Below are 144,179 nucleotides of genomic sequence, written 5' to 3' on the forward strand. Positions count from 1 at the left end.
TGGTCTTCGCGTTCCCAGGTGTACTCTGGGCCACGTCGGGAGTTCCAACGAACTCGAACAAGAGGAATTCTCTTGCTTTTGAGGACCTTAAAATCCCGGTCTGTGATTTCAACTGGCTCCTCGACGAACTGCAACCGCTCGTCGATAGTGAGTTCCTTAAAAGGAACTATGAGGGTCTCATCTGACAGGCACTTCTTCAGATTCGACACGTGGAATACGTTGTGAACTGCACCGAGTTCAGCTGGTAGGTTTAACTTGTAGGCCACTTTGCCTATTTTCTCAATGATCTCGAACGGTCCGACATACCGCGGATTGAGCTTGCCTCGTTTACCAAATCGAACCACACCCTTCCAGGGTGAGACTTTTAATAAAACCCGGTCCCCGACCTGAAATTCCAAAGGCTTCCTACGCTTGTCCGCGTAGGCTTTCTGACGGTCGCGTGCTGCCGCCATGCGTTGTCGTATTTGCGCAATATTTTCTGTGGCGTCCACTACAATCTCCGGACCCGTGATCTGACTATCCCCCACCTCTGCCCAACAGAGAGGTGACCGGCATTTACGTCCGTACAATGCCTCGAATGGAGCGGCTTGTATGCTGGTGTGATAACTGTTATTATACGAAAACTCCACCAAAGGGAGATGCTTTTCCCAGCCGTTACCGAAATCAATAACACATGCCCGAAGCATGTCTTCAAGAGTCTGGATTGTTCGCTCAGACTGCCCATCCGTCTGAGGATGATATGCTGTGCTCATGTCTAATCGTGAGCCAAAAGATTTGTGCATTGCTTGCCATAGCTCTGACGTGAATCGTGCATCCCAATCCGAAATGATGGAGGTGGGCACCCCGTGCCTCGAAACAACTTCTTTAAGATAAATGTCTGCGAGAATGGAGAACTTATCCGTTTCCTTTATAGCCAGGAAGTGTGCAGACTTGGTGAGTCGATCCACGATCACCCATATGGTATCATTCCCACGCTGAGATCTAGGTAGGCCTGTAACAAAATCCATGGAAATCTCTTCCCATTTCCACTGTGGTATCCTGGGTTGTTGAAGTAGGCCCGCTGGTTTCTGATACTCCACTTTGACCTTTGCACATGTCAAACACTTGCCGACGTAAGTAGCAATGTGGGCTTTCATGCTAGGCCACCAATATGTTGTTTTGAGATCGTGGTACATCTTATCCGACCCTGGATGTACCGAGTAGCGGGACTTGTGAGCTTCGTCCATTACCAGCTCGCGTAAACCGCCAAAAAGTGGGACCCAAATACGCCCCGTTACATAGTAGGCGCCGTCTTCCTTTTGTTCCATTCGTTGCCTTGAGCCGCGTAAGGCTTCAGCTTTGACGTTTTCGGGCTTCAATGCTTCTATCTGAGCAGTTCGTATCTGTGCGGGAAGATCAGACTGAATAGTGAGCTGCAAAGCTCGTACACGCCTAGGTAGAGTGTCTTTCCGACTGAGAGCGTCAGCCACAACATTGGCCTTGCCTGGATGGTACTTGATGGCGCATTCATAATCATTAAGTAACTCGACCCATCGTCGTTGACGCATATTCAATTCCTTCTGCTTGAAGATATGCTCGAGACTCCTGTGATCGGTGTAAATTGTGCACTTGGTACCGTACAGGTAGTGTCGCCATATCTTAAGTGCAAAAATAACAGCTCCCAGCTCTAAATCGTGAGTCGTGTAGTTCCGTTCATGAACCTTGAGTTGACGAGAGGCGTAGGCAATAACTTTATCCCGCTGCATCAATACACAACCAAGCCCCTGTATCGATGCGTCACAATAGACGACGAAATCATCCGTGCCCTCTGGCAATGAGAGAATAGGTGCGCTCCATAGTCTATCCTTCAGATACTGAAAAGCCGTTTCTTGTGTATTACCCCAACGATAGGTAACACCTTTCTGTGTCAACATTGTGAGCGGCTGTGCGATCTTCGAAAAGTCTTTGATGAATCGTCTGTAATACCCCGCCAAACCCAAGAATTGGCGTATTTCTGTTGGTGTACGCGGTGCAGGCCACTTCCTGATCGAATCTACCTTGGATGGATCGACATGAATTCCATCCCTGTTCACCACATGGCCTAGAAAGTGGACTTCACGAAGCCAGAAGTCGCATTTAGAAAACTTGGCGTACAATTGCTCCTTTCGAAGAAGTTCCAAGATAAGACGTAAGTGCTGCTCGTGTTCCTCCTGACTCTTGGAGTAGATCAGAATGTCGTCGATGAAAACGATGACGAACTTGTCAAGATAAGGTTTGCACACCCTGTTCATAAGATCCATGAAGACTGCAGGCGCGTTCGTAAGCCCGAATGGCATGACAAGAAACTCGTAATGACCGTAGCGAGTTCTGAATGCTGTCTTTGAGACGTCCTCATCCCGGACTCTCAGCTGATGATACCCTGACCTTAGATCAATCTTGGAATAGTAACTCGACCCTTGCAACTGGTCGAATAAGTCGTCAATACGAGGAAGGGGATAATGGTTCTTCACTGTGACTTTGTTCAGTTCGCGGTAATCGATGCACATCCTGAATGTGCCATCCTTCTTCTTCACGAATAGCACTGGAGCTCCCCAAGGCGAAGAGCTTGGACGAATAAAGCCCTTATCCAAGAGCTCTTGTAGTTGCTTTGATAGCTCTTCCAGTTCCGATGGAGCTAAACGATACGGTGCGCGAGCTATAGGTGCTGCTCCTGGAGCTAGCTCGATTTGAAACTTGACCTGGCGATGAGGCGGTAGACCAGGTAAATCTTCAGGAAACACCTGAGGAAATTCGCGTACAACTAGAATATCCTCTATTCTTTTCTCCTTTGAAGCTGCATCAGTAACTAGTGCCAAGATAGCCGAATGACCCTTTCGTAAACATTTCTGAGCCTTCAGGAAAGAGATGATGCCAACCACTGCACCACTCTTGTCGCCTTGAACTTCGAGAGGTTCCTTACCCGAACGAGGAATACGAATGATTTTCTCCTTACATAGAATCTCTGCATGCTGCTTAGATAACCAATCCATGCCGATGACAATAGCGAAACTACCCAGAACTATAGGAATAAGATCGATGGAGAAAGTCTGACCAGCTAAGACAATGCTACAACCCTTAACTATCTGTGTGGCCTCTACACTTTTACCGTTTGCTAACTCTACAACATGCTTGGTGTTTAGGGGTGTGGGTGCACGTTTTAACAATTTACTCATTTTCAAAGACATATAACTCGTATCCGCACCCGAATCAAATAAAACTGTAACATAAATATCGTCGAGCAGAAACTTACCCATAACGACGTTGGGATCATTTCTGGCATCACCCTGCCCCAACACAAACGCACGTCCCCTTGCTTCATTGCCATTGTTGTTCCCACCGTTGTTGTTGTTGCCATTGCCCTGATTGTTGTTATGGTTGTTGTTGTTCTGGTTCCTGTTCAGCTGAGGGCAGTGCCTTTTGAAGTGACCCTCTGCACCGCAATGAAAACACCCTTTGTTGCCCTGCTGTTGATTCCGCTGTGCTGGTGGCTGCTGCTGATTCTGATTCGCAGGTCGAGGGCTTCTACAATCTTTGGCCTCATGACCCATCTTGAGGCATCTTTGACAGCGACCCTTGTTACACTGGCCACTGTGGTGTCTGTTGCAGGTGTTACACTTTGGAAGGTTCCCTCGATATCCACCCTGCCTGTGGCTACCTGAAGAGTGCTGACCGGGACTCTGATAACTGTCTGTCTTTCGCTGCTGAACTTGTGACTACACTGAAGCTGATCCCTTGCTAGAATCCCCATCCCATTTTCTCTTGTTGTCACTGGGAGTAGCAAGTGTAGTAGAAGCAGTAGCGGTAGCAGTAGCGCTGATACGTTTTGGCAGTCTGTTCTGATCCACTGCCTGATCTGTGATGCGGTGAGCAAGGCGCTGAATAGCCTGAATGTTGTCGAGATTAGCCGATGTCACATGGCTCTGAATTTCTGGCGCCAAACCCTTGAGGTACAACTCGATGCGCTTGTATGGAGGGTCCACCATAGTTGGACATAGCACCGCCAACTCGTTCGACCTCTTGGTATAAGCCTCGATTTCTGACCCAACCATTTTCAAATGATACAGCTCGTCTTCCAACTTATGAATATCCTCCCGAGTGCAGTATTCCCTTTTGATCAGTTCCTTGAAATCATTCCAAGGGGTGGCGTTAGCAGCTGCCAACCCTAAGATCTGCACTTGCGCGTTCCACCAAGTTAACGCGATTCCTTCCAATGTACCGGTGGCATATTTCACCCTGCGAGCCTCAGGGCATTCACACATCTCGAACACCGACTCGAGCTTTTCAAACCAGTGGAGGAGTCCAACCGCTCCTTCAGTGCCACTAAATGTGCTAGGACGACAATCCATAAAGTTCTTGAAAGTGCACACAGGTTGCTGAACGTGTTGACCTAATGTGTAAGAACAGAATGAGGTCAAACATAAGAGTTGATTAGGAACGTAGGATCTAAAGATCCTAGAATGAGTTACGACTGCAGGGTATACCTCCTGCGTTTGCAGCTGCAAGTGCCGCAACAACTTGTTCTTGAATGAGAGCCGCCAACTGGGCTTGAGTCATGTTCACACGTCCGGACATGATCTTCATAGTAAAGGTAAAATAAGTGAAATTGGTTCGCGAGTAGTGCGATGACAGAAGAGTGTAAGCACAAAAGTGTGTTCAAGCAATAACAAGTAGTGAGCAATGTAATCTAAGCATACTACGAGCAAAGTTCTATGCAATTCTAGCATGTAGGTAATAAACATAAACCTTATTACCTAGGATGTCGAGTCTTGCACGTGGAGCGAAGCGTCGTTGTGGATCGTTGAGAGCACTGTTCTGGTTATAGTTTGGTTTTAATAAAAACGCTTTCCCATGTTAAAACCAAGTTCTCTATAACCAATGGCTCTGATACCAATCTGTCACACCCCCAAAATCCACCTGCGGAGTATCACCGCTTGGGAGCGTGACATGACCAGGATCAAGCCACCAATCATATAGAACCATGTATAAAGTAAAAGTAATTGTATTAAACCAAACCCATCCATATGAAAGGTGTTCCAAAACATAAGTATCATATCAAAGTTTAGCGGAAGCAAATACATAACAGCCCAATCATAAATAAAGTGTGTATTTGTCAAAATGTTCAAATCAAAGTAAACACGATCCTTGTCCACAACGACCGCGCCTCCCTGTGCAAGCTCCAAGTACCTAACGTCCTGCAAGGCATGTAACAGAGGATCAACAACTAGTTGAGCGAGTTCACAGAAAGTAAATGCGTAATAGTAAGTTCATGAGTATCAGGTGGCTCTACTGGGCCGATATTGGTTTCTATTGGTGGGGGTTTCCCATGTTATTTATCCACTAGACTATGCGTAACTATAAGTGTTCTTCACAACCGAGAACAGTAGCGCGTATGGGGTTTACGTAGGTTTTACGTAAGTATCCTTCACAACCGAGGATAGGAGTACGCGGGGGTTTACGTAGGTTTTACGTAAGTGCCTGACACAACCGAGGCAGTAGTGAGTATAATAAGTTCACGTAGGTTTTACGTGAGTATCCTTCACAACCGAGGATAGCGAGTGGCATAAGTATACGTAGGTTTTACGTATGTGTCCTGCACAACCGAGGACGATGGTATGGTAGTCTAGTAGTAGTGTATGTACGAATCTCGTCAGTCACATTCCTTTAATCCCATTCCCAAGCCCTTGGGAATCCCATGCCTTAGTAAGGGTGTGAACTCACCTTGGTTTGCTCGGTATGCTAGGTTATGCACTCACAAGTAATCAATCAAGTCCTATTATATGCACATATAATAATCAGTTTCGAATTTGCAATATTTCACATGTAATCTATGTTTCACACAAATGTTCATCACAGTTTGTACTATCATGATCATTGATTCACCTTCTTGGGAGAGTCGCAGTCTTAACGATGTTAGCAACTTATCAGAGTTTACAAACATAACAGGAATGATACAGTCACGCCGTTAACTAACTAGCAGGATATACTAATTGAGTTAACAACAGTTAACCACCTACATAGTCATGCACGTAACTTAACAATGTTAACAACTTAACAGGTTCAATCTTATATTCACAGTTGTCACATATATCATATAACAACTTAACACATATTCGTGGTTCCATTTTTTTAACAACACACAAATTGGACAGAGGCTTGCCCTATAAAAGAACTCGGACGGACAAGCAACAAAGAGCTCGGACCCTCTTTCATTCACGTTTAACTTCGGACAAGGGGGTAGGGTTCAAAACTCGGACCTCTTGTGCTCTAGGGATAAAGGTCGGACAAGTAGTCATGGGGGTCAAAAGTCGGACCCCTTATCACTGCCAAAACTCGGACCAAAAGGTTGGGGGGGGGTTTCCTTCATAAAATTTGGACAAGAGCCAGGCCCAAAAACTCAGACATCCCTTAAGATCACAATCGGACTCCCTTTATTGTGGATAAAAGTCGGACTAGGGCTTCAAGCCCAATACTCGGACCAATAACACAACAGAACTCGGACATATCATGAAGAAACTCGGACCTTGTGTGGATGGATTAGAAAAACTCGGACATATCATGAAGAAACTCGGACCTTGTGTGGATGGATTAGAAAAACTCGGACATGGGGAGGGGGTTAAAAACTCGGACCCCTCACCCATTCCTTAACAAAGTCGGACTAAGAGTTTTGCTCTTAAAACTCGGACAAGCATTAAATGAAATTCGGACAAGATACAAGTGAATCACTCGGACTCTATGTTTATATCATGAACTCGGATCTAATTGTTTTCATTACAAACTCAGACAACTATATGTTTACAAAGTTCGGACTAGGTACATCATAACAAACTCGGATTACATGATAACAAAACTCAGACTTTTGAGGTATTTATATAAAACTCGGATGGCATGATAACTTGTTTAAAATTCGGACTAACATGCTATTATAAAACTCAGACAAGAGTGTTCAATAAAACTCTGACTAAAAACAACATACATACGAATGTTCAAGTTCAACGTGATTATATCAGTTACGTTCCTATATTCATACGATCTTAAAAACCCTAATTACATTGTGGCAGTCTAGCATCAATCCGATTATCATTCAACAGTTATAGCATGTAAAGCATCTTGACATTAAGCAGACGATTACACCACTGATCAATATTATTTCACAACAATCTGATTTCAATCGGTAGCCACAGAACTATCATATATGAAGAACTAGGGTTTTTAACATGAATCACATAATCAAGAATCAAGAACAACAACAATTCATTAACAATTACCTTGGATTGTTTCTAGATGGATTAGTAATCAACTTGATGCAAAAGAACTTGTGAATCCAAGATTGATGAGAAGATGGTTGTAGAGAGGATTAGGGGAGGTGAAAGTACGTGTTTTGATTCTTTGTGAATGATTAGTGAATGACTAGGGAAGGGAATTAGGGTTATGAGTTGTTAAGGTTTCACTATTAACCCTAAACACCCTTAAGTATTATTTATTATAGTTTCAACACCACATTCCATTATTTGACAAATCTTTTACAAGTAGCACATAACCATGCACAACCACAAAACACTTTATTCTATCAAAACGTATACAGTTTCATAGCAAACCAATTGTGCAAGTAAACAACTAAACAATAACAGAACGTGCAATAAATGCGAAATAGAAATCTTGGAAATTCGAGTTGTCACATCGAGGGCCCTCCGGTTGTGGATGCAGTGAAGGACTACCAAATCTTTTAACCCAACAACACCACTACTGTCGTGTCGCTGACTAAGAGAGTAAGTGAGGAGCCTATGGATGTAGCGATAAAGCGGATCCCTCAGCTTAGTTCTCTTTGTGCTGCTCGGGTTGTAGTGCCCTTCACCGATTTGGGCCCATGCGGCTTGACGATCATTTTCATCCAGATCTCGCAATCCCCCGGTGTTTTCCTCATTTTCCGAATCTTCTTCCGTATACAGTCTCACTATTGCCCCAAACTGCGCCATAGAGATCGAGTACCTTGTCCCACCACATCGAAATGCAACCCCCTCATTGTCAAACGGGTCACACCTTGAAGTGAAGGTGAAAGTACTGTAAAATTCCATAGTGCATTGATGTACCGAACGAAGTCGAGTGGTCAAGGCAACCCTTAGTGGTCCGGTAACAAGGTTGTTGAATCGGTCGAGCTGGTTCACCAAGGTTAATAGGTCCGTGCACGCTTGCCTCAGGTATTCCTCGGGCCTTGTTTGAAGTATTTCATATCTAGCCCTAGCATCGAGCTCTGTGGCATTGAATCTTGTGAACTTCGCCATCTGCAGGAATACACAAAAAGTTAGCGTGAAACGATAAGATTTTCGGTGAAAACTGCAAACAGTTAGCTGGAGACGGCCCCGTGTTCAGCGGGCACGACCCCGTGTCCAGGCGTCTGTTACTCAAAAACTTCATTTTTCGACCCGGTCCCGAAAATCTGGAAATTTTTTGGCCAAGTAGGTGCGGTTTTCCCCGAAAATGAAACCCCGATTGCCGTTTTCCCCAAAACAACCCGTTTACCCCTTCAATTTTATCTTTTTCGGTTTAAAAACAAGGGTTTGAGGTTTTTATGAGAAATCGGGCAAATCTATCAACAATATAAGTGTATTTACTTCCCATTACACTAATCTAAACTAATACTAACAGATTATTTCAAAAATTTGAGGTTCGATCCAGATGAACTTCAAGAACCCTAGATTTTCCCCAAATTTTTGATGTTTCACTACATGCAAGTAACTAATCTAACTACTAATGATGATAGAATCATACCTTGATGTTGTTAGATCTAGAGGTAACGTCGAAAATCTGCAGAAAATCGTCTCGGACCAGAGCTTTTTCGGGGAAACGGGGCGTGTGGAATGATGTAACTGTTATGAAAAGAGGGTTTTATCCTGACAGTTGCGTCGACACGGCCCCGTGCCGAGCAAAATTTTAATTTTTTTTATGTGTGCTCGTGTGAATGCCTGTTTTTTCCCGAAAACATAATTAGAAGATTTACCGGTTTCGATGTAGTACTGTAGAATTCCATGGTACAAACATAAAGGACAAAACTTGTAATTTACTCTATTTTTTATTATGGATAGATGTAGTTTGGGATTTATTTTTTTAGATGAAATTGTATTTTAGGGATTTATAGGGTTAATTAGTCAACCCGGTTGAATCCTCCGGTACAAGCGATTGAACTATTTCTGATCTTAATCTGGTACATTTTAAAAGTTGGTTTTTAAAATACTGATTTTAAGCATCCAAACTATGACTCACTTTGCGATAATAAATCGTAATCACAATATAATCAATAACACTCCGAATTTTTACTTTTATTGTTAAGGACAATCTCACTCGCATAACCAGTGTAGTGTGTGTTCATGGTGAGCGAAATATAGTTAAGATCAAGTGTAAGGGTTAGGATCAAATACAAAGGATAAAATAAATAGGAAGGGGTAAGAAGAATTCTAGTCCATTGATCTTAGATTTGGAGGATTGAGATTAGTTGTAGGGAAAAGAAGATAATAGAAAGGCATGCAAGGCACATGCTAATTCTCTCATCGATTTAAAACGTCCATAACTTTTTCATACGACATTTTTTTTAAATTCACCATAATAACGAGCATTTTTTATCTTTAATATGAGTACCATATTATCATATAAAAATAAAATAAAAAATTTCATTTTTACTGGGTCTTTTTTGCATTGTGTTAAGGTTTTCAGGTCATTGTGTTTTTTAACTGTCAGTAGAGTTTCTATACGTTGTGTTATTATCAAAACCTATAATACAATGTTAATTTGGGTTCTATCCAATGCGTTTTTATAAGAACTTATAACACAATATATGACACAATGAAGATGGTGTTATATCTGGGTTTTCTATAAATTGTGTTATAAGTTCAGGTCATTGTGTTTAATATGTTATTCATTGTGTTTTAATATGTTGTCCATTGTGTTTTAATAATTTGTTCAATTTTTGATTACCTTTGTTCATTGTGTTTTAGTTTGTTGTGTATTGTGTTTTTAGTTTGTTTTCCATTATGTCTTCATCTGCTCTCCATTGTGTCTTTTATCTGTTGTCATTAATTGTGACTTTTATCTGTTGTCATCAATTGTGTTTTTATTTAGTCTGATACTTATTGTGTTATATGTTATCGCCATTGTGTTATACATTATGGTCATTGTGTTTTAGTATGTTGTCCATTGTGTCTTTATCTGTTGTCATTGATTGTGTTTTTGATCTACTTACGTTGTGTTTTACATCATGTCCATTGTGTTATTATCAAAACCTTTAACACAATGTTAATTTGGGTTCTATCCATTGCGTTTTTATAAGAACCTGTAACACAATATATGACACAATGAAGATGATGTTATATTTGGGTTTTCTATAAATTGTGTTATTAGTTCAGGTCATTGTGTTTAATATGTTATTCATTATGTTTTAATATGTTGTCCATTGTGTTTTAATAATTTGTTCATTTTTTTATTATCTTTGTTCATTGTGTTTTAGTTTGTTGTGTATTGTGTTTTTAGTTTGTTTTCCATTGTGTCTTCATCTGCTCTCCATTGTGTCTTTTATCTGCTGTCATTAATTGTGTCTTTTATTTGTTGTCATCAATTGTGTTTTTATTTAGTCTGATACTGTAACACCCCAAAAACGGGTTTGGTAATCAAACCACGTTAATATTAATGACTTGGTAAAAATACCGTAAGTAGTGAAAATTTACTCGGTAAATAATAGGGTTTAAATAGATAAATAAACTGAGTCATAAATTCCCCGAACCCACTAAGTTAACTAGGAATGTTTAACCTAGTTAGTAAGTGAGAATATTGTTATTAGAAATAAGTAGGCTGTGACCTACTTAATAACGAACCAAACATGAGGGGTTAAAGCAGGATAACTAGAAAAGTTATTTAATTAAATCAAACACAAACACACACACACACAATGTGTGTTCTGGATCGAACTCAGGGGGCTCCCATGGAGCCAAAAACCCTAATCTACATATAATCATCAAATTGAAAGATCAAATGAAGCCCAAATTCACAACCGAACGTGAATTAATGATCACCCGAACAAGTGGATCATAAGGTATGTAAAATCTTGATGTTTGGTGAAGTTGTAAGAATTTGATAATCATCCTAATCGCGAATTAGGCATGGATTAGAGAAGCTATGGCTAGATTAGTAATGTATACTTGCTTAGGAACGAAACCCTAAGTGAAAATCATACATAACATGCTATGTATTGATGGATTTGGTGAATTAACACACTTAGATAAGTGGGTTTTGATGTTATGATGAAATAGATGATATAGATATGCTTAGAATCAACATGCATGATAACGAATAGAAGGTGTTTGAGTAAACCATGAAATTGGGTACAAGATCATACTTCTCATTAAATGGGTTTTTGTATGATATAAAAGAATTGATGTTAAGATTGTGATATAGATGCTTGAAATCAGGTTACCTAGTAGTTAGTGTGTAAAATTTGATTTCGTTAAGAGTTCGGATGAAATGCCTAAGTGAAATTCAATAGACCACATGTGCCTTGAATAAGTCGATAAGTCGATTGACTTTAAAAAGTCAAACCGACCAAGTGTATGATCGAATGATAGATTCGACATAAAAGCGTAGGATGGTTTAGTTGTAAATGATTATGACTAACCTAACCATATTACAATTACAATGGTAGTTTGACGCTTGGCAAGCTAGGTGAAAGCTTGGGGAAGGAAGCGGGTCAAACGAATCAAGAATGAAGGAAAAAGCGTATTCGGATGCAAGGTAAGTATATCTTACACTAGTCATATAATTTAGAATATTCTTTCGTCGTATTAGTTACGAAAAAGACAAATACTTAATTGAGATATGGTGTTCCGACGTGTAGTCGTACGGAACAAGATAATCAAATATGATAAGGAAACATAATGATGGCTAAAAATGAGTTAAATCTGAAATTCGATCATGTTATGACGAATGAAACATGTACTTTAATGGTTATCATATAAGTTAAATCATAATAACCATTAAGGGCAAAATGGTAATTTGACAATATTTGACAATTTGACGATAGTAATTGGCCATTTAGACCAAACAGGTCAAAAGGTGAAATTATCACCCTTTGACAATATCGACTAATGGGTTGTCAAGTTGTATTATTTTAGGAAATAAATATCACATGGATGCTTACATCGCTATCACTTAGCAGCCACTAAAGAAAGGTATTGAAACGGGTCAATATATTGATCCGAGCCAGCTACGTATATTGATACAACTCATCATGTAGAAATTGGAGTTCTATAAGAGCTAGACAAGGTTAAAGTATAAATATTTGGTTATCTTTTAGGTAAGCCGAATAAATTTAGTCATGATTATGACATTTTAGAAACATAATGGTTCCTAAACAAAACTATAGTTAGAAGTGGAGCTTTTGGGTCAAACAAGTACTAAAAGTCCTTCGTCATAAAAGAAGGACTAAAACTTACTAAAACGCCCTTGTAAGCGAATTTGAACAAACGAACCATAAAGGTTGTTTTGAAATAGGTGATAGGATGAAATAAATACCTTGAATAAGTATGAAAAGCGAAAGAGGTAAAATATTGGTCAAATGACTCTATAAAGAGTCTTCGCCGTAAAATAATGATTTGAAGGGTAAAATTTAGAATATATAAAACACCACATTGAATCCACCACAAATATAGTTGTGGTGGGAGATCTTTTGATAAGAAATGTGGACATATGTATTTAGAAACGAATGAAAGCGATTTGTGCTTAAAATATGCTTAAATACCCTTAACGGGTCAAAATAAGCATATGAGTAAAAATGGGTTTAAGAAGGTATATGAACCTGTAATTGGAACCTTTTATGTTAAACATCATTGAATTTAATAGGTTTATGAGAGATAAGGGTCAAACAAGCTTGTTTGTTTGATAAAAATCGAACGGGTCAAAATTTGATAAAAAGGGTAATAAGCCAAAGACTTAAAAGTCTAAAGCTTTGTTGAACCGAATGTTGGATTTTAACTCCATAAGGTGGAGAATCAAATTACAATCACGTAGGAAGAAACGGTAGGTCAAACGGACAAGCGGATTGAAAGATACGAAAGTTTTCGTGTCAAAAATGACAAAATGGAAGAATCTGATACAGGGGCCACCGTAACTTACGGTGGGCACCGTAAGTTACGGTGGAGACTGAAGATGTTACGGCAGTTATCTCCTGCCTTACGGTGGAGTATTTTGAAACAGGAGCTACCGTAAATTACGGTATCCACCGTAATTTACGGTGGATCCTGTACAAAAATGTATTTTAATTAGTTTTGTTTCCCGGACTCGATTAGTTACGCTTTAAACCCTGTATGACTAAAGCATTTCATGTTTATGAAATGTAGGTACTTTTGGGATGCCGGAAGACGATCAAGCTCAACGAGGAACCGAACACGATATAGATACACGCTTCCGCACATTGCCTCGCCGTAAATTTTAAACGACGAACTCGATCACGTTATGTATGATAACTTATGATTTGTAAAAGTTTTAATAAACCCGTATTTTATAGTATGTGTAGTCTTAGCTACACATCTAATTGTTGGTATTTATATATAAAACCGTTAATTAGTAACTAGGGTGTTACAAGTTGGTATCAGAGCCCTGGTTTAAGAGATTCAAGTATGGTGGGAAAACTATGCTTGGACTTAAACCTTATGCTCTTAATAAAGATTGGTGTTCGGTTCGATGCTTGATCACAAATCCGGTAAGTGTATGTATGTTAATCGTTTAGCGTATTAAAGTGTTGTAAACAACACATAGGGTTATCGTGTAATACACGTTATCCCAATTAAATGATAAATATAATTAACAACATTTCATGCGTTGACACATATAGTACAAAAGTCTTGTATTATGATACGGGCATTTAGTAAAGTTGACATTACTAACTTCTATGAATGTCTTGATTGAAGGACACTTGCATTTAAAGATGACAAAGGATAAACAAATTAAGGATGTGATAGAGGAACAGTCCGAGGCATGACAAGAGGAACATGCTCACTAAGGACTAAATCGCGTAAAGACCGCGAACAAGGTTAATGGCAAGAAACGCCCGTCGGGGCAAGCATTATCAGGTGTGTGCTTTTAAATATAATCGCGCAATTAGCAATATGTAGCAAACATGTAAAATAATGTAGACATGTATTGGGAGGGGGTGTACATACACTCGAACCCGGAAAACGCAAACATGTAAAATAATGTAGACATGTATTGGGAGGGGGTGTACTTACACTCGAACCCGAAGAATATAAACATGTAAACTGGTCGAGATATGCATTGGGAGGGAGTGTACTTACACTCGAACCCGGGAAATGCGAATATGTCTCTAAACGGGTCGTTTTAGTAAAACGCCAAACTCGAGGACAGTCGGAATATAAGAATGGAGCGAAGTCTTAATGCATACCGGAAGGGTTGCAATAATAACGACTTCGGTAAAACACCCTGTTGATGGGTAAGAATTAAACACATGCGTAGACCGAGAAACGGGAACGCAGACGGAAAGTCAAAAAGACTCGGGTTTCGAGTCATGACTAAAAGATGATAAGGTACTATAAATAGAAATTTTGATAAATTTCGTTCAACTATTTTAAAGTGGAACGAGTCAAAAAAAAAAAAAAAGAGAAGGAGGCTTGACATTCATAAGTGATGAAGTTTCACACGAACAAGTGAAACGAGTTAAATAAAGGATGACGCTTACTAGTGTAAGTAAGCACGAACCAAATGAAAAAGAGCGTGAAACATTAATAAACCTATGTAAAGAGTTATAAGCGCTAAAATCACTAAGATAAAAGAACCCGGGTAATGGGATGTAAAGAAATATAAGTATGAACCGAGAAACGATGGGTGTAGAACAAACTGACATGTAAATGATGTAAGGAGTCATAAAGTCGGAAAATTTGGCAGAAGGTAAATAAATGAAGGCTTGGACTACGGTCAAGGTCAACTGAAATTCAAAAGTGAAAACACATAATTTCAGAAATATCAAGGGGTGCCTTGACACCAAAATATGTACGTACAGATGCATCGGATAAAAACACGAATGAAAGGTGATCTACGGGATCATCATAACCTACGGAGTAAAAGTAGTGTTGAGGTCTACGGGACCAAAAAGACCCTTGGGTCAGAAATAAAAAGAAACGAACTGAAGGGGGGTTTCACCTTGGAAGGTGAAAATCTAAAGAAATAGCCTATGAGGCTAAGTGAAAGAACCTACGAGTCAATAGTGTAAAGCGAGGGAACTAGCTACGATTCCCCGTGTAAATCGAGAACGGAAAAGAATAAAATATTAGTTGTCAATTTCCTTTATATGGGTAATTGACGTAAGATAAAGAGGAAAACGTTAAACTAAAATACAGTATTTGTGAGAAACAACGCTTTAACAAACCAGAATAGTATAAAACGAATTTGGAAAATGGTTGATATCAAGGAATATGGGTTTTGACACCGGTAGGTGCAAAACGAAACATTCGAAAGAAAGAATTTCGATAATGAAAAGTTGAATTAAACTTAAACGTGACGTGACACGCTCACGGACAAGAAAAGAAATATAGAAAATGATCACGTTGTAACGTGGGTTACGGGGTATGAAGTGACGGCGACTAATTAGTCTAGCCGGTAAAACTATTCAAAATTAAGAAAGCGTCATGACAAATATAAGCGCTTGTTAATATAACACAAGCGCGGGATAAACCTGTTAAAAGATAAGCGAGACTAAGTGGTCAAGTGACAACTCAGTCAATAAAGATAAAAGGATACAAGATAAAAGTAACGGCCCGCGAGGCCTTACACATGGAAGACGTACGGATCAATATAAACGAAAACTTCAGATCCAAAAAGAAGGTATGAATGCCTAGAAAATGAAGCTAAGTTTGTTTAGTCTAAAACTAAAAGAACTACGTAAATAAGGTTTCGGGGACGAAACCTCTTTAAGGGAGGTAGACTTGTAACACCCCAAAAACGGGTTTGGTAATCAAACCACGTTAATATTAATGACTTGGTAAAAATACCGTAAGTAGTGAAAATTTACTCGGTAAATAATAGGGTTTAAATAGATAAATAAACTGAGTCATCAATTCCCCGAACCCACTAAGTTAACTAGGAATGTTTAACCTAGTTAGTAAGTGAGAATATTGTTATTAGAAATAAGTATGCTGTGACCTACTTAATAACGAACCAAACATGAGGGATTAAAGCAGGATAACTAGAAAAGTTATTTAATTAAATCAAACACAAACACACACACACACACACACACACAGTGTGTGTTCTGGATCGAACTCAGGGGGCTCCCATGGAGCCAAAAACCCTAATCTACATATAATCATCAAATTGAAAGATCAAATGAAGCCCAAATTCACAACCGAACGTGAATTAATGATCACCCGAACAAGTGGATCATAAGGTATGTAAAATCTTGATGTTTGGTGAAGTTGTAAGAATTTGATAATCATCCTAATCGCGAATTAGGCATGGATTAGAGAAGCTATGGCTAGATTAGTAATGTATACTTGCTTAGGAACGAAACCCTAAGTGAAAATCATACATAACATGCTATGTATTTATGGATTTGGTGAATTAACACACTTAGATAAGTGGGTTTTGATGTTATGATGAAATAAATGATATAGATATGCTTAGAATCAACATGCATGATAACGAATAGAAGGTGTTTGAGTAAACCATGAAATTGGGTACAAGATCATACTTCTCATTAAATGGGTTTTTGTATGATATAAAAGAATTGATGTTAAGATTGTGATATAGATGCTTGAAATCAGGTTACCTAGTAGTTAGTGTGTAAAATTTGATTTCGTTAAGAGTTCGGATGAAATACATAAGTGAAATTCAATAGACCACATGTGCATTGAATAAGTCGATAAGTCGATTGACTTTAAAAAGTCAAACCGACCAAGTGTATGATCGAATGATAGATTCGACATAAAAGCGTAGGATGGTTTAGTTGTAAATGATTATGACTAACCTAACCATATTACAATTACAATGGTAGTTTGACGCTTGGCAAGCTAGGTGAAAGCTTGGGGAAGGAAGCGGGTCAAACGAATCAAGAATGAAGGAAAAAGCGTATTCGGATACAAGGTAAGTATATTTTACACTAGTCATATAACTTAGAATATTCTTTCGTCGTATTAGTTACGAAAAAGACAAATACTTAATTGAGATATGGTGTTTCGACGTGTAGTCGTACGGAACAAGATAATCAAATATGATAAGGAAACATAATGATGGCTAAAAATGAGTTAAATCTGAAATTCGATCATGTTATGACAAATGAAACATGTACTTTAATGGTTATCATATAAGTTAAATCATAATAACCATTAAGGGCAAAATGGTAATTTGACAATATTTGACAATTTGACGATAGTAATTGGCCATTTAGACCAAACAGGTCAAAAGGTGAAATTATCACCCTTTGACAATATCGACTAATGGGTTGTCAAGTTGTATGATTTTAGGAAATAAATATCACATGGATGCTTACATCTCTGTAACGCCTCGTATTTCCGCATCACCATACTTTTAGAAAACACATGTTCGTTTTTTTGAACCATAGTCGAAATCAGATCGAGCATCAGACAAAACGACAACCGACACATTTCACACACTTTTAACTAAACCGATGAACGAGCACCACACGCATCGTTTTTTTTACGACAATATTAACGTACTTTAAATCCTAAAATAATAATTTTACGACATTTTGTAAACGAGTTCGTAGAGCGTTGCGGGCCACTTAAACACAGAGTTTGGGCTTGTAGGCCTTGGGCCCAAGCCCAAAGCCCACTAACTAATCCATATATATAAAACACTAGTGAAACCCTAAGTATATGTAATTAACCTCACCTTATATCTATTTTGAAATCTCAGACACAAGCATACGCATATACACCACTGACCTCTTCATCTTCCACAATTGAAACCCTGAACAACCTAAATCGGCCAAGCTCACCTCCCTCTCCGTTCGTTTTCCGGCGAACACCCACTACACCACTCACCCTCCCCCTTCCTCGTCGTTAGGCTGGCCGACCACTACAGTGGTGGCGGCGACAAGATCAAAGAGAGAGAGAGAGAAACCGATAAAGGAGAGAGAGAAGAGACGGGAGAGAGAGAAGGCGACGGCGATTCAGTTCAGTTCGGGTCGAGTCGAGGACGGTAAACGTAGTGGTGGAGGTTCGCGATACAGTTCAGTTCGGGTCGGTTTCTGGTTTGGGATTCAGTCCCCGCTCAAGATTCAGGCTCTATCGGATTCGAGTTCGACTGGACTCGGGTCAGCGGTGGTTGTTCCCGGTTCAGGTCAGTTTTCAGTTCCAAGTCTTGTCTTGTTGTTACTCGATTTAAATTCCGGTCGGTCGATTCAGTTACTTGTTCGATTCATACAGAACCGACAACAGTGGGGAGTGTTTCTCGAGTCAGTTCAGGTTAGAATCTAATTTGGGTGATGTTTATTTAAGTTACAAAATTCGAGTGTCATTTTAATCGAGTTCACAATCGGTTCAGTTTCAGTTTTGGTGCGGATACGAGTCTCGGTCAAGCCGCGGTCGGGTCAGATTCATGCTCGGTTTCAAAGTGCGGGTCAACATCTATTGATTCTGGTCAACTGTCGGGTCGACACAAGTTTTGGTATAAAATAACGACTCGAATATAAATTTTAGTGTTTTTCATAGTTATTTATTATTTCTAATCGCGACACCGAACTTGTTATAATTTGTATTTTTACATAGAAATTATACATTTACATATCGTATTATTGATTTGTTTATTGAATTTTGACAAATAGATCGACAACTTAGGTTGTCGGGATCGTCCAAAAACAGAGGAGACTCTGCCCGTTTTTCGTAGAATTCCGTAAAACAAAACGTGTAAATTTTATAAAACGAAACCTATCAACTTCGACTAATTTTTATAAAATAGATATAACTGTATAATTATTTTTATTTTTGGACGACATTACAACGACACTTTTGAAAGGATTAATTTAGAAACGTTACTTAAACTATATAAAATACCTATGTATATATAAATATCTTATACCTTTCGCCAAAATATAAATACATATATACCAAATATGCTTTTCGTCAAAAATATATATATTCATTATTTTGACAACGCGCCTACAACCCTTTTTATGAAATCAATTTAGAGTTTTCTTTCATAAGCGGTGTTAATTATATACGTTACATTCTAAATTCCAATTCATATCCTTCGTCGTAATTCCGTTTATTCATGCACCATCGTTTGCCCATATAGGGTGACCTCATAGTTCCAACCTCCTAATCTTTTACACTCGTCAACGCTTGGATAATCGGAAGACTTAGCAATTATGTGAGTATACTCGTACTTTTCCCCTTTTACTTTTACCACTTTTGGGGTGTAACATGTTTACCTATTGAAACTTACACATGAACTTTTGTCTAAACACACGAACATTCCTATAACAATACTTGTATATGTGATGGCTTGATACTTTAAATTTGGGTGATTCTTATGTGTTGAACTTATCATTAACTTCGTACGAGCCAAACCTTGACATATGTAGCGCTATAGGATTAACGACCCGCCTCTACTGAAACTTTGGTTATGTCATGAGCAAGTTGCGTTTTCTTGGTTTGATATGTTAGACACATGCCATATTTAATGTTTATCTTGAATCGCATGCTTGCTATGAGGGATTGTTCACACTTTTATCTTATGCTATGTATGTACCAAACTTGTATACTCTCTCTTTGCTTTTGCATTGAAACTCTATTTTAATACATGTTGCACGTTGTTAGACAAGACGATGAAGAAATCAAGTTAGGATGGACTTAGATACTCATTCAATAATAAACATTGTTGTCGCAATTTGTCTTATTTGAAACCATGTAATTCAAATTTTAGTCATTTATGAAATTGGATTTAAATTATATTGTCACATAGTGTTATGATGTCTCTTGCAATCTTCACACTTCATCTCATCCCGATGTTTCCGCCATTGGTTGGGGTGTGACAGATTGGTATCAGAGCCATAACTATAGAGAATTAGGAAAAGTAGGAATGCTTTAACCTAGTCTATAGTTCTAGAGCCTTATTTGTACGTTTTACTTAAAACTACTTGCATGCTATCTTATTTGCTTTTATTTATTCTCTTGATCTTGTAAGCATATGTGTCACTTATGCGATAACACTTAACATGCTATACTTATTTTTATTATGTGTTAATGCCTGTTTCATCGTCTTATCCTTTATGTGTGTTCTTGACATACTTTTTATGCATTAATATTCGTTTCATCATTTCACTTTTATTGTGATATTCTTGACATGTTATACTTGTTCGTTTAATCTTTAATATACACTTTTCCTCACGCGTTTTACTCGACTATTCTAAATCCGACAACACACATATTACACAAACGAGACGAGTTCACCAAAATAGGCGTGAAACCCACAATTTGGTGAATGACTCTCAATCCTTCTACTTTTCTTTTCTTACACGAAATTCACCACCAAGTTAGGAGTGAAATCCTCACCTTGATGGAGAAATTCAAATTTTGAATTCTAGTGGACCCTCGTCAAAGTGTTGAAATCAAATTTTGACCCGACGAGTACCAACCACACTTAGGATACTAAATCGCCAAGTTAGGGGTGAAACCCGCACCTTGTCGACTAGTTCCACTCCTTGATTTTCATTAATCCCGCCAAGTCTCGAAATTTTGATGGATTGGGAACATGTAGTAACTGGAAGGGTGAATACCGTTAGCCGAGATATCGGCGAGAGTATTCCACCTATTAGGCCAAAACATGTTTCTCAATTTCAAAAGATCTTTCGACCACTTTGGTTAGTCAATGTTCCGTTTGGAACCGTCCAAGTTTTATTCGAGCTTACGCTTTATTATTTTCGATCTTTTGTCACTTTTGAACAATTTTTTTTTTGAGATTTCATTTTTGCGCAACATCATACTCTTACTTTTCATACGATTATACATTATTAGCATGCATGATTTCACGTAATTTTATTTACGCTTTTATAACAACGAGCAGAGACATATCATCGAGATAGGAGTGATTTCCTTAACTTGATGATTAACTCCGCTTCTTTTCTCATCTTACAACGACATCATCAACGGATTGGGGTGATTCCCTACTTAGGGGTCGTTACCAACGCTTTCTTTTAATAGACTATATTATGTAAACGCGATCATGTTTACACCTAAATCGTTTATCATGTATTTCGAATGCTTCATTTATTTAAACGTACCTCTTATTCTATAATCTAATTTCACCTCACTCGCATACACAAAATTTTAATGTTACCAATAAACGCGTGTTCCTCGATTTTCAAAATTTCACGAAATACTACTTGTCAGCCCGGTCGGTTTAATAAATCCATTGCCCACGAATTCACCAACCAACGTAACCATTGAAACACGCTCCTCTCACACCATTAAACTAGAGATCGTTATTCTCAATTGAGAATCAAATCAACTTTTTCGCACACACCTATAAAATGCTACCAATATTATTCAATCATTTACAAAAAAAAAAAAAAAAATTCCTTTTTCAAAACCAATGAAACATTTTTTTTCAGCAATCACTAAGTTCATGTACCAAATTCCTTTTTCTAAGGATCAACTTTTTCACAAGAAGCTGTAAGTTTCAAAATTTTCTAACACAAAGTTGCTTAAAATGATGCAAACTTATTAATCTCTATAACTTTTTCAAAACCTCATCCAATATGTCAATTAAATTCAAAACACGTGGACAAGGGAACTTCATAAGAACCGACAAATTTTCAACCTATGTAAACTCTTTTAAAACCGCTGTAGCATTCCCTTTCCTTTACAAAGTAACTTTTCACATAACCAACAGACGTATTATACTCTCTTTACATTCACAAACTAAAGCCTATATTTCGTGACAACTCAATTTATTTTAACTTCACGCTTTGCGCAAACAACTATATATGCATATCATTGTACACGTTTTAGTCAATATCTCACAACAATCTCACGCGTGTCACTCGTTCTCTTTTTCCTTTCATACTCGAAACTTTAAACCTTTTACGCGCATAAACTCATGTATTTTAATTTTATATTATAAACAAAATCATTATTTCCTACATCCGCACTTATACACTTTATGCCTTCATTTATGTTCACACATACACATTTACGTTATACTCATGATTCAAAATTCATACGTTTTACGTTATACATACACCCACAATTATACATTTGCGATATACTTACATTCATGTTTATATTACATTCATATTCATGTTCATACATTTTATGTTCTCATTCACACATGTACAACTTTGTTTATACTTATATTCATACACATATTTTATTCATGCTTAAACCTTCATATTTTACACCTATATTCACGTTCATATCTATGCACATACATCTTATGTTCACACTTATACTTTCATTCATACTCATGATTCATAAATTCGTACCGTACACGAGCGTAATCCGAGTGATTCGCTTACGTGGGTCCCATACATACTTAAGCATGGACTTGCTTATATACTATATTCTTATACGTACACATTCTTAAATTTTTTTATTTATGTATACCCTGATTCATACACGAGCAGTACAAGCTATGCGGATCATGCGACGATCAATATAATCGCGGGTGCACACGGGATTATAGTGACAGGCGTATGAGAACCATAGAGTGTACTATTGTGTATGGTAAAACACGGAACATAACATGACACGAATAACGAAACAGACGTAACATGGCCAAAACATGGTGGATACGCCGCTGGTACTTCCTATATATAAGTGTTTCCACCATGTTACCAAACTTTTGTAAAACGTGCCATGAGAAATTCAGTGTTTTGCAGACCTACTTAGACCTAATACAAACTTTAACAACTCACAAACGCATTATATCCGATTATCCATGACGAGAATTCATTCTTAACACGCTACTTTTGTCTATCCGATACTTATGCTATTCGTATACTCATAATCGTTTATTAGAACAATCGTTCACCCGTGTACCTCAATTATTCTCCGTTGTCTCAAACTCCAAGCCTCAGTTTTAAGCAGTCTTCTTCGGTTTGCAGATCCCTTATGAGTCTTCCTTCTAAACAAATTTCGGGACGAAATTTCCTAAAGGAGGGGAGACTGTAACGCCTCGTATTTCTGCATCACCATACTTTTAGAAAACACATGTTCGTTTTTTTGAACCATAGTCGAAATCAGATCGAGCATCAGACAAAACGACAACCGACACATTTCACACACTTTTAACTAAACCGATGAACGAGCACCACACGCATCGTTTTTTTTTACGACAATATTAACGTACTTTAAATCCTAAAATAATAATTTTACGACATTTTGTAAACGAGTTCGTAGAGCGTTGCGGGCCCCTTAAACACAGAGTTTGGGCTTGTAGGCCTTGGGCCCAAGCCCAAAGCCCACTAACTAATCCATATGTATAAAACACTAGTGAAACCCTAAGTATATGTAATTAACCTCACCTTATATCTATTTTGAAATCTCAGACACAAGCATACGCATATACACCACTGACCTCTTCATCTTCCACAATTGAAACCCTGAACAACCTAAATCGGCCAAGCTCACCTCCCTCTCCGTTCGTTTTCCGGCGAACACCCACTACACCACTCACCCTCCCCCTTCCTCGTCGTTAGGCCGGCCGACCACTACAGTGGTGGCGGCGACAAGATCAAAGAGAGAGAGAGAAACCGATAAAGGAGAGAGAGAAGAGACGAGAGAGAGAGAAGGCGACGGCGATTCAGTTCAGTTCGGGTCGAGTCGAGGACGGTAACCGTAGTGGTGGAGGTTCGCGATACAGTTCAGTTCGGGTCAGTTTCTGGTTTGGGATTCAGTCCCCGCTCAAGATTCAGGCTCTATCGGATTCGAGTTCGACTGGACTCGGGTCAGCGGTGGTTGTTCCCGGTTCAGGTCAGTTTTCAGTTCCAAGTCTTGTCTTGTTGTTACTCGATTTAAATTCCGGTCGGTCGATTCAGTTACTTGTTCGATTCATACAGAACCGACAACAGTGGGGAGTGTTTCTCGAGTCAGTTCAGGTTAGAATCTAATTTGGGTGATGTTTATTTAAGTTACAAAATTCGAGTGTCATTTTAATCGAGTTCACAATCGGTTCAGTTTCAGTTTTGGTGCGGATACGAGTCTCGGTCAAGCCGCGGTCGGGTCAGATTCATGCTCGGTTTCAAAGTGCGGGTCAACATCTATTGATTCTGGTCAACTGTCGGGTCGACACAAGTTTTGGTATAAAATAACGACTCGAATATAAATTTTAGTGTTTTTCATAGTTATTTATTATTTCTAATCGCGACACCGAACTTGTTATAATTTGTATTTTTACATAGAAATTATACATTTACATATCGTATTATTGATTTGTTTATTGAATTTTGACAAATAGATCGACAACTTAGGTTGTCGGGATCGTCCAAAAACAGAGGAGACTCTGCCCGTTTTTCGTAGAATTCCGTAAAACAAAACGTGTAAATTTTATAAAACGAAACCTATCAACTTCGCCTAATTTTTATAAAATAGATATAACTGTATAATTATTTTTATTTTTGGCCGACATTACAACGACACTTTTGAAAGGATTAATTTAGAAACGTTACTTAAACTATATAAAATACCTATGTATATATAAATATCTTATACCTTTCGCCAAAATATAAATACATATATACCAAATATGCTTTTCGTCAAAAATATATATATTCATTATTTTGACAACGCGCCTACAACCCTTTTTATGAAATCAATTTAGAGTTTTCTTTCATAAGCGGTGTTAATTATATACGTTACATTCTAAATTCCAATTCATATCCTTCGTCGTAATTCCGTTTATTCATGCACCATCGTTTGCCCATATAGGGTGACCTCATAGTTCCAACCTCCTAATCTTTTACACTCGTCAACGCTTGGATAATCGGAAGACTTAGCAATTATGTGAGTATACTCGTACTTTTCCCCTTTTACTTTTACCACTTTTGGGGTGTAACATGTTTACCTATTGAAACTTACACATGAACTTTTGTCTAAACACACGAACATTCCTATAACAATACTTGTATATGTGATGGCTTGATACTTTAAATTTGGGTGATTCTTATGTGTTGAACTTATCATTAACTTCGTACGAGCCAAACCTTGACATATGTAGCGCTATAGGATTAACGACCCGCCTCTACTGAAACTTTGGTTATGTCATGAGCAAGTTGCGTTTTCTTGGTTTGATATGTTAGACACATGCCATATTTAATGTTTATCTTGAATCGCATGCTTGCTACGAGGGATTGTTCACACTTTTATCTTATGCTATGTATGTACCAAACTTGTATACTCGCTCTTTGCTTTTGCATTGAAACTCTATTTTAATACATGTTGCAGGTTGTTAGACAAGACGATGAAGAAATCAAGTTAGGATGGACTTAGATACTCATTCAATAATAAACATTGTTGTCGCAATTTGTCTTATTTGAAACCATGTAATTCAAATTTTAGTCATTTATGAAATTGGATTTAAATTATATTGTCACATAGTGTTATGATGTCTCTTGCAATCTTCACACTTCGTCTCATCCCGATGTTTCCGCCATTGGTTGGGGTGTGACAATCTCTATCACTTAGCAGCCACTAAAGAAAGGTATTGAAACGGGTCAATATATTGATCCGAGCCAGGTATGTATATTGATACAACTCATCATGTAGAAATTGGAGTTTTATAAGAGCTAGACAAGGTTAAAGTATAGATATTTGGTTATCTTTTAGGTAAGCCGAATAAATTTAGTCATGATTATGACATTTTAGAAACATAATGGTTCCTAAACAAAACTATAGTTAGAAGTGGAACTATTGGGTCAAACAAGTACTAAAAGTCCTTCGTCGTAAAAGAAGGACTAAAACTTACTAAAACGCCCTTGTAAGCGAATTTGAACAAACGAACCATAAAGGTTGTTTTGAAATAGGTGATAGGATGAAATAAATACCTTGAATAAGTATGAAAAGCGAAAGAGGTAAAATATTGGTCAAATGATTCTATAAAGAGTCTTCGCCGTAAAATAATGATTTGAAGGGTAAAATTTAGAATATATAAAACACCAAATTGAATCCACCACAAATATAGTTGTGGTGGGAGATCTTTTGATAAGAAATGTGGACATATGTATTTAGAAACGAATGAAAGCGATTTGTGCTTAAAATATGCTTAAATACCCTTAACGGGTCAAAATAAGCATATGAGTAAAAATGGGTTTAAGAAGGTATATGAACCTGTAATTGGAACCTTTTATGTTAAACATCATTGAATTTAATAGGTTTATGAGAGATAAGGGTCAAACAAGCTTGTTTGTTTGATAAAAATCGAACGGGTCAAAATTTGATAAAAAGGGTAATAAGCCGAAGACTTAAAAGTCTAAAGCTTTGTTGAACCGAATGTTGGATTTTAACTCTATAAGGTGGAGAATTAAATTACAATCACGTAGGAAGAAACGGTAGGTCAAACGGACAAGCGGATTTAAAGATACGAAAGTTTTCGTGTCAAAAACGACAAAATGAAAGAATCTGATACAGGGGCCACCGTAACTTACGGTGGGCACCGTAAGTTACGGTGGAGACTGAAGATGTTACGGCAGTTATCTCCTGCCTTACAGTGGAGTATTTTGAAACAGGAGCTACCGTAAATTACGGTATCCACCGTAATTTACGGTGGATCCTGTACAAAAATGTATTTTAATTAGTTTTGTTTCCCGGACTCGATTAGTTATGCTTTAAACCCTGTATGACTAAAGCATTTCATGTTTATGAAATGTAGGTACTTTTGGGATGCCGGAAGACGATCAAGCTCAACGAGGAACCGAACACGATATAGATACACGCTTCCGCACATTGCCTCGCCGTAAATTTTAAACGACGAACTCGATCACGTTATGTAGGATAACTTATGATTTGTAAAAGTTTTAATAAACTCGTATTTTATAGTATGTGTAGTCTTAGCTACACATCTAATTGTTGGTATTTACATATAAAACCGTTAATTAGTAACTAGGGTGTTACAGATACTTATTGTGTTATATGTTATCGCCATTGTGTTATACATTATGATCATTGTGTTTTAGTATGTTGTCCATTGTGTCTTTATCTGTTGTCATTGATTGTGTTTTTGATATACTTTACATTGTGTTTCATATCACGTCCATTGTGTAATACGCAACTGGGTTTTTGAATTTTTTTTGAAAAATATAACAATATGGTACTCATATTAAAGATAAAAAACGCTCGATTTTATGGTATAATTTTTTTAAAAACAAATGATGTATAAAAAAGTTACTGGCGTTTAAAAATGGGGTGGGGGGGGGTAACATGTGGCTTGCATGTGCATATTCTCTTTCCTCTTGTAGACAAAATTACCTTTCCATTTAATTCCTCCTAGGACACTTGTCATTCTCTGACTTCTTACCCTTCTTATTTTTAAATACTTGCTATTATAACTCAACCCCAAGTGTAAATCAAGTATAAATCTACAATCGGTATGCGAGTGGGATTGCTCTTGGTAATGAAGGTGAAAGTTAGGAGAGTCAATGGTCAAATTCATTAGACAATAGTTCATAGTTTAGATTATCAAAATTCAATTTTCCTTACATACATACATATATATATATATATATATAGGGGACCGCTAGAATGAGAACCACCTCGAGTTGTAAGAACCGCGAGAACCACACCGTACGGGGCGAGGTGGACCAAAATTTTTTTTCAAAAACGTAGATGCATGTATTATAAACACATTTGTAAAAAAAAATTTCAAAAAAAAAATGTCGTGTGTGTAGTTTTGAGCACCACAAGTTTGTGTTTACGGGTACCGGTGCTCAAAACTACACACACGACATTTTTTTTGATTTTTTTTTTACAAATGTGTTTATAATACACGCATCTACGTTTATGAAAAAATTTTTTGGTCCAACGCGCCCCGGATCAAGTAGTTCTCACGGTTCTTACAACTGGAGGTGGTTCTTATTTTAGCGCAATTCTATATATATATATATATATATATATATATATATATATATATAATGGTGTTCAATATTTTTTTTGTACAATGTTACATAAACTCGAATAGGTAAAAGTTCTTCGACCTCCTACAATTTGTTATGGTAAAGATACAGTCTTTACAATGCAGAGCCTGTCTTTATATAGAAGCCAAAGACTAATAAAAAGGGAATAATAGGGAAAAAAATAAGAAAGGTGATTAATTTAGGAGATTTGTAAAAGGAGAAATATGCAAGACCATTTAGATACAAGTCCCACACAAATTACATTATGCTCACACATGAAAGATAGTTTTGACATTTAAGTAGCAAGCCAAGTCAATGTATTTGCATGCACCTCGTTTTAAACTCTTAACTTCGTTTGTCTTCATTTTTGTTATAAATTCATATCAAACGAAACACATATTGTTTTGGATTGAAATATACATACACTTTTTTAAATTCTTTAAATATGTAATCTTCAAGGTAAGGACCGTAAGGTACCCGTTTAGTCTTATTTGTTTACCCTTCACATTACATTTTTTTTTCTAAATATTTAATTCTACTTGGTATTTTAATTATGTAATAAAGTATATAATCAAATTAAATATCACATTTTTAAGGAATAAAGTGATATCATTCTTTGCAAATAGAGAGCAATCCATTAGAACATTAATCTTGAATCACAAATTCATGGGTTAAATCAAATACAAAAAAAAAAAAATCAAATGCAACCCCCTCTTAACTAGTTGTATCCTAACGCAACAACTCTTTCTTACTTGCAACTGTAGACCACCAGTCACTGTCACTGGTCGCCACCTATTTTCGTGTGTTTTGAGAACTAACAAGGTAATCTATGGTGACACGAACCTAATCATCAATAGCTTTGATCTCCAGATCATTGTTCATCATGTCAATAACACATTCGTTGCACACATAAATGTCTATTGATATGGCTCTTAGATCAACATTTGCCTTGTGAAGATCTTGTTTATTGATGCTTTCAATGCTCGTTTTTACACCATCAATGGCGCCCACAAAGTTATTATTGCATTAGTTTAGGAAAGTATGTGTTGGTTTTGGTGTTTTTGCATTCGCTATTGAGTACCATTTTGAACTCGTTGATTTTACGTTCAATCGCTCGTCGTTGTTTGCTAGCGACTTCAGACCCCTAAGTATTTGACACGATCACTTTCTTTTGTATGTTTTTTAGGTATTGTTGGTTGTGTTCACATTGATTCTCGCAATAAAGTGTGGTTCCTAACCGATCCTTATCGTATATACACATGTATACATATATATATATAAAATGTCTTTGTTTACCAACAAAACAAGATTTTGAGCGAAATTAATTTGATTTCCATTTGGTTTCAGTTAAATTCAATTAAAAATAGTGTTTTTTCATAAAAATATAGGAAACAAAAAAAATTGGTTATAAACTTCTAATTAATTCTTTGATACTATAGGTATACTGTAGTATTACAGTAGGAATATTAATAAAGGTGGATGTTATGGACTTTCACGTCACCTGTGTTTGACGACTATCTCCAAAAAATGCAATGTTTTTAGGATTGGACCGGATGTCGATCTTGTCTTCTTATCGATCCACTGGTCAGGCTGGTCGGATCGGTAGAACTGGATTTTAGACCAAGTGATGTCCTAAATATTATAAAAAGTAAACTACAATTTGAGTTCCTGAAGTTGACATTTAATTGCACATTAAGCCCCTTCTTTTCTGATTTCAACGGTCAAGTCCCTGCTGACATAATTAGTTAGTCAACCGGGGCAAGAGTGTTTTTTTAAGTTGATTACCAAGGGTATTATTGTCTTTTGCATTATTATTATTATTATTATTATTATTATTATTATTATTATTATTATCATTATCATCATCATCATCATCATTATTATTATTATTATTATTATTATTATTATTATTATTATTATTATTATTATATCTACCCTCACCTTTATCTTTAGATCTACTATTCTCTTCTAATCCACATTGAAAAATAAGCAAAACCCATCAACCATTCATCAAATACTAACTTCATTAACCATTTCAAGATTTCTTGAAAAAAGTTCAAAAACAGTGAAGCAAATATATGCAAATCATTTAGATGACGATAGCCCGAGTAAATTCAACACCGAAAAACCCATTATCATTATCTAGCAAAAATCACGTTTTGGAGCTTCTTGTTTCTCTAATTAATCTTGGTTTTATTCTTCCAATACATCATTTTCATCTCCAATTTCATCAAACCCATCTCGTAGATCGTTAAAAACAAAATCTTGTGGTGGATCAGTTTAGGAAAAACAGGTCAAATCCTCTGCCCGAATCTGTTTCAGAACTGGGTTTTCTGTATTGGTCATTGATACCGCAGGGTTCATCGGAACCCGCGTCAGTATCACGTTAAAACGTTGTGATAATGACATTTTAAGTGTCAATAACTTTAACGACTATTACAATCCTTCGCAAGGACTAAGCTTGATTTGGGCGAACGTTGACGATGGTAGGTTTTGTGGGTGTTTAAACAACCGATGCGGATTTGTTTAACAGGAGGATAAAAGTTAGGGTTTGTGTTTTTAGAGCTTGATTTAGTGATTATGTTTCAGGGTTGAAGATGAAGTGAGAATAAACCCATTTTTTTAATTTTTCTAAGTTAAAATATAATATAATAATATGAGGGGTATTTTAGACATTTCACCAGTCAACTAACGGTTGACTATCAAATCTGTTAGCAGGGACTCAATTGTTGAAATTGAGCAACGACAGGGACTTGATTGTTTAAATTAGAAAAGAAGGGTCTCAATGTGCAATCCGGTGTCAACCACATGGACTAAAATTGTAGTTTACTCTATTATAGAAATAAATAGTGTAAAAGTGAATGTTTTTTTTATTAAAAATTTGGTTTAACCCATAAAAAACTAGTTCAATCGGATGGTTTTCCGGTCCGATCGCTGGTTCCCGGACTAACCGACTGGTTCGACTCAAAATAGGTTTGTTTGGGTGAACCTGACCGGGTCTTCAGTTCCATGTTTGACCGGTCGCGCCGGTCCGGTCCGATTTTCAAAACATTGTAAAAGTGTCCTTTCTCTCTCAAAAGTCACGAAGCTCACCCATTTTTTTTCCGCCTCTTAAAAGTAACATCCCTCCTCTCCTCCACAGATTGTACGTGCTCCTCGCTCCTCCATGTTGATGTTTTATGGCAATATTTATAATTACTATTTGTAAAATTATAGTTGATATAATTATATAATTAATTAATAATAAAGAACTCAAGCTCATGTAATTGTAACACGCGACACAACTATAAACTTATAGATTGTTTTTACTTTTTTATATTACATAGAACAATGATCATAAGTTTTGTGATCCGATTCAATCCATAAACCCGTAGCAACTCTTTGATTTGTTTAGTTTTCAATTTTTTTAACTATTTAATGTTAGTTTCTATTTACCATAAGAAACTAACCGTAATCATTCTAAAAATTAACTGAAATTGTTAGTTTTATAGTTTTGTTGGGTGTAAGGGGTGCTTCCCTTGTGGGGAGTGGTAACTGGTAACCTTTCTACCACATCCAATCACAACATGACATGTCAACTCCCCCCTCCACTTCATATTTTGCACTCAAACATAAGGAGTGCTCTCCTCGCGAGGAGTAGTCTATTTCTTTTTATTATTTTTATTTTTACAAATTATGCATTAATAATTAAAACACATTTTAAAAAAATAAAATAAAATTATATTATATTATATATAATATAAAAGCAAAGAAGTTCAACAGTGTTTTATTAGAGTTAAATGTCATTTTAGTCATTGTGGGTTGGGTTATTTTGTCATTTTAGTCCAAAGGTTTCATTTTTCTCCCGTGGGTTAAAAAAGGTTTCACCGTTGTCATTTTAGTCTACTGGGTTAACTTTATTCATTTTTTCTGTTAATAAGCAGGACAATTCGGTCATTTTATATGGCCAACTTACCCTTCTAGTTAACAGAATTACATATAAAATGATCGAATTACCCTTCTCGTTAACAGAATAAATGGATGAAGTTAGCCTGGTAGACTAAAAATGGCAATAGTGAAAATATTTTTGGACCCACATGCGAAAAATGAAACATTTGGACTAAACTGCCAAAATGATCAAAACCACATAGACTAAAATGACATTTAACTCGTTTTATTATTATTATTATTTTTTTCATTTAGCGTAAACTTTCATTTACACCTCATTTATTTTAATTATTGTATTCTTTTTCTTCTAATTTGACTAAATTACTTTTATATCCTTAAACATTAATAAAGTTATTATAATCAAATTCCTATCATTTTCTTTTTCGTTTTACCTTTATTTACCTTTGTTATTTATTGCATTGTTTTACTTTTTCTTATTTTTTATCTTCAAAGCCGAGTTACAACAAAAATAATATAACACATTTAGATATTATTTTGTCATGGTGTGTGATACATTCTGAATTTCAACCGCATCCCTACGCAACACGCGGGTGACTATTACCCTAATTAAATTAAAAAAAACTAAAACGAAAACGAAATTTTACTACTCGTCATCGGAATCCGCCAATATATGGGGTAAATCTCGTTCTCCAAGATGCTCCACGAGATCATGCTTTAGTCTCTAATGCGTATCTTCATCAATGAGCTCGTTATAAACAATATCATCGAAAACGGGCTCGACTGGAGGATCCCAAATATGTACCGGTGCTATCGTGTTTCCGTCGTCTTTTAGAATCATGTAATGTAAAATAATGCCCGTATACGACATACCTAATCTTTTTCACAGTCTTGGCACGTATTGGTCAATTAAGTATACCCATTTTGACTTTAAAATACCAAAAACCCATTCCACGTCTTTTCTTGCCGCCTCGTATTGCCTCTTAAACTTTTTTCATTCGAAAGGTGAGGAAATGGAAATGTTTTCACAAACACGGACCAAGTTAGGAAGATTACATCGGTATGATAATGTCCACGTTTGTATAAGTGGTTTTTCACGTAAAATGGACAATTTTCGCGCAGTTCCATTTTGTTGAGTAAGAAATAATGGAGATTGTTGGAGCACATTGATATCGTTTTGTGAACCTGGTGGACCACAAAAGCATGCCAAATATATTGAGAGACCATCGCTTCGAGCATAAATGTCGAGTACTTGTGATCGCCTCTCATATATTTGTCGCACAACTCTGTGGAGCACATTCTCCAAACGAAATGCGTACAATCAAGGCTACCCAACATTCTAAGAAGGTGATGTTTCTCCTCATGAGCTTGGTACAAAAGCGCAACGTCGCGGCTTGTTGGTCTATGTAAGAACTCGGGAGCGTATAAACTACTCACTGTTTCACAAAAATATTTTAGACATTCACGTGAAGTCCTTTCGGCCATATTTAAATACTCATCATTCTCATCTGGAGGGTTACTGGTTGCAAGTTATTTAATCGTCGATGTAACTTTTTGCAATGGTGTAAAACTCTTCTTCATTCTCCCATCCAAGCCCTCTTGAAACCACGGGTTATTCGCTTCCACGTCGCTGACAATTTTTAAAAACAACCCTTTTGACATACGAAACCTATAACTCATCATTTTATTTCAGCTCCTCGACAAAATAATATGCCATAAGGGTTTCATGGCCTTTCTCCATATCACAACGGATATATCTTTAACTGCTAGATGCGACTGTATCTTCTATTTCGGCTTGCTCGATGAGATTTTTGAAAAAAAATAAGCTATTATCGCTTGAGGATAAATCATTGTTGTGACGCTCTATATTTTCTGTACTTTCCCTATTGAGAAAGTTTTATTCGCATTTCTATATTTAGAAACTTGTATTCTTATTTCATTTCAATCCTTGTAATCTCGAGACTTTAATCATAATAAAATATTTTTATATCAACCTTGTTTAATCATACATGCATAATACGTAATCAATTGCGAAATGCGTATTTTAATTTAATACCGAGACATACATCGAGATTATAGTTTCTCGGAATCACATTCATATCTATTTCATACTTATAACATGCTTGCCTACAATTTTATAGCATAAATAACCAACAATATAAGTGCAAGGACTAAAAATGAAAATCCACCTTCATTAACTCCCAACCACCTACATTAACTCCCAAACCCTAATCCCCACTTATAAATACAAGCCTCCACCACCTCCTCAACATTTTCCATATACCAAATCTTCTCTGAAACTCCCAAATTCTATCAAGTCTTCCAAGCAAGGAAGAAAACTCTGAGTGTTCTAAGTGAGTTTTCACTCACTTTTCTTCATCTTTCTTTTTCATTTATTCTTTCAAACTACTTGGACAACCTCTAGGAATGTTTAAACAAGTTTGCCATGGCAAACTAAGGTGGAACCTCACCACATTTGAGGTCCAAAGTAGTATAAAAATTTTGCTTCAATGTATCTTTTTATTTCATGTATATTTTATTTCAAACTTAGTGGAATCTTGTACCCACCATGCTCCTAACTAAGCTCATAGTTGTGGGTTTGTGTAGTGGTTGATTTCCACAAGAAACAAGGCTTAAAACCTTTATAAAATTCTGCCCTAAAAAGTCTCAAGTGACTTCAAAGTGTTGGAACCATCCAAGTTTTCAACCTTCAAAGTTGAAAGACTTGTGTTTTGGTGAAGGTGTGAACAATGGAAGTCTTGGCTTTTGACGTGATGTCGTGGTCACAATCAAATTTAATCCAATTACTACTAATAGCTAGCGGTAAGTGGGTATCGAATACAGGGAGTTTGTGGAATATGTGTTATTTAGAAGTGTATCTAAGTTAACTAAGATTAAACTAACTGCAATAAAAATAAATTCAAGAGTTGGTTTGATTGGTTGATTTTTAAAACTAAAATTACTAGTCTAATTGCAAAATGAGAATTTAGGTTGTAAACAATCTAGAGACAAATGATTATCTTTAGTTTCCGGTTTGCTTTGACATTTATGCTATCATTCCACTAGAAAGAACTACATAGGCATAGTTCATGTGTGATTAATTGCAGTGATGAAAGGGAACTAAGTACTCAGATTCCTAGAACGTGAGGTTGTTACCCGATGATCAATCAACCCTTACCCAAGCCTAACTATACCCATGATATCTCGATTGCCAACGACACCAAGAACGTATGGTTTCTAATTAGTTCAACATAAGAATTAACAATTTACTAACAAATAATCACAAACCATAACAAGCAATTCAATAAAGATAGAGATTGTTATTCTAGAAATAAGGAATTCAAGCATAAAGTCTTACATTGTCACACCCTGACTTTTGCGGAAGCGTGATTATGGGGTGACTTACTTGTTATCATTGCATTCAACTATATCAAACAATCTATATGATAATACCAAAGATTTGTCATCCATAAAATGAGTTTAAAACATAACAACATTGTCTAAAACGTAGACTTCAAAATTTAAGTTTTACAAACCAGATGAATTGTGTAGAAGTTTGCTAAGGACTCGTCAAAGATAATAGTTGTAACCCAAGTTTGGAAGACGTGTCTCGTCCAGGAGTAAGACACACTGGCCAAACCCAAAAACCATGGATGACATCTTTATACTTAACATGACTTGAAATTCCAACGCCCGCCAGATCCATACTTAATTTCCTGAAATACATGTAGTTTGGAAAACATCAACAAAGGTTGAGCGAGTTCATGTGTATGTGAGTCTGTATAAATCGTTAATGTGTGTCTATATAGATTGTGAAATATGTCTGTATAAATGTATGCCCTTGGTATGTAGCAATAAGGAAAAACAGATCAATTAATGTGTAGCTAATACATTAATAAGTGATATGGCCTAGGAAGCACTCAAACCTGTAACGCGTACTTCATACCGGTCCTTCCGGCGGAACGACATAGTCACCACATGCAGCCACACGCTGGCCCATGTGTGGGGCTCGCAACACCCAATAGATCTATCACTCATGCCTCTCGGTCCTTATACAAGGATTAATGGTCTTACGATAATAGCCTATCCATTCACGTGATCTAACAGTAAATTCCTTAGCTAATCATACCATGTATAAAAGTGTCTGTAAAAGTCTGTAAGTGTCTGTAAATGTCTGTAATAATTGTAACATGTATTTCACCCCCGAAGTATAAAACTGAAAACAGTTAAGAGAAAAGGGGGACATGAACTCACAGTATTGCGTCTTCGGTACTCGTAACCCAAATCTCCTCAGCAAACACGACTACCTACAATGGTCTAACGTCTATTAGACGAACGGGTCGTGCCTTGTCTTAGTATTGATTAGTGCCTTTGAGTTACGTTTTAAAGTGTCTTTAATATTTTAGTAATAATACTTCTCAGGCTTGTGTATTCGTATTTCCTTCCCAAGGATGGGATATTTTACATGTGTCTGTTCATATTGGGATTATATTTTTAAGTCCCATTTTAGAGAATACATATTTAACCATATTCCTGTATAAAACCAACCCCTGATATTCCTTATTTCGTTATAAAAATTATGGCGAGTTTTATGCTTGAAAAACATAGTCTAGAATATACTAGTAACGCTTGTCCTGAAAATATTTACTAAGTGTTAGGATTTTTTTTTGGAAAATTTCGCCATAGTATCCTTTGTAAATAGGGGTGTCCATGCTTCATAGCATATCATTTTCTTTTACGTATATCCCGCAGTTCATTTTCAACTCAGCAAGCTGTTTACATTGTAGAAGTGACTAAAAACGCGTAAACAAGGACCCTAACCATGGTTTATTGATGAACAAATGTTAAAACTTCAATCATGCTTTAACCAACCCTAAAGCATCCAGATTTCAACTTCACACAACCTTTTTATATATGGTTTTTATGCAGAAAGTTAAGTCCAACATTTTAGTGTTTAAGCTTTTGTGTGTGATGAACATTCAACAAATCATAACAAGAACAACATGGAACAAGGGTATGAAGGGACTTACTACTAGCACAAGGCTAGGGTAGTAATCTTAGGACAAAGATGATGAAGAAATGTTAGTGACAAAGGCTTGAACCAAGCTTCCTTGAAAGCTCTACAACTTGCACTTCTATGGAGGAACTTCAAGCTTGGAAATGGACTTGTAGTTGGAGAAGATGAATGATTAAGTGGTGGTGATGGTGAATTCAGCTAGGGGGGACCGAAATTGAGAGAGAGAGAGATGTGAGTTTGGAGTGTGGTTCTAATGCTATGATGAGAAATCTTGGAACCATGAACCTCCTACCCTATTGTGATAATTACATAGATCTTTGGCCAATCAAATGAAGATTACAAGGAATAAAAATCTCAACAAAATATATGGTAATAATTAGGCTGCAAATTCGGTTAGGGGGGGGGTAAAGTGTAAAATTTTGGTAACTAATAGGTAAATAATTAGGAGGTTAAGGGTATTTTCTAGAATAGTGGGTGTATGTCATGTTTACATGGTGTATGGGGATTTTTGTGACCATAAATAATTTAAAATGATAAAATAATATTTCTGACAATATTTTCGTGTCTCGGGTAATGTCTGGTTGTTCGGTTTCGTATCGTTCCGTTAAAGCGTTTAATTGTCCCGTATAGCGTCTTTTGCGCATCTTTTTGTAACGAAATTAATTCCAACACTTAAGAAAGTGTCCAGGACCATTTAGTCAATACTCTGTATAATATGAGTGTGTTAAAAGCTGAATTGTCACTGAAAATGCGGAATTCTGTATTTAAATTGTGTTTTAGGCACTTTCCGGCCCTCAAACTATCACCCTAGTGACACAGTCTTATGGTCCTCACTTCCCTACACCCATACTAGTGTAATACTTTGTCCCTGGCTCATACTGGCCTCAATATAGTGTCTGTCTGTGTGCTGGCATTGTCAGCATGTGTCTGAGTTATCCGCTCACGGTGCTAACTGTGCTTTGTGCATCGGGTTTATCACTAAGAGTCTGTATGAAATAAATGGAGTGACTGTATGTAAAGTGATGCACATGTATGTATGTAACATAAATCAGTAAGCAGTTTAAAGTGTTAGTTGTAATCAAGCACAGTCATTAAGCACATAATTAGAGTTAATTAATTTGTACAGTACCTGTAATTGTAAGGGTTGTCACATACATAACCTTCCACCAAAGATAATCACAAAGAGTTTAGCCACTCATGGCTTGAACAAAGTTTTAATCTTCAAACAAGTTAAGAACATGGAAAACAATGATAGAGATCGTCTTCAAGCTCCAAAAGTTAGCCAAAATTCGTCCCCAAAGTGTTTTTAACCGATTAGGAATGATAAGTACTCAAAAGACATCATAAAATACCAATAAATGGGGTAGTTACAACTTTTACGCAGGTTAAAGCCGTAACCTACGGCTCCTGCCGTAGGCTACGGGGTCAATAAAACTCTTACGGTGAGCCAGAACTGAGCTACGGTGGACCAGAAGACCCAGTGAGGGCCGTAACCTACGGCCAGAGCCGTAGGCTACGACGGCGCCAGGTTTCATTTTCTTGTTTTCTTCATAACTTTCTCGTTTCAACTCCGTTTTCTTCGCCATTTTCGCCCACGTTCTCGTAATTTCATCCTCTATCATATGCTATTCTTAGTTCTTCAATTCCAAAATTTTATTTTTTCATTGATGCTCCAGATTCCTTCTCTTTTAAGCTCCATTTGCACTTGCACGTCCAAACAACTAGTAGTTACCAAGTTCAAACAATTAAACGTGTAAAGCGTGGGATTTTAATCTTTTTAAGGCACTTAAGGGTTGTCCTACGGACCACCCGTCAGCTTTCCAACCATGATTCCACATACCTCACTTGTTTTAGTGGCGAGAATACCTAAGTAGCTTCTAGAATCAAAGTAAGTTAACCCCGCACCGCCTTCAGCATTTTCCATGTTGGGTATGACACGCCCGTGTTGTTCTTATTTGGCTACTTAGTATGTTAGTAGAGTAGTTTATGTTCTTATCATTCATAACCAATCAGGTTTACCAGCTATGTTGGTAAACTTTGTGCTTTGGTGAATCATACAATGAGGTATTTGATACCTCCATGCTTGACTTACATGAATTATATGATATTATATGATGGACTATTACTATATAATACAAAATATATATCTAGCCAAATTCGTGATACTAACCGATTTACGGTTAAGTGTTGTGAACTTAGTCTATTCTATCTTCGTTCTAAATTCATCGTTTACGATTCTAATGGGCAAGTTAGGACACATGAAAACTTTGTGTTAAAACGAGTGTTTAAGACAAGATATATATTTTTTTGCATCCATATACTTTATTATACGTAAATCCCGAATTCGAATCCTTCGCCAAATCCAACTACTCACACACCTCTGTTTTCCCCTTGTAGGGGTAACTTCGGTGTTCCAAACTCAAGCAGTCATCAAACTATTAGTTGCTATGAACGCTTTGCAAAACCGTGAATATACATGACTCCCTTTTTTACTTTTAACACTTTTGGGTGCAATATGTATATGCTATTAAACTCACACAATCACATACTTTATACTTAAATCACAAACAAATAATCCAACTCATATATGATAGAATTCTTTATGTTTTATACTTGTCATTAACTTCGTACGAGCCTCCTTAACATGTATAACGCTATAGGATTAAGACACCACCCGTATTCTTGAGGTCATGTTAAGTTAAACGAAACAGTCTTATCGTTGCTATGATGAAATTACGCTAGCACTCCCGTTACCAAATGTCATTTTCATAAATTACATATATTGTTGCTAAAACAAACCTATCAACATAATAAATTTAAAATTTAAAACTTTGTGACATTTTCTCTGCTCTTTTTAAATAACACCTTTACGTTGAATATGATGCACCGTTGGCATAAAACACACTTCACTCTGATCCACACCAAAAACCCGCAGTGAAGTCCTACACCGTCGTACACCGCCGTACGCCGCCGCCAGCGACTGTTTACTTCCACCGACACATCCTCTTGAACTCGATCACACATCCGCAGCCTCAAAATGTTGCGAAAATCACTTCTCCGTGTAATCTTCTTCTCCGTTTCCATTCTTCTCTGCTTCACGTGTTTACTTGCAGCAGAAGATTCGATGATATTCAACGAAGACATTGGCGTTGTTAATGTAACCGCTACTGGATCGAATAGATCTAGGGAAGATAGCTTTGCTGGCATGCTTGATCGTGCTCTTGAAAAGGAGTTTCCGGAGAACGATGAACAGTCTGACGGTTAGTTAGTTAGATCTTGTACTTTATTCGTTTTTTGTGTTTTAATTTTAATGAATTGTGATATTTCAGTTTTTGCTAGGTTTAGGTTTAAGTGATTGTGAATTCTGATTTAGTTTGACATTGTAGAGTATAGAATCAGAGGTTAATTAGGTTTCTGCTAGTTTTAGTTGATTGTGATTACTGATTTAGTTTAATTTTGAGTTAATTAGGGCAGGCAGTTTGGTGCATTAAGAAATCATATTGTTAGTTTACTTACATTAGGAATAGGAATTACGTCTGTGAAATCATATGAATTGTGAAGTCTTAATTGAAAGTTTGTTCTAAGCAATATGCTCTTAAAAAGGAGTTTCCGGAGAACAAAGAAAGTCTGATGGTTAGTTAGTTATATCTTGTATTGTATTCGTTCTTTTTTTTTTTTTTCAATTTTAATGAATTACGATATTGCAGTTTCTGCTAGGTTTAGTTTTATTGATTTTGATTTATGATTTAGTTTGACATTGTAGAGTATAGAATCGGAGGTTAGGTTACTTTTTTGTGAGAGAATCGGATGTTCCTGATCTTGGTTTAAAAAAGCGAGCTTAAAGCATTAGGCGATGAAGCGCTAGGGATGTCGCTCATAGGTAATGGGGAACCGACGTGCCTATGATGATATGATGTCCAATATGAATGAAATGCGCCAAAATGAGAAACAACCCAACAACTCTGCGGACCACATCCGCAGACATCTGTAGAAGAAGAGGTGGACCAAACCGCTGCAGTTTGCAAGAAAAAGACTCTTTGTTTTTTTAACGTATATAGACTTCTAAATTTTTTTTTGAACGGCAAATTTGGATCACTGACGAACCACTGGAGTATCATCGTGCCACCAGGGGAACCACCGATCATATCCATCTCCACTAGGCATAATGCCTATACACCAATTCAGGAGGAAACCCAATAAATATGGGAAAAACCCCCTTGTGAGAATCGAACCCAGGACCTATTGGTCCAAAGGCTGGACGGTGGTGGTGGTGGTGGTGGTGGGTGGTGGACGTGGACGGTGGTGGTAGACGGTGGTGGTGGTGGTAGACGGTGGTGGTGGGTGGTGGACAGTGGTGGTGGTGATGGACGGTGGTGGACGGTGGTGGGTTGTGGATGGTGGTGCGTGGTGGACGGTGGTGGTGGGTGGTGGTTTTTAACCCTCTGCAGACTTTAGAAGATCTTAGAAGTGGCTGGGCCAAGTCTGCACCAAGAAGAGCTCGCGCAGACGTTTTCTAATGAAACGTTATCGAAAAAACAAACAGTCTACAAATGGCAATATCTGGGAGTGGTCTGCGCAGCGCAGACAGAAGAGCATGCGGATATCTTTTTTAGAAAAACAAACACCACCTTAGATCTTGTCTTTATTTGTTTGTTAATTTTAACGAGTTATAATATTTCAGTTTCTGCTAAATTAAGGTTTAATCGATTATGATTTCTGATATAGTTTGACATTGCAGAGTATAAAATCAGAAGTTGCTTTGTTTGAGCTAGCTAGGGCTGGCAGTTAGGTATTTCTGCTAGTTTAAGTTGATTGTGATTACTAATTTAGTTTCGTTTTGAGCTGTTTAGGGCAGACAGTTAGGCAGAATAAGAAATCTTATTGCTAATTTACTCACATTAGGAATTATGTCCGAGTCATCGTTTGAATTGTGAAGTCTTAGTTCAAAGTTTGTGCTATGCAATATGCGTTAATAATATATAACTTACTTTGCATAATTATCTATGTTACTCAGCTACTGATCCTGGGAGCTTCAATAACAGTGTGGCAGGGCAACAGGTATGTCATATCATCTCAAGATTTAAGGTTTTTTCGTTTAAGTTTCAAATTTGTTGTCTAAGAAAGCAAATCGGGTGCATTGAAATGCCATTGACTATCTTTTTGAACCAACAAGTATCACTTTATTCATTACTAAAAATAACCTGGCTGAGTTAGGTACTATAATGTTGTGCATCGTCATATCAACAAATTATGTACCAATTATAGGGTTATAGTTTAGAGGGGATCAATGTTGTTGGTGACTACCAATACTATCTGTCTGTTAGCTTGAGCTTATTATAGAGACCCTCATTGTTCAATTATCGTTTGAATGTAACATTAATGTATATGAATGTCGAAGTTTGATCTAACCTGAGGTTTATTCGGAATTTCCCCTAACATATCATGATCTTTCACGATTCAGTGTTCCTGTGATGCACCTAATTGGCATTGGCCATCTTATATCCATTCTGTATAAGGGATTTACGTGCATCTTTTTTATTTTGTGAGCCTGTCTTCATTTCTCTCTCACATCAAGCAAATGCCTTTAACGTTCTCATAAAAAAGTGGAGTGGGCAAAAGACCATTACTTATATAATATGGAAAGTTGATACTATTACAAATAGAAATTGTTTTCGAGAAATTATTAACAAACTCTTTATTATATCTTCTATAAGAAAACACCTGGTTTTGCATGATTTTTATCATTAGTTGTTTTTATCATTAATTTTTGACAATGTTTACGTGTCAGGCAGTTCTGGAAACTGTTGCAAGAGTCAAGTCGAAGAGAAATGAAAGCAAAGAGGAGAAGTATGCGCTTCTCGTTGTGTTCACTTTTTATTTTCTATATATGTCAAGTGTGCATAAATGTGATAATTATAGCTCTCATGATTCAATTTCAGTGAGAACAAACTTAAAGGGTTCCTCGTTTCTGTTACGTCTTGGTTATGTGGAAGACAATAGCCTAATACGCCTAACTTTCATGTCACTTGGATTTTAGGTCATTTCAGCTTCATGATGTTTTCAATTTGGATAATGAAAACCGTCCTGAAGATACACCAAGACTAATAGATAGCAAGGTAATTTTCTATCTTTTCACGTCCAATGCTTTAAATAAAATGTTCTTCTGTAATATGTCTGTTCATGCGTGCGCGTATGGATTCCACAGCTCTATATAAAATTGATCTTATCTTCCGATCTTTAGGACAATGTCTTTATCATGTCTAATCCCAAGTCTAAGTATCCTGTGCTACAATTAGACCTACGGTATGTCTTTATCATATCTATTATTGCCTTTAACGTAAAATGCCATTTTTGTCCCCTAGGTTTGGCTACTTTTGCGACTTTCGTCCAAAGGTTTGTTTTTCCGCATTTGGATCGAAAAGGTTTGAAATCTTGTCATTTTTATCCAACTCGCTAACTCCATCCATTTTTTAACGTTAAGTCAGGGGTATTTTCGTCTTTTAGACATTTTTTTTGTGATGACTAAAGGGTTCGGGTATGGAGAGACTAGAAAGTCAACGTAGGTGGATCTTTATTTCTTGTAGTGTTTTTTCTTTTAATTAAAAATGTCTAAAAAGACGGAAATGCCCCTCATTTAACGGAGAAAAAGGGATGGGGTTAACGAGTCGGATGAAAATGGCAGGATTTCAAACCTTTTGGATCCAGATGCAGAAAAACAAACCTTTGGACGAAAGTCGCAAAAGTAGTCAAACCTCAGGGACGAAAATGACATTTTACTCTTGCCTTTATACTTCAAAGCTTTTTAGAAATTATTAGCTAATGCCTATTTTTAACCCTATATATGTTTTAACAGATTGATATCGGATTTGGTCGTTGTCATTGTTTCTGCAACTTGTGGTGGCATTGCATTTGCTTGTGCTGGGCAGCCGGTCTGGTCATTGTTTATTATTTATAAATTACTGTTTTTTCTTTTTCAAATAAGATTCTTCCTGAAACTTGGACAATTTAGTAATGGGGTTATCCTATATTTGAAGACATATATTACAATAACCATGCAGGTAATTACAGGATATTTGCTAGCAGGATCTGTGATTGGACCAGGTGGACTTAGCTTCGTTAATGAACTGGTTCAGGTATGTCCTTTCAGGATTGTTAAAATTAGTACGTTAAGAACGTATTTTTGTCCCCGGGTTTGTCAAAAGTTATGAAAATTGTCCATGATGTGATAAAATTACACTGCACGTCCTTGATTTTCTTGTTCTATTACGGATTTAGTCATTACACTTAAACCATGGACCAAAACCATAAAGAAACAGTAGAAGCAGGGACATACGGTTAGGCCTGTAAATGAACCGAACATTCATGAACTTTTCGGCGGGAAGTTCGTTTATTTAATAAACGAATGAACATGAACACATTTTTTTGTTCATTTAATTAAATGAACGAATATGAACACACGTTTTGTTTGTTCATTTATGTTCATGAACGTCCGTTTGTGTTCGTTCATTTATTTTCGTTTATATACATTTGTTTATGTTCATTCGTTTATGTTTGTTCAATCCATTTATCTACGTTTCAATTTGAATACACAAGTAGTTATATTTATATATTAAACATAAAAGTAACTTTATAACTACTTATATAGATACAACTAATTGGCAATTGTGCTTTCTAGTAATAAAAATGAGGTTTCCAATGCAGTTTATCGTATTAATCACTAATTTATATCGTTTTACGTTCCAAAACTGTTCGTTTAGGTTTTAAACGAACGAACATAAACGGACACGAACATGCTCATTTTCTTATTAAACGAACATGAACAAAAAAATGTGTTTGATTATATGTTCGTGTTCGGTTAAAGTTAAATGAACGAACACGAATATGCCTATGTTAGTGTTCGTTTGGTTCATTTACATGCCTACATACAATGTAGTTATGTCACATTAGGGACAATATTTATAACTTTTGACAAACTTAGGGACAAGAAATGTAATTTACTTTGATTATTATGAGCATCCTGTTTTGTTCTCATAGGTATTTTAACATAAAGTATGTGTTGATACTAATCACTTATTCCCTTGTGCATATATATATATGTATATATGCAGGTTGAAACTGTAGCTCAGTTTGGTGTCATTTTTCTTCTTTTTGCATTAGGATTGGAGTTCTCAGCAGCAAAGGTACCTCAACCTCCTCTTTCGTCTTTTCACACTCACACAGAGCTTGCATAAAGAAATTCATTCATATATTAATCATTTCGTGTGTGTGGCTCACTCATAATCAAGGTTTTCCACTCTTCTGTAATTTCAGCTTCGTGTGGTCAGAACGGTTGCTATCTTAGGAGGTTCGCTCCAGATATTTCTTTTTGTGTGCTTGTCTGGAGTAATCGCTGTGGTATATATATCTTCTATAGATTTCTCTATTCGTATTACAAGGCTTTCACATTTTTTTTTGAAATGTTTTTTTTTTTTTTTTTGGAAAAATTACAAGTTTTGTCCTTTATCTTAATACCACTTATCAGGCGGTGTCCTTTTTAACGATTTTTGACAAATTTTGCCCTTTACAAGGAATTTTGTTGCACGTTTTGTCCTTTAGGCTTAACTCAGTTAGATTTTCTTGTTAAATCTTGTCACCCAAGGGTATTTTAGTCTTTTTACCCATTTATTTAATATTATTTAACAGAATAAAACAAAATATTTTAGGTTTGACTCTTGAAATAAATGGGTAAAAAGACTAAAATACCCTTGGGTGACAAGATTTAACAAGAAAATCTAACTGGGTTAAGCCTAAAGGACAAAACGTGCAACAAAATTCCTTGTAAAGGGCAAAACTTGTCAAAATTCGTTAAAAAGGACACCGCCTGATAAGTGGTATTAAGATAAAGGACAAAACTTGTAATTTTTCCTTTTTTTTTTTTCTAAAATATGAAAATTGGTTAAAGAACCTTGATGTTACCTTCATCTTGTTTGATATGATCACTTGATTTCTTTTGCAGTTATGTGGTGGTGAAGCTTCTGAAGGTGTATTTGTCGGTGTCTTTCTTTCCATGTCATCAACAGCAGTGGTAGTTACATATGCCGCCCATAACTGTAATATCAAATCAGTTATTGATTTTATTTAGCGGCATTATAAATAATCATTTATTGGTATATACGGCAGGTTTTGAAGTTTTTGATGGAAAAGAATAGTATTAGCACTCTTTATGGTCAAGTCACTGTTGGTACTCTTATCTTGCAGGTATGTTTCTTACTTTCTTCTTCCTTTTTTTACTTGCTGCAACAATATTAGAAAAGAAACCATGAAAGTGACAATTTAGAGTTTTCAATCCATATATAAATGGGTTGATTCGGGTTATGTTTTTATCTTTAGCATGTCAAATGGTCAAAATAAAAAGGGACCGGGTCAAACAAGATCTAACATGTTGGAAGTTGTCTAAAGTGTATTCTTGTGCACACAACCCTCTATTATTAAAAAAGACGGAAATGCCCCGACTTAATGGAGAAAAGTGGTTTGAGTTAACGAGCCGGATGAAAATGGCAAGATTTCAAACCTTTTGGATCCAGATGCGGAAAAACCAACCTTTGGACGAAAGTCGCAAAACTTGCCAAACCTCAGGGACGAAAATGGCATTTTACTCTTATATTTTAAACACTTTTTAAAAGATGACATGTCAACCCCACCCGTTTCAGCCCATAAATCGGAGAATTACTTGTTTGACCCATACCCATTCTGACCCGTTACCCAGATGACATGCCCCATCTATTCTACCCACTCTAGCAACTATGAGTGATCTCGATATTTTAAGCAATCAATGAAGACTACTAGACATTTGCACTACGTATTATTAATGTATTTTTGTGTGGCAGGATTGTGCAGTGGGTTTATTATTTGCACTACTTCCAATCCTGGGTGGTACTTCTGGAATTCTTGAAGGCATGTTGTCTATGGCAAAGACGTGAGTAAATCAATCTGTACCTACTCATGTATCGAATATCGCTATCATATAATCTATATGCAAAACTGTACTAGTAAACTTCCAAGTTTTATAATTGCTTATCTCATAGGTTGTTCATCCAATTGATCCATGTTACTTGTGGTCTCGTATTTCTTTTTTGTCTGCCTATTAGCTTTAGCTGAGGGAATATGATGTTTACTTTTCACATTTTACTAAATGCATGCATAACCGTTGATCACAAATAAAATGTTTGATTCTCTGTTTTCAAAAACTTCATCTAACAAAGCAATCTTCAGGAGAAAGTAGAATACTTTCTCAATAAAGTGCGATACATATTAATAAGTTTTTAATCTTCAGTTAATATCGCCGATATATATATATATATCAGTTATTGGTCTCCTTGTGAGAGATTGGTGCAAAATATCAGTCAGAACAGAATATCGGTACCGATATTATCGGCAATATTGACCGATATTGGACTGATATGACCGATATATCACCGATATTCCCGATATCAGTACCTTTCTTCTTAGTTCTACCATTCGTCTTTCTTCTTATTGCTGCTACTAGTGTTAAATGTTAGTGTTTTAAGGGGATGTTTGTTTACCTCTTAATGAGGCTCTTAATGGTTCAGACCTCTTACTGGTTCAGCACTTAATGGTTCAGACTGTTTGTTTCACGAGCAGATGTCTGCATGGTTCAGACATTTGCCTTTGAATGGTTAAGATTTATACAATGGTTAAGACCTCTAATCTGAATTGGTCAGACATTTGCCTCTGAACGGTTAAGCATTATACATGCTCTTAATGGTTCAGACCTCTTACTGGTTCAGCACTTAATGGTTCCGACCTCTTACTGGTTCAACACTTAACCATTCAGATGTTGCCAAACAGCCCCTAAGTCTTAATGAGTTCCTACTTGCTACAATTTTTAGTGTTTTGCAAGTTGCAAAAGGTTAATTTGTTAATGGTAGGAGAGTATACTGAATTTTTAGTGTTAAATTGCTATATTTATAAATTCTGCATGATATTAAAATCACCAATATCCCACCATGATAACTTATATCTCAAATACCGGTCCTTGACCAATATCCGATATTTTACCGCATTAACTGCTTAGTTCTTGAGTTGACTTTGTACTCGATTGAAATATTTTAAAAGAAGAAATTAACCAATTTAGTGTTAAGTTACGCTAATTTTGTAAAGTGATATCTCTTCATTTGTACATCTCCTAGGCCCTAATGACTTTTGTTATCAGGTTGATGACCTTAATTATATTCTTGGCTGTTTTGTCGGTATTCTCCCGAACATGCATACCTTGGTTTTTTAATCTAATGATAAGCCTATCATCCCAGGTAATTAATGTTCCTTTCTAGATTCTATCTTAATGGAATTTCTCTACGTTCTGATATCTAAAACAATTTAATTCCTATGTTCTGATGTCATGTTATTTCATTGACAATTTTCAGACCAATGAACTTTATCAATTGGCATCTGTGGCTTTCTGCTTGATAGTTGCATCGGTTAGTTCCACTACTTCACAACACTTTGGCATAATCTTTTTGATTATTTAATACGGGTCAAAGAAGTAAAAATTTAAATAAAAAAGCTGATTATGAAATGGGTTGGGGTGAACGGCTGAACGTGTTAAGGATTTTTTTTATGCACACAACCTTGTTTCATTTAAAATATTAGTTTTAAAGTACACATACTGTGACACCTGTGTCACTGTGACCGTCAAACAAATACCAAACCAAAGAAATATTGTGTTTTATACTTAGGATTTGTATAAATATGTGTATCATTTGCACATATCAATTTTTGTTCAATTTCGAGCTTTAAATCGCTTTCTGGAAGGTTATACGCAAACTGGTGCGTAAATGCAGTCAGTTTAACGCGACAAACACTCTGGAATAGTGACATAGGCTTAACATACCTTAAATAACCTTCACATAACTTAGAAATAAGTTTTGGATGGTTTGGTGTGTCGAAAACAAGTTTGTTCGATCGCAGGGACTATTTGTGTCAAACTGCGAAACTATACCGATTTGTATAGTTTGGATTTGGTCCCTAGCTTTCCAAAAGTACACAAAATGGTCCCTGTGGTTTGCACTTTGTAACACATTTAATCCCCAAAGTGCCACCTTTATCTGCGACTGTTTGATAATAGCTATAAGGATGCTTGTTGTGCTTATTATGATAAATTATTTCAGTGTAGTGACAAGTTAGGTCTAAGCCTTGAACTGGGAAGCTTTGCTGCGGGAGTGATGATATCAACAACGGATCTTGCACAACATACGCTTGAGCAAGTAAGATCTACTTATTAATCTGGACGTAACAATCATTATATCTGTTCTCTTTTTTTTTTTTTGCAAATTTGTCTGGTATCCTTATTCAGAATGTGCTTTTTTTTTTTTCGGATTAATCTGGAACTAATTTAATTTCAGGTTGAACCCATTCGCAATTTCTTTGCTGCTCTTTTTCTTGCAAGCATTGGGATGCTTATACATGTTCAGTTTCTGTGGAACCACATTGATATCTTACTAGCAGCTGTTATATTGGTGGTTGTTGTAAAGACTGTTGTAGTTGCTACTGTAGTCAAAGGATTTCGATACACTAACAAGACCGCTCTTCTTGTAAGGGTTTATGCTATCGGTCATTAGACTTCTTAAATTAGAGGGTGGGATAATCGGGTCAGGTAACTGGTAATATCTTTTTAACTGATATATTTGGCTTTTATTTAGCCAAATATTTTATATTAGAGTAAACGGATGGTCCCTGTGGTTTACAGAAGTTTTAGATTTGGTCTCTAGCTTTCTAAAAGTACACGGACTGACCCTGTGATTTGCATTTTGTAATGCATTTAGTGCCCACTCCCAGCTAACAAATCTAAAGGTTTCAGCATGTCCAAGTTAGGGACTAAGTACATTACAAACTGCAAACCACATGGACCATCCATGTACTTTTGGAAAAAGTTGAGGACTAAATGCGTTACAAAGTGCAACACAGGGTCCATCTGTGTACTTTTGGAAAGATAGGGACCAAACCCAAAATTTTGGTAAACCACTAGAATCATCCGTGTACTTTAGTCTTTATAGAGGAAGGTTAACGTACATTACGGCTTAACGTACATCACGTACGACAGGTAATAACGCATGTTCATTTTAAAACCACGCACGTTATAACTCAAAAATCCAAAATCACGCATGTTGAAACACAATAATCACGCATATAGAAAACATTAATCACGCATGTTATAGAACAACAAATCACGCACGTTGTCGTACGTGAAGTACGTTAAGCCGTAATGTACGATATACTTTTTCAGTCTTTATATTACCTATTTAACCTGTTACTGATAGACACAACCCAAATAGACCCATTCATAGGTAAATGAGTTGAAACTGGCACCTCTACTTTCAATGGCTTACTTTTCTCCACTTTTGTGTGTGTATGTGGGGTGTGTATATGTATATACATGTGTGTGTAACTATTTTTGATAATTGAGCCTTCGTTAATAACTCGATGTAGGTTGGAATGTCCCTTGCCCAAATCGGAGAATTTTCATTTGTTTTGTTAAGTCGTGCCTCCAATCTTCATCTAATCGAGGTAACATTTCAATCCAACCACTTTCATCCTTTTTTTTTATCATGGTATTTTATAAGAAATTAATAGATGAAAAAAAAAAAGAAATTTTCAATTTATTTGTTTGCTTTTAAAATGTGGGCTTTACATGCTATTGCAGGGAAAATTGTATCTACTGCTTCTGGGCACAACAGCTCTCAGCCTGGTAAGTAAATTGTACAGGTGGCAGTTTTGACCCGTTTTACATGTAACTAGTGGGTTACCACCCGCGCTCCACAACGGGTTCGAAACGTAGATAAAAATAAGCAAAGGTCTAAATAGTAACTATAATAAAGTGCAAGTGTAAATAATGAAAATCAAAAAAAGGAAACCTTATTAAAGTTGAGGGGCTGAACATTGTAGTTATTAAAGTTGAGGGGCTAAGTATCTCATTACCAAAGTTGAGGGGCCAAAGTTGGTTGATGTTGACAAAAGTTGAGGGGCTAAACATATCATTATTAAGGTTGAGGGGCTTAACATATCATTATTAAGGTTGAGGGGCTAAATATGTTATTACTAAAGTTGAGGGGCCAAAGTTGGCTGATGTTGACAAAATAGCATTTCAAGTATACATAGAATTGGTAAACTAAATAAAGGGAATTGCTAACAATAGCTCTAAATAAACGGGTCTTAAGAAGCCAAACGGGTCAAACGTCTTCTAAAATGAAAGTTTAAATATCAGCGATAGCCTTAATGTTTTGTTTTTTACAGGTGACAACGCCTTTTCTATTTAAACTGATTCCTGCCGTTGTACATCTTGGAGTATTATTGCGCTGGTTCACACCAGATATCCCCACAGAGGTGATGAATTTACACACGTGCATGCACATACTATCATTTGCAACATCATGCGCTAAATTATGACTTGTTATTATTGTTCCAGATGCTATATAAAGGAGAACTGATGCGTTCAGACACTGCCAAGCGTATTAGTTTAATGGTAGACGTCTCTCATGATTTATAACATATCATTAAATATGAATTACAAAAAAAAAAAAAAAGACGTTACTTCAAATCTCAGGCTGTACCCGACACACATATGATACTTGGGATAAATGCAGAAAAGGTTGACCTGATCTTAAAGTCAAAGCCCAAGGAACAAGTTTAATACCTCCACTCTTTCCACCGAGTAAAAAGATAGCCATATACGTACGTACGTAATCGAGCCTGCATCACTATGTACATATATAGATATACCCCTCGGACAATTCTGATTTCTGTTTGTTTTCTTTGTAGAAATTGTCGATTTTGTAATGTAGACGGTGATTTTTTTTTTGTTTCTGTTCAAACGGGTTGCGTATGCTGTGAAAAAAGAAAAGGTGACAATTCTGAATCAATTTTGTTCCTAACATTTTTTTTTTTTTTGTGTCAAGTTAGTAACTTAAAAAAAGTTTTGTTTATGTGAAGTGAAAACAGTCTTCTAGTTCAAGCTTAAAATGTTTTTGTGCACATTTCTCTACTTTTTATATGTTTGTTAATTATTAAACTAATTTTAATTTTTAACATGAAGTTTTTAAGACGGATGAACCGATAAAACAATAAAACCTCGAACCCTATTTGATGACACTTGTAAGAAAACAAAGGTGAACGTAATATGAATCAACATAACAAATTTATTTGTAGCTGCACTAGAATATCAAAATATTCTATTGATTTTACATGCTACAAGACTTATTTAAAAAGTATGGACAACAACCAACAGTTTTATGACTTTATCTATTATTCTATAAGAATTTATTAATAAATAATGCATTCATTCATTATGATTATAAGAACAATCTTGTTACAATATCAATCAATATATGTCATATTTAGCACATAAGTTTATCAAGACTCACCATGAAAAACACAAAACAAAAGACAAGTAGCACATATTTAGCACATAAGTTTATCAAAGCTAATAGACGCGATCGCCAAGAGTCCCTAGCAACGACGCCAAAAACTTGATGTGCTTAAGTGATAGGAATCGGATTTGAAACTAAAAAAGAAACAGATAAAATAAGATAGATCTACGATTCGTTTGTGATACAGATACACCACACAAACCAACGATAGGGCAACGATATCCAACCGGAGATACAGACATACCACTACGGTTAGAGAATCGGGTCTAAGAACACCACCCAACGTGCCACGGTTGAGCTAGCATAGACATAACCAATTTAACTCAAAATCCATTGAGATAAATTAATCAAAGAGAAAATTCTCATACTCAAAAAACACTGCCTATTCTTTTTGAACATACGATTACATATAGGAAAGATAAAAATAACTAACAACCCCATGTTCCTATATTAAAGCTACTAACTAAACACTTTCAAATAAAAATAATAACTGACCTAAATAAAATGCATTGAAAATAAATAAAATACTAGAAAATTAAATTAAGCTAATCTAACATGTGAACGTGGGTGTGTTTGCATGGGTCTTCAACATGCTCTGTGTGCATCCATCGTAACCTGACTCACCCATTTTGATCAACTATTGGAACGCGGGTTTTGGTTAGATTGTACCTACGGCTAGCGGGTTTGAATAGCCGGTGGGTCGCCTATCATTAAGCTTTAAAGTGGTCAATTAAAAACTAATTAATTTTAACCTAAACTAGATACGCTAAGTTTTAAATTTATAAAACTAATACTCTCTAAAACCTAAACCACACAACCGGCAAGTGTACCGGTCAATGTAGTATAGCCTAAGTAAGTCCGAGTATCGAACCCATGAGACTCTCGAATCATATTTACTAGACTGACTTGTTCACAAAAGGTATTTTGGTTAAATCTCATATGCAGTTGTGTGATGAGTTAAAACTTTGTAGGGGGGGTGTTAAAATCATAACATAGCATCGCATCGTTGTCAATTTCATAATGTTGAATGTATGTTAATTACTATTAACGTTATGTTTCTTGTTATATTTCATGTTATAATAACTGGGCTTGGAGACTTGGACTGATACCTGCTGAGCTAAAGTAAATTTGAGTATTATGGGCTTTTGGATAATGGACTAGAGCTAGTGCAAGAGTTCAAGATTAGAAGGCTTAGAAGGCCTAGAGGTTGTTATAACAACTCCGGTTTTGTTACAAATTCAAGTCCGGTTATAACCTAATGGACTAATATGGCAACGCTTGAAACTATTTGAACTAAAATAGAAACGTTTCAAACCTTTAGACTAAACTGACAAAATGACCCAAACCACAGGTACTAAAATGACATTTAACTCTTAAAAATATATAAAAAAATGTTGAAACCATTAAACCTAATTAGGGATGGCAAAAGCTAATAGTCAAACACATATTCGGGACATGTGCGAGAACATTTTTGAAAATGTTTGTGAGTATAAGACGGGTATGATATTAGATGATACCTGACTCAATTATCTAAAACATACGTTTAACCGCCAATGAGTAACTAAGTACCCGATAGAAACATGACAAAATTTTACAATCATGCATGAGATTACAATTAGCACTACCCATTGTCCTCCTTAAACTACCCATTGGCTGATTTGGCATGTCTTGGAGAACCAACCAACTAGACCGGTCTGTTTTCGTTAGGGTTTGAACCAAACCATTCGACCTCCTACTTTGTCAGGAAAACATATATTGTTTAAACATACACAGAAGTCACGAAAACAGTGTAGCGACAAAGTAGGAGGTCGAATGGATATTGTTTAAATCTAAGTAGACCGGTCTGTTTTGTTAGGTCAAACGCAAATCACATTTTGATACTTAAACCAAACCAAACGACCATCCCCCCCCCCCCCCCCCCCCTCGTGTGGAAATCCTCCATACTACAAAACTTCTAATACTTGAAGCCAACCAAAGCTATAGTCATACGTCATAAACGAAACCATCTCAATTTCTCATTGAAGTCTACCACATACAACAACAAGTTTCAGAAACAATTTTTACTACAAACACAAAGCGCAAAAATCAATCCAATGTTGTTTCAACTGATTTAAGGTTTCAACTCACTAGCTACCAACTGTTGCAAATTGCTTCATACAAAACAATCTACTTATTTATATGCATTCATAAACTTGTAAACTCGACACCAACCAAAGCTACCGTCATTCATCGTCTCCAAACATCTTACATGATCAAAACTATCTAAAACTCTCATAAAACGCTACCCACAACTACGCAAACAAGTATCAGAAACCGTTTTACCTACAAACACAACGCGCAAAAACATACCAATGCATCTACCAATTTCTGGTTTCAACTCTCTAGGACTTCAGGTTGTGGCGAAAGAAGGCGAACCAAATTGTTTTCGAGCTGTTCTCCGTCTTTCCAGGCATGAATTTTGGGGTTGACAGGTAATTTTGTTAGTGTAAGAATGTAATACAAAATCAACTTTTCTTTGGGCATCACATGGTCTTCTTCAGTAAGTTTCATAACTGGACAAAAATCATCTTTCCCATCTCCGATGTAGATTATGCCCCGTTTCTTTGTATCCGATTCTCGAATCTTATCAATCACAATCCCCTGAAGTTCAAATCACCCAAGATTCAATGAAAACAATGACACATAAAGTTACTAAACTTGTACAAACAAACCTTGCACAGATTTGGAGGGCAATGCTTGCAGCCATGAGGGAAAAAATGCCTTCCATTGTAAGGCAAGATTCTAAGCCTGCCTTCTTCATCCACAACAGTCGGGTTCGATATAATACCCGAAAAACACTCAAACACTCCATTGTTTTTCAAGATTGTCTCAATGAAGAACTGATTAGCATTACTAAGTACCTTCATTTCACATCTGAAACACAAACAAACACTCTCAATATCATTATAAATAACTATGAACCAATGATTAAGTAGGTACCCGAGTTCATGAGCCGATCGGATGGCTGAAATCATTTGTGGATCGATCGTAAACTTATTCAAACGGTCAACGAAGTCGTTGATTGTTTTCCCCTGAGCATGTAGTGCATCCATCATCCTATCCTAAACTCAATAACACAATATATACACAGAGTAACCATCAAATTCAAATTATTTTAATCACCTAATCATATACTGCTATAAACACAGTAATCAAACTGAATGGAAACGACCAGAAACATGCATTTAAAGAAACATTATTATAACTAAAGGAAACCCTAATCATCTTTGAATAGAAACCCTAATTTTACAAAAGTGAAACCTAAAGGAAATCAAGTGGAAGCACAAAACGGATTATTTGTAACTGTAATAACCGAATCATAAACTATAAACACAGAAGTATGCATTGATCAATAAACACAGCATAAAACGAGGGTTTATAGAAGAAGTTGGAAAAAGGAACGTACGATGATTTGAATCCAATCGAGTGAGACGCGGACGCGATGAAAGAGTTTGGTGAGGTCAGTCTCAAGAACCACCCACCGATCACAGTCTTCGGTGATGATTGTCCGATCAAAGTCCCATATGATCATCATTTCTCTAGAACCTTCATTCGCCATTGAAGAACTGAACTGTAACTGCCGCCGGTGAGTAATGTGGATTATTTGTTGTTGTTGAAAAGTGGAATTTGTTGCGATTTTAAAGGGGTGCTTTTTCAAAGACGGTTATTGCAGGCCGTTTTCTAAACCGTTATTTGTTGTTGAATAGTGAAATCAGTTGCGATACTAAACGACACCGTATGTCACTAATGTATTATGTATTATTATTATTATTATTATTATTATTATTATTATTATTATTATTATTATTATTATTTCGGTTTGTTACACATATAACCGAATGAATGATTACCAGGGCCAGCTCTGAGAATTCATGTACACTGTTCGAGTTTGAAAAAACGTGTTCTTAGGCCTTAACGAAATTGGGTATGGGGCTCATTAAAAGTTTAAACCTAATAGCAATGAGCTAATAACTAATATAAACCATAAAAATAGTTTTGTAGGTGGGTGGTGTTTGTATGAATATACCCTATTAATTTATTTATTTTTACATTTACATATCGGATTCTTTTTAAGATAATGTGCCCTTCAAAGTATTGGGCCCTGGCCGATGGTCCTCCCCGCCCACCCTAAGGGCCGACCATGATGATCGCATATCTTCCGATCAAGATATTGACATCAAACCCTAAGGTCAAGTATTATGGTTTTGAGATAGGGTGAGGGAGGTTGCATTCCCACAAAAGGCGTGTCGTGTTATGTTAAATGAGTCGTGTTTGATACTACATGTTTAATATACAATTATCAAACCAAAAACACAACACATTCAAGTAAATGTGTCATTTTATGAAACATTAACACGTACGACAATATTGGAGTTAGTTTAGGTTATTGTAGTAGGGGTGGGGGGTTTAATCCCCAGCAACCTTAGCTAGTTAAAAAGGAAAGAATAGACGGGTTACAAAATACAACACACTAAACATTATTACATGAAACTAGACCAAATCCTACATGTCACATATAACACGATTAACTACTTAAGTACTTAGCACAATTATTAATACGGTCCACTAAGACACAATTAATACGATAAATTAAAGTTATTAAAAAACAACTTTTATTTATTATAAATATTTTTAATTATTTATATAATACTATAAAACAATGCCTTTTCTAATAAACAAGTCAAAAATACTAATAAACAAGTAAAAAATACGTTGATCTAAATAACATGATAAGTTTAAATGTGTTATATGTGACAAATACATGTTAAGTTATTGGGATTGAACCCTATCAGAGGAACAGATAATTAAAGTCAAAACTGGATCAGAGCAGTGGATCCAGAATAAGCAGATGATTACATACAAATCTCTCCCCTTGAAAGTGATTTCAACAACTGCTGACCTCCTATCTGCTGATCTTGCTAAATGCTGACCTACAACTGCTGCTCAAGTAAAGACCTGATGAAAGACTAAAGCCCTGCTGATTCAATCTACTGCCTTGAGTCAAGCTCTGCTGATCCGGACAAGTGCTGCTGGGTTCACAACAGTAGAAGGTTGTAGCAGCTGATCAATAGTATGTTTTGTAATGTAATGTAATAGCAGTAGTTAACATACCAGTGTTTGTATAGATCAGAGGTTAGAGTTTGTTAGGAGGTTAGATGTCACTTTCATGGTGACGTCAGCTAAGATGCTCAGTAGTTTGCAAGTGCCTATAAATAGATCAGTACTTTGTACTGTTCTATTAGCTCGTTTGCACAATCGTCTTCTTTGCACGAACAAACAACTGAGCTCTGGCTGAGGGGGAGTTTGCATTCATTCATCAATCATTGTAATCATTATTGAAATAAATTCAATCTTCCGATTCATTGTGTAAAGATGTTTGATCAAAGTATTACTCTCGTTTGATTGTATGCAAAGTTTGTTTTCATCATAATTCCGCTGCACACTCATCCATTTTCATTTTAATTACAAACACAAAATACAATCAGAAACAAACTCAGATCCAACAATTGGTATCAGAGCTTGGACAGTCAAATTTGATTTAACAATCATTTTGACATAAATAGTTCAGCTCATAACAGTTGATACTGATCGTTTGTTCGTTTGTTGAAAAACAGAGCAAGGATTAATCACCATTAAAGTTGATTTCTCAGTGTCTGTAAAACAACAAGAATGACATCACAATCTCAGGATGATAAAAACAACACCGGCTTGCTTTTTAAACCACCTATGCTAAAAAGAAATGAGTACAACATCTGGCAGAGGAGGATGGGTCACATCCTCGCTCAACAAAGCACAGGTTGTTGGAGGTCTGTTGTCTTTGGTCCCCATGTTCCCACAGTGCCAAGCGCTGAAGATGCTAAAAAGAACGTTCCAAAACCAGTTGAAAATTATACCGAAACCGACTTTCAAAAAATCGAACTAGATGCTAAAGCATTTAGCATCATAGCATCAGCGCTGCCCAATGAAATATATGCTGGACTGTTACACTGTAACAGTGCCAAAGAGTTATGGGACGCGCTTAAGGAACAGTTTGGGGGAACCGAAGAAGTCATAGAAAACAATAGGGAAATCCTGAACCAACAGTATGAAACATTTTGTCATGTTAAAGGTGAATCACTGACGCAACAATTTGAGCGTTTCAGTTGTCTCATCAGTGAACTGAGGCTTGTTAAAACCACTTTTACAAACTCAACTCAAAATAGCAGGTTCCTCAGGTCACTGCCAGAAAAATGGGACACCATAGCTTTTGTCACCCGAAACTCACCTGAGTTCAAGGATCTGACCTTGACCCAACTCCACGGTCGACTCCTGACCTACGAAAGGGAGTTGAACCAGTAAAGGAAGTTACAAGAGTCAGGAAAAACCGTTGATGATTATACATTCGGTAACACTGCTCTTTTGGGTCAAGAAGAATCTGGGAGTAGTGGTAAGGATCAGGGTTATGATCACTACATTGACATAACTGCTGGTGCAAATTTTAACAACCCCGATCCTCACTCTACAAGTTATGCATTCACAGCAAACGAAAACCAGATGTCAGATAACCTAAGCTTTGAACTCAATGATCTACAACATTTTGACCCCACTGACTTAGAGGAAATGGACATCCTGCACCAACTGGCCTTGCTAAGTGTTAGAACTAGCAAATTTTATAAAAGAACAGGGCGAAAATTCCCAGGTTTGCATGGGAATCTAAGGGTTGGGTTGGATAAATCGAAAATCAAGTGCTACAAGTGTAATAGGTTGGGACACTTCGCTAGGGAGTGTAGGAGTCAAACTACTGGTCCCATAATCACTCATCCTAGCTCAAATCCTAGACCTCAAAATCAAGGCACTGTGCATTATACCCAATATGCCCCAGCAGCTCAAGTGAACACTGCTCACTATGCTGCTGCCCCTGTGCCAGTGCACTATGTCCAAACCACTGTTCCACAGATCCAATATGTTCAAACCCCTGTCCCTCAGGCACAAGTGCAGCCTGCACCTCAAACCACTGCTCCAGCAGCAGTACAACCAGATCAACAAAGTTTTTTCACTCAAGGGTTTGTTGACTGGAGCAGTATGCCTGAGGACCTCAGTGATGAAAATTTTGCACTCTATGCTTCCAATGTTTCTTCTAATAATGAATTTTGTTTGATGTCATTAGAGTCAATACAGGAGGGGGTTGAAACTGAAGAGGAACAGCTGAGTATTGAAACAGTGGATGAGGTGACTGAAGCAGTGGTTACTGCTGTGGCTGGTGAACTATTGTTGGGAGAAAGTTCAGGTACCCTGATTGAACCACTGACAGACCCATGGTCCGAAGAGAACAAGGAAGAAAAGAAAGAAGAAAAACCAGGTGATAAAGAAGAAAGAGCTGAAGATGAAGAAAATCCTCAATGTGAGTGTGCAATGATGGCTGCTGCCAAGGTATCACCTCAAGTCCTTGAAAAACTGTGTTCTGACAATTGCATTATTGCTTTTGCTAACATCAAAGAGGTGAACGAAAACCTTCGGGATAAAATCTTATCTGATGAAGTCAAATTTGAAAGATCTCTAAAAGAACTTAAAAACAAATTGGCTGAAAAAGACAAAGAGATTAGCAGCATGAAAGAAGAGCAGAGCATAACCAAAACCTAACTCCAAACGTTGGTAGAAAAATACCAAGTTTGCAAAAAGGAGTTAGAGTCCACCCAGATCACATGTGAGAGATGGGTGGAATCATGCAAAGGGTATGAGGTTATGCTTGAAAAACAGATAAAAAGCAATGTGAAATTTGGGGTTGGTTATAGAAAACATGATGATGAAAACACTGCTTTTGGAAAATCTGGTCAACCACTGATGTAACCTCTGAGTTCATCCCCACGAACAAGAATGGCCAAGAAGTGAAAATCACTGACATACTTGGTAACAAAATCACACTTGACAGACCAATGGGATCCTCTACTTTTGAGGAGCTTGAAAATCATCAGTTTAAACCAAAATGGTCTGATGAGTGTGATATTCTTGAAAATTTCAAGCCAATGGACTTTACATCAACTGATGGTGTTAAAGCTCCAAAAGCTAAAGTCATACCTCTCAAGGACATCCCAGCAGTGGTTAAAACCTCTGCTGCAAAGGAGTCTGAAAAAAGAAAGAAGAAAGAAAAAATTGATAACTTGTTTTGTGAATTCTGTGAGAAAAGGAATCATCTAACAAAAGACTGTTTCCACTTAAAAGCTTATGATATAAACAGAACAAGTGTCATTGTTTCAGCTGAAAGTTGCATTGTTTGTGGTAAAACAAACCACAAAACTCAAGCATGTGTGTATCTCAAAAACTTTGATGTGAAAAAGAATGAGTACGTTGCTAAAACATCCTTGAGTCCATCATCATCATCAACATCTGTCAAATTCACCAAGAAACAACCACTGTTTGTACCAGTTCAAACAGCTGTCACAAAACAGCTGAACCAAACATCTGTCAAAAGAGATGTTCAGGTTACTGATGCACCCCCTGCCAATCAGTTCAGAAAAGGCAAGGAAAAACAGTCTTACCAAAGGATTCCACACGTTTATGAGGTCTACAAAAAGCCCTCTAAACCTAGAGTGAATAGGCATCCTTTTGGTTATCAGCAGGTGATTGGTCAAGACCCTCAACAGTGGTTAGCAAGAAACAGTACTAAAACTATCCAAACCCCTGACCTAACCACTGTCCATCACTCTGTATCCATACCAGACATTGCTGAATCCCCATCCAAAGCCCTGTTGGCTTTGGAGCCCTTAATGAACTAATCCTTTTACTTCATGTGCAGGGAGCTTCTGCATGCTTTGATAGTCTTTGGTATGTAGACAGTGGAGGCTCCAGGCACATGACAGGATGTAAAGCCCTCCTCAAAGACTTTAAAATCCATGGAGGGAGTGATATATCCTTTGGGAATAATAGTAAAGGGAAAGTTCTAGGGTCTGGTACAGTGCAATCTGGAAATGTAAAATTTGAAAATGTCAATCTAATAGACAATCTAAAATTCAACCTTCTGAGTGTATCACAAATGAGTGACAAAGGGTTTGGGTCATTCTTCACAAAAGATTGTTGTAGGATTGTTGGACCAGAAATGGTCAAAAAGATTGAAGCAATAATCAAAACTGGTCAAACTAAACTTGTTGCTCAAAGAAGTGGCAATGTTTATGTTGTTGATATGTCAAAAGAGTGTCCTAGAGCTGATGCCTGTCTGTTCTCAGTTGCCTCTAACAAAGAGACAGAACTTTGGCACAGAAGGCTGGGGCACACAAATCTTAAGACAATCAGTGGAATTTCAAAAAATGGTTTGGTGAGAGGCCTACCACAAAAATTGTTTTCATGTCCTGAACATTGCATTTCCTGTTTAAAAGGAAAACAGCATAAAAGTTCTTACAAGTCCATTGAAGAGTCCAAAACAACCCAGTGTTTGCAAATGCTACACATGGATTTGTTTGGCCCAGTTCAAGTCATGAGCCTCAAAAAGAAAAGATATTGTTTGGTTATTGTTGATGACTTTTCTAGGTTTACATGGACTTTCTTTTTACACTCAAAAGATGAGACTGCAGGCATTTTGCAAGACTTTGTGACACAGGATGAAAAGCAATTTGACCTTCCAGTGAAAAGCTTCAGGAGTGACAATGGCACAGAATTTAAAAATAAGGAGTTGGATGCCTTCTGTGTGAAGAAAGGGATTGTAAGGCAGTACAGCATCCCTAGAACACCAGAGCAAAATGGGGTTGTTGAAAGAAAGAACAGAACTTTGATTGAGGCTGCCAGAACGATGCTTGCAGATTCAGGTTTGCCATTAACTTTCTGGGCAGAGGCAGTAAACACTGCTTGCTATGTCCAGAACAGAGTTTTAATAAACCCCAGGCACAAAAAGACTGCTTATGAAATTCTGTATAAAATCAAACCACTGATCTCATATTTCAAGGTGTTTGGTTGCCCATGCTTTATTTTGAACTTAAAAGATTCCATTTCAAAATTTGCAGCCAAAATTGATTGTGGTTATCATCTGGGATACTCAACCACTGCCAAGGCATACAAAGTGTTCAATACACGGACCAAGGCGGTGGATGAGACTTTGAATGTAAAGTTCAATGAACTTTCATCAATGAAAATCCCAACAAATCCTGCAGATCTGTTTGATCTTGAAAAATTTACTTTTGAAAATACTGTTGTCAAGACTAACAGTGCAGGTCCATCAGAGGATACAACACCAGACTATGGGTATGAAATCATCATCCCTCAAAGGTCTGCCACAAAGGGAAAAGCATCAGCTGTTCAAAACAGTTGTCAAAGCTCAACCACTGCTACCTCAACAGTTGTTGATCAAAGTAGCCCATCCACCACTGCTTCCACATCCTCAAACACTGCTGACAAAAGTCCTCAAACAGTGGATAAAAGTCAGCAGTTTTCCACTTCATTACCTCCTATTCCACCACCTTTTGAAGCCACTGCTGGGTCATCAAAGTCACCAGCAGTGGTTAGCTCAGATGATACACATTTGCAGCCTTCACCAACAAATTCCATCATACCATACCAAGGAGATTTAATCTTCTTGAGATCTCATCCACCTGATCAAATCATTGGCAACATCAATGAAGGGGTGCTCACAAGAAGCCAAACCCAAAACATTTGTCTTTTTGCTGGTTTTCTATCACTCCATCAGCCAGTCAAGTACCAAGAGGCACTGAAAGACAACAGCTGGGTAGAAGCCATGCAAGAGGAGCTCCAACAGTTTAAAAGACAACAAGTATGGGAGCTTGTACCACTGCCAGAAGAGGTCAGTCCCATTGGCACAAAGTGGGTCTTCAAGAACAAAACTGATGGAAGGGGCATTGTTGTCAAGAATAAAGCCAGGCTTGTGGTTCAAGGTTACAGACAGGAAGAGGGGATTGATTATGATGAGACATTCGCCCCTGTTGCAAGATTGGAAGCCATTAGACTGTCCCTGGCCTTTGCTGTCAACCACAACATGAAGGTGTTTCAAATGGATATCAAAAGTGCTTTTCTCTATGGTACAATTCAAGAAGAGGTGTATGTATGTCAACATCCAGGTTTTGAGGATCCATTTTATCCTGATCATGTCTACAGGCTAAACAAAGCCTTGTATGGCCTGAAACAAGCACCAAGGGCCTGGTATGAAACTCTTTCCAACTTCCTACTCTTAAATGGTTTCAAAAGAGGTACCATTGATAAAACACTGTTTCTTAAATGGAGAGGGAAGGATTTAATGATTGTCCAAATTTATATGGATGACATTATTTTTGGAAGCACATGTAACAAAATGTGTGAAGAGTTTAGAGAACTCATGACAACTGAGTTTGAAATGAGTGCAATGGGTGAGCTGCAATGTTTTCTTGGTCTCCAAGTACACCAAATGCAAAATGGAACTTTCATTCATCAAAGCAAATATGCTAAAGAACTTTTGACCAAATTTGATATGAATGATTGTAAACCATGCAGCACACCCATGGCAACAAATAAGCTGGTCATGTCTGATGAAAAGGATGAGCTGATTGACCAAGCACTCTATAGAAGCATGATTGGGTCTTTATTGTACCTAACTGCATCTAGACCAGACATCATGTTTGCAACACGTGTCTGTGCAAGAAGTCAATCAGCTCCCAGAAAATCAAATCTCATTGCTGTAAAAAGGATCTTCAGATACATAAAAGGTGCTCCCACACTTGGTATCTGGTATCCAGCTAATGGGAATATCAAGCTTTCAGGTTTTTCAGACAGTGACTTTGCTGGATGTCACACCACAAGGAATTCCACTTCAGGAGGGTGCCAGTTTCTAGGTGATTGCTTAGTTTCTTGGCAAAGCAAAAAGCAAGCAGCAGTTTCAACATCCACTGCTGAGGCTGAATACATTGCTGCTGCAAGCTGTACAGCCCAACTCTTGTGGCTTCAAAATCAGTTACTGGATTTTGGTATCACTGCCTTAAAAACACCACTCATGTTGGACAGCCAGGCAGCAGAAAATATCATCAAACATCTAGTTTCTCACTCTACCACCAAACACATCGACATCAGACATCACTTTGTGAGGGATTGCTATGAAAAAGGTTTGATTTCTCTGCATCATGTCCCAACTAAAGACCAGCTGGCAGATGTGCTCACAAAAGCACTTGATACAACCACTTTTGAAAGCTTGGTCTCTAGGATTGGGATGCTGAACATGGAATAACAAGCAACATCTTGTTTTTCTGTGAATAAAAGCAACAAAATGTTTTCAGAAAATCAAAAACCATCCTTAAAAATAGCTAAAAATGAAATTTTCATTAAAATCCTTAAAATTCTGCCATAACCACTGATTGTTCAAAAGTCTGCTCTACTTCAAAAGTCTGTCCACTGTTGAAAGTCAACCCCTGTTCTCTCATTCCTTTGATAACCTCTGTTGTTCAAAAGCAGTGTCTTATCCACTGATATACTATCCACTGATAGTGAAAATCATCCACTACTTTCTTACCACTGCCTTCATCTCTCACTTTCATCAAAGTACTGTCCTTCACTTTCACCAGGGGTTGTCACGTGGGCAGTACATAGTGGTCAGACCTTTTGTAACGGCTGCCACGTCAGCATTCACTTTCTTCCCTAAAAAAATCCCCCACTCACCACCAAAACAGGGTTTTACTGTCGAATTGAATTCTTCAAAAATTCTCTTCTCAAAGCAGTTTTTCATCTCATCTTTCACAAATTTCTTCGATCATTCTCTTCAAAAATGACATAATCGAAGCCTTCTGCAAAACCCTCATCCAAATCCTCATCGAAAACAGCCTCTCAAAAGGCAATCTCCACTGAAATCCCATATAAATCATCTCACAGTCTCCTGGGTCTTCTCACAAAACCAGGAACCACCGATGTTTTCGATTCCATCATTAACATCATGGCAAAATCAAAGTACAAAACTTTGTTCACCGCCAATGCATCAATCTATTTGGAGACCCAACGGGAGTTCTGGAAGAATGCAACCCTTGAAAAACAAGGAGACACTGCAACCACCATACACTCTTCTATAAAGGGTAAAGCTGTCCAAATCACGCCACAATCCATTTCAGAGGTCTTTCAACTCGATGATCAGAAAGGTAAAACTTCTTTCACTAAAAACGAGTTATAAACTGACTTCATTGAAAGAGGGTATGAAGCCACAATGATGAAGAAACTTACCTTACAAAAAGGTTATTTTCCTTCTGCAACCAGATTTTTATTTCATACCCTCCTACTATGTGTTTCAAACAAAACCACTTCTTTCAATGAAATCCCTTTAAAGATTCAAAATCTGGGATATGCAATTCTTCAAGAAGAAAATTTTAACTATTCTCGGGAAATCTTTAAAGATTTGGTTAATAATGTTGAAACAAAATCATTCTTACTGTTTCCAAGGTTTTTAAGTTACTATTTTGAAAAGAAATTCAGTAAGGATGATTTAGCTGCAATAAATCAAGGTGTGATTACTCAAATAAACAGCCTAACAACTGAAACTTTTTCAAGAATGTTAGCACCTTGCAAAACACAAGCAGAGGTGCCTGAGCAGAATTTAGCAGCTACCACTGCTCCTCAGGTATCTGCTGCTGAGCCCACTGCTCTAGGTGATCAACGCAGTAGACCAACTGCTTTGAAACCCACACCTACAAATCCCAAAAAGCCAAACAAAAAGAAAAATCAACTACCCCCCAAACCAATCAAAACGACAACTCTGGAGGATGAGATACCAGAGCTACTGCCTGTGACAACACAAATGTCACAAGAAACCACTGCTGCTTCTTCCTCACAGCAGTTGGTACAAATATCTCAACCCATAACCAAAACTCCTCCTACTTCTTCACAAAAAGAACAGGTTGTACACAAAGGGCCACCACATATGATGCTCCGGAAACACTCGTTTCCATCATCCACAGCCCAATGCCCGGGGCAAATCCTCTTTCTACACCCAACTTCACATCCACAATTCCACCAAAAACACAACTTTTGTTGGATGCAATCGATTTGAACCAGGCATTACTCAGTCCTTCTCAATCACCTGTTAATGAGAATATACCTCAACAACTGACTGAGCCTGATGTATCATTCCTTGCTAACCCACCAACACAACCTGAGGAGGTTACACCCCTTGAGTTACAAGTAACTCTTGGTGGTAATCCAAGTGAAGCAGCCACTACAACTGTTGAACCCACTGGTTTACAGTTGGACAGTGGTTACATTAATAAAACTTCCTTGGAGGCAATTCCTTTTATAGCACCTCTGCCAACTTTATAGCACCTCTGCCAACCACCAGTGGATTTATTTATCCTACTGGCAACATCAAAAGGTTGTCAACTGTTGAAGGAAGAAGACCCCAGTACCAAGAAAAAGGGGCATCATTAGTTAATGTTTGGAGTAAACTCCCTACCTCTACCACTGATACAACCACTGTTAGTGGGAAATCAGATGATCCCATTAAATTAGGTGATGATTTAAAATATCAGGATTTGACGGAACGAATTGAAAAGTTGGATACATCTGTTGCAGATCTTAAAAACATGCTACAGCAGGTATTGAAAACTCAAAAGATGCAATCCACTGCTGTTCCACCTCAAGCACCTGCTCCACAACAGGCATCTGCTACAAATGAGCTCTGGAATCTATTTCAACCTTTTCTCCATTATCAAGCACAACTAGCAGATCAGCAACATGAAAAACATGTTCAACAACTGAGAAATGCAATGGAGTCAAGGTTCAAAAACACTCAGGCTGATCTAAAGGCTCTCAAAACTCAACTCCTGCACACCACTGGCACTGCTCCTCCATCAGTTCTCTTCATTGATCAACTTCCCCCAGATAATGCCAAAAAGGGGGAGAAAATTCAGGAGTGGAAAAAGAAGGGAATAGAGGATGGTCTCTACATTGCACCAGAAAATGCAAACATGACCAAACAGATCCCTCTGCCAGATGGAAGCAAGAAAATTGATGTGACCACAAATGCACTGGCAGAAGCAGTTGCAAGTGTAAAAATGGATAGAGAGGCCAAAAGGAAAGCCAGGGTGGATTATCCGGATCAGGGTACTTCAGGATCAAAAGATAATGAAAATCTTGTTGATGAAAAGAAGAAGCCTACAAGAAGAGTAAGGCTACCCAAATCCATTCCAACCAGACGTTCAAAGTCTGTCACAAAACCACCACCTAAAACAGCTGTTGTAACTCCTGTTGTACCCACTACTGTTGGTACTTCAGTGGTTTCAACATCTGCTCCCACTTCAACACACACCACTTCAACACACACTACATCCACTGCCTTACCACCATCACCACCAAAAACAAAATCACCTCCTGCCAAAAGGCAGAAGACAACAGTTGTTATAACATCTGCTGTAAAGACAACAGTGATTGGAACACCAGTTGTTTCAACAACTGTTAGTCAATCACAAATCACTGCCACTACATCCACCACCACTATTCCATCCAAAACATCACCAGCCCCTCCTCAAACAAAGAGGATAAGGCTAATTCTCAAAGATGATGACACTTCACCATCCCAAGCATCTTCAAAATCTTTAGCTCTTGTCACAATACCAAAACCAGTTGCTCTCTCTTCAGTTCGAATGCACAAGCCCTTACCTCCTGCAGGTGTTCCATTTCCTCTTGAACTAGAAGCTGTTAGAGAAGAAATAAAATCTTTTTACTATGAGGATGACCCTGCCAAAAGGAGGTTGCCATCAATAAAAGGATATCCCTTGCCTAAAAACGTTGATGAATATTTGAAGATCAAGGAAGCAAGCAGAGGATATCTCAAAGAGAAACACACAAGGGAAATCTGACAAAGAAATTTCTAGAAACTATCAATATCTGCTCACACAAGTCAGCTCCCTAGAACGATTTGCAAAAAATGTCAGTCAACAAATTTCAGAAAGAGTAGCTGAAACTTTGAAGAAAGACTACATTGAAAGTATCATGGCTCACAAGAAGTACAAAGGAGAGAGATACATGTACAAAGAGTGGACTGTTCCTGAGCTTGAAAATGAAGCAACAAGAATTCAAGACATGATAAAAAGGAAAGTCACTCACACTCCTCCTGACTGGGCGAAGTTTAGAAATAATGTACCTGACAAACAGGTAGAACTGAAAAAAATGAGAGAAGAACTGGTTGCTGCTGAATATGGAAACAAAAGACAAATTGCTAGATGGAAAGAAGATGTGGTCAGGATCACATACAAAAGGTTGGAGGAATTAAGAAAGAAAGATATAAAAGTTCCTCAAAAGCCTGACTATCCTTAAGCTGATGTTTCAAAAAGACCATCAAAGCTGCAAATCAGGAGAACCACTGCTCCAACTGGTGCTGCCATCTATAAAAGAAGGTCACACAAACAGTTGGGAGCTGAAACCATCCAAGAGTTGATAAAAGGAGATGACCTTGTAAAAGAAGGCATAAAGAAAATGATCATAGAAACTCTTGGGTTGGGTCAAACTGCAAATACTGGTCAGCCAGTTATGAATAGGCCAGCCTCACCAAATACCTCTGCAAATAAACATCTCCCAAGAAACCCACCAGGCTCAAAAATACAAAAGTGGGAAACTGACAGACAGACCTGCGTATTGACTTTGCTCAGGTCTGGTGGAGAAGTGGAGAAAATATCAAGGGAACAAGATCTTGGCCTGAGTCTTGAAGATTTGCAGGATCTCCTTGATCTTCCACTTAGCAGGGATGATGAAGACACAGATGCCCTTAACTTTGAACTACAATTTTAAGGACAGATAAGGGAACTGTTGATGAGGCAATAAAGTCCACAATAATGAAGAGTTTTGGCATTATCTGTTCCAGGGGGAGATTGTTGGGATTGAACCCTATCAGAGGAACATATAATTAAAGCCAAAACTGGATCAGAGCAGTGGATCCAGGATAAGCAGATGATTACATACAAATCTCTCCCCTTAAAAGTGATTTCAACAACTGCTGACCTCCTATCTGCTGATCTTGCTAAATGCTGACCTACAACTGCTGCTCAAGTAAAGACCTGATGAAAGACTAAAGCCCTGCTGATTCAATCTACTGCCTTGAGTCAAGCTCTGCTGATCCGGACAAGTGCTGCTGGGTTCACAGCAGTAGAAGGTTGCAGCAGCTGATCAATAGTCTGTTTTGTAATGTAATGTAATAGCAGTAGTTAACATAGCAGTGTTTGTATAGATCAGAGGTTAGAGTTTGTTAGGATGTTAGATGTCACTTTCATGGTGACGTCAGCTAAGATGCTCAGTAGTTTGCAAGTGCCTATAAATAGATCAGTACTTTGTACTGTTCTATTAGCTCGTTTGCACAATCGTCTTCTTTGCACGAACAAACAACTGAGCTCTGGCTGAGGGGGAGTTTGCATTCATTCATCAATCATTGTAATCGTTATTGAAATAAATTCAATCTTCCGATTCATTGTGTAAAGATGTTTGATCAAAGTATTACTCTCGTTTGATTGTATGCAAAGTTTGTTTTTATCATAATTCCGCTGCACACTCATCCATTTTCATTTTAATTACAAACACAAAATACAATCAGAAACAAACTCAGATCCAACATAAGTGGGTTCAACCAATTTAGACATAATTTTAGTTATGCCATTTACGTGTCAACCCGATTAAGCCATGAACTCGTTTACATGAAACACCATTCTTTTATAATTTCATATGAAACCATGTCATGTATGGGTCGTGTCATAATAAATCTTACTATTATAAATAGACAAATAAATATGTGGTTCAGCTAAATTCGGTAATCAAGTGCATTAACTAAAATCAAGCCGATGAAACACTTTTGACCCAGTTTGATATCTAAGTTTATACATACTTACACCCCTACCCTCACCCCACCCCTTCGTTTAGGAAAAGTAAAAGAAAAAAAAACTTCTTGTCATTGACCAACTCGTAACGATACACACAAACAATTTCATATACAAAAACAAACTTGTTGTCATTGTAATATGACCGTTTCGATTATTCACGGCTCGGTTATGGCTTCTTTGCTATCATTTAATACCTAAATCATCAACCCGCAAACTCTCCTCATCGATCCTGACCCGTTAATGGCTCGTGTTTTCAGCCCGTTTGTGATTCTAGCGTTTGTTTTCTTCGTGAGCGCGGTTACATCCAATGGCCCTCTTCAAGATTTTTGTGTCGCGGATTTAAAAAGTCCCGGTATGATTATTTTTTCATTTGTTAATTCTATGTAATTTATTTGTTTAGGGTTTGTTTTGGCACCACTACGGGTGGTCTAATAATCAGTTTGTTACGGTTTCTTCTTACGACAGTTTTGGTAAACGGTTACCCTTGCAAAAACCCGAGTTCGGTTAGTGCCAATGACTTCTATTTTGGTGGGCTCCACCTGATGGGAAACACATCAAACCCATTTGGGTCGAAAGTGACCCCGGTTTACGTGACGCAGTTACCTGGGCTCAACACTTTAGGAATCGCATTGGCTCGTGTTGATTTCGCGCCATGGGGGATCAACCCGCCCCACACGCATCCTCGTGCTACGGAAATCATGACCGTTTTGGAAGGTAGTCTCGAGGTCGGGTTCATCACATCAAACCCCGAAAACCGACATATTACTCGAGTTTTGTGCAAAGGTGATGTTTTTGTGTTCCCAGTAAACCTTGTACATTACCAAAGAAACAATGGGAACACGAATGCGATCGCGATCTCAGCGTTGAGTAGCCAGAATCCCGGAGTGAACCCGATTGCGAATGTGATTTTTGGTGCGAAACCAGATATAGCGCCCGATATTCTTGCAAAGACATTTCAAACTACTGAAGAAGATGTACGCAACCTTCAAGAGAAGTTTTGAACCGAACGAAATCCTACATAAAAAAACAGATGTAACGATATTTCGTGCTACAAGCTGGAGATTAATTTTCATATATATCTATTTGCATTTGATTGTATCCTTAACTTTGGTTACATTTTCCTTGTGACAGAAATTTGTTTGCAAATTGAGTTGTTTTTTTTCTTAAATCTACACTAGGAAACCAGCTGTTACTTCACGACATACAACATCAAATGTCTCAAAGAGTATTGATTTACTAGCAATGAAAATGCTTTGTTGAACATGTTATTGTTCCATACTATATATTACTAGGTATTATATTATATTATGTACGCCCAAAAATAGTGAAAAATGTGTTTTTCACTGATTTTGGACACAAATTAATATGCGTAAATGCAATTAATATAATTAGTATTTAGGATTTGCGTTCTACTGTATATGAGCTTCACATTGAAGCAAACTGTGTTCAAAATGTGGTCTAAATATATGAGATATCAATGCTTGAAATTGTGTGTTTGAACTATGCGAAAGTTTGGAAGAAAATGGATGGACCTTATCCCATATATGAGAAAATTCCTTTGGTTATTATTTCTTTAAACAAATGAACAAGTGGCCAGCGACACCAAAGAGTTTGAAACACCCTAATTGACACCTGCATATGGCGTGGGTGATAAGCGCACTGCGACGTTTTAATAACGCATTTTGCATTTGCACAAGTTACGCTTTAATTACGCATTTTGCATTTGTACAAGTTCAAACAGAAATATGGTCAATTAAGGTAAAAAAGAACATTAAACGGGTTAGATTGTATTAAGGCCGTCTAACATAATTTAACACCCGAGTTTAACGTAGAGGGCTTTCTAGTTGGATTTCAACTATTAAAAAGGTGTGGCCTTAGCTTGTAGAGCCAAGAACAACCAGAACTTGAGACTATGTATGTTCTCAAGAATGCACACATGATTTTCCAGCAACAAAGCCATACACTTTGGTAAATTCAAACTCGGCGGTCTACCCTGGCAATACCGCTGATATATGTGGGTGTACCTTGGGAGATCGACTTGTTCTCAGAGGAGATGTGAAATCTGTTTTAGGTGAACCGTGTCAAGTTTGTATCTCGTTATCTCTTACTCTACCCCATTTTTCATATATGTAAATTTAGTTGTAACTCGTATTGTAATTTCGCTTTAAGTTGCAAGTTCTCAGTATAACTAAAGAGATAATGAACGTAAGATATCCTACCTTACTCCTGATTGACTAGGCAGGAGGACAATGAGTCACAATTTAGTATTCAGAGTCATTGTAAATTGTGTCTTAACCGAGTCCCATATAAGTAGCCATTACTTATTAGGGAAGGAGTGGGGGTGGTCACAAGTGATGGAATTCCATCACTCACAAACATCCAATCAAATCCCGCCATGTCATCAACCACTATTCTATCACTCAGAAGCATTTTTTTAGTGGCGGTGGTCATCACTAGTGATGGAATTCCATCACTCACAAATTTTTTAATTTTTTTTAAATTAGAAATTAACAATAAAACATCAAAATTATAAATTTCATTAAAATTAAAACATACTAGTTCAATTTAACATACTAGAAATATTTTAGGCTACAATTAAAAAAAATACTAAAAAAACTCTACTCCTCGTCTGACTCATGAAACTCCAAACCTAAAGAACCTACTAGTTCGATTAAATCGTATCTCAACCGAAAGTGAGTTTCTTCATCACGCAAGTCTTGTTGGATATTTTCTGGAACTTGAACTTGTGTAGGAGGATCCGGCACCCAATCCGGAGATATTGCACGTCCGTCTTCTTTGATTATCATATTGTGCAGTATGATACATGCATATACTATGCTATGTATGGATTTCTTGTTCATCGCACGAACTGGTCGGCGTAGTATACCCCATCTACCCTTTAAAACACCAAAAGCCCTCTCAACATCTTTTCTTGCCGATTCTTGCAATTTTTTGAACACGATTTCTTTAGCCTCAATAGGAAATGAAGGAGTTTTCACAAAAACAGACAATGATGGGTAGATACCATCCACAAGAAAAAAGCCACGTCTGTAATATCGTCCGTTAACATAGAATGGACAGAAGGGTGCGGTACCATCCGTTACGGTTTGAAACAACGACGACGTGTGCAACACATTGATGTTGTTGTTTGAACCTGGAACACCGAAATATGAATGCCAAATCCATAAATCATTCGACGCCACCGCTTCTAGTATGATGGTTGGTCTTTTGATGTCACCCCTAACATACGCCCCTCGCAACTCTCTTGGACAATTTTCCACTCGGTATGTGTACAATCGATGCTACCGAGCATCCCTGGAAAATGCCATCTAGCCTCATGTGCGGCGTAAATACGTGAGATGTCGTGGCTCGTCGGTTTACGTAAAAACTCTTTACCATACAACTTAATGACCGCGTTGTAAAAAAATTGCAGACATTCATGGGAAGTTCTGGACGCCATAGCTAGGTATTCATCATATTGATCGGGAGGGTTACTTGTCGCTAGTTGGCGAATGGCGGACGTGCATTTTTGTATCGGCGTGAAACTTGGTTTGCCCCTCGCATCATAACGTTCTTGAAACTATTCCTCGCTTGCTTCGATATCTCCAACAATCTTTAAAAATAATTCTTTTGGTAAACGAAACCGATCTCTAAACGTTTCGGCATTGTAGAGCGGATTTTCCACAAAATAATCGTTCATTAACATTTCTTTGGCATGTATACGATCACGATCTACCATCTTCTTCTTTGGGTGGGACGAACTAGTATCAAGTTCGTTAAATACACTGACACAAAATATTTAAGCGTATCCTTTTTGGAAGACGACTCGGTATCACTATCGCTATCCATCGGAAACGTCGAATCCGTAGGAAACTCCATTTGAGAAAAATGTAGATTGTGTGAAATGTGTTTGTGTTTTGGTGTGTGTGAAATGTTTAAAAATGGAGAAGTATATATAAAGGTTTAAAGGTTATTTTTTTTATTAAGTTTACCGTTTAAAAACGGTCAAAAACAAGGCCCATCGTTCAAATTCTTCAATTGTTCCACACATGATTCCTTCCACCCGTTATTCCATCCATGCGTGGTGGATATGGTGGCGGCGGTGTGCTATATTGAATAACGAGTGATGGGGGTGCCATCACGAACCACCCCAGTCCCCTTACTTGTCTGGTTTGAAGATTTCCTTGCGGATATCGAGTTCATCGTTTTATAATAATATATAGAGTAAAATGCATTTTTACCCCCTTGGGGTTTTACCCCGCTGACACTCTTACCCCCTAAAACCAAAATCCTGTTGTTCTACCCCCGGACCATTCCAAATATAATCAACCTTGGCCCCTCTGTCAAGTCAACGGTAGTTTGACTGTTAGTATTTTGTGAAATGACGTTTATACCCCTGTTTCTTCCGCAATTAAAACCCTAAATAATCAACTCTTCTCTGCCTTTATTATAAAGGCTCAATCTATTCGGACACCCTCCTTGTCTATTTGGACACCTTTGGTGTCCTAGACGCCTCGTCTAGTGTTATACGGGGCGTCTAGGCACTGAATTCAAGAGACTCTGAGTGGGATGTCAGGCACAAAGTTTGAGTGGTCTAGACGCCCCGTATAGGCCTAGACGAGACGTCTAAGAGTTGGGTGTTTTTTTAGTTGAAAAATAGGTGTTTTGGTGGGGTTATTTGATGGTTTTTTTGAGGGTGATGTTTTTTTGAGTGAAAACGTGTGTTTTTAAAGAAAAGTTCTATTTTTTGTATAAAAATATTTTACCGTTTTCAAGATCGGCCCTTTAAATATATTCGATCGTTTAAATATTATATTGTTTTTAACATTTTATTTTTTCAAATATTACCCTACCATTAAAATATTAAATTGTTTAAATGTTATATTGTTTTCAACATTTTAATAACCAAATTCAAATATTATTTAACATTTTTAAAATTATATTGTTTCTGTGTTATATTCTCAACATTTATTACGACATATCAATTTAAGACAAACAATCATTAAGTAACCGAATAACTGAAAACAAACTTAAATATGACATATATAAGATAAGTTTGTACATCCATAACAAAAATATAAACTACAACCGAATACTAAATAGAAAAATATGTACATGCAGCTGGTCTATGCCTCTAGGTCCGAGTCTGAATCTGGATTTGGCTGCTGCGGCTGATGCTGATGATGTGGAGCTCGAGCTGGTGGGAGCGGTATGGTAGGTAACCCCATCTCTCTCGTCTATCCTACGCCTCCCGAATCAACCAACCCACCAAATCCATAAGCATGTCAACGTCGGCTCGTAAATGCGGATCTGTTGTAGCTTCTAGGCATAACCTGGAATCACGTGTTGTGGAAACTGGGGCGCCTCAGGAGGTGATAGTGGCTGTGGCATCGCTGGTCCGTCTAAAATCTAAATCCACCGGAGGGTCCTACACGGCCGCTTCAGCATCTGGCGGAGGATAGACTAGATCAAACTGCTCCGGTAGGTTCTGCGGAACCCATATGAGACCTTCGCGGGTGATCTATCTCTTTCACAAAGTCTCTTCGAATGTGCCCCAATAAACGTTCTCCCATACCTAAGCCCACAGCCACAGACCGAAACCCACAATGACCGTCCGACCTCACATCTTGTATGCACGAGATGTGCGGGTGAAACCCTGACGGAAGGGCAGACTTAAACTGTTTGATGATTGACACGTTCTCGTCCCCTACTATTAACGGAAAACTGTTATCATCTCGTATCTCTTTCTTTTTAGAACTCGTTGAACGGCTTCGGCCCGCTTTGGGTTTTTGAGACCTTATAACCGACTGTTGAGAGGCCTGTGACGGAACGTACGAGCTGTGGCGGGGGACATTGTATTTACTTTCTTGGGAACCTTCAAAGCACGTGTATGCATCACCGAATGAGCTCCTCCTTAATTCTTCGTCTATACAAGCGGCCTCGTCCAACCTTTGTTGTACTTGCTTTGTTGTTGGTCGGCCACGAGTATTTTGTTGGACAACCGGTGGTTTCTTTGTAGATTTGGTTGAAGTCAACATCGCTTTAAACTTTAACAAAAAGTTTTTTTCTGAGCAGGGGTTGCGACTCTAATTGTTGTCTAACAATATTGAGCTCTTCGACCACGTCAATGCCATTATCTATCAATTTACATGGTTGAAAGTTAAGCTTCTGCCAGAAAACGTCTATGTCTTCGAGTTGAATCGGATGCTCTGCATGGTTAAAACAATGCACTGTTTAAGCCACATGATTAACGGACATATATCACACAAGTGTTTAAAACGCCCCATCCTAAATAACCTTCGACCGACATATTAAGTAAAGAAAACTTGGAAAAATTTTAACAACTTTTTCGTAACATAACATTTTGATTTACAACCTTTTGACAAAAAGAAGACATAATTAACTTGATTTAGTTACAAGGTTTACTAGACATAACTAACTTTTTTTTCTAATCATAAAAACATCAAAAGACTACACATGTCGATTTGTATATATAACAAAAGCTTGAAACCATTTAGAGTAGTTAACTTCGGAAGCGCGATGTGGGCGTAGTACGTGTGTTCGATCCAAGTTCGCCATGTCACTTAAGTTGCGAATTTACCTACATCAAAAACAAAACTTCTAAAATCAATTTCGTTAACTATAACACTATCTAAACTAACGAATCGATAGATTCCATTCCATACTTTCATGTCACATTTACATTTACTTGACCCGTTGAAACGGGTCGATACATACTATCTCGAACTTGAGATAAAACATTCCATCCATTAATCCGTTAATAACGGATTAATCATATTCATAACATAAGATTCATTTAATCCGTTTACAACGAATCAAATACATTCATCTCATCTTCTCTATATACATCCAATTTAACCCGTTCATAACGGGTTAATCTATGCTATTCTTTTTCACATAACTATTCATTCATTCGGCTCGTTCAAGACGAGCCGACTATGATTCATTTCCTTTCATAGTAATTCATTTCATATGACCTGTTCGTAACGGGTTATTGATGTGCGTGTAGTGTAATATATTTTTAATATATATTTAAGCCCTTTTTACACTTTTAGCCAAGTTTTAAATTTATAAAACACGATATTCACTAACACTAAACACACATATGGGCAAGTGCACCCATCGTGGACGTAGTATAGTGTTGGTAAGATACCGAGGTCGTCCAAGGACACAAGAGCTTTTAGTACCGGTTTATCCTTAACGTCTAATCAAATCAAAAAGTTAGAAAATGTTTTTTTAAACTAAGAAAATAAAAACAACTAAATGCTGAAAAATAAAAATAAAATAAAAACAGATAGACAAGATGAATCACTTGGATCCGACTCGTGTATTAGTATAACCTTTGATTATTTTCGCACTTTTGCACTTGTTTAAGAGATTATCTTAGTTATTGTAGTAGGCCCCTCTTTTGAAGGCGACGTTACCCTCAACCCAGTAGTTTGAGTCAGCAAGGATACAATCCTAAAGGGTTGGATTATTGGAAGATAATGAATTAAGTTATTAATGCAAATTGTGGTAGGCCCCGCTTTTGGCGGTGACGTTACCCTCGGCTAAGTAGTCTGAGTCAGCAGGGATACAGTCCTAAATAGCCGGGTTATAGTATTAATAGTAGTTAACTTATGAGGGGGTCAAAGAGTTTGGATCCCCGCCATCCAATACCTATGGGCATTGAAGGAGATCCTACTAAATTTGACCCAGGTCCCTTGCAGGACCTCTAAACGCTGAACAAGGGCAAGACCCTTACCAAACCGTTCCCTTAACCCCCGACCAGGTAGCCAACATACCTCCATATAGACCGTGGAGATATGAATGGTGAAAATCTTTTATTTTATATAGACAGTAAAATAATGCCAAGACACCACGGACAAACGATAAGGAAAGATCACCTTCAACATAAGCAACTAGTTATTAAAGTCATTAATACAAAACCAAATAAAAAGTGCAAAGATTAAAAATAAAAAGTATTATACTAAACACTTGTCTTCACCAAGTGATGTAAGAGACTTAGGCAAACATGGCCTTGATTGTCAAGAACTCTTACTATCAATCTTGGATCCCGAGACGACTCACACACTCTACGATGAACAATGGATGATGGTGGTGGATGATGGTGTTATGGTGGTGGTGGGTGGTAGATGAAGTGTGAGAGAGGTGGTGTGCCAAGGGATGAGTTGGAATGAAACCAAGCACTCCTATTTATAGGCTGAACAGAAGGCTGGGCACGGCCCCGTGTCCGCTGGACACGCCCCCGTGCCCGTCTGACACTCTCTCTCTTCATTAGTTGTAATTCGCAATTACAATTAATGCGTCTGCTGTACTTTCGCCACGCCCCCGTGCTCACTGGACACGGCCCCGTGGTGGGCAATAGAAGCTTCTACAGGTTTGTCTTTTCTGCTGCTTCTTGGGCACGGCCCCGTGCTGGCTGAGCACGGGGCGTGTTCAGTCTTCTGTTTTCTCTTCTTTGCTGGGGAGGCTGCCGTTGAGGGTTCGGGCAATCTACTTTTGTTTCTTTTCTTGTATTTATGTTAGAATTAGCTGTCTTTTTGCTTCTTTTGTGAATTTGACCTCATTTCATCCTGAAAATACAAAAGGAAGACAAAAACACTCTTTTTCCAACACTAGTACTTAAAAAGGGTTAGTTTTATGCCTTATTTGATGTAATTTATATGTTGCATTTTACACACATCAGTTATACTATATATTCTAAAACTACCGTAAGCTAACATCACTATGGGTTTCACATAAGAACATTTAAATGACATAATGTAAATGTATGCGTAAAATAACATACCTCGATCTCGTGAGTCTTCCGTTTTCTTAGTGTTTGAGCCTTCTTCTTTCACGCCTACATTAAACGCATTCATTCATTTAGCCCAACACATTTATTCCATCATTTATATAAATTTCTCATTTTCAAGTAACAAACATTATCACTAACTTTCAGAATTTCACACATTTATTCTTTTAAGCATTTCATCAAACACTTGGTGTGCATCGTATTAATAAAGCATAATGTACAAGTATACAAAGCATGACTTTACTAGTTCATCTCATATATCAATAATAATCAATCAAGTTCATATAATTCTTTTATTCTACATCAATTTGTCTAGCATCCATGTATTACAAGCAAGATCATATATCAAGATTACACATATTTACTTCTACTTGATCATCCTATTCATGCTAATTTTTCATCAAGTGGGTTTTTGCTACAAATCTTTCAAATGGCCAAAATCAAACATTATCCTTGTTCTAGAGTGCAATCCTAACTTTCAATTACTCAAATATTTACATGAACTCAAGATTGGGTTGAGACCCACTTCCTATAAATCATAAATTCAAGAAATTCGACTTACCACTTCAATAAACGAGCTTAGATGATCGAAAATTGGAGTTCATGCAGTTGATTATCTTTGAAATTTCTTTCCAATTGATTGAATTTAGCAAACAAGGGTTTCACCCTTGTTTCCCCTGTTCTATTTGATCCTAGACACACACACATGTGTGTGTTTTGGGTTTCATAGTATTTAATACTTTCATTTTCAACATTGTCCAACTTTAACCCTCCTAATGTTAGTGTTTGTTTTATTTAGGCACTTTTCATCTTTTAACTAACATTTTAACATATTTACTAAGTTAAATTTCTATTTAATTTAACTTATATGCCTAATAAATCTTTTTGGGGTGTTACAGTGTTGTATGTTTAACAATTATTACCTGCACGTAAGTACTTTTCCAGCCTACAAGCACACGACAACCCACAGCTGTACCACATCTGGCAACCACATGATGAATGAAAGCGCTGCAAGACGTCTAGCTTCCTAAGTAGCTCTTGACTCAACAAGTCAAGTGATGTATGGGAAACTTTTCCACGTAGGTGGTCAAACAACGGGTTTCTATGGTGGTTCATTCTTTTTACGATGCTTTCTCGAAAACTCCTCCTTATTTCACCGTCCTGTGTTTCAACTATATCCTGGACACAACCAAGTATATGATCCAGCGAGCTCCTATCTTGGATATATCTTTTTAAGTTTGTGTGTTGGCTCTCCACTCTGTTTGTGGTACGCTGACCAAAGTTGCAACTCTGATCAGTCAACGCAAAGACGAACATTTCCTTATAATCTTTCAGCTAGTTAACATATACGTACTTGAAGACCCCTAAAAAGTAAAAATACTTTATTAAATGTACATAGGTGAGTCATATGTTATTAAAAAAACTTACTTGAACGTTTGCACTCCACAAGTCGCTTTTGTAGGTTGCGCAAGTGGTACTCGTGTATGGGTACTGATGGAGACTCACACAATGACCCCCAGAGTGACATTATTGCCGTGCTTACAAATATTCTGTTGCATGTGAAACCTGCAGAGATACCTGGAGGCGTTTGGAAATACTTTAGTACACGCGCTCATTAGGGACATGTCTCTATCCGTTACAATCACACGTGGCTCCATACATTCATCCAACATTAACTTGATCCTCTCAAGCACCCATACAAAGTTATCATTCCGTTCTTTACAGATAACGACATTCACGATACAAAACGAATGGTTGGTAGGCGTCATACCAACAATCGGGATAAATGGCATATTGTATATGTTTGTCTTGTACGTCGAATCAATCAACAAGACGTGCGGGAATGCACGCTACATATCACTCGAGTAGGGATGAACAAAGAAGATCTCTATTACGACCTCTGTTCCAGGTTCATTCCGTGTCTCGTAAATAATTTTTTTTATCAGGATGTTTTCTAGTGACTGCATGGGAGTCAATCCGTCTCTTTGTCGCCTCTAATCTTCTGTACAACATTTTGAACCAATCATACATTTTTTTAAAAAAAAATGCTTTGAGTGAAATCATCCTTTATGTTTTTTGGGCAAAAGTTGTGTATGAGAGGAGAATTGACATGATACCTTATAATTGAGTGAGTGAAAATTTCCCTTATCTCACGAGAAGTGCACCCTCTTCACCCTAAAATGGAGAGTCGGTTGATTAAACTTTCATTTTCCACTAGTGTTATAAAAAAATGTGGAACTGGAAAGATGAAGTTTTATTATATTCATATTGTTTCTTAGCCGCCAAATGGCAGATCTCATAACATGAATCTTTCAAATATTCATAGGACGGCATTTATACACTATATAAGTACTAGACTTAATCCATCTACAACATATTCAATCAACTCCAAATCCTTTTGATCCATCAATGGCTCGTGTTTTTTGCTCGTTTGCGCTTCTAGCTCTCGCTTTCTCGGTAGCCATTGCCACTGAAGAAACAGTGATCTAATTAAGGTATTAATTAGAGGGGTTTATGTTCCTATCATAGTGGTTAATCTTCTTTGAGGTATTTGAGCTCCGACTGGGTAATCAACCTGCAAAACAGAACACCGTTACTCGTTAAGAGGGGAATGTGGGGGTTTCCCTCTTAACCGGGCTCCGGCGTGAGAATAAGCGACTGCTTTGAGAGTAATTAAGTAGTTAAGAGTAAGAGCCGAGAGAATAGAATGGAATAACCTGAGGAATGAAGTTCTCTATTTATAGCCAGAGTGGTGTAAGAGGTTGTGGGCTGATGGGCCTTGGGCCAGAAACGGACAACAACGAATATGCTCTTTGCCTCGCTGGCCTCGACTGCTTAGTGGCTTCTAGATGCTCGTCGGTGCTGGCGCACCTTGATTGGAGCCACGTGTCATTGTTGTCGGCCTTGTTGTCCCTTCTGTCATCAGCAGACAAGTGGAGATCGTGGGACAGTTGTCCCCGTCTCTTGATTGGTGCCATGTAGGCGTCCTTGTGTACTTATCGTCAGGAGATCGTGGCGCACGATTGAACAGAGCCTGCTGGACGTTCATTGGCTCTTTTTACTGCCACTTGTACCCTGTGTACCTCTGTAGGTAACAGCGCGTCTTCTTATGGAGAGGATTTTGTTTGGTGGCAATTAACCCGCGCGGGGCTAGTGTGCTTACTTATACCATTGTTTTTATGCTAAGTGTTGCTATCTGACTTTATTATGTGCTCTTCCTCGCGCGGGGGTTGTTATTATCAAGTTGTTATGCTAAGGAGTATGGTCTCACGTGCAACCTGTTATGAGGTTTGCGCGACTTTTTGGGACCATACCCCTTCAGCCACAGACCATAGTCCCCTTCAAGATTTCTGTGTCGCGGACTTGAACGGTCAAGGTACACTATTCATTTCATAGCTTTTTTAACTTTTTGCGACGGATTTGCAACCGGAATTTTAAATTTTATTTCGAGCCATTATTATTATTTTTTTGATCGAATATTGACACACTTTTGCGACTGTTTTCCGACCAGACTGACAATGTGGCTGATTTGTGACCCGGGTGATTTTAGTCGCAACTCAGTCGCTAAATTAGCGACATTTTTCTGGTGGCAAATTTCGGCTAAAATGCCTAATTTTTCTAGTAGTGCTATATGTTTGTTTAAAACATCAATGTCATTAATCATATTTCTTGCAAACAGTTTTGGTGAATGGTGTTGCTTGCAAAAACCCTGGTTCGGTTAAAGCGAGCGACTTCCACTTCAGGGGGCTACACATGATGGCAAACACCACGAACCCACTCGGGTCCGGGGTGACACCAGTAACCGTGACACAGTTACCAGGACTCAACACTTTCGGAATCTCAATGGCCCGTATTGACTATGCACCATGGGGGATCAACCCGCCTCACACGCATCCCCGTGCTACTGAAATCTTGGTCGTCTTGGAAGGCAGTCTCGAGGTCGGGTTTGTCACATCAAACATCGAAAACCGTCACATTTCGAAGGTATTACATAAAGGTGATGTTTTTGTTTTTCCCGTAAACCTCATACATTATCAAAAAAACGCTGGAAAAACAAACGCAGTCGCGATTGTGGCGTTGAGTAGCCAAAACCCGGGGGTGATCCCAGTTGCAAATGCGGTTTTTGGTTCGAACCCGGATATATCGAATGATGTTCTTGCCAAGGCCTTCCAAACTAGTGATGATGTTATCAGTAACATCCGGTTCAAGTTTTAGATGCATCGAATGAGATTGGACGCAAATATGTTTCCAACAAAAATCAGAAATGATAATTGTGTGTTCATGTTATTTTATTAAGAAGATTGATCTTATTTAATTTTGTTTCTTATCGTATGTTTTATCTTTGTTATGTTCTCTGCTATAATAGAAAATGTGTTTTTATGAATTTGCGACGTGTCATATGTAAGATGAATATGTGACAAGTTGCTTTTTTTTGTATCATGAGATGTTACACTACTACACGAACATATATTAGAATTCGTCGCAACCTTGCTACAGGTTAGCTATGAATTATAGATATACTGGGTTAGAGCCCGCGTGTACACGCGGTTTCACAAATAAAAATGCTTCAAATTTATTTGAATTTGATAAAAATAAAATGAAACAATATACTAAAAAAAACTTAAAAATACATAGGATATTCTAAGTTATAAACCCGTGTATACACGAATTATATAAAGGAAAACGATATAATTCATAAATCTGAACATATATCCTTTTTATGACCGAAATTACATATATTGCATACAATAATAAGAAATGACAAGTTACAATTATAACTCACAAATCTCTAAATACTTATTTGTATACGTAGTAAAAATAGATTTTGCTCAACTTTCAATCCGTTGCAAGTGTACCATGACCAATTTCTCTTATAGTTGGTTTTCCAATTTGCCCAACTTCCGTAGCACATGATCTTGTAAAGACTGCATATTCCATTTAATTCTTCAAAAAGGAAAAAAATGAATATTACACCTGAAAGATACATAAACTAATTATAAGTATCCAAATTACAACTAATTCCATTTAGAATACACTTACACACTATCAAGTTAGAGAGGTCTAAGTATGTTGTAAGTTTGATGATTTAATACTCAGATGCAATCTTTTAGACAATCAGGAGTAGAAAGCTAGGAGATAAAAATAGAGAATAATTTTTGTCAAGATGTGTGCATCTTTATCTGACCCTATTATCTTCCACTTAGTTTTCAATGATTCAACTTAAGTGTCGTTCTGGTCTTTTTGCTAAAAATCTATCTTACCAGCACATGGATTTGTTAAGGGTTCACAAAATCTGCATCCTGAAGGTTTTTGCTTATGGCACCACATATCATTCAAGACTATCCCCTGAAAACAATAGAGATGTTCATTACTTTATTGATAAATAATTGACAATAAACTCGCTACTCATTTATACATCATCTTACACAAGCATGTTCCAGATAATGAACAACCATTCTTCAAAATGAGATTGCAATCCAAGTCAACACACACCTACTCCCTTAAGTGTGTATGTCAAATTAAAACAAAAAGAGATGGCAAAATGGACGGATTGAGTTGACTCAAACACGGTAACAAAATTTAAACTTATTAACTCTAAATATAATATTTAATAGGATTTATGCAACTAAAATACAATTTAGCCACTTCTGATCCGTTCAACCCTTTTGCTCTACAAAGCTATTTTTTATCTAGTTCTACTCGTTTAACCTTTTAGATAAATATAGATTAAACATAACCCAAATTGATCGATTCATTTTTAAAATGGTGTCATAATGATCAAAACATAAAGACAACTAAAACACCAAACTCGTGATGATCAATCTACATGGTTTAGTATAAAGCTGGTTAAGTCTCCTAGCATTACATACTTTTAGTTATACTGATTTGGGTCTACCAAAATACATTATTTTGTGATTGTTGAATAGAATTTCACATTTGTTAAGTCACACCACTTTCCTTAGGATTGCAATATTTATGATACCAGTAGGACATATAAAGAATTAGAAATCTATGCATATAGAGAGAATCCTACGTACCAGAACTTCCAGAAACAACCTCCTCAGTTCGAAAACCACATACTCTTTATTCTTTGTCAATAAACTGTTCAAACTGATATTGCACCTAAAGAATAAAAATATTTCTATTTTAAACGAATACTATTATAACTATGAACATGGGTTAAGATAGAATACATACATCTCCAGCATAGTGACCAATTGTCAAATATCCGCATGCTTTATTCTATTTTTATCCTCTACATTGTTTAGTAGTTTCACCAGCAGTACCCCGAAATTGACCGTTAATTATAGTCCTGTCGTAACGGGTTATAAGATACAGGTTTTGTGCATAGACTCTTCAGTATCCAGGGATGTAATGGTAATTATGGTCCTATGGTAACGGGTTATAAGATACGGGTAGAGTGCTATTACTGAGCCAACATCTGCATCTACAAATAAACCTCGACCCGCTTGTTCATGGGGAATTTGAGACGGTTTGAGCTCAAGGGTGTAGCCCATTAGCTCGTTTAACCTTAGGCGTGTGTCTGCAAAAGTCAAGGATTTTGTATCGGGATATCTGTGCTGAAAATTTCATCATTAATTAAATCGTAACAGAACAGCAACAACTTATTATACATTTAGTATGAGTTAATTTTAAACAAATCTAACATGTACAGCTGCTACACATGTTCAAACAAATCTTGTAAAACAATCCTGGTAAAAGAATGGCAGCATCATATTTGAATCCCGTAGAACCTTTGTGTGTGTACCTTTCATTACAACTTACAAACCAATAATTATATATTTTTTTAAATACTAAGAAAATATAAAAGAATTGTTGATTTGAAATCATTGAAAAAGTAATACCATAACATTTTGAGCCCTACTTCTTTCCATGGATCTTACGAATAAGAGTCATGCAAACACATATATGAAATAAAAAAAAAATTAATTTGATTCATATCATACCAGCTCGCTAATTCGCTCCACGCGCTGAATGGTCACACGACTTTAATCATCCGTATGGTCATCATAGCGCTGAATGGGTCGAAATGGTTTGTGTTTAATCTGAAAGGGGCCAAATAAAAATTAGCTAAAACGGGATTGGTTCATATAGGTTATAAACTGGTCAGACGAATAAGAGTCATGCAAAGTCTATTTGACGCATACAAATCCTATATGGTCTTATACAAAGATTTATATTATTATTGATAAATAAATACTAATTCTAATCACATTATAAGACTTCAAATTGAATAGTCGGTTGTGCACAGAGGTAGCATTTTCAACCCATTTACTTATGAATGGTTCGAGATGGTTTGTGTTTAATCTGAAAGGGGTAAAAACTGTAAAACAAAGCCTCAACAAAATCAGGATTTGATACTTTAACGAACCCAAAAACCATATTAGTTCTTTCGTTAACTTCTCTAAGTTTATCTCAAATCAAGCACATATCTAACCTAATTGAACAATCTCAGAAAAAACTAATGGAACAATCTCAGAAAAAATGAGTAACCATAACAATCGTATAAAGATCAGTTACCCGGATCTGCAGAATTGGTTAGTAGAACTGTAGAAGTATGCAAAATTGAAGAGCAACGTGTGATGCTTCACATGTTCGCATAGCTTGAAGTTGGTAGCAGCGATGTTGAACAGAGATTAATTTTTTGTTAATATGATAGCCGGTCGCTGGAGGATGAGGAAGGATTGAGGGGAAGGTGTTTAGGGGTTTTGATTTAGGAAGATTGATGGTGGAGTTGGAGAAATTAGGGTTTTGGATAATGATTTTTGTTTTGAATAAGACGTGGGTTCGTGGATCACCTACCGTATGGCCCACTTTCATAACCCGGTGAGGAAGGGGAAAAGCTCTCATTGATTGACACGTGTCCCAAAACAGGTTTCTTTTATTATATAGTATAGATTATGCTACTTTAGCTATGGATAGTCCGTCGCATAATATTATGGAGATGACGTCGCAAAATATTATGGAGCCTTTTTACCCATTTATTTAATATTATTTAAAAGAATAAAACAAAATATTTTAGGGTTGACTTTTGAAATAAATGGGTAAAAAGACTAAAATGCCCTTGGGTGACAAGATTTAACAAGAAAATCTAACTGGGTTAGACCTAAAGGACAAAACGTGCACCAAAATTCCTTGTAAAGGGCAAAACTTGTCAAAATTCGTTAAAAAGGACACCGCCTGATAAGTGGTATTAAGATAAAGAACAAAACTTGTAATTTTTCCGTAATTTTATGGATTAAGGGTAATAAAGTAATTAACTTTAAAAGAGATGACACGTGGTATTATTTAATTTTATGGATTAAGAATAATAAAGTAATTAACTTTAAAACCACTTTAATTATAAAATAGATTGTAACTGCTTTAGGACTTTAGGAGTTATTTTAGGAGATAATTTTTTTTACGTATCAATAACTGATCATGGTGTTTTAACATCTGAAATTTTTTTGGGGATAAAACACCATACAGATTCCAAGATTCCAAAAAAACTACGACTTGAATTATTGTATTGTTATTTAAGTTATGTTGTTTTAACACTATTTGGGGATAATTGTATTGCTATTCAAGATATTAAAACAACATGACTTGAATCACAATACAATGTTTCTAGATTTCAGATGTTAAAACACCTGAAGGGGTAAGGTCCCAAAAACCTCGTATTAAGTACCTGAGACCATACCACAACCTCACCTTTTAACCCTCCTTGGACCTTGCGCGGCTGCGCACTGGTCTTACAAAGAGAACTTTGGACAGAAACAACAAGTAACATCTGCGCGCCAAAAGGGAACTACTGTATCCTTGCGCCTCCCTGCGTAACAAACAGGGATAAAAATCCCAGTTAGCACTCCCGCGTAAATAATACCCAGACTTGGATAATATTTACCTCACTGATACCACACGATAATGAGTCACACTGGATTACGGCAGTAATCTTCTAGAAGACTCAATCGTGCACCACCAGACGGTTATAACCGTCTGGCCACGTGTCATTATCCCAGGCTTCCTTAAAGTCACGGTGATGGCATGGAATTAGAGAGAAATCTCCACTTGCTCACTTTCCACGTGGCAATACCCCAGCCATTAATCTAGGTCGCGATCCGTGTGCTCTCACGTCCGATAAAGAGGATTAACGGAGGAGGAAATAACCGCTTACGGAGTTAGCATCTTCCGTCAACATTTCAATAACAGGTCTTCCCGCCCAAACTCCCGGCTATAAATAGAAGAGTAATTCAGGTACAAACTTCAAGTTACATTAACTTCATATATACTTCTTCTTCTTCATATACCGATACTTATTCTCACGCCGGAGGGTGGTTACGGAGAGAACCCCCATTCTCCCCGTGGCGAGTCTGACGGTGTCTGTTTTGCAGCTATCAAGAAGGAGAGAAGATCTGTCCCTTTGAACCGAACGAGAGAGAATTTTATGCAGAACCTAACCCCCTGGATTATCTGATTCCGGTCATTTATCCAGTGTTTCTTCAACACTCTAACTTGAATCACAATACAATGTTTCTAGATGTTTAAAACATTACGCCTTGAATCACAATACAATTAAAACACAATTGTATGAACATATACAAAACACCATAGACTAAAACATCCGATTGAAACGTAATTTTTTTCTCTATATAAGTATAACAATATAGTACTCCAATTAAAGATAAAAAAACGCTCATTATTATGGTGTAGTTTTTTTTAAGTTACGTATAAAAAGTTATTGAAGTTTAAAAAAGACCGGGGAACTTACATGAGCATTGAAGGTGATGACATTTTCTTTATTTAATAAAAAAACACTATTACCCCTAATATAGTCAAATTAGTCAAAAAAAAAAAAATTAAATAATTTACATTTAAGCCATTTTAATCACAACCATTAACTACAAGATCTAAGGGTTTAAAACACTTCTCACAAAAAACCTCTTTTTTACAATAACCTCGCCCATCATTATATAACCTAATAATATTTACAACCCAAACGTGGTTCTTAAAATCATTAATCTACTTAGTTTTGGTCCATTTAAACTCATACTTAACTTAACCCAACTAACCCTATGTAACGCAATCGAAAACTTCAAATTTTAAACCTAACTAAATAACAAAATAATTTTATGGTAGTGGCGGGAAAAGTGAAAAGCTAAAGATCTAGACCGGTAGGCTATTTCATTTTCGAATGCCCATTCTAAGGGATCATTGGTCTAGTTGCACAAGGCCCCCGAATTCTCTAGGAGTCCTAATTAAATACAAGACCTCGAAGCTTATTGGACAGACCCTTGTAATGAACCAAAAGGAAATATTCAAATATAATAAAATGGCTAAAATACCCTTTTTTTTTTTTTTTTTTAATTCTTGTGAGCTAACAATTGCATTTGGAATGCATGATTTCATTTTCACTTTTACAAAATACAGAGTTTAAGATTCATAATTCTACAAATGAATGAATGCTAATCATGTAAGGAGTTTGTTCCTGTTCCCCGTATCTATACATGTGTCTACGATTGGGTATTTTTTTTCATTGTTCGTTTATTTATGTTGGATGACATAACGAAAGAAGTTGTTAGTTCTTGTGGGCACGAGGTTGAGGGGATACCCGTAGTTTTATCGGTCTAAGTTTCAAGCCCATTTTTTCAGGGTAAAGAAGCTCAGGATCGATGGAAGACGGGCCAAGTGGGCTCCTCGGGCTATTACTATACCGGCATGGTCTATACAATCCAAATCCCTTTAGAAAATTTTCAAGGGGGATCAACATTGCATGAGGTTGTTCTTGTGTCACCATTGATCCACATGCATGTACCTACATCACCATACCATCAAAGATAATAATAAGAGTTAAATGCCACTTTACTTCCTGTGGTTTGGGTCATTTTGCCAGTTTAGTCAAAGGTTTCATTTTTTGTCTGTGGGTCCAAAAAGATTCCACCGTTGCCATTTTAGTCCACTGGGTTAACTTCATCCATTTTTTCTGTTAATGGGAAGGGCAATTCGGTCATTTTATATGTAAATCTGTTAACTAGAAGGGCAATTATATGCAGGGGCGGACCCACATTGGTGCCACCGGGGTCCCCGGACCCCAATCTTTTAAAAAAAAAATAGTATATTCGGTATATTAAATTGTATATGGACCCCATAAATACAATTAGGTGGACAACATAGAAATAAAAAGAAAGCTGGTGTAGTGGTAAATCTCCCTCTTTTCCACCAAAAGGTCATGGGTTCAATCCTTAATAAGCCCATTTTTCTTATTATTTTTTTTTTTAATCTAGTTCAAACCTCACTTTAACTCAACCGAACGAGGACCGACCCGAAAATGGACCCCATTGAAATAAAATCCTGGGTCCGCCACTGATTATATGACCGAATTGCCCTTCTCGTTAACAAAAATAATGGATAAAGTTAACCTAGTGGACTAAAATGGCAATGATGAAACCTTTTTGGACTTACATGCGAAAAATGAAACTTTTTGACTAAACTGACAAAATGGCCCAAAGCATAGGTCCAATGGCATTTAGCTATAATAATAATAACAATAACAATAATAATAATATCAATTAATTACCACGTTCATGTGTTACTGAATAAACACAGAAAAACGTTTTTAACAGAAATCATCGCACATAAGAAGTTGGAGATGTGTAATGTTTACTTTATTTATTCAGTGAAAGACGCTGTTAGAATCGCCTTTGGTTTTTTTACTATTAAATTAAATCGGAAAATATGACGTTTTTAATGTTTTGAAAGGGTAAATATGATATTGTTAAATTTAGATAAAAATTTATACTGACATTTTCATTTTGTGGGTCCCATTTATATAGTTAGTAAACAAATATATATGTGGTTATGGGTGTATTATATATAGGGTAAAGTTCTTGTACAAATAATCTTAATATACTAAACATACAAATTGAAGGAAAATTAAAAAAGACAAGGTGACATTTTTGTAATTATCAATAATTATCAAAGTTACTCTACAAATATACCTAAAAAAACCTAACCACTCCCCCCACCCAAAAAAAAAACCTAAACCCCCACCCCTCCCCCCACCCCCCAAAAACCTAAAAAAACCTACCCCCTCTCCCCAAAAACCTAAAAAAACCTAACCCCCCCCCCCCACCCCCCAAAAACCTAAAAAAAAAACTAACCCCCCCCCCCACCCCCAAAAACCTAAAAAAACCTAACCCCCCACCCCCAAAAACCTAAAAAAAACCTAACCCCTCCCCCCCCCCCCCACCCAAGCTAAAATGCTAAAAACTAAACCCCCCAAAAAACCTAAAAAAATCTAAAAAAATAAAAAAAAAACACACAAATTATTTTATTTTATTTTTTTAACATTTTTTTATTAAAAAATCGCTACTTTTAGTAGCAGCCACAAAAAAAAATATTTTTTTTTTTGCTAACGAAATGTAGCGATTTTTTAATAAAAAATGTTAAAAAAAAAAAATTTGTGTTTTTTTAGGTATTTTTGGTTGTAACTTTGATAGTTGGTGGTAATTACAAAAATGCTACCTTGTCTTTTTGGGTTTTCCTTCAATTTGTATGTTTAGTATGTTAAGATTATTTGTATTTGATCTTTTGCCATTATATATAATGATTAGGAAAATATAGAAAGTTAAAAGAATAGTGATGAATAAACAAACATACCTCAACTAAAGCAGAACAATTTGTACCCAATTTTTCAGCTATCTGTAGGGCTTCATCATGAAAGGGAGAACTGTCGCCAACGAATATAATCGTTTTGCATTCTAAACTCTTTAATTCTTCGGTAATGTCGCGTCTACTACTCATTAAGAAATATATATAAAAAAATTTAGAATCTTAGCCATTTAACAACAAAGACTCTTGTAAGGAGTTACAAATAGAGGTGGCAAGCTTGTAAACAGGTTGGTTCGTGTTGACCCGAGACACTATTTGTCCATAATCTTGTTTTCTTTACATATAACGAGTGTTTGAGATTGCTTATTAATCCATTTTTTTTATTAATCCATTTACAAGTAAATGGGTCAAAATTGTCACCTCTAGCATGGGAAATGGGTTCGGGTTGAAACTAGCTGTTAGTTTTTTGGACAAGTCAAAATGGGCTGGACTGCGTCAGTCCATTTAGAAAAATAATTAATTTGTTAAGTTATGATCACAAAAATATTATTATTACGATAATAATCTAAATGTTTAAAAAACTGATTTAGAAGATTGTATGCACCAAAACATGTTACTTTACAACTTTTTAACTTATTATTGACCCGTTTGAGATCAAACAAAAGTTAGATTGACCCATACATAAGTAAATAAGTCAAAACTGCCACCCTGGTTACAAATATCTGTCAACCATAACCTATGTATACCTATCGATAGCTTGAAGATACCGCCACACGTTGATGCTATCTCTCTTGTCCAATAACTGTAAAACAAAAAATGACCCATATTTTCAAAAAAAAAAAAAAAAAATTAAATCACTTCATCCCTTAAAAATTTAAAAAATTTCAAAAAAAAAAAATGCTAGATTTTGAAGGGTGATTAAAGGATTTTACAACTAACCTTCCTGCATGCTACAACCATATCGGATTCTGGGACTTCTGGATTACCACAAACTTCCTGGTTTAATAATCCATAGAGATTTTATGGTCAAAGTTATATAGATAACAATTTATTACTGGTGAAAATTCAAGATATACCTTACTGAAGTATCTGTGAATCAATAACTCCTTCACTAAGTCGCATATACCATAGTAATAGAGCGTTTTCGATGTTAACTACAAATAAAAATGAATCCGTGTGACAGTGAGCATTTTTTATTAATACATTATATGTGATTACAACAAATATATTAATACATTGAAATACACTTATGGTGATTTTATACTATTGACCTATTCATAAGTTAATGGGACGAAAGACACTTCTATGCACATCGAAACAAAAACAGAAATAACTAACCTTATTGTAAAACCGCTCAGTCCAAGAAGGTGCTTTGCATATAGGGGAGATAAGTATCAAACCGGTAACTCTTTCACCATACTTTATCTGGAAAAAGGAAAATGTTAATGGACAAACATTATGAAGAAAATCGGTTTTATTACTTAAGTGTGCTACATATTTGACTAGAGGTCCCAAAATGGGCTAGTGTAACGTCTCAAAACATGGTTTTAAAAAACGTTTGAGGCGTGCGCCTCCAGGCGAAACGGCCAAAAAACGAGTCTGAGGCGCGCCTCATGGTGTTTTTAATGTATATGCGCCTCAGAGGGGCTGAGGCGCTAAGAAAGCTGCGCCTCAGGTGCGCCTCAAGGGATTTTGATAGTTGTTTTTGATGTTTTTGACTTTTTGTGTCAATTTCAAGCATTTCATGTCTTTTTTAAGTGTGTTTTTGATGATTTTGATGAATCTGATGATGAAATTAGTTAGTATTATTATTTTTATAATATATATAACTTTTATATTTATTTATTAATACCACCTCGGCCTTACGCTTCGTTTCGCCTCAAGGCTTACGCCTCGTGAGGCGAAGGGAAAACGCCTCGAAACTCGTTTCCGTTCTTTTAAACCTTGTCTCAAAACGGGTCATTTTTATTTGGATCGGGCTGGATGCGTTGACCAGCTCATCTTTTGTCCAAAATTGTTAGTTTCACTATAGAGAATTCGTGTGCCAAATATGACTAGAAAAACTATATCATTTCACTAATAAATCAAATCTTTAAATATAATTATACATTTTGGGCGACTTTCGACCCGTTTGAAAAGTTTCCTTTGAGACGAATTTTCTTATTATATTTGTTCGTCAAATACACAGAAAACATAACCCGAAACGACACACTCAGAAATTCATGCGTAACATGTCAAAATTGCCACCTTTAATAGCGAAACTTAATGAAAAAAGATACCGAAAATAGTGTAAGGATATATGCACCCGCCATTGCTCCCATACACATCACTGAACCGAGCCTGCAAAACTCAAAATACACACCATCACAAATTAACTTGATTTTAAATTAAATCGTCTTTTACCAAGTCAATTATTTACATTAAATATCAAATTTTTAGTCACATTAATGAAAAATAATCCAAAGCTTGTTTTTAATACTATAACTGTCAAAACAATATTTTCTTATAACGATACGCATTTTGCTAGCAAAGCTTTAAGTTTGTGGTTCAAGCCAAAACGAATCGATTTAAAGTTTGTAATTACCTAAAATAATTAAGGACCACAAGAATTTGATCACAAAGATCCTCAATAGAAGGCACGGGATCATCTATACCAATCGATGCAGCTCCTAACTGCAACAACTCGTGTGCAAGTCCAAGAACAGAATAATAATGTTAAAATGTAAATAAGCATAATCTAAAACTTATGTGAGCATGACACTCTAAGACCACCCGTAGTGGGGCGTGATTTTTAAAAAAAATTGAAAAAAAACGCCCCAAAACGCCCCCCCCCCCCCCCACTACACTAGGCGTTATGAGGCGTTTTTTTTTGAAAATTTGCAAGCCAACGTTTTAATTATAACGCTAAATGGGTTGGAAGGAAAATGGATGTGGCCAATGGAGTGTGAGGAGGACTTTGACTAGCCAATGAGGAGGACTTTGACCTGCAGCAACTACTTTCCTTTTTTTTTTTTTTTTAATAATTGGAAGGGGGCATTATAAGGCATTATGCCCACTACACCATTTTTGCAATAATGCCCCATGCTGACTAGGATGACACGTGCCGAATAATGCCCCATGATGGGGGCATTATTTTGTTCCACCACTACACATGGTCTAACAGAGTGTTTGGATTTGCATATTAAATTTTAATATTTTAATATCACATATTCATTTTCTAAGCGCACATCCAAACGTATTGGCGCTTGATAGTTTTCATCGAAAAGTTGAGAAAACCGACCTCATGACCAGGTGGATTAATGTGATAAATGCAGAAGTTGTGGAGTAACAAGGAAGCTGATTCAGGAGAAACAAAGAGTCCTTGGAAACACGACATGTCTGCCAAATCATTTGCACAAATATTAAAAAACAAAACAATATGTTAAAAGATACGATGTTGAGTTGCTTACGGTTTAAAGCTAAATCGGGGTAAGTGATCAATGGTGGCTTTTCTTGATCTCCACACACAGTAACAGACACAGAACCGCAGCCAGTCCGAATGGTATGTTCCTGGATTAAAGATTCCGCAACACATAAACTCCATAGCAGTACACATAACTTGAAGATTAATATAAATCTTACATGCTTAAATATCCCAGATACTCAAAAGATTTAAAGCAAAGAAAAGGGTGAAAATAAGATTCAAATACATGGGATTTTAACATAAAAAACAAATTTCAAATTAGAATGTTTCAAAAACACAATGGGTTAGATGGGGACAGTGAGTTTGTGTTCAAATAAAATGAAATTTATGTAACATTTGTTCGATTTTAAATCAAACCGCTCCTAAAATATTTCCTAAAACACAAAACACTAATGTTTTTATTGCAATGAAATGTAGGTTACGGGGCACGAGTCCACGAATGCAAGGTTTTATATGCTATATGTCCTGATCTGCTAGAAGAATCACAAGTGTTCCAAAAGGATGGGACGGTAACCGACGAGAAAAATATCAGCCAAAACGGCCATTGATCAAAACCACTTTCGAAGTTTGGGCAACCCGTGGACTTCCAGACGCATCCCGCGCATGATGCGCCGCTCCAAGGACGCGTGAGGTGGCCAAATTCGAAAGTGGTTTTGGTCAATGGCCATTTTCGTAATTTTCCCATTAAAGTACCAGATTAATGGTCAAGAAACGAAGAGGTTCGATGGTCTAGACGCTAGATTCAAGATTGTGTTTATCATGCAACAATTGATATATATCAACTGCAAAATTGTGTGCTTAATTATCTTTTTGATAGTTTCTTAAGACATTTTCCATGATCTAAGGAAACAACCAATATATACCCTATTTTTACTTTAGTAAAAAAGATTATACCAAGTGTCCTAAGGCCCATAATTAGGATTGTCCAAATAGTTCGTGGCTCGAAAGCTCACCTTAAAAAACTCGCTTAAAATTGACTTGATTTGCAAATTAACTCGAGCCAACTTTTAACAATCTATAGCATAAAATTTTTAGCCAAACTCTCCATCATTTTTCGGCCTAGTTCACATCAACATATTTTCTTTCTTTTACGTTCTAACAATCTAGCCAAGCCAAACCAAACCAAGCTGAGTCAATTTCTTTTTTAACTTGGATTTGATCTCAAGCTCAAGTTTTCAACGCGGTTTAAATTTCGAACAAAGACGAGATGGCTTGGTTTAAAACCCTAGTTGTCTCGGCTTGTCACGTGAACAACCCTACCCATATCATATTATATAAGGAAGATAATTAGGGAGGTTCCATCCCCGTTTATCTGTCATTCATTCTTATGTAATTTTCGTTTAAAAGATAAATAAAAATTTATCAGTTTTTTGTGAATAAAAAAAATCTAGTCTGTGTATGTATATATATATCTCCACATACAAATCCAATAACTTATATAATTGTGTATGAAAAATACAAACAAGTATTCAATGTAATTAGAAAGAAAAAAAAAAACCTTCCCGCCAGAATGGAAAGATGGGAAGGTGACGGAAATGGAATGACCGGAATCTGCCATGGCCGGCCGGCGGTTTCTGTGTCCGACGGAAGCCTAAAAGAAACCCTCCTTCCTCTTTGTTTTTTTTTTATTATGTCAACCAACTTTGGTTTCTGTTTGGATATTATTTTCTCTCTCTAAAACTCTCTCTCATCTTATAAATAGTAGTAGGTATTTGAGGTTCATATAAGGACCGTTATTTTCTCTCGTTACCTTTTTTCCCATGCAAATTAAAAGCCAAACAATTTGTGAAAAAATTAATGAATGTGTGTTTTTTATACCCTATATAATATTTTTTTTTTGGTCTGGGGTTCAGGTCGGATCAAGTCAGGTCATTTTTATACTATACTTTACCTATCTCAGATAATCTTTATATCCACTTTCACCAAAGCGTCTTAACTCATTACCAATCTTTCTTTGTGGGAATACTATACCTCTTTGTTTGACATGTCCGTCTCAGTAACTATACCTTTCTAATTTCATCTCGTTTACTAAAATTGGTTTTCGAAAAAAGGCTATCCGCATCAACATATTAGGGGTTTTTACAATTTTTCTTTTAAAAATCGTTCCATTATGTAACTCATATTTCTTGTTTTAAATCAAATCAAAATATTAAATATTACTAATTTACTAGGGGTGCTAAATAAGTCGTGTTCGTAGGTCGACGAGTTTAACCCGGCCTGAACTCGAAAATCGTGTCAAACACATGAACCCGAACACGAACCGAACCCGAAAATCATGTTAACCTCATGAACCTAACGCGACACGAATATTTGCGGATCGACCCAAACAAGTTAATTTTTTTTTTGCATGTTAATATTTTCAAAGTAATTTGTTGCAACAGAAAAAAATACAAATGTATATAAAATAATTACATGTTAATTATATAATTGTATGTCATTTTTCTTTTATTAATGTATAAAATATCCAGTCAATTTAACTTATGATATAAAACACATCTAAAAAATTAAAATAGAATGTAAATTTGCTAAACTGGTTAATCTGCCAGCCCGTTGAGTTCAACACAAACTTGATCCGTTTAGCTAAACCGATTCACGGGTTCAACATGAAACTGACTTGAACCTGTTTAAACTAAACCTAAACCCGTAAATTTTGTGTTAAGTTAGTGTCGTATTTTTGGGTCATGCTAGAAATTCAAACCCCTACAATTTACCATGAAGCATTCAAAAATTCATGATTCAAATATCAAATAAACTAAACAAAATTCTAGCATTCATAACATCAGGGCCGTCCATGAGCAACTGTCGGGTGGGCGACCACTCAGAACCAAAAACTTAAAAGGGCCCGTAATTTTTTAAAACTTTTTTTGTGTATACATTTATATATACTCTTATACAAAAGCTTTGCGGTAGTTTATATTTAGCTCGGTGGTACGCGCTCCACAATCCTTGCGCAGGTTTGATCCCTTCTGCAAGCAATTCATTTTCATTTATGATTTTAACTCTTTTGTCAACTTTGTTTTTATGGGTTGGGCCCAATATCTTAACATTTTTGCAGATTTCTTGTTTTTTGTTTTCTACTTTTTCCACTTTCTTATTTTTTTAATTTTTGTTTTCTACTTTTCCACTTTTATTTTTAATTTTTATTTTCTACATTTTCAACTTTCTTAATTAAATAGAACTTTTATTTCAATAAAACCGTGCTACTATATTCAACTTAATTTTCTTTAATCAACAAAACCTGAATCAAGTCCTACTATATTCAACTTGATTAACTTTAATAATATGTTAAAAATTTAAACACGTAGTTTATCAGAATTCAACGGGTTTTGATAAATGTTTTTTCTTCGAAATCAAACAAGTAAAATTTCAATAATTTAAATATAAGTTTTTCTTCAAAATTGATTTTAATACTTGGAGTTGCAACTATTATAAAAGACCAAAATTTAAACCCGAACTAAATAACCAATGGTAAAATGACCCACTCGGTTTTAAAAGGCTCAAATTTCAAATAACCAAGCCAAATTTCGATCATTTCGCTACACTACTTTTGTTTTTCTTTATTTTATAATATTTATCGTTGTATTATTGGTTTTTATTTTTTATATATGTAATTAATGAGTTCATACTATAGGACGGGTAGGCCCGAGTTTCTAATCTCGCACAGGGCCTAAATTTTTTTTAACGTTTTCGGAGACGGCCCTGCATAACATGATTCAAGTATTCAATGAAGCACTCAAAATTCATGATTCAAAAATCGAAATTCTTGCATCCGGTGAAGAATTCAAAATAGAAGCATTCATAACTTGTGAGATTGTAATATTGCAAACCCTAGTCTAGTTCCTAATCAAATAAATTATAACAAACCATCAAGGGGTCTGAATAACATACTTGAAGCCGAAAATTGAATATTACCGACCGGAGTTTGTCTTTAATCGGAATATTTAACACGAGACGAGAATAATCAGATATCTAACCCTTTTAATAAACGGGTCATATCCAGGTTGACCTTTATAATTAAAATGTCGTGTTTGGATTGAGTTGTTTTATTAAACGATTTGTGTTCGATTCCACTATCCCACTTTTGGGCTTTTGGCTCATATAACCCATTGTTTACAACCTACCAACCGATAAAATTTATGGATAAGTGGGTTAAATATGTTATGCTCATGTTACACGATCTTAAGTGTGTACGATAGGGGTGAAAATTTTTAACCGAAACCTGATAACAATGAACCCGAATAACCCGAACCCAAATAGGGTTTATGGATCGCTAATTGGGTAGTTTTAGGGATAATCGGGCTAACCCAATTAAGTTGTATTGTTATATTTCGTTTTTCATCATCGTAGAAAGTTTGGAGCATATTTTGAGTGATGAAGTCATTATTATCAAGATGAGTGTGAGATTTTCGTGTAGTGGAATCACCATTCGACTATGATACAAAGATTAGGTCGTGTGAGAATCACCAACCCGATTACCAATTAACCTGAATTACCCGAATCAGACCAACTTGAGATTTAAATGCTTCAGTTAACAGATAAGGTTTTACCATTCAAATATTCAAATATCTGAAGAACCCGAAACCTAATTAAAAACCCGAAGAACACCCCTGGTGGTATACTTGTTAGATTAATGCTTTTGAACAAATAAAAACTAGAGTGAATTGCAAGTTTTGTCCTTTGAGGCAATGTCCTTTGTTTTAAAATTGACGAATTTTGTACTTATTGTGTTTTAGGTTAAGGAGTATGGTTAAGGATTTCTAGCAGAGGGTACAATGTGTTTTAGGTTTGGTGTATGGTCGTAAATATGTTTACATGTTAGGTGGAACTTACATACGTTTCTCATCTTATATCTATATGTATATGTTGTTTGTTGTTTGTGATGTTTTATTGGTCTTCTTTACCATGTATTCTTTCAACACTCATGTTATATTGGTAGCTTCATACACACACACCTCATGTTCTATTTATTTTTTTGTTGGATGTTTGGGAGCCGAGAGTCTCACTAGAAGTAACCTCTCTATCCAAGGGGTAGAGGTAAGTTGTGCCTACATCCCACAATTCCCAGACCCTAACAATGGTTTCACTATTTTTGGGATTTTACTGGGCATGGTTTTATAAATAATATGTCCTTTGGCACTAACACAGTTAAATTTTAACGTTAAATTAGGTCACTTCACTCTGTAGGGATATTTTATAGATAATATATATTTAGGGACTTTTTTGTATAACATTAATATGTTCTACCCAACTCCTACTCAATATATATATATATATATATATATATATATAGTGATGGGTTCATGCGAGAACCACCCTTATTGTGAGAACCGCGAGAACCAATGTGAACATGGGGCAATTTTGTAAATACCCAAACAATTATTAAAACACGCACCTGATGTCGGACTTCAATCATATATTCAATTATAATCAATATAGCCTTTCACGTCCGAACTATCCACAGGCTCTACACATTCTCTCCATCTCTCCACTCCATCCATCTGCATTTCATTCTCTCCACTCCATCTATCTGCATTTCATTCTGATTACATACGAATCTCTCAACATTTCACCATCACCAGTTCGTCGATTACAATCGATTCACCATATCGAAGCATTTGGATTGACATTTTATCGGAGATTTGAGATTTTACAAGCATATATTTCAGATTTCGTCATACAATCGAGGTTAGTTCCCAAAATTTTGAACAAAATTAGTCGTATAAACTTTGTTATGAACATAATCACATATCGTACTTGTTTTCTTACATTCGCAATTAGGGCAACGTGATTGTATACACTGTGGATTTATAATCCGTTCGCAATTACCGATTCTTAGTGGCGATCACAACTTCGTCCCATTCAACATCATCATTCGACATACGATCATCGTCGATATCGTCGGCCGGCACATCAACCGTCTACTCGAAATTAGGGCAAAACGGCCACATTCGAATCGAAATCAAGGAAAATCGATAAATCAGTGAGTTTTTTATTTTATTTTTACACGAAGAGATTTGCAAGTTCATACAAAATTTTGAATCCGTATATGATCATAGTCGATTCATAAATATATGATAGTGTGTTAGTTATGTGTTCGTTCAAGTAGATTGTTGCAGCAGACTGTAGTTTTGGTAGATTCATACAGCAGACTGTAGTTTTGGTAGATTCATGTATATTGCTGTAGTAGACTGTTGTGCATAATTATGGTATGTGTTATGTAATATATATATATATATATATATATATATATATATATATATATATATATATATATGTATGCACATGTGCATAATAATGATTGCATAGATTGTATGCACATGTGCATATTTATGATTGCATAGATATATTTATGCACATGTGCATAATGTGATATGAATAAAGTGTTATGATTGCATTGATTGTATGCACATGTGCATATGTGCATATTTATGATTGCATAGATATATTTATGCACCTGTGCATAGTGTGGTATGAATAAAGTGCATAGTGTGATATGAATAAAGCGTGAAGGAATTCGTGTTTTATTGAGTGTTATAGTGGTATGCACATATGCATAGGTTGACGTACTAAGTTATCAGATTATGTTATTAAGGCATTGTTTGGTGGATTCATATCTGATTTGGTGTATGTTATGCAATAGTTATATGTATGCACACGTGCATATTTGCACAGATACGTTGATGCACATGTGAATAATGTAATAAAATATGTTTGTATTTTTTGTAGCATAATATAGTTTTGATTCATTTATACGTACGCACTTGTGCATAATATGCATTGTAATCTAGATATATATCACGTCGTTTGCATATTGCATATTTCGTTTGCATATTGTTGATTTGTTTGCATATTGTTGATTCGTTTGCATATTGATGATTATATTGTTGATTTTTGAGTATATTGCGCATTTAATCAGTAAATTCGGAATAAATAGGTGGGTTGTTTATAATGTTCGCATGTTATAAGGGTCTGGTTGGTTGCGATTGATTAGGTTAGCGGCTGTTGTGATTTGAAGGGTAGTTAAAAATTTAGTGTAGGTATATGGGCTGATGAATTTTGGCATAAAAATATGGTGTATAGTATATGTAATGTATTTTATGCACATGTGCATACAGAACATAACTGATATGGGCTGATGAATTTTTGGCACAAAAATATGGTGTATAGTATATGTAATGTATTTTATGCACATGTGCATACAGAACATAATTGATGTAATTTATTGGGACGATTACAGCTCAACTATTTTTGAAACCTCACATGGAATGACAACACGCGCATTTTTTTTAAACACATTGGAGCATGGGCAATGGATCTCACAAAACGTGATTGATTGTTGGGCGGCTATTTTGAATTACGAAGAGAAAAAATACAATACATCAGGGAAAAGGCGATTATGGTGTTATACGACAACTATCGTAAGTGTGTTATAGTTAATGTTTAACAATCATATTTAAGATATTTATACTTGTGTGTGACATGTATTTATGTAATGTGCAGCCGGATTATGTGTTGAACACGAAACAGACGGAACAACAGGCGTTTAAAATATTAACTTCACACTTGAAGGAGGTTGTTGAGTGTAATAATAAAATGTTGGAGTTAAAGGAATTTAACATCATAATAATACCAATGATCGAAAGAAAGCATTTATATTTAATATGCTTTGATTTAGAGAACGCAAAGGTTGAAGTTATTCAAGACATGCAATTGCAAAACCTGAGGATGAATATTGCAACAAAACTGTTACTATCAGAGGCGAACGTGTACAAGGCAACGGTTATGTACCTCGCAAGAAAAGCAATACAAAATTTGGGAGATGAAAGAATGAGGAAATTGTTGGAAGAAGAGGGAGCAAAACAAGAAAAATGCTGGAACAATCTTAGCAAATGGAAGAATGGGGATAAAGTTTGATGGTAGAAGTTCATGACACGTAGGTAGTATTTCTAGTTAATTAGTGATATTTGAACATTAAACTGATATGTTGGATTGTTTTGTTTGGTTAGGCATGTTAGATGGTTGTGTTAGGAAGGTAACAAGTTGGTACAGTTATGATGCAAGTTACAGTTTTGGTTAGTTGTGGTTGGAATTAGATAATCATGTTACTAATATTTGTTGATTGATATATTGAGAAGTTGGAATATTAGCAAATTGGTAATGTGTATTGTACAAATTGTTATGTTGGACGGGTGATATGGTGATCAATGTTTGGATTTATGGTTCATATAGTTTGTTTATGCACAAGTGAATTAATATGGTGAATTAATATGGTTACAGTAACAAGTTCCTATTGTTTGTTGTATATGCACATGTGCAATAATATGGTTAAATGACCATATGCACATGTGCATATGGTGATATAAATGCACGTTGTTAGTTATAAATTTACATGTTTGTTAAAATATGGCAAGTTAAGTGATCCGTATGCACAAGTGCATACAGTGTTATTAGTTATAAATGTATATGTTTGTTTAAATATGGAATGTTAAGTTGATTAATAAGTTAAATGACCCGTATGCATACGTGCATATAGTGTTATTAGTTATAAATTTATATGTTTGTTAAAGTATGGCATGTTACTTTGATTAGTAAGTTAAGTGACCCATATGCACATGTGCATACAGTATGTGCTTGAAGTGATAAAACACACAGATTAAAGGTTAAGTTTGTATATGTATTACAATTGGGTATAGTTAACATATGGTGTTAAATTCATATTAGTAACATGTATAATCATAAAAGTAACATGTATAATGTTAAAAAATATTATATTGATAAATAGGTGGTTTAAAAAACGTAAAATACAACTTATAAACACATATGCACATGTGCATATGACAAGTAGGTGGTTTTAAAAAAACGTAAAATACAACTTATAAACACATATGCACATGTGCATATGACAAGTTAATCATCAATGTCAATACTGTAAGTTAAATGGGTACTAATAAAAAATAAACAAAACAAACATTGGTAGTCATAATTAGATAAGTTCGGTAATCATAAGTTGTAATACATAATACATCAATCAATAATCACGAGCTATGTTGGATGGTTTGCGACGTCTAGTTGAACGCCTAAGGCTTTGATCAGGCTCAAAAGGCTGTTCAGGTTCACGCCTAACATTTGTTCGCTCGGGTTGAACGTCTAAGAGTTTACTCAGATTCTTGTATGTATGCAGATTCTTTGGGATCATCGTCAACATTGGGTATCCAATATGGGGTGCCATCAGGCGCCATTAGGCGTACTCATTAGGCGTACTGTTCATGTACTGTTCCTGTATAAATAATAAATAAAAGTTGTTTAAAATTTTGTAATTATTACAGGGTGTGGTAATGGGATGCACATGTGCATGATAAGTAATATACGTAAGAAAACAATAAGTTAGTTGTTTGATGTTTATTAAGGATAAATAGGTGGTATTAGTGATGTTTAAACATATGTATAGTTATGTACCGTTGGGTTGGCTAAAAGTTTATATGTGATGATTAATTTGTGATGGTTACGGATTGTCGTTAAATGTCTATATAGTTTAATTGTCAAAATAATGCACATGTGCACAAATGTGCACAATGTAGTTGACAACATAATAATGTCTACATAATGCACACGTGCATAATGTAATTGTCACATAATGCACATGTGCATTATCATTTAATATATAACGACATAATGTATTTGTCAACATAATACACATTTACATACCATTCAATGCAGTATAATTTATTGCTTGTCATTTTAATGCAGTAGTATAATTCACAAGTATAGATGTATAATACATTTTAGTCTCAAACCGTATAAACTGCAATGCACATGTGCATATCAGTCACATAAAAACTTACAAAGATGAGAAACACTGAATTATGCCAATCAGAGCAATCTTATCTCCTCTTGACGTCATTTTTATTCACTTTTACATAAGCACTTCAAATATAGTAAATGTAATAATTCAAAAGCAACATACGGACATAAAAAAAACTTAAAATTAACACCGATTTACGCAATAATAAACACTTACAAATGTCCAACCCGCAGTGACCCATCCGGGATGGTCCGGTGGTGTAGTTGTAACCGCGATGTTGGATTGACGGTAGTGAACCTACAGTCACTGCCCATCTCCTTCACGCTCGCCCACTAACTACACGATGAACCGATCTACATAAAAATGGAGAGATGCAGACGAAAAGAGATTACCTGAATTCTCGCTGTAACACCGATTCAAGTATCTGATTCGAGTCTCTGACTTCAATATCACCTCAAAGTGTCCCATTCTGTATCTAGATCGGTCGATTCAAGTCAATGACGTTGCGGCTGTTCAAGATCACATTCAAGTGTCCCATTCTGTCTCTAAATCGATCGATGAGAGACACCGGTACCCTCGCCGGAACCCTAGACACACAGTTGTCATGCTCACCACCACCAGACCATCACCACCGCCGACTTATGCCACGCCGTTGAACCCGTGAACGCCGACTGCCGCTCCACCGTGAAATCAGTGAACGACCGATGAGATACGAACGAACCCGTGAAATTTGTGGGATCGACCGTTGTTTACTGTCGTGAGAACCACCGTACACTCTTGTGCGCCGCCTGTACGCCGCCGTGAACAGCCGTAATCCCTCAATGTGTCGCTGCTGATGATGGCTGATGATGTAGATTGTGGTTTAGGAATGACTGAATTGAATTGGAGAAACCCTAAAACAGGGGACGTCAATATATTTACAATATATGCCACCGTGTTGTGTTGTAGTTCAATATATTTACAATAATGCCATGTGTTCACATTGGTTCTCGCGGTTCTCGCAATAAGAGATGGTTCTCGCATGATCTTCTCCCTATATATATATATATATAGGGTCAGGATTTAGAGAGAACGGTGAAAAGTGTGAGAACGGTAAGAACGATTTTGGTGGTGACATGTGGCATTGATGTTAAATTACACTAAGGGGTAATATTGTCAAAAAACTCACTCACATGAACTGGGCGTTCAAATAAAACGCCATAAGCTATTTTTTTGAGCTATAATTTACAACAGCTCAAAAAACCTTTTTTTTTTAGCCATATAGCTTCCAGTTAAAACGCCATAACAAAAAAAAAAACTATTTTTGAGCTATAATTTACAACAGTTAAAAAAAACATTTTTTTGAGCCATATAGCTCCCAGTTAAAACGCCATAACAATAAAAAACTATTTTTTGAGCTATAATTTACAACAGTTAAAAAAAACCATTTTTTTGAGCCATATAGCTCCCATTTAAAAAGAAATAACAAAAAAGCTATTTTTTGAGCTATAACTTACAACAGCTAAAAAAAACCATTTTTTTGAGCTTCGGTAGTTAAAACGACATAAAAAAAGCTATTTTTTGAGCTATAATTTACAACAGCTCAAAAAAACCATTTTTTGAGCCATATAGCTAAAAAATGTGTCTAACCGCCTAAATTAATATTTTTTGAGCTCAGAAAAATCATAAATTGTACTGTAAAAACACCATAAAACACCCAGTTCGGAAAAAGCCATGAAAAAACTCAGTTGAAAACGCCATAAAACACTCAGTTCAGAAAAACGCCATGAAAATACCTAGTTAAAACGCCATAAAAACACCTAGTTCCGAAAAACGCCATGAAAATACCTAGTCTAAAACGCCATAAAACACGCAGTTCAGAAAAACGCCATAAAACCCAGTTAATTTTTTTTTTTCGAAAAGTATATCAATAGTATACTCGTTGGAAAGATAAAAAACGCTGAGTTTTATGGTGTAATTTTTTTCGAAAAATAATCACGTATAAAAAAGTTATTGTCGTTTAAATATGATGGGGGAAAATGGCATGTGATTAGCATGTGCCCCTTTGTTTGGATCTTCTTATTTTACCCCTCGTGGTAGTTCCAAGGCCCCTATTATTTACAAAAATGCCACCGCATCAATCTCTGCCACAAACCACTAAGATCTTGTGGCTGAGAATCGTTCTCACCATTCTCACACTTTGAGGCGTTCTCTCCTGATCCTGTTCCTATACATATATATATGAAAAGTGTAAAATACATTACGACTTAACGTACATCACGTACGACACGTGCGTGATTATGTTCTATAACGTGCGTGATTAATGTTTTCAATATGCGTGATTATTGTTTTCAACATGCGTGATTTTGGATTTTTGAGTTATAACGTGCGTGATTTTAAGATGAACGTGCGTAATTATCTGTCGTACGTGATGTACGTTAAGCCGTAATGTACGTTCACCTTCCTCTATATATATATAGGGCAATGCTCCATATGAAACCTTAGATTTTTAAAAAACTTTGCAAACTCAACATGTGGCCTACATTTATCCACGTATCCATAGTCAACTAATTAACCTTTTTGCCTCTAAGGGTATATCAGTAATTATACATCTATCTGTGACAACTCGTATTTCGAACCTATCTTTGTGTAACGTTATGTGATTTCGTGGACTTTATTAATCGAATGAATGTATGTTATGATATGTGTTTTTATGTATTCGAACTCAACCGCACAACATAAACCCGATCGCACAAGCCCATTCAGGCCTTACTCTTTGTACACGGATCAAGGGCAGCCCAAGTGAGGGTTCGGCCCACTCACCATATACGCATAACACTTAGGGTGTTAGTAACCATCTCACATTTTACCAAAAACACTTTACACACAAACCCTATTCTCTTCCCCTCTCCTCTCATAGCCGACGGCAACAACACCTTCACTATCGAAGATCTTTTCTGATTTGGATCAATCCTTTTTCACTCTCTTAGTCGGTTAGTGCTTCATGATACATGTTTGTTAATGTTGTTATGATTCCATGTTTTGATTAAACGATTAGGGTTGCATGTATGATGAACAATAATGTACTATATGATGATGTTCTTATGAATCGGATGTGTGTGATGATGATAATCGGCTATCATAGTTTGTTTTTGAATTGTTTACATGATGAACTAGAACCAAATGATTGTTAATCGGCTACATGTTTGTGAAATCGGATTTGTTTTGTGGTCGAGTATGAACTGTTACATGATGATTTAAACCGTAGATGGATATGTTTAAGTGTCTTGATTATTGTTTATGATTTACGATCATGTTAGGGTTCATGAGAATTGATTAGAATATGCTCAGTTTAATCAATTGAATGTTAATCGGATAGTTGGAAATCTGTTAATTGATGATTGTAAATACGGAAGTTTATTAGTTGGTAAAACGAATTGATTGAGATTGTAACTGGTGAGCATGATTATTGGAATGATTTTTAGAATTTAAAACCAATCACACAAGATCAGATCATGCAAGATCTGATCTGAACGCACAAGGAGACCTGGTCGCACAAGGTGGTCCAATCGCACAAGGCTTATTGGATCGCACAAGTGGTTATGTTTGCTTAACTGTTGGGCCGGGTGTACAAGTTGGGCTGGGCTAGTCCGATCGCACAACGCAAACGGATCGCACAAGTCCACCGGATCGCACAAGCTATCCGGATCGCACAAGACATGTTATTTGGGTCGTGTTCATGCTCATAGTTCTGTTGGACTGCTTAACTATTTGGGCCGGGTGGTTATTTGAATCGCACAACATGATGTGGGTCGCACAAGGCTGTGCCGACCGCACAACATGTTGGGCCGACTATCTTTTGGGCTAGTCTTTTGGATCGCACAAGGGGATTGGGCTTGCACAACCATAACAGCCCAATCACCCAAAGTCGCACAAGATAGGGTCATGCCTATATGAACTTCATGCTACTGTTATTTGATCAATGTGTTGCATGCTCGCTATGTGTTATAACCTGTTAACTTATGTGGTACTTGTGTGCACTACTCGAAACCAAAAACCTGACTTGTATGGTAACCATGTTAGGACGTGGTTGACCACTAGCAGCTAAACTTGACCATTCTGTGTATCTGCCGAGCAAACCAAGGGTTATACCATCATGTAACCTGGTCCTAAGAGAGTCCTAAGGCATATCTAATTCATACTTTAACGGGTCAGAACTGAAGTCAAAGCAAAAGTCAAAGTTTTGCGACTTTCGGCTCCGAACCGGGTCAAAATAGTAAATGGTCGGATCAAACAAGCTTAGACTAGTTAATATACTTAATATCATGTTTTATGAGTGTTAAGACAGGTTACATACCATCTACATTACTGATTATGCATAAAATCGCAAAATAGCATTTCTGTTGACTTTTTCTAAGCACGTTTGACTCGACATTCGGACTAGTTAGAGCGGGAATCAGAGGGTGCCCTTTTTGGGGTTTAAAGCCCACATGATTACCAACATATAACTACCTTTGATTCGACAAACCACTGGACCATTTGTGATTTATCGCAAAGTTAATCGTTAATTACGACGGATTGACTTTTAAGCTAAACTATGCAAAAACTAAGCCACAAAGGGTAGGCATACTTACAGAGGCTTGGTGCACGACTAGAGATGTTAGAGGAATGCTTTGGAGCTCCAGAAGTGAACTAGAAGGCAGGTTTGAGGTGTGTTGAACATTGGTGCAATGCATTGCCTTTTATAGTGAAGTATGGTGCCCAAGATCATTACAACTCATCCTACAATTGCTCATGGATGATCAGCAGGTGTCCTATAGTGCTAGGGGACATGTAGAGGGCGCCCATGCTTCAATTAATGCATCAATGATCGTTTACAAGCTCAAACAATGAATCTGTCCAAGTTTCTGCATCTGGCACTCTCACGCGGCCCGCGTAAAGGATCAGGCTAGGCTCACGCGGGCCGCCTGAATCCTTAAGTCAGTAAACGAATCTACAGGTGGCTCGCGGCCCGCGTTAGCTTGCTTGTTCCTCTAACGCTGCCCGCGTGAGGCCTGTAAATCAAGATTTTCATATCTTTTGTAATCATTAACCTGTCCTTTCGGTTTCGAAGGGGTAACTTTGCGATTTGGCCCTCAATTAATTACGAATAAGGGCCTCGTGACTTTTACTGTCACACCCCAATCTCCACGTGTCACCGGTGGGCCCGGTGTGGGGTACAGTGACGTAGTTGGCATCATCATAGACAAACAACACAATATAATAATGCACAGCGGAAGCAGAAATAGATTCATTTCAACTTTAATTAAAATGTAATAATAAATATCACAAGTAGTTGAAACGGATCCACAGGCGGATCAAATAAAATAAGATAATTGTTCAACAGTTTATTTGTCGTCCGAGCTTGCGAGACTATTGTGGACGCTCAAGGAGACAGCCAGTCTAGTTCGTATAGTACCTGCACTTAACCTTTTGGGAAAATACGTCAGTTTACACTGGTAAATACAAATCAACTGACTCATTTTGAAAATGTTTGAAAATTGATTTAAATGCACTTGGCATAAATATTTTTATAACTTGGGATAATTATGCAATATAAACTTGTGAACGAATTACATGCTACTCGTACGTTTGGTAGCCCGGGATCTTGTCCGGGTTAAAGATTAATTGACACACCACATTAAAGAGTTATACACGACGGGTGTACGCCTACACCCCGTGCTCTGGCCGTGGCCATCTCGTAAGATAATGCCAAGGATATCCGGGACACGGTCAATAACCCCCCAAAGGCTTAAAGTAAAACAAGACTGTTTAAACGAGCCGAACAAACTATTCCAACTGAACACCCAAGGGTGCTGGATTTGAGCGCTCGATCAAGCGGTATTCTATATACCGTACCCCAAGCCCGTATAGGGAAAATAAGTCAATATGTATTTACCTGAGTAAGTATGAATCACAATTGGTAAGTGTAGATAGCTTTTACCGGGCCTCCTATTCTGGAACAAAGGTTTATAATAACCTATTAGATTCCTAACGGGTCTTTATTTAAGTCTAAGCTTAGACCGGTTAGTTTTAAGGACGATACGGTACAAGCGCACGATTAAGCGAAAGACCGGATAGAATGTGATTTAGACCCGACAAGTTTGAATACTTGTATAATATGGGTATACTAAATACATTCTGGATTTTGAGATAAAAATGATAACGTTTGACCCGTTTCGGTCAATTTACGCAAACTAGTTACGTAAACCGAACCGAACGCTAAAAGAGCGTTACGGGTAACCAAAAAAGTCATATGCAAGTTCCCTGAGATAATATGCTTTAAATATGATATAACATCAGCAAGTTTTGTTCTATTATGCCCCGGATAGATTTAAACTCAATTTATGCCTTATAAGGGCATTTTGGTCATTTAAGAGTTTATAAAAGAGTTAAATTGGAAATCTGAGTTACAGGTCTGATTTATACAGTAAATATACTAAATTTGACATGTTATAACAGTAGGGTATGAACCATATACCAAACTTATCATTTAAAATCAAACTATGCACCGTAGGGGTATTTTAGTAATTTCGCAAGGGCTAAAAATGTCAAAACTGGAAATCTGAGTTCAAAAACTTATACTTACTGTTATTATATGAAAATATGCTAAATACATCAGTAGGTATGAGTCTTATATGTTTAATATGAGTATAACGCTTACTATGCGCTAAAAACGCTAAAAATGCGATTTAGAGCCGTTTCCGGGTTTTTAAAAGAAAGCTGAGATTTTTATATTTCCAGAATGCTCAAAATAATTTATTTAACAAATAAGGTCAGTAGAAAAAGGTTTGGGGTCAAAAGGATTTATAAAACTCATTTTATGGCTTAAACGGTCAAAACCGGCATTAACCGAATCAACTTAGCGATCTATGGTACGATCAGCCAAAAATTAAATAAAAATCATCAAAAATCCCAAAATATTATATAACATCAGTGGTTAAAAAGTTTTATATCAAAACATGGCCTTAAATAGGTTATACGCTAAATGCGCCGTTTATTTAACATAAAGATATAGTTTTACGATATCGACCATAACTCAAAATCTGGACCACCAACTGATCTCAAATTTTCGGTGCAAGGTTATAAATTAGTAATAAATATTTCTACTCTTTCATTTTTCCAAAAATCACGTTTTATATCAAAAAGGGCAAAATAGTCAACTTTTAAGCATAATCGGAAACATGCATATGAATAGGTTAAGTATAGACTCAAGTTGTAAAAATTCCAGAGAGTTAAACTTAAATAAAAATGGTCAAAAATAAACTCCAATACAGATCTCAAACATGCGTGCACGGATCCGAATCGAGAGTCAACGAAAAAGTCGTTTTATAAGACTTTTGGTTCCAATCCGGGTTTATACAAAAGATTGTCGAGTTGATCATGGTAAAACATATTCTTAGATTCATTATAAAGTTATTTTTGATGATCAAACTGATTGCATGTCATCTACATTACCATTTATGCCATATTTCGTAAAAACAATTTATGTTGACTTTTTAAGAACAACTTTGACTCGACAAATAGCATGCTTAGAGTGGGAATCAGAGAATACCCTTTTGAGGGTTTGTTTCCCACATAAATACCAACTTATAAGTGGTTTCAATTTGAGAAATGACAGAGCCAATTTCGTTTAATCGAAAAAGTCAAACTATATGAACAACGGTTTGACTTTTAACTAATAATCTATGCTAGAACGAATTAGAGGATGATATGAATGCTTACAAAGGTCCTAATGAAGCTTAGATAACTCTTGGAAGTTGCCTTGTCGATCAGATTGCTCCAGAAGTTGCCTTGTGAAGTCTTGAAGTTATGAGTGTTCTTGTTACTAACACAAGAACTCAATAAAATGGAGCTTTGATCAGATTTATGGAGAAATCAGGTGTTACAAGAGGCTCACAAGTGTCCCTTATTGCATGTCCATCTATTGGTGAGAAATGGAGGTGATCACAGCTGTATACAACTCAAAATTCGGACCCAAATACATGAATTCGCGAAATTCTGATACTGGGCAACTTATACAGACCGTAAGGTCCTGTATATACGGTCCGTAAAGGACCTGTTCAGCTCAGCAACTTTCATTAATTGGCAGATTTGGCCCCTGTCCTTCGAATGCGAGGTTTTGCCGCTTATCTTGACTCGTAAGCCCCCAAACTTGGTTTTTAAGAACCTTGGGACATTTACCAACATGGTAAAGTCCTCGGTTAACTTTGCGCTCACCCGAAAAGCCATGAAATTCGACGTTGACGCTTTTAACCCCTCAAGTACGGTTTTGGCCATAACTTTCTCATACGATAACGAAACTTCATGAAATTTTTACCACATATTCTAGTGAGTATATTTTAGCATTACAAAGCTTCGGGTCTGCCAAAAGTTCACTCAGAGGTATAAATTCAACATGTTGACACTTTTAGCCCCTATAGTTTGTAATTCCTCACTTTCGGGCAATTTCCGCTTTGTATGATCCATGATCCATCCGTTTAGGGTTATAAACATTATGTAGGGTTATCATAGAGTCTATTTATCCATTGTTGACACTTTGGACCCTTATGTTCCATAGTTTTCACTGTTTGTCAACTTTAGTCCCTCTAAAGTATGTTTTCGCATATCCAATGCCCATGACACGTGTCAATGCATTATTGGACGTAATTTTTCAAGGTGTTACATTTACCCGTGCCGTTAAGTCCCCGGTTAGTTTAATTACTATCCGAAAAGCCTTAACTTTTATTGCGGACGCTTTTAACCCCTCGCATACGAATTTGTTCATAACTTTCTCGTCTTAAAACGGAACTTCGCGAAATTTATATCATATATTCTAGTGAGCGTATTTTACTGTTACAAAGTCTCGGGTTCGTCAAACGGTCACTCAGAGGTATAAATTAAACATGTTGACACAATTAACCCCTGTAGTTTGTAATCTCTCACTTTCTTCCGCGTTTCGCTCCGTACGATCCATGATTTATTCGTTTGAAGGTACGAGCATCATTTAGGGTTACTATACAGTATATTTACCCCTCGTTGTCATTTCTAATCCTCGAATTTACATACTTTCAAGGTTTGTCAACTCTAGTCCTATATTTAATGTTTAATACCACGTGTAAACCTAAGACACGTGTCAACACATTATTGGACACAAAATTTCAAAGTGTTACATACACCAACGGAAATTCGCCAATTCTTGGGTTTGGCAGGTTACTACAGGAGGTTTATCAAAGATTTCTCAAAGATTGCTCAGCCGCTTACACTACTGACACAGAAGGGTGTCACCTACCGTTGGGGTAATACTCAGGAAACCGCTTTTCAGCACTTAAAGGACAGACTTTGCAGTGCACCAATCCTCTCATTGCCTGAGGGCACGGACGATTTTGTGGTCTACTGTGACGCATCGATACAGGGGCTTGGTTGTGTATTGATGCAACGAGATAAAGTTATTGCTTACGCTTCGCGCCAACTTAAGGTTCACGAACGGAACTACACGACGCACGATTTAGAGCTGGGAGCTGTTGTCTTCGCGCTTAAGATATGGCGACACTACCTATACGGTACCAAGTGCACTATCTACACCGATCACAGGAGTCTCGAGCATATCTTCAATGAACATGCGTCAACGTCGATGGGTTGAACTACTTAACGATTACGAATGTGCCATCAAGTACCATCCAGGCAAAGCCAATGTTGTGGCTGATGCCCTCAGTCGAAAAGACACTCTACCTAGACGCGTGCGAGCACTACAGCTTACTATTCAGTCTGGTCTTCCTGCACAGATACGAGAAGCTCAGGTAGAAGCATTGAAACCAGAAAACGTAAGGGCTGAAGCCTTACGTGGCTTAAGGCAACGATTAGAACAGAAGGAAGACGGCGCCTATTATGTAATGGGGCGTATTTGGGTTCCACATTATGACGGTTTACGAGAACTTGTGATGGTTGAAGCACACAAGTCCCGCTACTCGATACATCCTGGTTCAGATAAGATGTACCACGATATCAGGAAAACGTATTGGTGGCCTAGTATGAAGGCCCACATTGCAACTTATGTCGGCAAATGCTTGACCTGTGCGAGAGTCAAGGCGGAATATCAGAAACCATCAGGCCTACTTCAGCAACCCAAGATACCACAGTGGAAATGGGAGGAAATTTCCATGGATTTCGTTACTGGCCTGCCTAGATCCCAGCGTGGGAACGATACTATTTGGGTGATCGTGGATCGACTCACAAAGTCTGCTCATTTCTTGGCAATCAAAGAAACAGACAAGTTCTCCACATTAGCAGACATCTACTTGAAGGAAGTAGTCTCGAGGCACGGGGTGCCCACCTCTATTATTTCGGATCGTGATGCACGATTTACTTCAGAACTGTGGCAAGCAATGCACAAATCTTTTGGCTCTCGGTTAGACATGAGCACAGCATATCACCCTCAGACGGATGGGCAGTCTGAGCGCACGATTCAAACTCTAGAAGACATGCTTCGGGCATGTGTTATCGATTTCGGCAGCATCTGGGAAAAACATCTCCCTTTAGTGGAGTTTTCGTACAATAACAGTTACCACACCAGCATTCAAGCCGCTCCATTCGAGGCATTGTACGGACGTAAATGCCGGTCACCTCTCTGTTGGGCAGAGGTGGGGGATAGTCAAATCACAGGTCCAGAAATGGTAGTTGATGCTACTGAACGATTGCACAAATACGGCAACGCATGGCGGCGGATCGTGACCGTCAGAAAAGTTACGTTGATAAGCGCAGGAAACCACTCGAGTTCCAAGTTGGGGATCGAGTGCTACTCAAAGTCTCACCCTGGAAGGGTGTGGTTCGTTTTGGCAAACGGGGCAAACTCAATCCGCGGTATGTCGGACCGTTCGAAATCATAAAAAGAATAGGCAAAGTAGCCTACAGACTGAACCTACCAGCAGAACTCGGTGCAGTTCACAACGTCTTTCACGTGTCGAATCTGAAGAAGTGTCTGTCAGATGAGACCCTCATAGCTCCTTTGAAGGAGCTCACGATCGACGAACAGTTACATTTCGTCGAGGAACCAGTCGAAATCACGGACCGGGATGTTAAGGTCCTCAAGAACACGAGAATCTCTCTTGTTCGAGTTCGTTGGAACTCCCGTCGTGGCCCAGAGTTCACCTGGGAACGAGAAGATCAAATAAAAGAAAAGTACCCCCAATTGTTCGCGAACAGTACAACCACTGCTGAGACTGAAGCTACCATGGAATTTCGGGACGAAATCCCAGATCAACGGGGGGAGGATGTGACACCCAGGAAAACCATGCAACTTAACTAGCTTCCTCAGTGAGTAGGTACCAAATTTCGGGACGAAATTTCTTTTAAGTTGGGGATAATGTGACAACTCGTATTTCGAACCTATCTTTGTGTAACGTTATGTGATTTCGTGGACTTTATTAATTGAATGAATGTATGTTATGATATGTGTTTTTATATATTCGAACTCAACCGCACAACATAAACCCGATCGCACAAGCCCATTCGGGCCTTACTCTTTGTACACGGATCAAGGGCAGCCCAAGTAAGGGTTCGGCCCACTCACCATATACGCATAACACTTAGGGTGTTAGTAACCATCTCACATTTTACCAAAAACACTTTACACACAAACCCTATTCTCTTCCCCTCTCCTCTCATAGCCGACGGCAACAACACCTTCACTATCGAAGATCTTTTCTGATTTGGATCAATCCTTGTTCACTCTCTTAATCGGTTAGTGCTTCATGATACATGTTTGTTAATGTTGTTATGATTCCACGTTTTGATTAAACGATTAGGGTTGCATGTATGATGAACAATAATGTACTATATGATGATGTTCTTATGAATCGGATGTGTGTGATGATGATAATCGGCTATCATAGTTTGTTTTCGAATTGTTTACATGATGAACTAGAACCGAATGATTGTTAATCGGCTACATGTTTGTGAAATCGGATTTGTTTTATGGTCGAGTATGAAGTGTTACATGATGATTTAAACCATAGATGGATATGTTTAAGTGTCTTGATTATTGTTTATGATTTACGATCATGTTAGGGTTCATGAGAATTGATTAGAATATGCTCAGTTTAATCGATTGAATGTTAATCGGATAGTTGGAAATCTGTTAATTGATGATTGTAAATACGGAAGTTTATTAGTTGGTAAAACGAATTGATTGAGATTGTAACTGGTGAGCATGATTATTGGAATGATTTTCGGAATTTAAAACCAATCGCACAAGATCAGATCATGCAAGATCTGATCTGAACGCACAAGGAGACCTGGTCGCACAAGGTGGTCCAATCGCACAAGACTTATTGGATCGCACAAGTGGTTATGTTTGCTTAACTGTTGGGCCGGGTGTACAGTTGGGCTGGGCTAGTCCGATCGCACAACGCAAACGGATCGCACAAGTCGACCGGATCGCACAAGCTATCCAGATCGCACAAGACATGTTATTTGGGCCGTGTTCATGCTCATAGTTCTGTTGGACTGCTTAACTATTTGGGCCGGGTGGTTATTTGAATCGCACAACATGATGTGGGTCGCACAAGGCTGTGCCGACCGCACAACATGTTGGGCCGACTATCTTTTGGGCTAGTCTTTTGGATCGCACAAGGGGATTGGGCTTGCACAACCATAACAGCCCAATCACCCAAAGTCGCACAAGATAGGGTCATGCCTATATGAACTTCATGCTACTGTTATTTGATCAATATGTTGCATGTTCGCTATGTGTTATAACCTGTTAACTTATGTGATACTTGTGTGCACTACTCGAAACCAAAAACCTGACTTGTATGGTAACCATGTTAGGACGTGGTTGACCACTAGCAGCTAAACTTGACCATTCTGTGTATCTGCCGAGCAAACCAAGGTGAGTTCACACTCTTACCAAGGCATGAGATTCCCGGTGGGTTGGGAATGGGTTTGAATAATGGGATTGAACAGTTACTCGTACTTACACGGCTACTAGACTATATACCATCGTCCTCGGGTTAAGCAGGGCACTTACGTAAAACCTACGTAAACAAGTACTTACCACTGTCCTCAAGTTACGAAGGGCACTTACGTAAAACCTACGTAAACTCACACATGCTACTGTCTTCTGGGTTAGGAAGGACACTTACGTAAAACCTACGTAAACCCCACGCGTACCACTGTCCTCGGGTAAAGAAGGGCACTTACGTAAAGCCTACGTAAACTTCGTACGTACTCCTGTTCTCAGGTTAAGAAGAACACTAATGGTTACAAATAGTCTAGTAAGGATAAGCATGGGAAGCCCCCACTAGTAGTAAATATAATCATGGGAAGCCCCCACTAATAGTACATACATGCATGGGAAGCCCCCACTAAATGAACATACGACTACTATTACGAACTTACTTACTGTGAACTCGCTCAACTAGTTGTTGACTCTCTGTTACATGCCTTGCAGGACCTTAGGTGTACATGGAGCTTGCACGGGAGGCGCAGTCGTTGTGGGCACGGAATGTGGATGTTTTGGATAAACACTTATGACAGTTGAAAACTTAATAATTACGTTGGATTTTATACTATGCTTCCGCTACATAAACTATGTTATTTGAACACCTTTCATATTGTGGGTTGATATACATTTACGTTTGCTAATTACTTATATGTTCAATATGATTGGTGGCTTGATCCTGGTCATGTCACGCCTCCAAGCGGTGGTACTCCGCGTGTGGATTTTGGGGGTGTGACACTATCCACCCAACCCAAGATCTCTTCCCCATTTGATTTGACATTTTCATTAATGCTCATCACCTCATTGTACAAATCACCAACCCCCCCATTTCTTTTCAATTATTTCATTTTTAAAAGCCAAAATTTATAGATCTCTTCTCCATTAATGTCCCTCATATCTCCTTTAACATCTTCTCCTGCATATCATCCTTTCTCCATTAATGTCCATGGAGACAAATCCACCAACCTCCGAGTTAATGTCACCGGTTCATGTTAATCTTCTTAAACCACTCATTTCACACTAGATCCGCCATTAATGCACTATGGAGCATCCATCAACAATGGTAGATCTAAAGGAAAATGGAGATACTCTGATGTGCTCGACCATGAAAACCCAAAACATCTTCATTGACAACGATTATGTGTTCTACAATGAAGATAATGTTCCAGGTTTGCTCTACAATCTTCATCATGTTTATCAAGAACACCAAGAACACATAGAGAGAAGCAAGTTTGAAGATCTTCATCGTGTTCATCGCATGGTTCTAGATCCGGTAAGTGTTTTAAGGAGAAAAAGTTGTTGTTTTAGAGAGAGAAACAACAATATCTTGAGTATTTTATTTTAAAAAATCATTTCACACTTGATGTTTTTGTTAAAATGCTTGTTAATAGGTTTTTGTGTAATGGCTGTTTTAGAGATGAAACATGATTTTTTTTTGTTAAAATGGTTCTTAAAATGGGTAAATGTTTATGTAATTTGCAGGTTTTTATTTTTGTATTAAAAAGTTGTGCTTGGTTTGGTTGCTTGTTTGGGCTTTTGATCTGAATAGTAACTTTTTTTTGTTGGTTTGGTTGCTTTGTTTGGGGCTTTTGATCTGAATAGTAACTGGTTTTGTGATGTTATTTGAGAAAAAAGATTTTCTGGCTATGAATGTGTTAATATTTATGTTTGGTTAACGACTTAACGGTTATCTTATCTTTTTGTTATTAGGACGGTGATGGATACAAGGGAAATAAGATCCAATTCTCGGCACCGTTGGTTTCGTCAAACGTGGATCAGATGCTCAAGGATCATGACCATGTTTATGTTACAACACAACACAACTAACACGTGTTATAGCTTGAACTTCTCAGACATGCATGTGTTACATGTGACATGAAACCCATGTACAACGTAGCACGTGTTACGTGTAACATGAAAACACATTTTTATAACTTCCCTGGCATACACACACCCACATGTTTACAAACCGTTTCAAGACCGACCCAAACAAGCAAGGGTAGCCGCCGAAAAGCTAAGGCATACTGTCAAAGGAAGCTCCACCATTTTCTTAGTGCTATGTATTTTCGTTTACTAGTAATATGTAATGTGAGACTCTTATTGTTTTGTCTAGTACATGATGTTAAAACGGTATGGACTTAACACATTCTGGAAGTCTTAACACACGTTATAAAAGAGGCTTAACACACGTTATATCAGGTATACTATGTTGTTATTAAGTTACTATTGGAGTTTATGCATCCATTCTGGAAGTCTTAACACACGTTATAATAGAGGCTTAACACACGTTACACATGTTACAGTATGTATATACAAATCATGGTGTTTTGGAAACCACTAGCTTATACATGACACCATGTTGGGTTAAACCAAGATTATAACAGAGGCTTAACACATGTTATCCCAGGTATACGGTGTTACAATATTAACTTGTATGTTCCATATTAACTTGTACACGTGTTACGATCAGTATATGCACATCATGGTGTTTTGCAAACCACTTTCATATACATGAATACAAGTCGGGTTATAATGGATGCTTACATGTTATCATATGTATACAAGTGGGGTTACAACAAGATTACGATATTGTACAAGTGGGGTTACAACAAGATTACGATATTAACTAAGCTCACCATTAAACTCATCGCCCCCGTCGACTGTTTTCACCCTTGTCACATGTTAAGCAATTACATGTTCCGAACAGACAAATTGTAACACATGTTAGATCAGTATATACACATCATGGTGTTTTGTAAACCACTAGCTTATACATGAATACATGTCAGGTTACAAAAAGATTATAACAGAGGCTTAACACATGTTATACATTCCAAAATGTGCAAAACAAATGACCCATTTCATGTTATATATTCCAAAATTACCGATACACGTGTTACCATAAATGGCTCGTTTCATATTACACGTTACATACTAACTTGTACATTTATTACTTGTACAATTTTTACGCACATTATCGGATATTTTAAACATCAACAAAAATAAAATAGATATTACTTGTTTTTTTTAATTAACAAAAGGTTAACACACGTTATATATCATTCTAACAGGGGCTTAACACATGTTATACATGAACACATGTCAGGTTACATCATGGTGTTCTGTTACAACATGAACCACCAACAGATGTTATAAATGAACGAAGACTTCTTTTCCAAAGGATGTGACTTATTCAATGTCCTCGCATTAACGTCGCCTACATCCATCCAGCTTGTTAATTGAATATCTTTTATGGATCTGTTTCTGTAAATCAACACACGTTATATATCATTCTAACAGGTGCTTAACACATGTTATGGGTCTGTCTCTGTAAATCAAGCAACCCAACAAAAAAAAACAATTATTGTTAAGATCAAAAGCCCCAACACAAGCAACCAAACCAACAAAAAAACCCGTTTAAAATCTCATCCTAAAGTTTTGGATTTATTTAAAATACATGAACATTAACCATTACTAGAACACGCATTAACTTCGCCTACATCCATCCAGCTTGTCAATTGAATATCTTTATGGGTTTGTTTCTGTAAATCAACACACGTTATATAACATTCTAACAGGGGGCTTAACACATGTTATGGGCCTGAGTCTGTGAATCAAGCAACCAAACAAAAAAAACACTTACTGTTCAGATCAAAAACCCAAACAAACAACCCAAACCAACAAAAAAACAGCTACTGTTAAGATCAAAAGCCCCTAACAAGCAACCAAACCAAATAAAAAAACCCGTTCAAAATATCATCCTAAAGTTTTTGATTTATTTAAAATACAAAATCATATTAACAACCATTACTAAAACACTTTCAGCACACAAAAACATATTAATAACCATTTCAACAAAAAATCAAGTGTGAAATGATATTTCAAGAACACTTACCGGATCTATAACCGTTCGATGAACACGAAGAAGATCTTCAAACCTTCTTCTCACACACACACTCGTGCGTGTGTCATCGTTCTCTCTCTAAAACAACATACTTCAAACTTCTTCTCTCTCACACACTTGTATGTGTGTTCTTGGTGTTATAGATGAACATGATGAAGATTGTTGTTTCTCTCTCTAAAACAAAAAATTCATCTCTCTAAAAACCTTCATCCTGCCGTCGTTCTCTCTCTAAAACAACAATATTCAAACATTTTTTCTTTCACATGATGTAGATCGAAACTTGTGTTTGGTGTTCATCATGATCTTGATTGAAGAGAGAGGAGAGAGGAGAAAGAGATAACATGTGTGTGTAAGAGAAATAAAGTTGATGTGTGTGAGAGAAAAGTCAGATTTTCAATACCTTAAATGCCCTTCTCCTTTACTTGTTTATAATTTATGGTTTTATTTAAATGTAAAAGACACCAAAAAAAGCTCAACCATTGATCTACTTGGATGAAACAAAATCAATGGATGAGGTTGGGTTTTCAAGGTTTTCTAAAAAAGATGGGGTTTTCCATATAACCCAACCCCATATATATATATATATATATATATATATATATATATATATATATATATATATATATATATATAGAGTGGGGATCCTACGGAAAGTGTGTTTTTCTTAAAAAGTGTAAAAAGTCATAAAACACAATAATTTCAGGCATAAAACACATCTAAAACTCACAAATAATAGAATGAATATTACTAAAACACCATATCCAAACTCTAATAGTCCATAAAAACTTCAAACACACCATCGTAGAGCTATGAATATAAAACACACAATGCTAAACAACATAAAACACAATAATATTTGTCATTCCACAATCAGAGCCTTAACATCTAAAACACAACACAAAACCCTCATACATGATGTTTTAGTAATCTTCATCACATTATTTGTGGGTTTTTGGTGTGTTTTATGGTTGACATTATGGTGTTTTATGACTTTTTACACTTTTTAGGAAATTTGGACTTTCTGCCCAACTCCTATCCTATATATATATATATATATATATATATATATATATATATATATATATATATATATATATATATATATATAAGGAAAGTTCATTTGAGAAGAAAATTTAGTTGAGAAGAAAAAGAACAAAGGGTAAAATTGTAAAACATTAAATACTTTTTCACCTATCTCATTTATTATTATCTTTGACTAATTAATTAGTCATAAAAACTATCATCATTCACACTAATGTTTTTTGACTACACACATCAAAAATTACTCTACACCTTTCGAAATTTACCCTACACATTTTGAAATTTATCCTACACAACCTGTAATTTATCATATACACATTGTAATTTATCATACACTCTAAATTATTTTATTTTCTTTTTTTTTGAAAAATATATATTTTGAAGATAAGTTACAAATTTTAATGTAGTTAACTATTAAAGAGGAATACTACTAATTAATGATCTTTGTAGGTTTACCATATTACCCTTATAGTAACATTAAATACTTATATTAAATGAAGTAAAATGAAGCATTTTTATTGGTTGAAATTTCTTCTTATTAAAAATTTATTCTCATTTGAACTCTTCACTATATATATATATATATATATATATATATATATATATATATATATATATAGAGGAGGGTTATTTTGAGAACGCTAAATATTGCGAGAACCGTTAGAATGAATGAGAAAACCAATCAAAATCATTTTTGTAATACAAACCTTATTATAATTAAAATACAACATTAAAAAAAGAATTTACTCCTTAAATAATTCATCTTTCCTTTCAAAATCACTCTCAATAAGTTTTTTACATATGTGTAAATACAACAAACTTACACATGTGTAAATTTTTATTAATTACGAATTCATGTAGAATTTAATGTTTAAATTTAATTTCTAACATTGTATTCGGATAAAAAATGATAAGTGTAAAAAAATTTGAATTTGAATTGTTTTTGACCAAGTTTTCGTGGTTTCTTCATTCTTTCTCACGGTTCTCGCAATATTTAGCGTTCTCATTTAAACCACCCCTTATATATATAAAGAGAGAGATATAGAAAGTATATCGTACAATATGTCTTAACGTTTTGTACGTTAAAATTATTTGTATTTTATCTTTTGTCTTTAAAGATAAACAAAACTTGTAATTCTCTATATATTAGAAAGAAAACGCAATGAACAGTGATTTTAAAATATTATAATATAATAAAAAATTGGCAAATTGGATTTAAATAATCCCAACTCACTGTTATTGGCCAATAATAATCCCAACTCATTTAATCACCAATAATAATCCGAACTATTCACTTTTGTTTGTAAAATACTCCCAGTTAAAAAAAACACTAACTAGGTTAAAAAACTGCTGATGTGGCATGCCACGTTACCTGCCATATCAGTTGCCACATCATCAAAAAATGCCACGTAGTCAGCCACGTCAGCTGCCACATCATCAAAAATGCCACATCAACTGCCACGTCCCCTGCCACGTCAGCAATTTTTAAACCTAGTTAGTGTTTTTTTAACTGGGAGTATTTTACAAACAAAAGTGAATAGTTCGGATTATTATTGGTGATTAAATGAGTTGGGATTATTATTGGCCAATAACAGTGAGTTGGGATTATTTAAATCCAATTTGCCTAAAAAATTTGATGCAGATTTTTTATAGTTTTATTATTTTAATATTATAAAATTGTTATTTTCTTTAGTTTTTAAGCTTATAAGTTTGGTGTCAACCGGTACTTGTATCGAAAATACATGTTCGTTATCGGTACATGAAGGTAAAAATCAGCACCAGCCTGATACATAAAACGCCAAAAGTCGGTACCGGATTGAGTTTGATAGTCTTTTAGTTTGATAAGTTTGGTACTGCTACGCGGTACCATTTGCTCATCCCTAATCACAGGTACTGTACGAACAACGATATCGTACAACTTTTTTTTTAGTTTCAGGGGTAGGGATGAGCTCGGTGTCAACTGATACCTCAGTTACGGTATCGGTATTTGAAGATAAAAACCGGTAGCGAACCAGTACCAGGAACGCCAAACGTCAGTACCGAACTGGTACTTAGGATCTTTCGGTTCAGGAAATTTGGTACCGGTACCCATTACTATTTGCTCATCTCTGACTACGGGTTTCTACCGAACAACATCATTACCATACAACTTTTTTAGTTTATTTTCTTTCGGTTATTTTTTAGTGTTTTTTCTACATTTTCTTTTTATTCTTGTCAGCGGTTCCGTGTGCAACGCACTATATAAACACAGACTAAATAACAAAATAAGTTCGCCCCAACGCGGCAACTGTTTATACAACTAGTTCACATTTTCAACAACAACAAAGGTAAGTGTGGGCACCGACAGGGAATAGTAGTTGCCCTTTATTGGGCTAAATGGGTGGCCTTTTGGCGGTGACTTTTTTTTTCTTTTTTCATATTATAGTTATTTATAGGTCATGTCAAATTACAATTTTATCTTAAGTGTAGTTAGGGGAATAATGTTAGGCAGCTGCCTGCCACTCTCTTATTGGACCAAGTTATTTTTAAATTAATTTTATTCCCAATTTAAAATTACGCTTTCGTCCTTTATTTAAAATTACGTTTTTGTCCCCCGCCGCTCAAAATAAAATTATAATCTTGCCACTAGCTCAAAATTACGCATTTGCCCTCGGTTCAAAACCTCACTTTTACTTTTGTTCCCAGTGTAAAATTACGGTTTCGCCCTCCGTTTAAAATTACGTTTTGCCCTCAGTTCAAAATATGTCTGGCCCTTCCCTATCGGACCAGCCCAGTTTTAATTTAATTTTATTCTCAGTTTAAAATTATGCTTTCATCCTTTTGTTTAAAATTACGATTTTGCCCCCAGCTAAAAATAAAATTATTGTTTTGCCACTAGCATAAAATTACGCTTTTGCCCTCGGTTCAAAAACTCACTTTTGATTTTGTTCCCAGTTTAAAATTACGGTTTCGCCCTCCGGTTAAAATTACGTTTTTGCCCCCACCTAAAAATAAAATGTTGTTTTTTACTCTAGCTCAAAATTACGATTATGCCCTCAGCTCAAAATTACGCTTTTGCCCATAAATGAAAATATGTTTTTCCCCCTAGCTAAAAATTATGATTTTGCTCTCAGTTTAAAATTATGATTTCGCCTCCGGTTCAAAATATAATTACGATTTTGCCCTCTGTACAGACATACATGTCATGAGAGAGAAGCCCAAAATTATAGTTATATCATCGTTTTTTTTTTCATAGCAAAATTATAATAATCTTTTTGTAATTGATTGAGAATTATTCGGCCATCGCCCCGCGCCCCGCAACGCGGCTGGGCATCTACTAGTTAAAAACAATTATCTAAAAACATGTATTTTTTTCTTAACAGCCAGCCAGCCCAAAGTGGGTCAACCAACCCAAACCCCACAGGAACGACATCATAGTTTTCTTTCTTTTTGCCCAAACCAAACCAGTGGCAAAGGGCGAGTGTGTGTGATCTTATATCGTCAATTACGCACGCCACATTCTCATCTCACCAAACTAAATCTCATCAATCAATTCAGACTTCAGGTGATCTTCTTATCTCTTAACCCCTTTTCAATTTGCATTTTCTTATGTGGGTTTTCGATTCACATTGCTTCGATCTTTCACCCGTCTTATGTTCATTCACCATATCATGATCCTTTATGTTTTCTTACCTGATTTTGTTGGTTGCGTTTTGTTTTCCATTTAGGGTTTTGTTTGTACGATCATTTTAGGGTTTTGTTCTTCATAAATTGTTTTACTGTTTACAGTTATTAATAATAATCTGTTAATTAATACAAGTAGCCCCTTTTTTAAGCTTTAAGTATAATTTAAGCTATGTAATATATCGGTTATCGGTTCTCTGCTGAGATAGCGGTACAAAATATTGGTCAGAAAATCATCAGTATGGATAATATCAGCGATATTGTCCGATATTTGACCGATACAGGACCGATATTTGATTGATAAATCACCGATTTTCCCGATATCAGTACCATTTTTCTTATTTCTACCGTTCATTTTTCTTCGTATTGCTGCTATTAGTGTTTTAAGTCTTAATTGTTAGTTGGTACTGTTAAATGTTAGTGTTTTAAGTCTTAGCCAGTTCTTACTTGTTACAATTGTTAGTGTTAAATTGCTATATATATAAATTTAGTATGATATTAAAATTACCGATATCCCACCGCGATAACCGATATCTCAAATATTGGTCCTTGACCGATATCCGATATTCTACCGCATTAACTACTTAGAATTTAGAGTAAACTTCCGTTTTGCTCCCTGTGGTTTGGTCACTTTAACGGTTTTGCCCCAAACCTTTAAAAATAGCCATTTTACTCCCTGATGTTTTGGTTTTGTTGCCAGTTTGCTCCCTGCGGGGAGCAAAATGGAAAAACAAACAATTTGGATGGAGTTAGAGGCGGGGAGCAAACTGGCAAAAAAACGGAAACATCAGGGAGTAAAATGGCTATTTTTAAAGGTTTGGGGCAAAACCGTTAAAGTGACCAAACCACAGGGAGCAAAACGGAAGTTTACTCTAGAATTTAAGATGTATGTATTGTTTTTAAATCCAGTTTGCCACCTATCCGGTGATCTCGTTTGGTTAACAGGGTATTGGTGGGTCCCGCAAGTCTAATGGTAACTGAAAAAATCAACTTGAAGTCTTGTTGTTAGGGTGAAGGGGGCGTAATCGGGATAGACCATTGGGTTAATCGGTAAAACTGGAACACGGCCGCAAACCCTTTGGGTTCGGCATATTGGTAAAAAAACTGGTTTATGAATCTGGGCACTTTAAACCATTTGGATAAATTGTTGCAATTTGGGTACTTTAGGTTCACTTTGGGTAAAAATGAGGTGGCACTCTCTCATTGGTGGGTTCATTTTGAAGGCCTCCCCGACACCCTTATGATCGAAAATATCACACAGTCACACTTAAGAACAATAATTTGAACATGATATTTACGTTGCTCGGCAAAATTTTGTTAGGAGTTTTATTCAATGGAGTTGTTGAATTTATAAACAGAATACAGTTCATGATAATGCAGCCTATAACAAACAACGCTTAAGAAATAGGCGTCAATTTGTAAATGTTGTTTCATTGTTATTCTGAATTTTAAATTGAGTGCATTTTTTCCACCAGCATATGTTACACTTGGTTTAAAAAAGCGGGAAGCGCACAAAAGCGACGAGGTCTAAAACTGAGGCGCAAAGCGCAAAAGCAGTGAGCTTTTTGTACGCAAGGCGCAAAGTGAATATATAAATTATTTTATATATCCCATATGTTTTTAGCATCCCCTACCTTTGATTTAGCTAAATTAAGCTTTATATATGTTTTAAAATAAAAAAAAAAGAAATGTACAACATAAAAAGCCTGTTGTACAACACTCAGCTGCACAAAAACACCCCATGTAGAAAAGGCGCGCGCCTCACCTGCGCCTCAGGTCAAATTTTAGCCTAAAAAGCGCGCCTCACCTGCGCCTTTTGTACACCTTGCGCCCTATGTCACACAAGGCGTTTTGGTTTGCGCCTTAGGTCGCCTCGCGCCTAAGGCGCGTTTTTTTAAACCAAGATGTTACAACAACATTTTTAATGTGTTAAATCTGATCACAAAGATTGTATTATTACGATATCAATCTGTTTGTTTTCCGGAGCAAAGCAATTTAGGAGGTTTGTATGCATTTAGAATACACATTGGGCGAGTTTTAACGTATTTGACCCCTTTTCTTTTTAGAGTAAACTACACGGATGGTCCCTGTGGTTTACCAAACTTTTAGATCTAGTCCCTAACTTTTCAAAAGCACACGGGTGGTCCCTGTGGTTTGTACTATGGAACACATTTAGTTCCTAACTTTTTTCAAAAGTACATGGATGATGGACGGTCCTTGTGGTTTGCACTTTGTAACGCATTTAGTCCCTATAACTTGGACGGGCTAAAATCTTTAAATTTGTTGGCTAGGGACTAAGTGCGTCACAAAGTGCAAACCACAGGGACCAAATCCAAAGTTTTGGTAAACCACAAGGACCATCGGTGTACTTTACTCTTCTTTGAGTTAACTGCCATTTTCGTCCCTCTGGTTTGTTCACTTTTGCCATTTCAGGCTAATTTTAAAAAATGCACCAGTTTTCTCCCTGACATACTGGAAACGTGCCACTTCAGTCCAAAAATTAAAACGCAATTAGGTCAGACAGGTTAAATGAAGGGTATTGTTGTCAATTCATAAAATAAGGTGAAAATAAAAGATATATGAATTGACAATAATACCCTTCATTTAACCCTTCTGACTTAACTGGGTTTTAATTTTTGGACTGAAGTGGCACGTTTCCAGTATGTCAGGGAGGGAAACTGGTGCATTTTTTAAAATTAACCTGAAATGGCAAAAGTGAACAAACCACAGGGACGAAAATGGCAGTTAACTCCTCTTCTTTTTAACTAATTTATTTTATTATACCCATATAACACGCTACAGGTAAAAACATTCCAAATCTTCCTTTTTTATAACAATGGATTGCTACTTCTAATAATTAGTCATTTTGCGTTAAACGTTTATATTAAAATAATTGTTATTTGCGTTTTAATACTAAAATAAGTGTCAATTGCAGATAGAATGGCGTCAAAATTAAAGCAATTGCAATCAAAAGCGACCCTAGCTTCAGAGTTCTTGTCCAAACATGGAACTACTTATTACAAGCAACTGTTGGAGCAAAACAAACAATATATTCAAGAGCCAGCCACCGTTGAGAAGTGCAACGAGTTATCCAAACAATTGTTCTACACTCGTCTCGCCAGGTAAACTATCTGGTTTTACGACAATTCTAATTTCGTTTCTAGTTTTATAATAATTGTGATTTTTTTTTTATTTAGAAACTAATATAGATTTAATTAAAATAATTAGCTACTTTAACAAAATAAGAGTAAAATGCCATTTTCGTTCCTGAGGTTTGGCCAATTTTGTGACTTTCGTCCAAAGGTTTGTTTTTCTGCATCTGGATCTAAAAGGTTTATTTTCATCGGACTTGTTAACTCCATCCATTTTTCTCTGTTAATTCAGAGGTATTTCCGTTTTTTTTGCTAACTTAAAGGGCAATTTGGTGTTTTTCAGTTTATGTAAAAAGACCGAATACCCCTGAAAAAGACCGAATTGCCCTTCAAGTTAACAAAAAAGACGGAAATACCCTTGACTTAATGGAGAAAAATGGATGGAGTTAACGAGCTGTATGAAAATGACAAGATTTCAAACCTTTTGGATCCACATGCGAAAAAACAAACATTTGGACGAAAGTCGCAAAATTGACCACAGGGACGAAAATGGCATTTTGCTCATAAAATAATTAGCCACTTTTGATGATGAAAGCAATTTAGCATGTTCTATATGCTAAAAATATACTTTGGGGCATGGGAAACTTTTAAACCATTCGAACTGTTTTTTTAGCTGATGAAATTTTACTTGTTTGACCAATTTTTACTAAAATGTAACCTTGTTTGACCAATTTTTACTAAAATGTAACCTTGTTTGGCCTTTTTGTTTCTCGTTTTTACGTCACAAGATATGTGAAAGTATGAAATTGTAATAAGAGGTCATACAAGAGTGCACAAGCAAGTTATGTAAAAGTCTTTTTATAACTTTAAGAAACTCATTTTTTTGTATTATATAGGAGTTAACGGGTCGAAACAGGTCAGTGATTAATATTATAGTCGACATCAAATAATCAACTACGATAAAGGAGCTAGTGTTTGAACGCGTTATGTGTTTGGGTCAAAACCGGTCAAAATTAGGGTTCTAGGATGTTTACATGCAAAATTCCCAAAGGGATATAGACGCTAAGAAAATTTCTACTTGATATATATAGGCTGATACGTAACACAACTGAGAGGGACGCAACTTCTGGTTGTAAGCATAGTTATTAAAGGCGCTAGGCGCACTCAAGGCGCTAAGGCCTCGCCTGGGGCCTAAGCGCAAAGCGCAAAAAAAGCGAGGGTCCGAGAAAAAAAAGCGCATAATAAAAATAGAGTTAAATGCCATTTTAGTCCCTGTGGTTTGGGCCATTTGCCAGTTTAGTCCAAAGGTTTCATTTTTAACCTATGGGTCCAAAAAGGTTTCAGAGTTGCCATTTTAGTCCACTAGGTTAACTTCATCCATTTTTTCTGTTAACGAGAAGGTCAATTCGGTCATTTTGTATGTAATTCTATTAACTAAAAGGGCAATTCAGCCATATAAAATGACCGAATTGGCCTTCTCGTTAACAGAAAAAATGGATGAAGCTAACCTAGTGGACTAAAATGGCAACTCTGAAACCTTTTTGGACCCACAGGTTAAAAATGAAACCTTTGGACTAAACTGGCAAAATGGCCCAAACCACAGGGACTAAAATGGCATTTAACTCATAAAAATATTTTTTTATACCATTATCATTACCTTTTCTCTTTCCTCCATTCACAACCACTTTCAAAAATATTAAAAAAATTATAAGGGCGAACAATGTTTCCCGCGTACCTACAGATGAACATTAACATTTTCTCTCTCCTCCACTCATAACCACTCATTAGAATATACGTAACACACTCACAAATATATAGGGGAACCATTGTGAATGCTCTAACTATCAGTTCATTATTGTTTATAAACCCCTTAAATCATCTACGGTTTTGTGCAGTCTTCCTAGCCGTAACGAATCATTCTGGAAGGAACTCAATCACGTGAAGGATTTATGGAAAAATAGAAAAGATTTGCACGTTGAACAAGTCGGGATTGCATCTTTGTTTGGGCTCGAATGCTTTGCATGGTTTTGTGCGGGTGAAATCATTGGAAGGGGTTTCACTTTCACCGGTTACTATGTCTGAATTTGCGGCCATTTTGGTTCATAAAAGCTCGTCTCAGAAGCGAAATTTGTAACGTTTTCTAATTAAAAAGTTTCCCATTTTATTACGGTAGCGGTTTTCTATAACTGTGACATTTTTTTTAAACTTTAGAGCTGAGAAAAACAGTTAAAAGTTGGATCAATAATCCGCATTTTGGAATGCTTGATCACATAATGTGTAATGACTTGTTAGTTATATATGCTTTGGTAGTTATTGCTTTGCTCAATGGTTTTAAAAGATTCCAAGGATGATAATAGTTGTGTGACTAAAAAATCTTATTTTAAGTATATGATTATATAAAACAAATAAAAAAATGTTATTTTTTTTTTACTTTTTTAACTCGTATTCTCTGTTTATTCACATGATAAGGTATTTAAGCACACAAAGCTCATGGACTCTCAAGCAGTCATGGACTCGAGATTTATTTTCCAGGGATAAAGTCGGAATTTTTGTCTAAGTAATACACTAATTTTTTTAAGGTGTGTGCCCACCACCCGACGGACCTACCTAGGTCTGCCCCTGCCCCTGCTCTTAAGCATTTGTTCAAGTCACTTCATGTCTCATACGAGCTTTTTTAAAACCAAGATGGTCGTTTTCTTATAGCTTCACCTTATAATTTACATCGAGCCTCTAATTCACAAGTTTTGATTTTGGGCACCTTTTGTGGCATGCTATTAAGAAAAAATAGGTATATATATATCTTACCTTTTAAGTTTTAATAGAGAAAAAAGAAATGTAAAATCCTTGTTGCTTAAGTAGGAATAAATAAAGCTGGAGGAAACAAACTTTATATTATACCTAAATTGCACTTTATACCTTTTACTATGAAATCGGTCAAATCCTACCTTTATGTTCATGTTTTGATACATGATCAACCTTTAACACAAACGTCGTTTATTTTTCTGGTTAAAACTCCTCTTGAGGGTATTTTGGTCATTTTAAAAGCTTTATGTTTTTTTTTCATTGGTCAACACCTAAAAGTCAAAATACTCAATAACCCTCCACTTTCTCCGCCTTCTACAAAGCAAAAAAAAAAATATTTCTAACCGTTCAATCTCCCGATGAACAACAATTCACCGGCGAAGAAGCAGTTACAGGCTCTGGCGAAACGAGCTTCATCGGTACGCTTAAAGGCGGTGAGTTACAGGCTCCGGGAAGAGAGCTTCAGCCGCGATGCGTCAACAGCGGCGTCGTACGACGTTTCAGCCGCGATTGAGTTGATTATCAATGACGAGTAAAGCTGATGTTTGAATTTGTTTGTTGTTTTGAAATGAACACGGTGATGTCAGATTTCCATCTGTCTGTTTCGTCCATAAAGCATTAATCATCAATATATCACTATTACTATTGTATTATAGTTTGATCATGGCAGGAAGATTTGTTCACAAGAAAGAAAGGTGATAGCCAGCCATATAAAGAGTATCATGGTCAGCCCATTCTTTATGGGAGAGGATGAAGAGGGATTTAAAATGACATAAATGCACTTATGTGCAACACATACGAGGACATTTAACTGAGTTTTTAGACGATGTTAGTTGTAAAGGTCATAGCATGTAACAAAACAGGAACATAAAGGTTGGGTTTGGCCGATTTCATAGTGAAAGATATAACGTGCAGTTTCGGTATACTATAAAAGTTGTTTTGTGCAATTTTATCATAAGGAAATTATAGAGGTGGTAGCTACCTTACTAGTGAGACGAGTGTACACTAGTGAATTTCTTAACATCCATCAAAACGATTATATATTATATCTTTTTTTAATGTGGTGAAATTATGAATAATTTCGTGTTAACAATGTTAATATCACTATTAAGTTCTCAAGAAAAATAAATAACTTTTTTCACCCATCTTTTACGTTTTTAAATTTGATCTGGACTGTATATGAGCAATTTTGTGTTTACAATATTAAACTAGCTTCTCGATATTCTGGTAGATGAACTGATATTATAGGGGTTTGATTCTTCCTTTAAGATGTATGGGTTGTTGATATTTGGTTTTGGTTGAAGTGTTAAAATGGTTTGGTTTCAGATTTTTTGGATTGGGTTATTTAATTTTGAAACAGTAAATTACTATTTTGGTCTATATGGTTTAGCCAGTTTAACTATTTCAGCTCAAAAAGGAATCTTTTAACATATCAGACAGACCCTGAGTTTGCATTTTATAACGGTTTTGGCCCATGACACTAACTTTGTTACTTTTTTGCAGTTAAGTGTAAGGGTAATTAGGTCATTATATATCTTGGGGGCTGTTTTTGATAATTACAAAGTTTTTTTAATATTTAAGAGATTATTAATGCAATTACTCAAGTGTTTTTTATTATTTTGTTATTTTCACGATTATTATTTAACAAAATATGTTTTATATATACAGATAAATATGTATTTTTATTAAGTGTTTGTTTTTTATAAACGTCGTTTTTAAAATCATTTGTTTTTTAACCTTTTTTTAAACCGTCTGTCATTTTTAAAATTATTCATTTTTAAATCGCTTGTTTATTAAAGTCGTTCTTTTTAAAATCATTTTTTAACTTTTTTAAACAATTCTTGTTTTAGTCATTAATTCTTAAAAGCGTTTCTTTTTAAACCGTTCTTTTTAGAACCGTTTTTGATATGGTTCATTTTTGAAACTTTTTATTCAGTTTACTTATAGCCGTTAGCGAAAAAAATAAGTTAACAAGTGTAAGCAACTAGAAAATGCACAAATGTAATAAACAAAAGGTGAAAAAAATAACGAATTTTGAATAAAAAACGGTCCAAAGAAATGGAAAATTTGAAAAAGAAATAAACCATTCTAAAACAAGTTTGAAAAATGAACGATCTTTTGCAAACTTTTTATTAGAATGTTTATTTTTTTTTCAAATTTTATATTTCTTTTGTTTTTTATACATGTCGTTTCGTAAAATTTAAATAATGAACGACCTAAAAAGTAAGTAGTTTATAAGTGTTTAAAAAATAAATGATTTAAAAATGGTATAAAATGAAGTGTTTAAAAAAACTTTAAAATACAAACGACTTTAAAAAGAACGATTTTAAAAAATGAAGTGTTTCAGATTTTTTGGATTGGGTTATTTAATTTTGAAACAGTAAATTACTATTTTGGTCCATATGGTTTAGCCAGTTTAACGATTTCAGTTCAAAAAGGAATCTTTTAACATATCAGACCCTGAGGTTGCATTTTATAACAGTTTTGGTCCATGACACTAACTTTGTTACTTTTTTTGCAGTTAAGTGTAAGGGTAATTAGGTCATTATATATCTTGGGGGCTGTTTTTGATAATTACAAAGTTTTTTTAATATTTAAGAGATTATTAATGCAATTACTCAAGTTTTTTTTTTTATTATTTTGTTATTTTCACGATTATTGTTTAACAAAATATTTTTATATATACAAATAAATATGTATTTTCATTAAGTGTTTGTTTTTTATAAACGTCGCTTTTAAAATCATTTGTTTTTTAACCTTTTTTTAAACCGTCTGTCGTTTTTTAAATTATTCATTTTTAAACCGCTTGTTTATTAAAGTCGTTCTTTTTGAAATTTTTTTTTAGCTTTTTTAAACAATTCATTTTTTAGTCATTAATTTTTAAAAGCGTTTCTTTTTAAACCGTTCTTTTTAGAACCGTTTTTGATATGGTTCATTTTTGAAACTTTGTATTCAGTTTACTTATAGCCGTTAGCGAAAAATAACTTCAGAAAATGAACGATTTAAAAAATCGAAGGAATTTCGATTTTAAATGAACGAGTGGTTTAAAAAACGAAGATTTAAAAAGTTATGTTTATAAAAAAAAACAAAACCTTAAAAAATAAGTTAACAAGTGTAAGCAACTAGAAAATGCACGAATTTAAAAACGAAAGGTGAAAAAAAATAACGAATTTTGAATAAACAAACGGTCCAAAGAAATGGAAAATTTGAAAAAGAAATAAACCATTCTAAAACAAGTTTGAAAAATGAACGATCTTTTGCAAACTTTTTATTAGAACGTTTATTTTTTTTTTCAAATTTTATATTTCTTTTGTTTTTTTATACATGTCGTTTTGTAAAATTTAAATAATGAACGACCTAAAAAGTAAGTAGTTTATAAGTGTTTAAAAAATAAATGATTTAAAAATGGTATAAAATGAAGTGTTTAAAAAAACTTCAAAATACAAACGACTTTAAAAAGAACGATTTTAAAAAACAAATGGTTTAAAAAGGAAAAATTTTAAAAACGATAGATGGTTTAAACAAAATGTAAAATAACAAATTATTTTTTGAAACGACTTTTAGAAAAATAAACGGTTATTGAAAATACATATTTATTTGTATATTTAAAGCATATTTTGTTAAATAATAATCGTGAAAATGACCAAATAAAAAAAAAACTTGAGTAATTGCATTAATAATCTCTTAAATATTAAAAGAACTTTGAAATTATCAAAAACAGCCTCTAAGGTATATAATGACCTGATTACTCTTACACTTAATTGGAAAAAAAGTAACCAAGTTAGTATCAGGGGCCAAAACCGTTATAAAATGCAACCTAGGGGTCTGATATGTTAAAAGATTATTTTTAGGCTGAAATGGTTAAACTGATTAAACCACAGAGACCAAAACAGTAATTTACTCATTTTGATACTTAGAAACTGAATTATGAAAATTGGGAAAACCTCAAGAGGTAAAATAAAAAAAAAAACAAGAATAAATAAAACACATTCAGAGAGGAATGATCATTTAAAAACCTAAATGAAAAACTTAAAAAGTCCATCTCCATCTATCTAATCACATAGTTACCAAGTGATTTTTTTTATAAGGGTAACATGGGAATAATCACCTTTATCTCAACTTCTCATTTCCTTTAAACGTTAACAATTTTGTATACGTTATCACTTTTTAAAAAAAAAATACCCCATAACGAACGAAACACGTAGAGATGGATTGTCAGTTTGTTCAAGAACGTGTCGATTCAAAGGAAATAGAGCCTGTTCATGTCAGCTCCGAACATCAAATTGCAGACCTGTTCACCAAGTCTTTACGGTCAAAACAGTTACGTCAGTTACTCAACAAGTTGGGCGTTTACGACCTCCACGCTCCAACTTGAGGGGGAGTATTGGAAGTTGTTATTCCTTCCTTGATTAGTGGCCAACCGTCTTTATTAGCCTTGATTATGTTTCCGTGTTCTTTGCCTAAATTGTAGCCAACCAGTATTATTTATTTCCATTGTATCTTGTTCAAAGACATTGAATTAATAAAAACCCTTGATCTTGAAAGAGTAATTTCATGGATACCAAATCCTTTAACACGCGTGATTTTTTACGCATGTATTCGACTAAAATTTCTAACAAACGTTACAAAGCGTATGTACAAAACGTCATAATTGGATAGAGATTAATACAAAAATAAATAACAAACTCCGCTGTCGAACTTAATGATGCTCTGCAGTATGATAGCATAGAGGCGTCTCCCGTGGCGATGGCGTCATCACGTTGCTCGAGAGGTGGTGTTTTTGATGATGGAGTTGCATAATCTCTTTGCTAATAGTTGGTTAAACCTACAAAATAGTTGTTTTCTCAATTAGACCACCCGTAGTGGGGCATTATTTGGGCATTATTTAAAAAAAAAATGCCTCACCCCCATTACATAGGGCGTTTTTGGGCACTATTTTTGAAAAAAAATTGGATTGGCGTGTTTAAAAAACGCCTAAAAGGGATTGTGGAAGGGTTGACTGACCAATGGGAAAACTTTTGCATTATTTAATTTAAAAAAAATTATTGTATTAATGGAAGGGTCGTTTTTGGGCATTATTCCCACTACGCCACTTTTGCAATAACCCCCAATAATGCCCCATGCTGACTGGACTTCCACGTGTCGCAAAACGCCCCATGCTGGGGGCATTATTGAGCTAAACCACTACACATGGTCTTAGTTCTGATAATAACCAAAATGTGTAGCATTTTCTGATCGTATGCATTTTAGACATCAATTAAAGTCTGTCTGTGCATGATTCGTTCGGCTTCTTTAGTTGAACCACTTACAAAATAGTTTAGCTAAGGAGGGGGTAATTTCATGGGCGTGGAACCTGGTGATCTAGAATGGGCGTTAGCCCATTACGTGTGGCCGATAACTTAGTGAGAAATTAATAGGTCGATCAAGGACTTAGGGTGTAGGGAGTGGTTAGATACTTGAAAGTGGTAAACTTTAAAATCAACCAATGAGAGTGTGTCATGTCATTCAATGAAAAGTCTTTAAAATGTTAGCAATGGTTAGACACTTTATGAATTGGTAAACTATTTAAAAAAAAAATGTGTGATTGGTTGAGAGATGGCATGGACCCCACCCCACACACCCCCTCTCTCTCCTACCCTCCCTCTCCCCGCATCGGCAACCCATCACCGCTTCTCCATCTTCACCGAGCGGCAAAGGAGGTTGGCGGTGGTGTGCCCGAGCGGCAAAGTCACTTTGCCGAACCCCTTTGCCGCCCACTCCGTATGCCCTTAGTCCCTTACTTAGTGAGACGGGTAGATGTGGTCACTACTTTATCATTAAGATTAGTGTACATTAGCTATGAAAACAAAGTTTTGGTGATAATAAAAATTGAATGTAAGTTGGTAAACATCCATTTAAACCACTATATATGGTTTGTTGGTGACACTATCTTATCTCTTAACAAATACCGTAATAACAATCATATCTCGCGTTCGCTTTTAGTAAGATTCAATTAAACATAAGTGTATTGTATTTTATTTTCAAGACAACTTTTGTTATTTTTAGCAATGTTAGCCGAGTATTCGCTCCAAGGTATGCCGTCGATGCAATTTTTTTCAACTCCGCATAATTACTCAGAATCAATTAAAGACGGTCAACCTTGGCCAGAATCGGATTTAATCGGTTAACTCTGAATGAGTATGACTTAAAAAACATAATCTCCGGATGAATTCAATTTCTAAAATATATTAGTATCTGAACATGTATCTTTTTTATTTATATAGATATTCATGTATTTTGTTATATATATTAGTAAAATTTTGATATTTGACATATATATAATTTCACGAAAATTAATTCCCTTATGATTTATCATGGTGGAGTATTCTCCGACCTCCGTCTAAGCTGAGTACTCTCAACTCACTAGTCGACGGATTTAAGAACACCTAACTTCTGCATCTATGATTTGTGCAGGCGTTAGTGACAAAATTGTGTGTGTATATATATATAGGGTCAGGATTTAAAGAGAACGATGAAAAGTGTGAGAACGGTGAGAACGATTTTGGTGGTGACATGTGACATTGATGCTAAATTACACTAAGGAGTAATATTGTCAAAAACTGTTGGTGCACTTGTGTCTGTACTTTGTCTGTATTCGGTCTGTATGTAAACGATGTCCAAAGTTAGTCTGTAAGTTGACCAAGTCAACTATCCTCCTAGTTTGACTTGGCCAACAGTTAACATATGTTTGATATGTGTGTCGATGTCGAAGGATAGACTCGAAGGATTCTGTTGATCCTTCGAGGTGATCGAAAGATAGGCTTCGAACAATAGACCTCGAAAGGTGATCTTTCGAGGTCCTTGCTAATCCTTCGAAAGCTTTCTATCCGAAAGATGATCCTTCGGACCATCTATCGGATCCTTCGACCAGGCATCATGAGCTGGGTATATATATACCCATGCAGTGTAGTGTGAAAGGTAGATGCACACAGACAAGAGTTAGAGAGCTTGAGAGCATTCTGCTGGAAACACACACACACTTGAGAGTTTACATCTTTGGTTTTGTAAACATTGTGCTTGTAACCGTAACCTTCATACGTATTAATACAGTGGTGTTAATCGGTGAACTTTGTGTGTTCTTGTGTTTGTTCTTGCTTCATCCCGGTTTGCCTACTAGCTTGGATTCCGCACTCGCTAGTGGGTTAGTATAACAAGGTTTAGGTTGTTCTCGATCCTCCGAGAAAAGGGACCTACAAGTGGTATCAGAGCCTCGCTCTTTACCTTGTTTAAAACCGGTTTGTTCGAGTTCTTTGGTGTGTTTGGACACTTGGTTTAGCACTCGTTTTTGGTAGTTTCCTTGCATTTTGAAACTGAAAAACGGATACTAAACCTATCGGGAGTGTTCGGGGTCGGTTTGGGTAACATAAAAATCGTTTTTGTGAAACTTTGATTTTCCGGCCATTTTTCCGGTGGTATCTCCGGTGACTGTTGTGGATAAGGTGTTTGCCATTTTGGGTAAACTTTTTTTGAAAGTCAAATAGTTGGTAGAAAAGTTGGTGGCAGAACATCCTTTCTGCCGAAAGTTGGTACACCAACCTGTCACTTTTCTCACCAACCCATCAGTACTTTCGGCAGTGTGTCAGCCGTCGAAAGATAACTTTCGAGCTCGAAGGATCATCCTTCGATCAAGGAGATTCGAAAGATAACCATCCTTCGAACATCTTTCGAAGTCAGTGTGTTATCCTTCGAGTCAAGGAATCTTTTCGATAGATACATCCTTCGAGTCACTGTTCATTACGAAAGATAAGGATCCTTCGTGTTTGGTGAATCTTTCAAGGTTATCTTTCGAGATTATTGTTCGAGCCATCAACAGTGATCCTTCGAACACTGTTGATTCTTCGAGCAATTGTCATCTTTCGAGGCCTGTGTTCGAAACATAAGGAGAATCTTTCGAAATCATCCTTCGAAAGATAAGGACCCTTCGTGTGATCAATCCTTCGAAGTCTTTGTTCGAAACTCAACAAGGATCTTTCGAACCTTGTTGATCATTCGAACAAGTATTGATCTTTCGAACAGGTTGCATCTTTCGATTCATATCTGTTTTTACACTTAACAGTTTGTGGTGTGTAGGTGTGGTATATATATTATTGATCAAAATGAGTTGTACTAGCCCTTGGGATTGGAGTACGGATCCACAACCAGATCTGAAACAGATGTCGATGGCTGAATATATGACGAGTGCCATTCCTAAACAACAACAATCAATAAGTTCATGCCAATGGGCTTTGGTATCCAATCAAAGTCAAAGTCTTCAGAATCTTCTGATTAGTGAGAGTGAAACAGGCAGTAACAATCGTCCACCAAAGCTGAACCACATGAACGATTTTCCGTCATGGAAAGGCCGCTTTCACACATATGTTCAAGGACAAAGCACCGACCTTTGGATGTGTTTTGTCAATGCATTCAATGAAAGTCTTGAAAGTAGAGCATCCACTTCAGAAGGTTACGCCAACATGCTTGAAAATGACAAGAAGGCTTATGAATTGGAGAAAAAGGCCTATGCAATACTTACTCAAGCACTCAACAAAGACATCTACCATCAGTTTTCATATTGCAAGACCACGAAAGCATTGTGGGATGCCTTAGTTGCTAGAGGAGAAGGCAATGCAGCTGCTCGAAAATCTCGGCATGATTTGTTGAAGAAAGAGTTTGAATCCTTTCAGTTTTTGGAAAACGAGACTCTGAATGATATGACCACACGTTTCTATCATTTGATTAGTGAAATGTGTGCTTATGGGGTGGCAGCTACTCAACAAGACATGGTGAGTAGATTTGCTGACGCCTTACCTCCAAAGTGGAGTTCCTTCATTGAACTGTTGAAGCATACTGGAACTCTAGATCAAGTCAACATCTATGAGTTCATTCAAAAGCTGGAACATAAAAATGATGAAGAGATTAGGAAAGCAAGGCGTGCTCCAGCTCCTCAGAATACGGAAATGTATCTTCCAGGATTCGATGTTTTGGCAAGATCCGCTGCAGCTCAACAACAGCAACCTAAGCTGCAGACTGCATTTGTATCCAATACAAGTTCAAGTTCCTTTCCATTTCCTCAATCAACAGCTGCTCCACCACAACCTCAATTCGATCCGAGGTCTTACATTCCTGTTCCAACACAGCCACAACCACAACCTCAACAACAACAACAGCAAGCTCACTATACAAGCAATCCTCAACCTCAATCCCAAAGTCATCACACGATCCGAGTCGACAACTCAAATCTTTCACACCTTAGCATTGAAGTTGCTAAGGAACATATGGAAATTATCAACACCATGGTCAGTGCTTACTGTGGTTTGGTAGCTGGTCAGCTTGGAAACATCAACATGACCAATGAAGATTATGATCAGATCGACAAGGAAGAAATGGAGTTGATGGATATTAAATGGGCTTTTGCTAGTGCGGTTAGAAGGGCAAAAGATTTCATGGCACGAACTGGAAGAACTTCGTTGGAAGGAAAGAAAAACACGAAGTATGGGTTTGATATTAATGCCGTCACGTGCTTTAACTGTGGCGAGAAAGGGCACTTTAAACGTGAGTGCACTCGACCAACAAAACACGGCAATCACAACCCGTACAGAAACCAGACTAATGTGAATGCCCAACAAGAAAACCGTGAACGGAGGATGGTGGCAGTGAATAACAATCAGGGACAGCCTGGAGCTACCAATCACAATCGGGCTTTGGCTGTTCAAGCTGATGAAGGATGTGACTGGTCAGTGCAGTTTGGTGAAGGTGATCAAGGAAGTGGAACTGCATTGTATGCTAAGGTCATCGAGCAGGTTCATAAAGAAGAATCTTCTGGGAGCGATGACAGTTCTGGTTATTCGGGCAGTTCGGATGAAGAAGGCTCTGTTTCTGGGGATAATCACTCAGAGCCTGATGTGAATGAAGAAGGAGATGATGATATACAGGAGCTACTGAATGAAGCTGATGAGCTTAAATGTCAGAAATCAATTCTGATTAGGAAGGCTGCTGCTACATCAACGGAAATGGAAAAGCTATTCTCTGAAGATGGAGCTTTTTCTTTTCAAACTGCCTTTATGGCAAATGGTTCAGCCTCTACTAGTCAGGTAACTTCTGAACCTCCTGCTCCTAGTATTTGTAAATCATGTGCAGATATGAAGCTTGAATCAGAAAAGCTTCATAGTCATAATCAGAATTTGGTTATTGAACTGTCAAAATGCCAAGAGGCAAACATGGCTTTAACCCGGAATGAAAAAGAATTTAAATCTGTAATAGAAACATTAAAGAAAAATGTGTCCGAGGTTAACAAAGTAGTTTACCACAAACAAGTAAGTATAAACGAATACATTAATCTTGTGGAAGAAACTAAGAAGCAGTTAGCCATTGCCCAATGCAAGCATGATGCGATCAAACAGAAATTGGATAGTTATTCTAACTCCCAATTTGTGCTTGATCACATAATTGACGTTCAACAACTGAAAGGGAACGTGAAAGGAGTTGGGTATAAGGCATGTCCACCTCCTTTGATGAGCAACTATACCAAGATGCCTGATGAAGAAGAAATGCCTCGGTATGAACCCAGTGTGCCTTTGAACTTTGAGGAATTTTCTACTGGCCTAGGGTTCAAACCGGATAGTTCTTCAAACACAGCCCCTAAGGAACAAGAGACTTCACCATCCATGAAACAAAGTCCTCCAATTATCGAGGACTATGAGACATCGGATGATGAATCAGAAGTGGCTGTAAGTGATCAGGATAAATCACTTAGCAAGATGAAAGGAGTAGATATTCCACGAGAGAATCACATTCTTTGTGATCCTGATACTCCTGAGGCTTCATCTGTTGAGAAGCAAGTGATTGATCCTGTCAAGGTTGATAAGACAAGTGTGTCTACTGTTAAAAGCAGTAATGTGTTGTACACTTTGGTTGGAGATAATAAAATCTACTCAGATCATGTTTTTCCAATTAAAAATGTAAATAAATCTTTGATTGACAAAGTCTTTGAAGACAATACAAACAAATTTTTGGGAAAAACACTGCCGGGAATTGTGGTAACACAATGTGATCCAATTCCTAAGGCTGAGATTAGGAAACAGTTTAGGAATCAGAAATCTCCAACCACTCTACAACCTAGTGCTTCTAAAGGTAAACAACCAATCAATCGAGCTCAAAAGCCTGAAACAACAAGAGCTCGAGTTCAAAAGAAAGAAAAGGATGTCAAGTTTGTGTCATCCAAGGGTACTGATAAGATTGAAACTTTTGAAAACAAATCTAATACAGATTTTGTAAAACAAGTCACAATCTTAAAACGGAACAGTGATAACAATTACACTCAACACACAAACGGGTGTGATGAAAAGGCTAGTACCTCTGGGTCCACGACCTCGACATCTTGTGGTCAGTCAAGATCTCCTAAGCTTGTTGAAAGGAGAAAATGTTTTAAGTGTGGAACAATTGGGCACATCATCAGAAATTGCCCAAGTATTCCAAAGCAGAAATTTGTTGAAAAAGCTCCACCTGAAACAGTTCACCCTCAACGTCGGTCAGTTTCACCTAAACAAGATAAACGAACTGTAAAAGAACAAGAAACTAAACAACGACGTAAGAACATAAAAACTGTTGAAAAAGCTTTAAAATCTGAAGTTAAAACAGTTCAGAAGGAACCAAGAGTGTCACAACCTGTACAACCAGAATCTTCAAA

At 36.6% G+C, this 144,179-nt stretch overlaps 7 protein-coding genes across 15 annotated transcripts; 4 read left to right on the forward strand and 3 right to left on the reverse strand.

The window, feature by feature from the left end:
• The first annotated feature begins 39,904 nt into the window (after positions 1–39,904).
• On the forward strand, positions 39,905–51,949 carry LOC110877043 (K(+) efflux antiporter 4). Of its 2 annotated transcripts, none has more exons than XM_022125200.2 (21): positions 39,905–40,294; positions 42,049–42,092; positions 42,823–42,881; positions 43,072–43,150; positions 43,276–43,337; positions 43,888–43,963; positions 44,093–44,167; positions 45,143–45,214; positions 45,345–45,428; positions 46,030–46,098; positions 46,194–46,271; positions 46,901–46,989; positions 48,247–48,343; positions 48,458–48,511; positions 49,202–49,297; positions 49,436–49,624; positions 50,520–50,597; positions 50,734–50,778; positions 51,324–51,413; positions 51,496–51,552; positions 51,634–51,949. In XM_022125200.2, exons 1-21 carry the CDS (start codon positions 40,072–40,074, stop codon positions 51,718–51,720), a joined length of 1,803 nt encoding a protein of 600 aa, XP_021980892.1. In that variant the 5' UTR covers positions 39,905–40,071; the 3' UTR covers positions 51,721–51,949. The 2 variants fall into 2 exon arrangements, with proteins under 2 accessions (XP_021980892.1, XP_021980893.1); XM_022125201.2 differs by having other exon boundaries at positions 51,674–51,949.
• Positions 51,950–54,583: 2,634 nt separating this feature from the next.
• LOC110877044 (thiamine phosphate phosphatase-like protein) lies at positions 54,584–56,099 on the reverse strand. Its single transcript, XM_022125202.2, has 4 exons — positions 55,902–56,099; positions 55,436–55,557; positions 55,168–55,369; positions 54,584–55,096 (listed from the first exon to the last, which is right to left on the reverse strand). The coding sequence occupies exons 1-4, from the start codon at positions 56,052–56,054 to the stop codon at positions 54,830–54,832; spliced, it is 744 nt and encodes a 247-aa protein (XP_021980894.1). The 5' UTR covers positions 56,055–56,099; the 3' UTR covers positions 54,584–54,829.
• Positions 56,100–70,524: 14,425 nt separating this feature from the next.
• Positions 70,525–71,285, forward strand: LOC110874050 (putative germin-like protein 2-1). The gene is made up of 2 exons (XM_022122990.2): positions 70,525–70,636; positions 70,750–71,285. Exons 1-2 carry the CDS (start codon positions 70,525–70,527, stop codon positions 71,283–71,285), a joined length of 648 nt encoding a protein of 215 aa, XP_021978682.1.
• Positions 71,286–80,491: 9,206 nt separating this feature from the next.
• On the forward strand, positions 80,492–83,349 carry LOC118482301 (putative germin-like protein 2-3). Its single transcript, XM_035978096.1, has 3 exons — positions 80,492–80,501; positions 82,425–82,478; positions 82,782–83,349. Exons 1-3 carry the CDS (start codon positions 80,492–80,494, stop codon positions 83,315–83,317), a joined length of 600 nt encoding a protein of 199 aa, XP_035833989.1. The 3' UTR covers positions 83,318–83,349.
• A 442-nt stretch (positions 83,350–83,791) lies between these two features.
• On the reverse strand, positions 83,792–86,959 carry LOC118479259. 8 transcript variants are annotated; one of them, XR_004866346.1, is made up of 6 exons: positions 86,645–86,957; positions 86,071–86,169; positions 85,301–85,871; positions 85,141–85,225; positions 84,364–84,448; positions 83,792–84,046 (listed from the first exon to the last, which is right to left on the reverse strand). XR_004866346.1 is itself a non-coding variant. In XM_035977245.1 (6 exons), the coding sequence occupies exons 3-6, from the start codon at positions 85,309–85,311 to the stop codon at positions 83,939–83,941; spliced, it is 270 nt and encodes an 89-aa protein (XP_035833138.1). In that variant the 5' UTR covers positions 85,312–85,871; positions 86,071–86,169; positions 86,645–86,959; the 3' UTR covers positions 83,792–83,938. The 8 variants fall into 8 exon arrangements, 6 of the variants coding, with proteins under 6 accessions (XP_035833138.1, XP_022000604.2, XP_035833137.1 ...); XM_035977245.1 differs by having other exon boundaries at positions 83,792–84,027; positions 86,645–86,959; XM_022144912.2 differs by having other exon boundaries at positions 83,792–84,076; positions 85,301–85,415; positions 86,645–86,952.
• Positions 86,960–89,508: 2,549 nt separating this feature from the next.
• LOC118481915 (pollen-specific protein SF21) lies at positions 89,509–96,810 on the reverse strand. The gene is made up of 11 exons (XM_035977246.1): positions 96,673–96,810; positions 95,161–95,260; positions 94,992–95,089; positions 94,296–94,384; positions 93,991–94,051; positions 93,050–93,136; positions 92,788–92,865; positions 92,651–92,707; positions 92,458–92,513; positions 91,760–91,895; positions 89,509–89,915 (listed from the first exon to the last, which is right to left on the reverse strand). Exons 1-11 carry the CDS (start codon positions 96,730–96,732, stop codon positions 89,679–89,681), a joined length of 1,059 nt encoding a protein of 352 aa, XP_035833139.1. The 5' UTR covers positions 96,733–96,810; the 3' UTR covers positions 89,509–89,678.
• A 29,489-nt stretch (positions 96,811–126,299) lies between these two features.
• Positions 126,300–131,999, forward strand: LOC110877045. The gene is made up of 3 exons (XM_022125203.2): positions 126,300–126,462; positions 129,517–129,703; positions 131,569–131,999. Exons 2-3 carry the CDS (start codon positions 129,522–129,524, stop codon positions 131,753–131,755), a joined length of 369 nt encoding a protein of 122 aa, XP_021980895.1. The 5' UTR covers positions 126,300–126,462; positions 129,517–129,521; the 3' UTR covers positions 131,756–131,999.
• The last annotated feature ends 12,180 nt before the right edge of the window (positions 132,000–144,179 follow it).

The sequence above is a fragment of the Helianthus annuus genome, chromosome 9 (assembly GCF_002127325.2).
Source record: "Helianthus annuus cultivar XRQ/B chromosome 9, HanXRQr2.0-SUNRISE, whole genome shotgun sequence".
NCBI classification, from domain to species: domain Eukaryota; kingdom Viridiplantae; phylum Streptophyta; class Magnoliopsida; order Asterales; family Asteraceae; genus Helianthus; species Helianthus annuus.

Excerpts from the sequence above, each read along its gene's own strand:
- LOC110877043 (XM_022125200.2), top strand. The coding sequence starts at position 40,072 with ATGTTGCGAAAATCACTTCTCCGTGTAATCTTCTTCTCCGTTTCCATT. Across the intron at positions 40,295-42,048 it reads GAACGATGAACAGTCTGACG|CTACTGATCCTGGGAGCTTC; the intron begins GTTAGTTAGTTA and ends TATGTTACTCAG. Across the intron at positions 51,414-51,495 it reads CACCAGATATCCCCACAGAG|ATGCTATATAAAGGAGAACT; the intron begins GTGATGAATTTA and ends TTATTGTTCCAG.
- LOC110877044 (XM_022125202.2), bottom strand. The coding sequence starts at position 56,054 with ATGGCGAATGAAGGTTCTAGAGAAATGATGATCATATGGGACTTTGAT. Across the intron at positions 55,370-55,435 it reads CGATCGGCTCATGAACTCGG|ATGTGAAATGAAGGTACTTA; the intron begins GTACCTACTTAA and ends TTTGTGTTTCAG. Across the intron at positions 55,097-55,167 it reads GCCCTCCAAATCTGTGCAAG|GGGATTGTGATTGATAAGAT; the intron begins GTTTGTTTGTAC and ends TTTGAACTTCAG.
- LOC110874050 (XM_022122990.2), top strand. The coding sequence starts at position 70,525 with ATGGCTCGTGTTTTCAGCCCGTTTGTGATTCTAGCGTTTGTTTTCTTC. Across the intron at positions 70,637-70,749 it reads CGCGGATTTAAAAAGTCCCG|TTTTGGTAAACGGTTACCCT; the intron begins GTATGATTATTT and ends TTCTTACGACAG.
- LOC118482301 (XM_035978096.1), top strand. Across the intron at positions 82,479-82,781 it reads CGCGGACTTGAACGGTCAAG|TTTTGGTGAATGGTGTTGCT; the intron begins GTACACTATTCA and ends TCTTGCAAACAG.
- LOC118479259 (XM_022144912.2), bottom strand. Across the intron at positions 84,449-85,140 it reads GGTTGTTTCTGGAAGTTCTG|GGGATAGTCTTGAATGATAT; the intron begins GTACGTAGGATT and ends TATTGTTTTCAG. Across the intron at positions 84,077-84,363 it reads CTTAACAAATCCATGTGCTG|GTGTAATATTCATTTTTTTC; the intron begins GTAAGATAGATT and ends TGTATCTTTCAG.
- LOC118481915 (XM_035977246.1), bottom strand. The coding sequence starts at position 96,732 with ATGGCAGATTCCGGTCATTCCATTTCCGTCACCTTCCCATCTTTCCAT. Across the intron at positions 92,866-93,049 it reads CTGAGCGGTTTTACAATAAG|TTAACATCGAAAACGCTCTA; the intron begins GTTAGTTATTTC and ends TTTTATTTGTAG. Across the intron at positions 92,708-92,787 it reads TTCACAGATACTTCAGTAAG|GAAGTTTGTGGTAATCCAGA; the intron begins GTATATCTTGAA and ends TTATTAAACCAG.
- LOC110877045 (XM_022125203.2), top strand. The coding sequence starts at position 129,522 with ATGGCGTCAAAATTAAAGCAATTGCAATCAAAAGCGACCCTAGCTTCA. Across the intron at positions 129,704-131,568 it reads TTCTACACTCGTCTCGCCAG|TCTTCCTAGCCGTAACGAAT; the intron begins GTAAACTATCTG and ends GGTTTTGTGCAG.